General features: G+C 29.9%; 1 protein-coding gene and 2 long non-coding RNA genes across 8 annotated transcripts in view; 2 read left to right on the top strand and 1 right to left on the bottom strand.

Annotated features, from left to right (window-relative positions):
• Positions 1-540, top strand: part of LOC142331452 (uncharacterized) — a 27446-nt gene extending 26906 nt beyond the window's left edge. For both annotated transcript variants that reach the window (XR_012757997.1, XR_012757998.1), the window contains exon 3: positions 1-540. This exon is cut by the window's left edge and continues 116 nt beyond it. This is a non-coding gene — a long non-coding RNA (uncharacterized LOC142331452).
• Positions 541-41687: 41147 nt separating this feature from the next.
• Positions 41688-104031, bottom strand: LOC142331807 (jmjC domain-containing histone demethylation protein 1-like). Of its 5 annotated transcripts, XM_075377935.1 has the most exons (5): positions 92166-92334; positions 79447-79611; positions 57744-58035; positions 51527-51793; positions 41688-43321 (listed from the first exon to the last, which is right to left on the bottom strand). In XM_075377935.1, the coding sequence occupies exons 4-5, from the start codon at positions 51776-51778 to the stop codon at positions 43109-43111; spliced, it is 465 nt and encodes a 154-aa protein (XP_075234050.1). In that variant the 5' UTR covers positions 51779-51793; positions 57744-58035; positions 79447-79611; positions 92166-92334; the 3' UTR covers positions 41688-43108. The 5 variants fall into 5 exon arrangements, with proteins under 5 accessions (XP_075234050.1, XP_075234048.1, XP_075234046.1 ...); XM_075377933.1 differs by lacking the exons at positions 57744-58035; positions 92166-92334 and adding an exon at positions 103914-104031; XM_075377931.1 differs by lacking the exons at positions 57744-58035; positions 92166-92334 and adding an exon at positions 100939-101221.
• Positions 95152-130820, top strand: LOC142331809 (uncharacterized). The gene is made up of 4 exons (XR_012758096.1): positions 95152-95293; positions 119703-119901; positions 126662-126757; positions 130296-130820. It is a non-coding gene; the product is annotated as an uncharacterized LOC142331809 (long non-coding RNA).
• Positions 130821-138877: the final 8057 nt, after the last annotated feature.

Below are 138877 nucleotides of genomic sequence, written 5' to 3'. Positions count from 1 at the left end.
TCGTTTGTCGGAACCCAACCTGTGAAGAATTTTGTGCGTTATAATAGGAAAACTAAGTCCCATAAATAGGTACCTTGTCCATACGTGAACGTGACATAAATACGTGGGTGGAATGGACTTAATGAATAGTTCAAATGGGCGAGGATGAATTGTGATGAGAACAAAAAAATGATACTATAGTTTGTTTTATCATACAATCGATATAAATGTTGTAAATATCTTGTTATACAGTAGAGTTTCAGAAGATCAAGGTACCAGTAGTAAAGAAAAAACCCTGTTATCATTTGCTTTCAGACTGGAGATAGCTTAATTATTACGTAAAATCGGTATAAATAAAAAATCGACTAAAGGTCATACTAGTTCCAGCAAAGAAAAGATTAAAATCTTCAACTGATACTCCAACTGATGATCGTTTGGATAAATATGAACACTGGCCTGCACATATCAAAAAATAAAAATGTAAAATTCCAAATTGTAAAGGATTTACAAGAGTGAAGTACACAGTGTTTACTTTATTTGTGTTTCAATAACAATAATAATTGTTTTATGAAATGTTGTACTGATGAACATAATAAGACTGTTTATTTGTGTAGATAATGTACAAGTGATTAGAGAATAATAATTGTGTTTGCTAAAGGATAGTTATAATGTTAAATAATTTCAGTATAAATCATTTTAAAACATTAGCTTGTGGCTTATCAAAAATAGAGTATTAATTTTTTAAAAAGTGTTTTTACTTAAAGTCTTTGATTATAGGCATCGAACATCTGTTAAAAACTAAAAAATAATTAAAAATAAAAATAATTTGAGATTCATCTTTTGAAAATATTAACATTTTTATTTGTATATTTATATTTCGTTTTTTATTTTTTCAAATTTATTAAAATTGCATATTTTTAATTACATTGCTGAAAATGAACAGTATAAACAACATATAAATAATTTAGAACTTAATAGATGGTTCAAAATGCATAAAATAGCCGTTTGTCAGCCATATAAAAAAAATTTCTAAATAATTTAAAAACCCAATTTTTTATTTTTTATTTATTTTTCCGACAAATTACACATTTTTTTTTAAATTTGAAAATTCATGCATTGTAGGGTTAATAAACAATCTAAATCAGTTATTAGCTGTAATATCAATTTTCATCATTTTTGCTGGAGAAGTTGTTTTTATTTAGAAGTTGTGATCAAAATAAATAAGTGGGTTGTTAAAAAAATTATTTTCTAGCTATTTAAGTATTAATGTTGTGAATATTTTAAAACATAATTTATACAGCATGCTTCAAGTGACTTGCATTAAATTTACCTTTGTAATATTTTCATTTTAATCAAAATAGCTTACAAAATGAAGATATTTCTTTCATTTGGGTTTGGTTTAAATGCATTTATTAACCACAATCAATTTTTTAATATTATGGAATAAAACACATTAGGGCCTGTAAAGGTTGAACTATAGGAATAGTATATGAACCTGGTTTACTTACTATAAACAGTAATTATTGATAAAAGATTAGAAAATTGATAATTATCGGTAACATTTTAAGTAAACAACACAGTCATTAACGTTTCATGTGGTGCTACTGTACTATACATGCAATGGCAACGTCAAACAAAGTTGTTTGGTGTTCTCACAACAGTGTTGAAATGATGAAAGTTCTGCCCCTCATTTACTTTTAGATGTAATAGTCGATGGAGATAAGTATAATTATTTGCGCTATATTATATTTTGAGTACCTACTCAAATAGAAAAACTGTAAATAAATAAAGGTATACAAGGTGAAGTTGAATAAATAGACTTAAATAATTACCTGTATGGTTTTATAACATGTTCATTATTATTATTAAATATTTTTGAACAAATTTGTGTTATAACAAAACAAATATTGTTTTATTATTCTGATTAAATTATAATATGCACTCAAAAAAATTTAAGCACAAACCATGGAAGCAAAATGAAGTGTTCTGGCATTTGCCTTACAACCAAGGGAAACCATGGTAAAACCTTGGTCAGAACATCAAAAATATTTTAAAACATTCATTGTACAAAAAAAAATAAACGCTACAATCAGGAATAATTTAAGTTCTTCCAATTATATTATGTTCTGAAATAAAATCAATTGAGAAAGAAAAATCTCATATTTTCTGAACTTATTCTTCTCAGGAAGGAGCCCTACATTAGTGACCATCAAACATTTACAATTGTCTTTACACATTTATGATTATAAATACAAATAAGAACAAACCCTTGTTTTGATAAACAAGAAATTAAGTTTTAGTATCTTAAAATATATTTGTTGGGCAAAGTGAAAGTTTTTCTTCAAAATATTTGTAATTAACACTTTAAATATTTTTAGTTTTTGTTTTGTAGAAGAAATAACAATTAACATAAATAAAGAGTATAAAAATTAATAAATGTTTTTCACTAATAAAATATTTCTTAATATAAATTTAACATACAACAAAATCCGAAAGAAATTAATCAAATAAATGTAAAAAAATATTGTACTTGCAATAATAATTAACAATATTACTTTCAATGGTGAAAGAAAAATTAATTTTACATAATATAAAACTAAGTATTACAATACAGTACGTTTAATAATGAAACAAAACATGATTCAAAATCATATACTATTATGTTTTTCATTTTACTTCAAACATTGATTTTCTGTATTCAATTTATAATTATTTACCAATAATTTTATATTTAAATAATTTCCTAATGATTTTCCATATGATTATATTAGGTCATCAGGAATGAAGCTGAATAAAAATTCAAGCAGATACAAGTGTTAAAAAAACAGAAATACAGATGATAAGAATTATATATTAATTAGGTATTTACAATATCTAATCGCTAAAACCGTTATACATCTTGATGCTCCTGGTTTCTTGTACAAAGAACAAGAAACCAGGAGTTTCTTTACTTTTATATAGAAAAAAAACACTTTATTGAAATTCTTGATGGTACTTCACCAGATTCATTTTACACAGCCAACACAGGTCTCATGTCTTTTGCGTACACAACATAGTTACTGTGATTGTACATTTCAGTTCTTGATACCATTCACTACATCCTTTATCTTCCACGTTCCTTCTAATATATCGACTCTATTGACTTTATTATTTCTATCTTTTAAATTTATTCGTTTGGCTTTCTATAGCCTTCTACTTTTGTAATAACTTGTAAACTTGTTCCTACTTAATTTTGCTTTAACTTCACATCATTCTCTTTTAGTTTGACTGTACTTCATTTATTTTTATTGTTTTATGGTACTTGACACTTTTAATTTTTAAAGTTTGTTAGTTGACTTCACAGTAATATCGATCAATATAATGGCACAGCCATCATAAAATTTAGTTATGAAGTTTATGACTGCCATATGTAATAACTAAATGGATGTTATTGGATGATTTGGCTCCTTAATTCTTGAACACGATGATCAGATCTTTTATAAGTCTTGTACTCCCTCTGTCTTGCATTAAAAAAAAAAGATAAAATAAAAAAACCTAATGGATAATGTATCAATCATTTCACTGAGAAATGGATCAGTTGTAGAGGTCCACATTTCTGGGCACCAAGAACATTTGTTGTAACACCTTTAGATTTTTGCATCTAGGGATAGAGGAGAAATATCATATATAAAACAAACATACATACTCGTGAGGAATTAATTGTTTGCATTATGGATGCTGCTGAGAAACTTAAGGATAGCCCTGAAGTACTATAAAGAGCTACAAAAGCAGTACAGAAGGGAGGTTTTAAAACTGGTGGGCTTGGTTTTGAATATTTGTTATAAACTGGTAGGTACGATTTATTGTATAAATTGAGTTGTAATTTTTCTAAACTTTCTTTATTTCATTCGACTTATCTTGCACCATTATGTTCAGAATTACATTCTCTACAAGTTATATTTAAAGGTTTTACATGTTTATTACCCACTTAACAGTTATTGTAGATCAAACATAATAACGGGTTCTTTACTCTAAATTATTGATTTTCATCGCAGATTTCTTAAAACCTATTGCAGATACTGTTTTGGTAGCTATTCAATTTTTAAGGTAAAAAACCCAGAGAAATCACTAATTATACCCCTTCATTATTGTCCTATAAATTTTCAGTACGACCTCTTTCACCGGGATTGCCGAAACCCGAGCGAAATCTTTCATTAACCGTTACTTACAAACGAAGCATTTTAGCCTTGTTTAATCAAATATTTTATTTTTTTTAATTTCACAAGCAGAATAGGTTATGAAAATCACGGAAAAAACTTTGATATACACAATCTATATAATGTGATCTCAATTTTTAATTTTTTTTCTGTAGTCTCCATGAATCACGGAGGGTATTACTTCCAAAATAATGAGTAATACAAATCACACTAAAACAAAGTGAAAGTTGTAACTCGCAACTACGAAATCAGCTGATATGCAAAGACACGTACACCACTACCAACCCGGTTGGTATAATCTCAATTTAAAGAAAAAAATATATAACAAAAATAGATGTATTTAAAGTTCTATTACTTTTTAAGTTAACTTTTTAAACATAAATTTTATACGCAATAACGATTCTACTAAAATAATGAAATAAATATCTTAGATAGACAAGATTGGTATAGTTTAAAACGTGAAAACTACCGTCAACAATATATTGTTATGATCAACCTTTTTTTCTATTAGAGCTAAACAACATATTAATAGTATACAGTAAGGCTGTTAAACACAGTTTTAAAAATAAACATAATTACATCCCGGATAATTCTATTTATATATTAGATTTTCCAACGATTTTAATAAAACCAGCAATCTCAAAAATAATTATATATATTTTTACAACAATAAATTAATAAAGGGACATATAAAATTTGAAGATGATCTATTTAAATTAATAATTATCAAGTTGCCTATCTTGACTGCAAAGACGCCTTGTGTTGTTAATAATATTTTGTTATTTTTTGTTTACGTTTTTAATTTCAAAAAATCTATCTCCTGATGATTGTGAAATGACCCAAAACGCTAGGGATATAATATAAACTGTTGGTAAGGTTAATTTTTATAACAAATTATTGAATCTAACTTGCTACTTTATAAATAAATGTTTTTTCTGATCAAATAAAATTTGATAAACGAAATAGATGTGTTTAAAGTTCATATTAATTATTTAATCAAACACCTGAAATGACGTTAAGGTAAATAAATTAATAATGAAATAATAATACAAAATAGTAACAGTAATGAAATCGCTTCTGAAAATCATTTTGAGCATATACTAATATCTGTACATGTTGAAGTGGACGCAGATAAATCATATAATTGTATTTTTTTAAATTCATCAACAGAACAATATTGTTTCTGTAAAACTAAATCTTTTAATTGTAAAATAAGCTGAGGGGTAACTGATTATACAGTTTCTTTTTTCATAAAGTATGCCTCAATAATGATGTGAAAGCACTTTTTTTTTATCCTAAAAGGTTATGTTTTTAAAAAGCCCACAAATTGGACTTTACACATTATACGAGAAAATATTTAGGCATAAAAGTAATTAATAATGATTACAAGCTTAGTGTTTTATAAACATTCCTCAGAGAAAAACTGTTCACTCCATTTTGGTAAACAAAATCAGTTTTATCATCCCACAAGAATTTATCAAATAAAAAACCAGAAGGTTTTGCTTTGTGAACAAAATTACTATCAATATAATGGGAATTCAGGCCACACAATCTGCAATGTTATGTTTAACCAAGAAGAACAATGTGATGACAGTTTTATCCATATTTTAAATTACATTGTTACAATCCATCCAGTGAAATTTTTTTAAAGCTGCAATTGTGAAAGTTTCAATCCATTTTTATTAATTATCTTTAGAAATAGATACAGTTGTGTCATCTGTGAAAAGAGTTGTAATGAATGGCTCAAGATTTTGCGGCAGATCATTAATTAACGATAAAGAAAGCAAAAAAGTTTCCCTGAGGTGCTCCACACTCTACATCTTCAAGCGAGGACCTAAATTTACATTGGCAAATGATAAAATTTCTACTACTTGTATACAATTTGTGAGGTACAACTTGAAAAGCAAGTTTCTTTTCAGATACTGCTACCACAGCTACTATGTTGTTTTATCGGTATAAATAAATGTTTTCCAATATTTCAGAAAACTGAAAATGAAATTATTTTATCTTAAAGAATTTAAAATATTTTCCAAAAACTGGGAAATGGCTATGTCTTGTAAGATATGTTTGCTAATGGAAATATAAAATTTAAATTACCTTATAAATATAATGGTGCACTTGCTGTTATGCTGTCCTTGTCAGTACACTGCACAATAATATTTATCAAGAATAAACATAGCAATATAAGTATACACTTTCTTTTAGTTATCACGCATTTGAGTATGATATTTTAAGTACGTAATAATACATATCTTACTCTGATCAAGTAGCATTTGGATAGGTAATGCAGAACATACTTAAAGAACTGATTCAGTGTATGAAAAACAGAATAAAAGTTCATTTATTACCATCAAAAGTTCTATGTATCTATCTATATTATCTGTCCCATTTTTGTTTTTGTTTTTTTATTATTTCTCAGTATGTTTTGAGGTGTCTTGATAATATTTGATATAATTACATTTTCTGATAAACTAGTAATTGTGTGACAAATAAAGCTTCATTTTGTAATAAATTTAACAATAAATTAAGCTCTAAAAAGAGAGAATAACTACAGTGAAGATTAAATTAAATTGTAAAATGGAATTATTGTTTGCAATAGTATTGTAATTTACATATAAAGTTATGGTAACAATATTTTAAAAGTTACAACCACCACATCACCATTTTTTTTTGTGTTTTTGTTTTCTTTTTATTCACAAAAGTTATTTGAAGGTAAAATGAAAAATAATATATTTGTAAACTTAAGAATTTAATACACTAAGAACAAAGTAATGTAACATAATAACAGAATGATCTCTAGAGAAAAATGTTAGATTTGAAGGTGTAATAAATCATGAAAGTGTATTTTATATTTATATTTTCCCTTTAAAATTAAGCAGATCGTTTCTCTCTTTGATAGATACATTGAAACCCACCAGGATATGCCATTTCTCTTGGATATCTGAATCTAAAAGACTTGAAGTTAACTTGGAACTTTAGATGTTATCCAAATTAATCGCTTCATTACTAATATTGTATTGATCTTAAAGACAACTAATTTTTGATATAATGTAATTTAATTACATTTATAAACTATGATATAGCTGCTGGACACTTAATTGTGCATTGATGTTACCATTTTTCTACATTAATTTTTTAATGGTTTTTACTTATTGTGTTGCACATTTTATATATTATAATAATTAAATTAAAAACTCATTGATTTACCGTTTCCTCTCCAATCCAATTTAATGAAAATGAAGATTTTATTTCTGATTAAATTGTGGGATAAAACTCCGCCATATCAGTACTCCTTCTGAGATTGCTGAAAAAGAAAATTTACCATAAAATTAAATATTATTAAATTATTAAATTAATGCAAATAAATAACAAACAAATCTACAAGTAGTATTAGTATAATTATTTGTTTAATGATATACAGTTCACACAATTCAATCCACAAATAAATTATAAAATTATCTTTATGCTTTATGTTATGAAGAAATTCGGTGAATTAAATTATAACAAATGTAAATTAATTCATCAAGATATTCAAGTCTAGTATGTTGTACTTTTTAATATAATAATTTGCCTGGGAAATTGGGAAATAAGTTTCATAAGAAAACAAATATCACTCTGTTAAGGGGACATTAAGAAAGTAGCTATTGCCTCAGTCTAAGAGATAAATCCAGAATTTTATCAAAGACAAAGCTCAAAGATGTAATTGATAATCATGGAATCTATTTGAGTAAAAGGGATTCCAATCGACTTAAGAAGTCTAATTCACAATAATAATAATAATAATTAATATTTATTATTTATATGTCTCTGAAGGTGTCACAACTCAACAGATAACCTGACATGACACATATCTCAAAGAAACGCTGATCCAGTCTTAATAAAAACTCAACATCATGAGTTAGGCTTGCTGAGGAAAATGGATATTTTAATTGTTTTTCTGATGCCTTTGCCTCAAAATTATTGCATACCAGCACGAAGCTAACTAAACTATGGCTGATATTCAGCCCTGAAATTGGTCCTTTTACTCTATTCACATTGAATGGTTATATCGTTTCATAATAAATGTAAAGAAATCAACTTCATATGGTATCACTTGTATCTTGCATGATTTGTATAACACAGAAATCACAGATCAGGAATTTATTATGTAATCACTTGTTCAACCACTTCTTCATTCAGTTTAGTGCTGGTAAAGGAGCAATTGATGAAAGACATGATGATGTCGCTGTTTCAAACTTGTATTTCTGTGTTTTGTAATTCATTTTTTATGAGCAAGCATACGGTGAAACTAAAATCTGTAGAGATGATAATCTCATGTTTATACTAATATTATGGGCGACATAATCATGATATCAGAGAGAAGTGAGCCATACAGATGATATTATTGAATTGAAAAATGATTGTCACAACATTTTGGGAACAAAAGAATCTACTAGCAGAATTGATGGAGCTTGGGATTGCAGCCATATCAGAGCCTCATTATGAATTGAAGGCTGTTATTTTTCTGAATGAAAATGCATAACCTTATGCTATAAGCCACTCAAAGGCTTTAGTTGTCTGTTCAAGTTGGAGATTTTTATTGTTACTCCTATTGTTTGGATACTGTTTGAATACCTTCTCTTTATTAAGATAATGATTTGTCTGTTAATCAGTATAATGAAACTAACTGTTAATCGGTATAACGAACTCAGAAATGGATGGGTGGTGGATTTTTAAAATCATTTCTACAAAAGTTGGTGTTGTGGTGCAACAAGTGCCCGAGAGTGGAAGTCGAGTAGAAGAAACTCTATTGCATATATATTTATAAGATATAGCGATCCAAATAACAAAATATTTAGACACTGTTTTTTTTTTCTTATCAGAATTCATATACTTGCCATATTTGTCTATACACTGTGACGAATGGACGTTTCACAGTAGCTTTAGATTTTTACTAAAGTAAAACTTACCAGTTTTTATCCATTTGTCCTAAAATTGCATAAGAAGATATGAACAATTTTTTGTAATTAAGAATTACATTAAACCTGATTGAAGTTTAAATATTTAATGTAAAACATGCACACAGTTGTTACGGTATTTTTTTTATTTCTACTTACTTAGGAAGAACTTGCAGTTTGAAAAAAGTCAATAAAATAATTATAGACATTTATATATGTCATTTGCCATAAACAAAGTATTGAATGTGACAAGATATGAGATAAAAGTCCCACAAAACGACATTTTAATTGTCAAGAAAAAAGCATTTCACGCCGGGCTTAATAAGCAAAGCAAGGGCTGAAACCTATTGTCTTCTACCCAGAGTAGGCCAAGCCCAACCAAATCACAGGAAATCTTTCACCTGTACAAGCGACACCTTCACTCTGCAACACTGGGACTGGTCGCGTGTGTAAATCAATATTCTTAATGAAAGTGAAAGCAATTCTCTCTTGCGTCTGTTGTGCTTTATATCCATCACCGCATTGTGATTATGATAGATTATGTAACAATTATTTAACAATAAGTTTTCCTAAACTGAGTGATGGTAAGTTCAAGGAGAGTATATTTATCGGTCCACAAATCAAAACAATGCTTAAGGATATAACATTTGAGGATAAACTTAGCGAATGTGAATTAGCTGCATGGAAGTAATTGAAAGATGTTGTTGGTGATTTGTTAGGCAACAGAAAATATGAAAACTATGTTTTTTGTTAACAAGCTGTTAAAAAACTACAAACATTTAGCATGTAGGATGTCATTAAAAATTCATTTCCTACACTCCCACTTAAGACTTTATCCTGAAAACTTGGGCTCTGTCACTGATGAGCAGGGAGAGCATTTCTGTCAGGATATTCTGACATGAAGCATCAGTACCAAGGAAGATGGGATGCTAGAATGATTGACGACTATTGTTGGTTTTTATTTAGAGAAACTGATCAAACATCGCACGAGTGAAAAAATTTGTCAACATATTTTAAAAATTCAATTCCAATGATTTAAATGTTTAAAAACTGTATTGAATATATTTCAATTCATTTGTATTTGAATAAACAAATATTTAGGCGATTTAAATAAATTATAAATGAATACACATAAAATAACTTTTTTGGAATATTGTTATCCTACTGATTATGCATTTATTGATAAATAAAACGTATGTATCTAAAAATGCAATGTATTACACAAAATTTTATAAGTTTTGAATTCAGCACCCAAAATTTGTTAAAATCACCATGTACAATTCTAGATATACATATTTTTTTCATGTTTTACTGAGTTTTAAAAATTCTATTAGACATTTACGGTACTTACTTTTTATTCAATCCAGATTTGAAACTACGGTTGATAGTCACTTTAACTAAAATTTTCTTTTATCTTCCATAACCATTTTCCGCTTTCAATATTATATTTGAGAATCAGTAACCATTTTTTTTGTCACAGCTTCCATGAATTTAAAAGTACTCCCAGTACAGCACCTACAACTCAAAATCACTTGGCAAAAAGATTAGTAATGCACTTAATATGAACTGTTAATTTTTTTTTTTTTTTTTTTTTGTTTTGCGTAGGAGGAGGAAAAGCTCTACCAGCCACCGTCTGCGCCCGCAACAGACGGTAGTGTCGGGCTCTCACCGACTAAAAACCTCCCCCTTAGGGAGGAGGACCCTATTAGGGATTGGGATCGTGGACGCGACTTAACTAACTAATAATAAAATAATATCTACGTTGTACCTGAAAAAAAATACACAGCATATACAAAATTTAAATCTATTTTCATAAAACTTAATTTACACTGCTTATCTAAATAATTTTAATGTAAAATTTACGTTGAACCTGAAACAGAAACATACACAAAAATAGACATAAAAATTTCCTACAGGAAAGTTCCTATCAGGGGACCCTACTGGGACTAGGCATTGGGATCGCGGACGCGACTTAACTAATAATAAAATAATATCTACATTGTACCTGAAAAAACCTACACAGCATATACAAAATTTATATCTATTTTCATAAAACTTAATTTACACTGCTTATCTAAGTAATTTTAATGTAAAATTTATGTTGAACCTGAAATAGAAACATGCACAAAAATAGACATAAAAAATTCCCTAAAGGAAAGTTCCTATCAGGGGACCCTACTGGGACTAGGCACCTACCGCGATTTTATAAGAATATTATACTATCAACTTAAAAACTACACAACTTATTTTTAACATGAAAATTTATAATATTAAACAATAATAACAAAAGTAAGTACCTTTAGTAGAAAATTATCCTACAATAAAAGGGAGTACCACAATGTAAGGAGGGCCACTTACATGGCAGCTCTCCCTTAGAATATTAAATGAACCGTTGAGTTACCTGAAACAAAAGAAAATAAGACAAATTCAGTTAGCGGTTGTGAAATTAAATAGTTTTGTTTTAGTTATTTAATTCATTTCATGTATGATAGCACTTAACGTTTTCTAACAAAAATATTTATTAGGAATGATTAGGTGGTCCATTTTTACTTCTTAAATATTTAACCTGAGGTACAAGTATTTATATAGACATTTTTTACAGAAATAGAATCACTAGCTAGGTAGGTACACAAGAAAAGCTATACCTTCTTCCAGACTAGATAGATACAAAGAACACTGAATTTTTTACGGACCCCGCATCGGGTATATATCCATTGAGAAATCATTGAAAAACACCCTTTTAATAGATCAAGGTAGAAGAAAATAAAGGAAAAAAGTTGAAGTTAGAAGGTGAGAAAGGAAGATTGCTAAACAAGACAACTCGCTCAAAAAAATTCTAAGCCCCTTTTAAGGCAGCAAGGATTCCTCTCGTACAAGATCAGAGCGCTTTACCAAGAATAAATGCAAAAACATTATTCTGAATTAAGGTTCACTGATGTAGATGGTAACAAATCTATATCGCATCCAGGAATGTATGTTATATGAACCTACTTGGCCGAGCTAAAATTTTCAGCTAAGATTAATGTTGAATGGTAACAAAAATCGATACAGGATATCGGTATACCACCTGATCCTTTTACTAATTTTTATATTATTTTTTTAAAAATCATAGTTAATATTTTTATAGAATGAAATGCATCATTTATTTTCTTATTATTTTTTACAATTTTATATAGGTTTTCACTTGCTTTGATTGCTTTGGTATTTAAAATTCATGAAATATTTATGTACCATCTACTTTGTAAGTATATTCTACAACATGTTTTGACAAAGAGGTGCGAGCATGGTTTCATTCAATTTTCAAACCACTGTCAGGCAAGAGATTCATCGCCAAAGCAAGCAAAACAATAAAGGACTAAACAGAATTTCCATGTCAAAAAAAAAACTTGTGAAATTATTAATAAATTTTCACACAGTATATCTTCTATTAAAATAATATGTTAAATGAAGATATTGCTTTGTTTCATCAATCAAAACTCGCTCTCTATCTGTAAACGTAGATAAAATTCATTTTTATTGTAATTAAATGTTTGGGGGTATGTAAGTGAAAGTTGACTGACGACAATAATTTGATTCTTATTTCATTTATTTTACACAATGAAATGTCTCAAAATCGATTGCTTTTCATGACTATTCTTTACATTATAAACAAATAATTGTTGTCTACAAAAAGAATAATTTAGTTAAATTATATACTGCATTTCAATTTTATTAACAATGATGAAAAAATCAAGTGATGTACTGTTAACTGACAAATACTTAAAATATTATTAGAAAGGCTTAAAATATGAATAACAGTTTTCTTGAAATATAAGCCAACAAATGTACAAGATAATCTTATGAAGTTTCATTGCAGTAACTAACAAAATTTGAATATAAATATATATATATATATATATATATATATATATATATATATATATATATATATAAATTTAACATTATATGAAATATAAACCACCTAAACACAGTAATTAGATTAGTTATACTTACCATTTATTTCCAATAACCGGTTTGTGCAGTATCTTGCACCTTCAGTTTGTATTAAATTATAACTTGTACTTTTTAATTGATTTGTATTTTTTTTTTTTGTTTATAAATATTTTCACAACTACATTTATGTTCACAATATCATTTAAAACTTCACAACAGATAACATTATAATTTATGTTAAAAAAGAGAAATCATTTAAAAGAATAAGTTTTAATGTAATAAAAATAAAATTTAATGCAGATTGAAGATGCAGGGTACTGCGAAAAACAGTCAATGGAAATTAATATGGCAAGTTTAACTTATCTAATTAGTGTGTTTTTTTAATTTATATTTCAAATAAAATATATTTAACAAACAAATTAGGCATTGACCAGAAACTGACATATCTTGATATGTTACGCTACTAAATTTCTTTTCTTTATTATGCTTATGTTTCCTTTATTGCATTTATATTGTAATTTGCCACACAAAATTTCTGTGTTTCGCATGAATTTAATGCCAGATCTACATAAAATTATTAAAAAAGTTAGAAATAAAAGTAACTGTAGTATCAAAAGAGGAAGTTACCTATCGATGATATAAACTGGGGTCTAAAACAGTGCCCTGACCCTCTCTTTTTCTGTTTAGCCTGTAGAACCACCATAAGATATTACTTCAGAGGATGATGATATGTATGAATGCAATTTAAGTGTAGTTTTTTTAGTCTCAGGTCGACCATTCCTGAAATGTGTGGTTAATTGAAACCCTACCTTGAAAGAACACCGATACCTACAATCTAGTATTCAAATCCATTTAAAAGTCTTTACCAGGATTTGAACCTTAGAACTCTCGACTTTGAAGTCATTTGACTTGCAATGATTAGTTAACCACTAGAATAGACCGGGTGAGGTAAAGCCCTGACTCTGGCCCCTGGTATAAGGTAAGTGATAGTGGCTGGTTGAAGCCACATAGTGAGAGCTCCATTACTTGGTCGCTCTAGCTGAAGCTAAACATTACATAAATGGATGGAGTCTTTTAATAAATACTAGAATTATTGTGAAATATATATGATGTAGTAAAGAAGTAGTAGTACCTTAATATTTTACCATTTGGCTACACAGCTTTCATCACCACGGCTAATCCAAGGATCAAATCCATCGAGCAGCTGAAAGAATCGATAGATCTGGTATTCTTAAGATATAGGACGCAGGATGAAGTGAAAAGTTGATGAGATGTTGAATATAACCTGGTAATCTGTATTATTTCAAGTCTCATTTTTATTTATAGTTTGTAAATTTTTGTAGTGAGGAAGATAAAGTTAATTTCACACTTTGATCTTGATCGCACTTCAATTTCACACTTTATTTACACCAATCACTTATTTCCCCCACAATTTCAAAATATGTAAAAAATAAAATAATTAACACTAAAAACCAAGGTCAGTTCATGCCTTTTTAATATGCAAGGCAAATATATTACATATATAAATGATTAAATTTTGAAGAAATTTGGATTACTGTTATGCTAGATGAATTTTTCAAATAATCATTCTACTTAGGATTTTACCACAAAAAAATTGTCAATTTTGCAAGTGAGTAAATTTTTTTAATAAAAAAACTAATGAATAAAATGAAATAATTTATTATGGCACCTCTTAGTACAGCTGACCCTGGTTTGAAAAAATTAAACTAACATGCAAGCATGCATCTTCTTTGAAGCAGGTGGCTGAATGCTGATTGGGGAAAGCAAAGGGGTATTCAAAATTTAAAATATTTCAAATAAAAGAAAAAATAAAATTTTTAAAACTGTAATTAGATATAAATATGCTCTAACCTTCAATATGATTAACACCTACCAAAAAAATTAAGAAAAAGCTTATGTAATATAATATATATAAAAAAAAAAATATATATATATATATATATAAATAAATATATTTTATATCCTACGTAAACCAGATTTAAAAGCTACCGTTAATTAAGAAATTGCCTCTATATCTTTACTTATTTTTTTAATTTCTTGAACTTATTTAAATGATTAATTTTGTCAATGAAATGAATAAAATTAAAATAATTTATAAAAATGGTAATTTTAAAAACCTACTCATTAATATTTCAAATAGAGTTTTATTAAGCAATTTAAACTACAAAAGTAATTTTTACGTTATGTAAATTGATTTATAAGGTGGACTTCAGCCATGGGTAGTGAAGTGATGAGCTGAAAAGACAAAGAAACATAACAAACATACAATAACTATAAATATTGTGACTAAACTATTTCTAACATTAACATATTTATATATCACCCCACAATATATAGCACTCCCGCCAACCGAAACCCGATGAACGATATCGGGAGGATGAAATACGGTCGCGACGCGGTTTACGCGATACGAATGTTTTATGTAACCGGCAATCGCGAGAACTATTCATTGCATACAACATAGATATTTACAATGTCACTATGTATTCAAGAACTATAATTAATAATAACTGTGCATCATATATGGTACCTGCTAAGCTAAGATGTGAATAATACACCCTGAACTGTGCAAGAGCACATCGAATCTCCTACCCGTTACGGAAAAATATGAAATATTATACACCCTACACTACTTCAGAGCTAATCAGATTTGCTATGTGTTGTTCAAAAATTAAAAAGGTTACACACCTCAACTGTGTTAGAGCATATCAGATTTGCTAGCTGTTGAGTAACAATCTAAAATAATACACCCTGATTTGTCAGAGCATATCAGATTTGCTAGCTGTTGAGTAACAATCTAAAATAATACACCCTGATTTGTCAGAGCATATCAGACTTGCTAGCCGTTGAATAACAATCTAAAATAATACACCCTGATTTGTCAGAGCATATCAAATTTGCTAGCTGTTGAGTAACAATCTAAAATAATACACCCTGATTTGTCAGAGCATATCAGATTTGCTAGCTGTTGAGTAAAAATCTAAAATAATACACCCTGATTTGTCAGAGCATATCAAATTTGCTAGCTGTTGAGTAACAATCTAAAATAATACACCCTGATTTGCCAGAGCATATCAGATTTGCTAGCCGTTGAGTAACAATCTAAAATAATACACCCTGATTTGCCAGAACATATCAGATTTGCTAGCTGTTGAGTAACAATCTAAAATAATACACCCTGATTTGTCAGAGCATATAAGATTTGCTAGCTGTTGAGTAACAATCTAAAATAATACACCCTGATTTGTCAGAGCATATCAAATTTGCTAGCTGTTGAATAACAATCTAAAATAATACACCCTGATTTGTCAGAGCATATAAGATTTGCTAGCTGTTGAGTAACAATCTAAAATAATACACCCTGATTTGTCAGAGCATATCAGATTTGCTAGCTGTTGAGTAACAATCTAAAATAATACACCCTGATTTGTCAGAGCATATCAGATTTGCTAGCTGTTGAGTAACAATCTAAAATAATACACCCTGATTTGTCAGAGCATATCAGACTTGCTAGCCGTTGAATAACAATCTAAAATAATACACCCTGATTTGTCAGAGCATATCAAATTTGCTAGCTGTTGAGTAACAATCTAAAATAATACACCCTGATTTGTCAGAGCATATCAGATTTGCTAGCTGTTGAGTAAAAATCTAAAATAATACACCCTGATTTGTCAGAGCATATCAAATTTGCTAGCTGTTGAGTAACAATCTAAAATAATACACCCTGATTTGCCAGAGCATATCAGATTTGCTAGCCGTTGAGTAACAATCTAAAATAATACACCCTGATTTGCCAGAACATATCAGATTTGCTAGCTGTTGAGTAACAATCTAAAATAATACACCCTGATTTGTCAGAGCATATAAGATTTGCTAGCTGTTGAGTAACAATCTAAAATAATACACCCTGATTTGTCAGAGCATATCAAATTTGCTAGCTGTTGAATAACAATCTAAAATAATACACCCTGATTTGTCAGAGCATATAAGATTTGCTAGCTGTTGAGTAACAATCTAAAATAATACACCCTGATTTGTCAGAGCATATCAGACTTGCTAGCCGTTGAATAACAATCTAAAATAATACACCCTGATTTGTCAGAGCATATCAAATTTGCTAGCTGTTGAGTAACAATCTAAAATAATACACCCTGATTTGTCAGAGCATATCAGATTTGCTAGCTGTTGAGTAAAAATCTAAAATAATACACCCTGATTTGTCAGAGCATATCAAATTTGCTAGCTGTTGAGTAACAATCTAAAATAATACACCCTGATTTGCCAGAGCATATCAGATTTGCTAGCCGTTGAGTAACAATCTAAAATAATACACCCTGATTTGCCAGAGCATATCAAATTTGCTAGCTGTTGAGTAACAATCTAAAATAATACACCCTGATTTGCCAGAGCATATCAGATTTGCTAGCTGTTGAGTAACAATCTAAAATAATACACCCTGATTTGTCAGAGCATATAAGATTTGCTAGCTGTTGAGTAACAATCTAAAATAATACACCCTGATTTGTCAGAGCATATCAGATTTGCTAGCTGTTGAGTAACAATCTAAAATAATACACCCTGATTTGTCAGAGCATATAAGATTTGCTAGCTGTTGAGTAACAATCTAAAATAATACACCCTGATTTGTCAGAGCATATCAAATTTGCTAGCTGTTGAATAACAATCTAAAATAATACACCCTGATTTGTCAGAGCATATCAAATTTGCTAGCTGTTGAATAACAATCTAAAATAATACACCCTGATTTGTCAGAGCATATCAGATTTGCTAGCTGTTGATTAACAATCTAAAATAATACTCTGATTTGTCAGAGCATATCAGATTTGCTAGCTGTTGAGTAACAATCTAAAATAATACACCCTGATTTGTCAGAGCTTATCAGATTTGCTAGCTGTTGAGTAACAATCTAAAATAATTCACCCTGATTTGTCAGAGCATATCAGATTTGCTAGTTGTTGAGTAACAATCTAAAATAATACACCCGAACTGTGCCAAAGTATATCTGCAATTTTGCTATTTGTTATATGTGTACCTCTAATATGTGTATTTTTACAATTGCATAATTTGAAACTGTATTTCTAAAAATGAACCTGAATTAGAAGATTGAACTAGGGAAATATATGAATTAACCAGAAGATTTTTGTTTTATAATTTCAACAGAAAAATGTTATTGATTAGATGAAATATAACTTACGGGATTTTTCTATTATTTTCAATATTAAAAATAGAAGATTTTTCAAAAAAATCAGTTACTCAGAGAGTTTTTAATCATAATGAATTTACTTTTATTTTCCATACTTTTTTTTTCCCTTTTGCACTTGTGCAGATGTATGCATTACCATCCAGACCTCTTAATTACCCCCTTTAAGATTCTCTTAAGAATGCATTTTCACAGCATAATATGGCCAATCCCAATTGGAATTAAAAAAACTAACACCTATAATCTATATTATTGAAAAAAAGGTAAAGTTACTAATGAATAGCAAATGGAAAAAAGTTGTGATTGATGACAATCCAAGTGAAAAAGGGGGGTATTTATTAATGCAAATACTAAATGTAATATTGAAGTTACCTTTATCTGTAGGATTATAGAAAAAAAAAAATCTTATTATTCAGTAATCCATAAGGAGGTCTTTTTTCATCAACAATATGAAATATAATTACAATTTAATTCTATATGTGAACAGTGGGAGGTGCAAAATGATTAATAGCAGGTGACAGGTACCGATTAAATCGCAAATTCTAATCTCGTATAAAAAAAGAGAATGTGCTCGATTTCAGTTTTACATGGTTTTGGAAAATGGTTTATAAAAAACATACATTTACAGAAAAATAAACTAATAATTTCAGTGGATAACCACCAGGTAAGATATGGCGGCATATACTCTAGAAGACTAAAACCAGGCCTTTGTTTTATGTATATAGTTTGCTAATATGAAAGGTTTAATGTAGTGTATTTTTAGGTTTAACATTCCTGTAAAAATTATCAATGGTAATAGTGATGGGCCTTTTAAATAGAACTAAAATGATTCCTGATGGATATACTGTAATAGTTCCTTGATGGTTCTCTGCAGAAGACCAGTATACTTTCAAATACTGTTTGATGGTGTCAAAAATAGATTTATGTAACATTAGATGGTTAGGGTGAGATAGATATTTTTAAATGAAAACTAAACAATCTGATGATGTGTTATATTCATAAATTTATTTATATGTAGATAATCAAAGGGACATTTTAGAATTATTTTTGTTGTTAAATATGGTTATTTATTTAAGAAATTACTTAGTGTAATTATAAAATAAAAGCAAATCCACAAAGAAAGTAAGATGCGAGGCTGTTTTACATAAACAGATCAAATACTATTGAAAAAAGCCAATACTATGAATTAGCAAATCACAAAATTCTGCTTATTTTTTAAAAAAATTATAGTAAAAATAATAAATTTACAGAAAACTGCAGTAATTGTATAAACAGCCTGTTAAGTGGCTTATATACCCTCTTCCTTAAAATAAATTATATTATAATTTAACCTCTTTGAAGACACAGTTCTAATTTAATACTTGAAAATCGATTTATATTACATTTAAATTTAGATATTCAACTCATATACAGCAGAATGAATGATATACATAAAATACCCATCAACTGAACTTAAATTAGTATAATTAATGCTAGTAAGTTAATGTTAGTAAAACAACTTTTTATGATAAAACAGTTATATTTCTAAGCTACATAAAAAGAACATGCAATTACAAGCTACATAAAAATTCATGAAATTACTAGCTACATAACAAGTACATGCAATTACAAGCTACCTAATTATTTTATGTATATTATTAAAATTACTGTATATAAGCCAACAAAACCATATAAACATAATTGTATATGAAATATACATAGTAAAAACATTTATCTCTCTCCAAAGGGGTTAAAGTTAAATATTTAATTAGAAGGTAGAAGGTTAGGAAAATAATGCTTATTAATATTTTTGAAAAAATGTATTATTTACATTACATTAAAAAACCGAGAATTCACATAAAGAACAAAATTACAGTGTACTACTTGTTATTATGAAAATAAATGGAACCTTTACAGTATATGGTCATTTGACTACTTGCTTAAAAGCATGAATATAAACTGGGATTGTATTTTTCTTCCTGTATGAAGTTTTACTAACGGCTATACATAATTAAATAAATTCGGTAAAATAATTGTAACTGAAAAGAAAAAACAGAGTAAAAAATTGTAAATGATTTCAATGAAGATATTATTTGAAATAATTGCCCAACTTCCTGATATAAATGTAGTGACAAGAGAGATATAGGACATCAGTACCTTACCTAACAAAGTTAAGAATTACATAAAAAATATATTAAAGCGTAGACTAAAATTCATTTAGAAGAAAAATGAGTAATTAAAAAAAGTTATGCCCTTATTTTTCTTTCTACCTAGTCGCCTGTATAATCAGAAAAATAAAAAATTTGCACCTGCTTGAAAATAATTAAAAAATATTATTAAACTTTTTTGATTGTATTACAGTATTCAGAAATTTGTGTGCCGGTTGGCAATTCACTAAACATGGTAATGGATCAAATGAAAATATTAAAAATGGATTAGAACAAGTTTTATTTGGATTAGAATATTCTGTTTGTATTTATTAGTAAACTAAAAAAATAAAAATAAATTTATGCAAAAATAATATAAAAAAAGGATCGGTCGATTACACAATAAAAACAGCTTTACAAAAGATTTCTTTATCGGGTTACAATTGAGAGACCCAGAAATGAATGCAGTTAACTACAACTGACGTCCAGGAAAAATTTAGAAACATAAGAAACAAAAGTAAATCTTAAATTAACTTTAATAAATAAAAGATAATTTCTTATTATTATAAACTCTTGAGAAATAAATGAACAATATATTTTCAATAATGGAAAATATTTGTAGAAGTAATAATTGGCTTTTATTTCTAGAACTTTCTAGAGAATTACAGAAAAAAGAAATTAAACAACATAGATGTGAAAATGTGTGGATGTCCAATAAGATTTGGTTCAATGATTTTGTATGAAAGAAGATTCTGATTGTTCCAGTGGGGAGATAACACAATTATTATGATCTGAAAAAACTAAACAGGAATAAGTATATTTTAAATATGATATAAAACTGCACATTGTGTTTTTCCCTAATTCAAAATACAAACTATTCTCTTAATACAGTTTCTAAAAAATATTTCCTGTTTCAGCAATAATAATTAAAGTGTTTAATACATCAAATTAGATAGTTCCTGGGATATATTAATTGTACTAAGGTATTTGTACTTATTTAAAGTAGACAAAGGTAGTGAAGCGCATGGTAAAACATGTCTATTCAGTACAGATAAATTACATTTTCTATTTATACAAATAATGTATTCAGATGTAATATAAAAATTAGGCAATTCCTATAAAATTATTGAAAATATTAATACATTTTATAGCATTTTGTTGAATAAAATTCATTTTAATTCCTACATAGAATTCATCAGTAATTAATATAAAAATGTTGCCAGTTGATGTATCCATTTCAAAAAAAGATTACATCACCCCTTTTTTTTTGTATAAAACAAATTTTGTAAAATGTAAGATTATTATTTATCTATAATAGATATTAAATTTAAAAAAATTATTAAAAACCAAAATTACAGTAAAAAAGTTCACCAAATAAATTGTAACAACGTGCTTTAGAAAACATCGTTAAATTTTTATTTTCATTAAACTGTAAATTAAGAAAGAAATGTTTAATTTAAAACCGATATATTAAAAAAAAATAAATCTATGTTGCATACAATAAAATAAATGTTCCTCACTTAAAATAATGTCCTAAATTGTGTGGTTTAATGTTCTAGAAGATTGTTCAAAGTTCCACACTAATAACATACATGTACACAGTTGAACGAATACGACACTACTGAAGGGATACGACGGTCTTTTACTGCGTATGACGTACAAGATTGAAAAACAACTACAGTTCTGCGTTTCTGATTGGTCAATCATATCTGAGTTGTGTAGTCGCTAGAGACTCAAGCGCTCCCTCATGACGTATCTAAATCCGTACACAGTTAAAACAATAGACAAACAACTAACTATACAGAATAGAGAAAAGCATTGAAAAACAAGTTAATTACTTTTCTGTGTTTCTGATTGATCAACGGTATTACAGTTGTTTATTCGTTCTAATGAATCCCTCCTGACATAACTTCTTAGTAGTTTTCAATTAATAATCGCTTTAAAATATAAATCCAAATTTAAAATAAAAAGAAGGAACTAATTTCAAAACAATTTTTTTTTTGCCTTTACCTGTTTTAAAATATTATTTTATAAAAACAAATTACGTCATCAGAATTGCCGATGTAGTCCAAAATTAACAGAAGTATTTTTTTAATAGTAATTTACAGAACTAACTTTTGTTTTTTCACCGATATTTATTTTTTTTCAGTTAACAAAAAATATTTGGTAATATTATGTTCTCTAAGACAGAATAAGGTATTAATTTGTTAATATCAGTGAAAATTGCTAAATATAAAATGAATTTTGTTGTAAATTAATTTCCAGACATAATATTTTTTATTAAACGGGATATATTAGGTCCGGTTTTTGCTAACACCGAAGGTTTCACACAAAAATTCTCCCAATATCTAACTTCAATTAGACCATGCACTCAAATCATTTTTGATTGTCTTTAAACGCCGAAAATACTATCCTCGTGCTAACAAAACAATTGTTGACTGCAACAACGACAGTTTTGTCGTACAGTTCAATTTAATTAAAGTCATCTTGATTTACTTAAAAATCAAGAAACACATTTACAAAGTTAGTAAGCCTCTAATAAAAACATACGCCATTTCTCTGCTCTGATCCGCATTCGGCAGTGAGGTCACTGCCTATCATAGACAATAACTCGAGGCCTTTTACATTTCTGATGCACTTTGACCTCCAGCCTTTTACTTACAACAGATTCTAAATTAACTAACTGTCATTTCTGACTGAAAGCTCGTTTCGCCTGTGCTATTTGGTATTTTATATCGCTTCTGCTTCGTCCATCTTTAGTAATTCTACTTCCCAAATAACAGAATTCTTCTACCTCCATAATCTTTTATCTTCCTAATTTTATATTCAGTTGTCCATCTTCATTATTTCTAATCCGACGTCAGATTCACCATCTGTTGTCGAATTACATTCGCGAATGGTGAGGAGAGTGTTTAACACCTAAATGCATTTATTTGGGTGTGGTAGTTTTTGGGCGTAAAATGTAACGGTTTTTTTTTACAAAATGGATGGTGTCCGCGCAACGCACCCGCAGTCATCGCGCACTCTGATTGGTTGACAGAATGGTGGGAATCTTAAAAAAAATTTCGCAATCGTCGCCTCCCGATGCAAACGCCACGACGACCAGGGTCATCCTCGAGGTACGTCTGTGACGGTCGGTCGATTCTTCAGTCGAACGCTAAACATCTCCGTGCCACTCCGTCAACGCACGCACGCGAACACATGCGCATACGCCGCTTCCTGGTGCACGAGCCCCAGGAAGCCATCGGGGTCCTGGAGTGGCGGGTGGCGCCTCCCGTTGCGGGAGGTCATTACGACCAGAAACATCCTCGAGGTACGTCTAAGAAAAATCCCGATTCGTTAGTACATGTGTCTTGGTGGTGAGGTGTATACTTCTTATACTATTATATACATCCAAGTTTTGGAAAAATTTAGTTCTTTTTAACGGGATCCGAATTTTTGGAAGAAAATCTCAAATATCTCGAAAACGGTCGATCCTAGCGCTCTGAAAATATTTCTCAAAACCCCCCTCGATGCAACCCCATCCGTTCCATGTGGTTACCATCAGATGATAATATTTTCAAGCGCCCCCGGGGCGCCGTTTGGAAATTGGTGAGGGGGTGCGATGGGGTGCCACCGTAATATCTCGGCAACCGCTCGTCCGATTTTTACGATTCAAACAGCGTAAGTATCGGTAGGTCGAGCGCTAACTGTTTAACGAATCTGGTACACACTTGATCGACCGGATCTTTGTTATCCGGAAATTAATTCGTTTAGCCCTATGTTTTGATTGCGCTCACCCGACGTAAAACGTACCGATACGATCTTTCGCTAAATACGCTCAAACCTGTGCGCTAGCGAAGCTGTAAACTATAAACGAGACTGAAAAGTGGAAAATAAAAAATATTTTAAAACACCACTGATAAATTAAACGCACTAAAATATAAAAAAATAATTTTGGGACGGTATCTCAGAATGGATTTGACAAGCTTTGACGGTAATATGTAACATTATGTGAAAGTAATAGTCAAATTCAAAATTTGATGTTTTTGCCAACTTTTTCTTATGCGTGATGAATCGCCTAAGACTGGAGTTCAAACCCGCATAAGAAAAAATCGGCAAAAACATCAAATATTTAATTTGAAGCTATGACTTTCACTCAATGTTAAATATCACCATCAAAGCTTGTCAAATCCATTCTGAGATACCGTCCTAAAATTATTTTTTATATTTTAGTGCGTTTAATTTAAGAGTGGGGTTTAAACATTTTTTTTACATATTTTTTTATTTACATATATTTATAATACGAAAGGTAAAGTCGATAGATGGGTGGAATATATTGAAGAGTTATACGGAGGAAATGAATTAGAAAATGGTGATATAGAGGAAGAAGAGGAAGTTGAGGAGGATGAAATGGGAGAAACAATACTGAGATCTGAATTTAAGAGAGCATTAAAAGATTTAAATGGCAGAAAGGCTCCTGGAATAGACGGAATACCTGTAGAATTACTGCGCAGTGCAGGTGAGGAAGCGATTGATAGATTATACAAACTGGTGTGTAATGTTTATGAAAAAGGGGAATTTCCGTCAGACTTCAAAAAAGGTTTTATAGTCCTGATACCAAAGAAAGCAGGGGCAGATAAATGTGAAGAATACAGAACAATTAGTTTAACTAGTCATGGATCAAAAATCTTAACTAGAATTCTATACAGAAGAATTGAGAGGAGAGTGGAGGAAGTGTTAGGAGAAGACCAATTTGGTTTCAGGAAAAGTATAGGGACAAGAGACAAGGGAAGCAATTTTAGCCCTCAGATAGAAGTAAGATTAAAGAAAAACAAACCAACATACTTGGCGTTTATAGACCTGGAAAAGGCATTCGATAACATAGACTGGAATAAAATGTTCAGCATTTTAAAAAAGTTAGGGTTCAAATACAGAGATAGAAGAACAATTGCTAACATGTACAGGAACCAAACAGCAACAGTAATAATTGAAGTACATAAGAAATAAGCCGTAATAAGAAAGGGAGACCGACAAGGATGTTCCCTATCTCCGTTACTTTTTAATCTTTACATGGATCTAGCAGTTAATGATGTTAAAGAACAATTTAGATTCAGAGTAACAGTACAAGGTGAAAAGATAAAGATGCTACGATTTGCTGATGATATAGTAATTCTAGCTGAGAATAAAATGGATTTAGAAGAAACAATGAACGGCATAGATGAAGTCCTACGCAAGAACTATGCATGAAAATAAACAAGAAGAAAACAAAAGTAATGAAATGTAGTAGAAATAACAAAGATGGACCTCTGAATGTGAAAATAGGAGGAGAAAAGATTATGGAGGTAGAAGAATTTTGTTATTTGGGAAGTAGAATTACTAAAGATGGACGAAGCAGGAGCGATATAAAATGCCAAATAGCATAAGCGAAACAAGCCTTCAGTCTGAAATATAATTTGTTTACATCAAAAATTAATTTAAATGTCAGAAAAAAATTTTTGAAAGTATATGTTTGGAGTGTCGCTTTATATGGAAGTGAAGCTTGGACAATCGGAGTATCTGAGAAGAAAAGATTAGAAGCTTTTGAAATGTGGTGCTATAGGAGAATGTTAAAAATCAGATGGGTGGGTAAAATTACAAATGAAGAGGTATTGTGGCACAAATAGATGAAGAAAGTAGCATTTGGAAAAATATAGTTAAAAGAAGAGACAGACTTATAGGCCACATACTAAGGCATCCTGGAATAGTCGCTTTAATATTGGAAGGACAGGTAGAAGGAAAAAATTGTGTAGGCAGGCCACGTTTGGAATATGTAAAACAAATTGTTAGGGATGTAGGATGTAGAGGGTATACTGAAATGAAACGACTAGGACTAGATAGGGAATCTTGGAGAGCTGCATCAAACAGTCAAATGACTGAAGACAAAAAAAAAATTTTTTTTTATTTGTGCGATTGTTTTTGTTCATAAAGTAATGAACTATAACCAAAAAGTAGGCGCTTAAATGTACCGATCACTGGCGGAAAATCCCGATTCGTTAGTATCAAGTTCTAGAATTAAATTTCTTATTTATAAATATTTATCATTCAAAAAAAATATTTTTACACAAGAGGTAATCAATTTTGGACACCTAATAATCCAATTTCGAGACGCCACCCGCCAGGGCAACCCGTTTGCAAGGTCTAGATGCGGAGGGCGTGCCATAGGCATGCGTCTGCAGCTAGTATATTCGCTAAATTGGGGCGAAGGAAGCGAAAAAGAAATATAATCACCGAATCCTTCTTTTAAAAAAATGTGTAAATTTATTATACTTCGAAAAAAAGCGATTTTATCATTTTCAGATCAATATTACAGTTCCTGTATAAGATTGAAAAAGGATTTACGCAGTTATAAGTGTTATATACAGAGTGATATTTAAGTACGGAAACAGTTTTATACTGCATACCTGAGAGGTCTTTGGAGGAAGAAAGAAATGGGGTTCACCCCGGTTAAAAAAATCTGCTTTATGATGGGTTTTTAATTTTTTCCGCCGTATTGAATCAAATTTAACTTTTTAAATAGGAAGGTTGACGTATGACATGATTTCGGTTTAAAATTTTACAAGAAAAACAGCGGTGAACGCCGTTTTTCTGTTAACGCCTTCGTTATCGAGTTTTAAGCATTCAAATTTGGAACGATGGAAAGGAAAATCGTGTTAATAAAACGCGATGCATGATCAATTTTATTGCATTTTCCATTCACAATGCAGACAATAGCAAAGTTGTAATATCGGTAATAATAAACAATAACTAATAATTAACAATGAAACTACAAATTATATCAACTGATATTATTTTCAAAATAAAAATTAATTTCCTCTGCTAATATCAGCTGATATTTTTAAAATGAAACAAATCAGCTGGAAATACTTAATTAAAAAATTTGATGTGGACACTACATGACTTCCTTATACGCCTATTAAATTACATATACACATTTTTTTTGAATGAAAAGTACATCAAATTTCATTTTATTAATAATTTTTTATTTTATTGTTTTTATTGAATTATTATTTGTTGAATAAATTATTAATAAATTAATATATTTAAATTGAAAAAAAAAATTGAAAATGAAGTTTGATTCGAACCTAGGTGCCTTCCCCTTGTAAGATCCAAATATTTCATTAATTAAAATTTTATTTGGATACAACTCTGGAGCCAATAAAAATAAGTATTTTTGACTTTTTCTTAATTGCAGTAAGTCCTCATTGAGAGCATTTCAACGACAAATCATAAGTGGTGCTTATTTTCATCGGTTCCAGAGTTACAGCTGAATAAAATTTTAATTAATGAAATATCTGGATCTTACAAGGGGAAGGCACGTCGGTCAGAATCAGATTTCATCTCCTTTTTTTTAATTTAAATATATTGATTTATTAATAAAAAAAATTACAGTAAATAATAATTCAATAATAACAATAAAAAAAAACTACAAAAAAAAAGTTATATACTTAAAGAAAAAAAAGTAGCCGCTAGGACTCGAACCGTGCCATAACATGACGCGCCTGACACATCTTAGACCCATCGTCTACAGGAACTCAGTAGTCAATAGGTAAAGAATGTTATATATAAGTTACGCCATCGAAAAATGAAATATATATTAATATATTTCGACCATCTTGTGACGTTTTACAAATATATGTATGTGATTGAGTGTGTGTGTGTGTGAATTAAATTTTTTTATTGGGCGCCCTGAGAAGCTGTTGCTTGCCAGCGGGTGACTAACGAAAGATAGAAAGCCGCAATTCAGGTAAGATTATTCTTCGACTGGTGATAAACCAGTCCAGCGCCGAGCCACGGCTTTTTATCTTTCGCCGGCTACCCAGTGGCAACCAACAGCTTGTCAGTAACTGGTAACATGCTTCTTGTCAATGGGTGAAAAGCCTACGATAAAAATAACGGTTGGCTGAACCACGGCTCAGCCAAAGATTGGCGACGTATATTTTATTAAGTAAGATAATATGTTTAAAATGATTGGCGAAAAAATATGAAACCCTTGTCAGGGATTAAAACTAACACCGGATGACGTAGAAGCCACTACCCTAATTTTGTATGAACATTTTTCCTTATTTCAAGCTGTAGAATCAATTCCCAAATTATTTTTCCTTCTTCCTGAATCACTTTGTATGTATATATATATATATATATATATACACACGAATTATTTTACTTTTTTTACGCGAAAAATATTCACTGAATAATTTCATTACGGTTTGGCGTAAATGCATTTACGCATGAATCAAAACTTTTGATAAGGAATCACTTTTTATTTTATAATTTCGTTATAAAATAATAGTCCTCCAACTTTTTTGGAGGACTCGAGTGATACAGAATGTATTTTTAGTCTATTACAAAATAAAGAAATAATTCTATCAATTAATGGAAAGGACAAATGTAATTTCAGTGAAAACGAGCTGCTTATTAAAACAGTTACCTCGTTCTATAAAATAACGAAATTATAAAATAAAAAGACTAATTACGTATTTATTTCTGTGTGCATAGAAATTTAAATTAAGCACCACTGGAATATAGTGTTTTTAAGCGGACATATTATTAAGTTATTATCTAATAATACTAAAAAATATTATCTGCACTGACATTTTATTATTTATTCGGTTAAACGGAATACGTTTTTAAGCACAATGTTCTTAAAAAAACCGATAAACTGTAGAATTAGATTATTATCCTGCTTCCAGTTATTCTATTTCATTCATTTTTTCGGTTCTTTTATTTTACAAGAAAACTTTAACCTTGGCTTTCAAAAAGCCCAGAAAAAAATTTTCTGGAATGGAACCCCCACTAATTTTAGTTACGAGCCCCCACTGGAACTAAAAATTGAGTAAACCCTATTTAATCTATACATAAACTGAGCCTCAAACACCATCCGGTTTAAAGAAATAGAAACGGTTCTAAAAATATTAAACTTTTCTAAGGATTTATGTAAAGGCAGATAAATCTCGAAAACTGATTTGAAAATCTAAGTTTCCGGTGAAAAAGAAAAAGAATGTTATAAACCTGAATAGATGGACCAAAGAAATGTGATATTTAGAAAAGAGAAAGAAATCAAAACTTTGCAAATGTGATCCTTAGTGAACAGAAGGAAAAGAAAAAAAACCGTATTATTTACGTCGACCCCCCAATTTAGAGATTTAATTAAATATTTTTTTAACTTTAAAGAGTTTTCTTGTATTCCTCTAAGTTACGATACTCTTATCGATTAAAAACTTTTTAATTTTCATTTCCCTTCATGAAACCTTCTTGATGTACTTGTCTCATACTGATGTGGAATATCTGATGTGGACACCACATGACTTCCTTGTACGCCTATTAAATTACATATACACATTTGTTTATAATCAGAGGTTGATAATTATAAATCAATACATTTAAATTAAAAAAAAGGTTAAAGAAAGGAGATGAATTCGGATTCGAACCGATGCGACTTCCCCTTGTAAGATCCAAATATTTCATTACTTTAAATTCTATTTGGCTATAACTCTGGATCCGATGAAAATAATTCCCACTTATGATATATCGTTGAAAAGCTCTAAATAAGGGCTTATTACTGCAATTAAGAGAACTCCAAAATTAAAAAAAAAGTTTAATTTTGAGCATTTTTGGTTAGTCAATTGCAATCAAAAGGGAAGATGTACAATTAGATGTTACAACAGTCCAAACTTTGAACATCCTACTCTAATCATTTTTAAGTTATGCAAGATACATGCGTGCATACGTCACGCCGAAACTACTAAAAATTGATTCTAGGATGTTGAAAGTGGATATTTCCGTTGAAATATGAAAATCGAAATTTTACGCGATCACAATACTTCCTTTTCTTTGTACAAGGAAGTAAAAAGTAAACCGTTTTATAGTAGGTGCATTTCGACATTCTTAGTTCTGTATGCCTAATAATTTAAAAAATCTTACGTGAGGAATTTTTATAACTTTTACATACTATCGATATATAAATACAACTTTCTATTAGATTATATTGTATAAATATTTATTTCAGGTGTATCTAAAACGATTTTATTACCTTGGATAAATAATTTTATATTATAATGTAATGGAAAGAAACTAAACTGTTAATCCTTATGTTCCTAATAAGTGTTAATGGTAAATTCGGTATTTTATTCATCCTTTATTTAGAGTAAAAATAATTAATAAATAAATAAAATACAGACACAAACATAACCAAAATTACAGTTTATTTTTCAAAATTTATATATTTTTAATACATTTAAAAGATACCGCCAATAAAATAAAAAATCCCTTTCGGCATGCCGGAAGACGGATGCAGATTTCACCGGTGCTAAATAGGGGATAAAAAAGATTTCCACCTTAAAGTTAAGCTATATATACTTTTGTAAATTAATTTTATACTATATAACTTTCAAAATCTAGAGATGACAAAAACCTGTTGGATAAATAATTTTATATTATAATGTAATGGAAAGAAACTAAACTGTTAATCCTTATGTTCCTAATAAGTGTTAATGGTAAATTCGGTATTTTATTCATCCTTTATTTAGAGTAAAAATAATTAATAAATAAATAAAATACAGACACAAACATAACCAAAATTACAGTTTATTTTTCAAAATTTATATATTTTTAATACATTTAAAAGATACCGCCAATAAAATAAAAAATCCCTTTCGGCATGCCGGAAGACAGATGCAGATTTCACCGGTGCTAAATAGGGGATAAAAAAGATTTCCACCTTAAAGTTAAGCTATATATACTTTTGTAAATTAATTTTATACTATATAACTTTCAAAATCTAGAGATGACAAAAACCTGTTGTATTATATGTATAAAATGAACAGTTTATATTCAATGATCTGATTCCCAAAGACAAAGGTAAGGAGTAGTGAAAATTTGTGGAATATCTAATTATATATAATTAAGATCCTACTGTTACGTATGCTATAGTAATACTATCAGCAAATTTAACGCTAGCTATTAATGATTGATTGTTATACAATTATATAATACAGAAAAATATATTTCTTGATATTATTTTTTGACTTGAGTAAATCTTGTTTACGTAATTCTGCTTGTGTACCGGCATTAATTTTCCTTTATAACTCAGGTTCCTGACATAATTAGTAGTAATTTTATATGCAGTTTCATAGTTTATCAAGGTTGTAGTGATACACACATAATGGCCCTCCCCTCATCAATATTATAAGATTATTTCACGTAACTAAATGATTACATTTAATGAAGATTATTTTGAAATTTCAGTAGAAAAACTTTACAATAATATTGTTCTTATAGGCAAGTGCAACTCTTATGCACCATATTAAATTAACCCAGCTACCATCATTCAGAAAATTAATAACTTCCCAAAAAATAACTTCCTACCCTTAAAGTGCCGATATCTTCATCCTCACTAGTACAACACAAAGTATTATTTAATTCATGGAACAACCTTCTGTTAAGAGGTAACGAAGATACTCTTTCCAGAAAATTAGACTTATAAATCCCCTTTTATTCTTATCAATTATATACTAATCATTACCTAAGTTTGTATTCAATTTGTGATGAAACTGAACTATAGTAGCTCTACCCATCCACGATAATTTTAATTTTTCCATCAAGTTTTGATATAAAATGTCATTAAAATACTCAGAAGTTTTATCGTCAGGATTGAAAATAATTTCTAACTCTACTTTTCCATCTTGTCTTACCATGCCTTAAACCTGCCTCTTCTTTCAGTCGATGGCATTCTCTTTTTTTAATTTTCAGATAATCAATATAGGTCTTTCTATCAATGGATTAAAATGGATCTCTTAATACTTGAAATTACTCCAGATGCTATTAATTGTTGGTATCTTATGGGTTGTCTGCTCATGGACAGTAAACTAGTAAAACCTTTTCACAGTGACAAGTTTTCTGGTGATTATTTTTTAGAGTTTTCTTACTCTTATAACTGCTTTATTACGTTTTGCTAAACAATATTTTGACTCTCCTCATTGGCCAGAGTTCCTAACTTTTTACCCATTTGATCTAATTTGGTTAATATACATGCTAATGAATCTATACGATTCGGTGACAACTTGCAATACAATGCAGCTCCATATGAAATATTTCATGGTTTTCTCGATTTTATTAATTTTCTTACCTGGCTGTTGGCTTTACTGGAGCGAATTTATTTCTCTGCTTTTTTTCCAAGGGCTCATTAAATCCTGACAGGGAATCTTACTCTTTAAGACTTTGGTGGTTGGTGTCCTACTGCTCCTAGCCTTGCAGCTTTTCTTCCCGCAACCCTGAGCTGCTGAACCTTTTACATCATGTACTTACACCACACCATGAACATTACAGAAATTACAACATATCCCTTACACAGACGCAGAACATCTTATACTCACAGTCGGTGGTGTTGCGACACCTTACAAAACTTAACCGAAACGCAAGGTGAAAACTATCACAATGATGGGTCGATGCTTGAACGTATTAGAGCAAGGGGTACCAGGGTGAACCCAGTTGTATGTAACCGTAGTTCCAGTACATGCGTCCTCTGCAGGAGTGGACCGGTATTTTGCCAGTACTCCTGGGAACCGTATGTCAGTCCCAATTAATAATTCTTCGGCGGATGTTGGTCCACTTGAAAAAAAAAAGAAGATTTCGACCGACGTTGTCAGTCGAAAATGGATCGAGCAATAAGAAAACCGAGAGATGTAACAGAGAGTGCCAAGTTAACTAGTATCTAATATATATAAATACTTACAAGTATAAAAAATACTGAACAAGTAAAAAGGACACTAAATACTGAAACTGCAAAAACATTTTCTGATAATGAAATTCTCAATTCAGTTTTTTATTAATTTAGAATATGTGAAGTAATTTTTTAATTGTACTTGTTGCAGTTCATAATGCCATAGAGGTTGAAAATTTTATTGCTCAGACAAATTATTATAGGATAAAAATACATTTTTAGTATATTATCTATTAATTAATATCTGATTTTACCTCTTAAAAATTAGTTTTTTTAAATAGAACCAGTTTCCAACTGGCTACTTTGTGAATACAGCTGTTATAACCTCACGTGTAGTTAAGAAAGGTTATGTTAGATTGATATTTTTTTCACCTAGATTGGTGTTTGACCTGGAAATATCATGTGAAGGAAAAAAGAAAACAACTCAACAAGAAATTATTGTACATCATTATATGTCAGAATAAAATGGGATTAATTGTCAGAGAAGGACACAATAAAGTGAAATTTTCCATAAAATGCTGGTGCGCCATTATCAATAATCAAATTTTGGCCTTGGTTTTCTACCACCTATTAATTGACAATTAATAGGTGGTTCTACTGCCACCTATTAATGGCTTGTCTTTAGATTGTTGAATGCAAATGTATTTCCAACAAGACGGAGCTCCAGCACACAACTATGGTGAGGTTAAAGAGGTTTATTTCCAAAATAATTGCTTGGCCAGTGAGAAGTCCAGACCTTTTTTCATTAGATTACATTCTCTGAGGATATGTGAAAGACCAATTGTACACATCTCTGTATACTTCAGTGGAAGAAATAACAGCTAAGGTGGTCAAAATTTTATACTATATTTATTACAACACATTTTCTAAAGCTGATAATGATGTTTTCAGGAGGGCAACTGCCTGCATTTTTATTAATGGTGGCAATTTTGGAAATTTGTTATAACTGACACTGCAATTCTGTTGTAATTCTTCCTTCATAATAGATAAAACTAAAACGACACTGGTTTAAGGTAAAATTCTTTTAATCTTACTTTACTTTATTTTCAACTTTACTTAATTTATGAACTTTGAGAATAATGTTTAACAACCAGGTACCAATGCATTAGATTTTCAATTAAAATAATATAGATAGACGGCCACCATATTTAATTTTACAATTGTCAGCCCATTGCTCCATAACAGCTGTGTTCAGAGAAAATATTGAAGAATTAAAATGTCTTAAAGTAATATTTTCTAGGCAGACAGAATAAAAATATGGGGTAAAATTGATAAAATGAGATTGGCAGCCATATTGGAAATTAATTTAAAAAAATAATAATACTGTATTTTTAATTTAAGGAAAAATCTAGGGTAGATTCCCCTTTTAAAGTTTCTCATAAAAAATTTATACTTACTGAAACCCCAATGGTGGCCGTGTTGAGTTGATCGTTCTGTATATGATAGAAAGCATATGTACCTTTTTATAAAAATATAAGTATAAAAATAAATTTGAGCTAATTAAAAAGCAATGAGAATTTCAGAATTATATATTTAAACTGATGATACTGCTATAGTATATAATAATAATAATAATGATGAATAATAATAATAATGAATGTTGCTAGTTTTCACATCAGAAGCCAGCATTCCTCTTATTATTATTATTTAAATTATTTGAATTCTCTCTATTTTGATTCCCATTACAGCTAGTATATGTTATATTATGAATTTATTTATTGAATGCATATTGGATCAATAAACAAGATCAAGAGAAGAGAGGGTACTTAAAACATTGGTTTGAAATGAATTTTCTTTTGTTTGCTGTTAAAATTTATCAGATTTAGTAATTTAAATTATTTCATCCGAATTCGTTTAATGTATTTACTATTCTTTGGATAAGTGCCTAAAACTTATCCAAAGTAAACATTTTGATATCACCAACCATTGGTCCAGGGGGGTGTAAAAAATGGGGTTTCTAAAACAAAACAAAAAAAAAATTTTAATAAAATAATATTATACTGTACATTTATGTAAAAGTATAATGTATAGAACTATTACTTTAAATTTTCAAGAGCGTTTTTATATTTTCACAATATACTAATGAAGCAACAGTTATTCATTAGTTTTATTTTTAGTTTGCAAACCTTATTGTAATAATTCAATACAAAGTTAAATTTTTTGTTTATAAAAGTCTGATTAGTTATAATATAAGTCAGTAGGATAAGAAACTAATTAAATATCTCTTGTAATGTTACTATATATTTTTTTTTCTTTAATTTTTAAGAATGTTTTTATATTTTCAGTGTAGTTTATTTTTAGTTTGTAAACCTAATAGTAATTAACCAATTAAATATCTCTTATAATGCATTTTTGTACTGTTATCTAAAAAAAATGAAAGTGTTTTGTTGTGAGTAACGTTTTTACATTCTATCTCTACAATTATTTTGTTTCCTAGTAATTTCAATAATTAAGAAAACCATTTTATAATATAAACCTAATAATATCATGAACACTTGTACTAGGTTTCAGTTCAAGAAAAGAGCAGGCAAAATTAAGTTTCTAGGCAGACAGATGTTTTTCAAAGCATATTTTTCAACTATAACTAAAACATCCAAGTTCAAAAGGCCTATGTAGCCGATCACCATTGTTTGAAATAACCTACATGTTTTTTGAATTGTAAGAAATCTTCTAAGCAAGTAATAGATGAAAAAAAGAATTTATCTTAAATACAGGTAATTAGAAATCTTAGATTAAATTTATGATATAACTGTTATATTACATTCTGCTAATTCAATTTCAAAGGTTTTTCTGCTCTCCTGAAAAATTTAGAATGAATGATGATATAATATATATATATATATATATATATACATATATATAGTTATATAACTATACAATTAAATATGCATTTAATTGCTCTCATTTAAAGTGTAACATTCAACTCAGAAATAGGATATGCCACGTTTAAAAACAATTGCAGTTACTATTTTTAAGAGAACTGCAATTATTATTTTTAACAGATGGTAAGTTTTAGGCTAGAAACGTTTTGATTCTCAATGTGGGTGGTAGGTGAAAAAGTTTAACAATCAATTGTTTAAAAGAACATTACATAAAAAAAAAAAACATGTTGAATATTTGCACTGTACAACTATGCTGGCCAGGAGTTTGACTGTGTGGTTTGTCAAGCTCTTCATCATTTGGCCATTAACATTGTACTTTACTTTATAATCTTCAATTTCCAGGATGTTATTCTGCACATTGTTGTGGAATAATCATACTGTAAGGAGTTGTGGTTGGATATTATCTAACCCAAGCCTCCCTCCCACTGCTGAGTTAGTTATAATTTAATAATGGAAAGAATGATCTACCATAATTATAAGATATAATGTTAAGAATTAATTAACATATAGTATTTATTAAATACATCGAGATCAAATGGTAAGTAGAATTTTGGACAAGTGTTCAAATGACATAACCTGAGCCTATAATCACAAATAAAAATAAATTTTGCATTGTTTTATAAAAGGGAAAAGTTAAAATTTGTTTTAAAACAATTAACACAAAATTACTTCCCTTGGAGAAAAACTGATTCATTAACCTCTTCATTTTTTCTTCCTATAAAAATCTGAATTCTAGTTTTTATTCTCTAAATAGGATTTTTTTACATTTAATTTTAATTAATGATTCTATATTAGGGTTAAAGTTTGACTATCAGTTTCAGATTAATACCTTAATAATACTCAAAATACTTATTAACATGCAAATTAGAACTAACAAGCATGAGTAATAAAACGTAGCTTCGTTCACGAGCATAAAAAATCTAAAAAACTCTCTCCAAAACTAATGGCCTACAAGAAAACAGTCACTGTTATCTCTTAAATGTAGGCTCAAACGACAGAATATCTCTCAAAGATTTGTTCAGTATACTCTCAGAGTCAATAGAATATACATGTCCAGACAAACCGAATTGAAGACAATTGTAGTCCATCAAGATGCAGACCCCCCACAAAAAATGTTCAGTTTATGCTTTGCTTTCAATCAGTTATGTATGTTCAACGGCTTGTATGAACTGAACTGAATGTCAATTCTCCTACATCCAAATCTATTGCATTCCAAGGATACAAATTGGAGACTAGAAGATGGGTTTCACAAACTGGAAATCATCAGAAGGTTTCAGTTAGTTAAGAGACTATGCATAAAGTAAGCGATACATTCACTGGCAGATAAGTCTATTACGCGATCTAGTTATGGACTGAAGATTCCTCCTTTTACAACCGTTCACGACATCGATCATAAGCGCTCCAATTGTAATACATTACAGCTGCTTCTTCACATTAAACCAAATGATTGCCGCCAATTATATCAGTTTGCTGCAGAGATAATATTTAGTGATGATAATATTTATTTAGTGATGAGGATACTTTTCATACATTTGGGATAATTAAAGACAATGTCAAATTTCTTGTACCGAAAACTCCATACAGTAATCAAGAATGAAAGGAACATACTGAAAGTAAGTGTCTGCTATGATGGGAAAAAATGATGTTATAGAACTGTGACAGGGCACACATATGTCAACATGTTTCAAAATTTGCTGTTCCTCACATTCCTGGAGGATACAGTTTTCAACAAAATGGTGCTCCATTACACTTTTATGAAGACGTTAGCATGTTCCTGGAAAACACTTCTCCAGATATTCGATCAGACGAGGAAGTCCAACTAAATGGCCACCTTTCTTTCTTTTTCCTGTTTAGCCTCCAGTAACTACCGTTTAGATAATATTTTAGAGGATGAATGAGGATGATATGTATGAGTGTAAATGAAATGTAGTACTGTACATTCTCAGTTCGACCGTTCCTGAGATGTGTGGTTAATTGAAACCCAACCACCAAAGAACACCGGTATCCATGATCTAGTATTCAAATCCGTGTAAAAATAGCTGGCTTTACTAGGACTTGAACGCTGGAACTCTCGACTTCCAAATCAGCCGATTTGGGAAGACGCGTTCACCATTAGACCAACCCGGTGGGTAACTGCATGGCCACCTACATCTCTCAGATATCACTCTCTGGATGTTTTTGCTTGGGGTTTTATTAAAAATTATACCAAAGAAAATATTTAGATTTGAATGACTTAACACAAAAAATTTTAAAGGTGTTTGGTCTAATAATGCTGCAGATGCTCCCAAACACCTAGCAAGAGTTAGATTATTGTCTAGGCATCTGACCAGCTAAAAAAAAGTGCATACACTGAAGTTGACTAACCTACATTAGAACATGACGAGTTGCTAAGTAAAAAAAAAAAGAAGACAGTTATTAAGATGTACTTTTGTATACTTTTAGTCTGGACATCCTATAGATTATAAAGTGTGTATTTATATATATAATAAAACAAAGAAAATATTATTTATAATATATAATTATATATTAAAATTAATATAATATATAATTAATATAATATCTTATAAGATATAAATAATACAATGATAATAAATTTATAACTAAAATAAAAACACCTCATACTGCATGATATGTTTTTTAATTCTTAAAAATTAGCACTTCTGTGGTACACACCTTTTCATCAATGTATTTAATGTGTTTTAATATGTCTGATGAAGTGCATACTGCAAAAGCGCTAATATGTATATTTACACATATAGGGTGAGAAACATAAAACTGAACTAAGATAGCAAGCTCTATCAGTTCAGTTTACATAACTGCAGTTATTTGAACGTTACCTTTAACACTTCTATTAACATCATTATTGGTTGTGAATGTTACTACTCTAATCTACTGCTGTCAGTTGTAAACTATTCATGGTTCACTGCAATAAGTTTCGTTCCTTCAGTTGTGCTTTTCTGATGACTTAATAGCTCAAGGAATGGGTTACTATTTTGGAAGCTAATCACTGTTCTTAAATCCTTTCCAGGAACACATTAAATATTCGCTAAAACATTTCTGACTAATAGAATCCCAGCTAAGAGCAGCATACACAATTCAGTTAGAAAAAGGCATAACACAAGGTTGAATGAATAATCCAAGAATTAAAAGAAAAAATAGGCCAAAAAAGAAAAAAATTTTCAATTGTTAAATTGATTTCCAATGACTTAACTATTAAATCAGCTTGGTGGGTGAAAAAAAATATATACACACACACACACACACAAACAAGTTGAGATACTGTATGTATCCAAAATTTACATAATGAAAAGTTAACACGTGGAACACCAATTTTCCAGAAGTCCAACTAACACACTGCTTAAATTCAGACTATGTAATTTAAAAAAATTAATACATAATTTGAAAAATGTAAAGACTATTCGAATACATATTTTCTTCAAAAAGACTTTTTTTATCAATCTTTATTTTACTGGATTTTTTAACTGAATCTTTGTAATTCGTTTAGCAAAAATAATACGTATAAAACTAACAATAACAAACATAACATCTTAAGTACAATTTAGAGAACTTTCAGACCCATTCATGATTTAATTATATTATTATGTTAATTATATTTCAATATATAATTAACTTTTATCGTCAGAAGATTAGTGTAAATAAGTGTTGATGTTCAGTTACGTTTTGGGAGACATTTACTTATAAAAACTTTAAATTCAACATTATTTTAAAATATAATAATTTTAACGTTAGAAAACAATGCTTATGGTTTTTTACACGTAAATTATTATTTATTTATTTAATTATATTTTTAACCCAAACTTCCAGATGAAAAGATATTACTTATTGATTTGTAATTACGATTTTGGAATCATTTACAAAAAAAAAATCTTTACTATTACATAATATGTAATCATAAAAATTTTAAAAAAGTTTTATACGTTGTTACACGTAAAGTATTTTTTTTTTTTTAGATATATTTTAACCTGTAATTTCGTAAAAAAAAAATGAATAGTTTTTTTATGGAGTAACGATTTTGAGATCATTTAAAAACAAATATGTTAATATCGAAATTATTTAAAAATATATAATTTAAAAATAAAAAATAAATCGTTTACGTTTTTATGTTAAATATTATATTTATAAAAATTTTATTTAAAATTTGTAAAGTCACAAATTAAGGCATGGTATTTTTTTATGTTCATATACGATTTTGAATCATTTTCAATTGAAAACGATAAATCAACATAATGTAAAAATATAAAAATGTAAGACTTAGCAAAAAATTTCTTTAACGTAATGACACTTTAAAAATTATATTTTTTTAATTATGTTAAATTTAGTCAATTGTTGCCATGTGAAACACAAACAAACGTTTCATGAAATGAGTTTTTTGCTGTGCATTATGAAAATGAGTTATACTAATTATGAGCAACGTTGTGCAATCAAGTTTTATGTTGAAACATAAAACATTCTCACAAACTCTGTGAGAATGCTACTGAAACTTTTTTCAAAATTGAAAAGGGCATATGGAGATAATGCTATGTCATGAGTCAAGGTTTTTAGGAAGTTTAAAGCATTTTCAGATGGCCGGGAATCAATTGTAGTCCACGCACTGTTAATGTCAAACAGTGACGACAATGTTCAGTGAATCAGAGACTTGATACAGTAAGAACAGTGATTAACTGTCAGAATGATCGCAGAACAATTGAATTTAAACCACACCACAGTCCATCAAATTTTGACAAACAAATTGGATATGAAAAAAATTTGTGCAAAATTGGTACCAAAAAACTTCACTATTGAACAGAAAAACAACAGGTGGAAGTGTGCTGCGATCTTCTAGGATGAATTGCAACTGATCCTGATTTTCTAAAAAACATTACTGGTGATGAATCTCAGATATTTGAGTACGACCCAGAAACAAAATGCCAGAGCAAGGGGTGTCACACTTTAAACTCACCCCATCCCTAAAAAGCAAAAATGAGGAAATTAAAAACCAAAACCATGCCAATTTTGTTTCTTTGATAGTAATGGCATTGTCCATAAGTAGCTTTTGCCACAGGACAGAATGTAAATCAATATGTTTACCGAATAATTTTTGAAAGACTGCAAGACTGAAAAGAGTTGCTCACATGAGACCAGCCATCAAGACAACCGGACGCTGCATCATGACAATGCACCTTGTCACACTGCACTCTCAATTAATGAGCTTTTGGTTCCTGTAGTTCTTCAACTACCTTATTCACCTAAATTGAGTCCATGCGACTTTTTCCTCTTCCTGACTTTACAAAAACACCTAAAAAGACACCATTTTGGAACAGTAGAAAACATAAAAAAATATATAACCGACCATCAGAAACCGGATATTCCGGTTTCTGAGTTCCAACACTCCTACGAAAAGTGGGAAAATACTTTGAAGCATTGCGTGGCTTCCCAAGGGAACTATTTCAAAGGTGATAGAATTCATGTATAATTGGATTGTAAAGAAAGTTTTTCTGAATCAGTCTCATTACTTTATTTACAGAACTCGCATAATAAATCAGGTCGCTACATAAGACAGTAAACTGCATCACCATATAACTTAATGATTCTCAAACTCAGAACATCTCAAGAATAACTTCATGAAAACAGAAATGAATTGAATACCATATTTATATGACCCTCTTACACTTCATTTATTTACAAAAATAAGAGTAAAATAACTAGACTTGAGTAAAGAGAATTAATTCTAAAATAAGACAAAATCTACACATAAGATTACTAATATAGAGACTTAAAATAATTAAATTTAATAATAGACTAAAATTATTCAACGTATACTCCAGCCTTAAAAGTCGATTAAAATTAAAATTTATTAAAAAAAATTAAGTAAATACCTAACATATGAATGTGAAAAATTAAAAATCAATACTGAACATAATAATCTTAAAGGGTTTAATTGAAAAATATTTAAATACATGTAAAATCAGTATTCACAAAATTCTAGTTTAATAATAATTAGAACAATAAAAGTTCTGTTATTGAGTATATACCTAGAGGAAGATTAGAACACCATGTACTGTTCTTCAATAAATAAATTATTATTTTTATGTACTGTAAAATTCATAAATAATATTCAAGGGACTGTGTTTCCCAAAGATTTGCAACATTGCACGTAAGATGAATGCATAGTTTGTCCTTTTAAGCGTAGTTTGAGACCAGCAAACATTTTATCACAGCCTCCTGTAAGGATATTTTGTTGGAAAAGTATTACCATCATTTTTAATTGTTCTATTGGTCTAATAAATCTAATCATTTATTTTTTATCTTTTTTTCATTGAGCACATTATGATATTCATCTGATGTTTCAAAATTTAAAGCAAATGAATCACCATGTATATACAATCTAATTATGGAACATCTTATCCCACTTTCCACAAAAAACAAACATTATAGTATTGACAAGCACCTTTGTATTCTTATAATGATCCATCTATTTGTTCATAAGTGTGGAGACAAGAAAATATAGCAAATCACTACAATCCAGCTGCTGAAAATAGTTTCTTTGATTTTCCAGTTAATAAAAGTTTAAGAATCAATGATTAATAGAGTATTCCAGCTGATAAGATGCTGGACATTGTAACAGTAAAAGCTCTGCCTTAAAAATTAGTAAATAATCTAAAATGTTATCAACACAGTATAAGTGTTGCTGTAAAATGAAATTGTTTAACTTTAAATAAACTGGTTAAAAAATCTTAAAGATGGTTAGGTAATTTATTCAAAATAACAGAAGCGTATTAAAGTCATTAACAGCCTAAAATGATTTTAATTCTTTTTTAAGTTTTGTAGATTCTTTTGTAGTTTTGTAGAAAAATTATACTCTATAATATTTTTTTTTATAAATTAAGATTTTTTTTTAATTACTTAATTTAACTAATCATGTTTACAGTAGCATAATAATTAGACAATAATTCAATAATTAAAAATATAATAACATAGAAGTAAATATTAATCCAAGTAATTAAATAAAAATTCAGTTTTCTAGACAATATAGACACTCAATATTAACAAAAGATACAGAATTTTTACATATTATAACTCTTGCCATAATCCAACAACCCACTTTATAAAATTAATAATAACCTGTTTACGTAGACAATCTGGATGTATTATTTCATAGCACACACTACATTCCATAAGAGAGCTGGGTACATCTTTGTTGTTCTTCTGAATCGGGATAATAAGGGCTTGTCCCCAGCCATCAAGACCACACACTGCACAAGCAGCAGTAACTGGCAACATAGGCTGCAATGATAAAGCTTAATGTTTAGACAAAAAAAAAAGGGCAGGTAACAAAACACATTTACGTCTACCTCATACAAAAGTAATAACCTCTATTTTACTATCTAAATATTATTTTTTAATGTATCTTAATATACCAAAAGACATAAAATAAGTAACTCTAAACATCATTTATTGAATAATGAATAGCACCACAATGAATCAGAGCTATTTATGCTGAATGAAAACAATGCAGAAATAACAATAATTTTAGTCACATGTATTTAAATTTGTTTAATTCTAATAAGTTTGTTCAAAATGTATTAAATTTACATAAATTTTCTTGAGAAACAGCTGGGAATCAAAATGTATGACTTACATTAGTGTTATAAATAACCTTACTGTTCACACAAATTTTATTCTACCCTTGTTAAGACCGTCACTGCCTTGTAGATTTTGTGTACAATTGTACAAATACTTTTAATGAGTTACCATTTTTTATATGATGAAAGAACATGTTGAATGATGCTATTACTCAAATTTTGGTCAAAGCTGAAAGATACCCAAGCTTAAACAAAATATAACGTACATAAGTACTCTGTGATACTACTGGTATTGCATAAACGGTCAAACTTTATAAGAAAACAATCTACAGTATATTCTGGCACGGTAACAGAAACAAAAATGTTTGTTACAAATTTTTTTAACTAGTATATATATACAAATATTTCTGATAATAATAGAAAATAAAGAATGCTGAAAATTTTTTTCCAGCTATGAGAGTTATACAATATATAACTCATATAATTCATCAATATAAACTAGTAAGAAGTAGTTTTGACTACTCTATACTTCATTAAATATCAGACTCATAAATTAACCAGAATTATATAATATAATTTAGTGAAAAAAGTTATTTATCTTTACTTAAACTGCAATAAAGTTTTATAAAATAATTTCTGTTTTATTCCAGCTTGGACTGTTTGTTGAAGATTTCAAAATAGATATAGGGGTGATTTAAATAAAAAAAAATAAATTACTGGATATTACAAGGTAAAAAAAAGCCCAGAAGAATATATGAAACTGATTGTACAAAGCACACTAAAAAAATTAAATAACGATGTCAAATGAAGAATGAAATGACTAAAGGAGAAGATTAGTAAGTGTAACAAAAAAAATTTAGATTAGTATTATAGAAAAGAAAGGAAAAGAGTCAAGCCGGTGAGAAAGTCTACAATCAAAATAATAAAAAGAACATTAAAGCTTAGAAAAAAAAGTGGAGGAGGTAAAAAAAAAATAGAGGAAGAAATATAACCGGTTAAAAAAAAGAATGTAAGAAAATATAAATGAAAATAAAGAATAAGTCTTGGAGACCTTGACAAAAAGATATTAATGTTAACACTAGCTAAAAGATTTTTAAGAATTAAAAAAGACTGAGGAATACACAAACGTAATGAATCCTAAGTACTAAAAAACAGCCAAGGGCAAACATAAATTAAATCCACTACAGAAAAAGTATTTTACAACCTACTTAACTTATGCAGGAGAAGGATTGAAGGAAACTCTGAACTGTACAAGTTACACAAGAAAAGATAGAATGATGTAGAAAGAGCAACAAAAAGTATGGAAAGAAGAAAATCAACATATCTGAGAAGAGTTATTAACAAAAATTATTCCAATTTTAGGTCTCTCTGTAATAAAATGGCTATTATAAATACTTACTTTGACAAGGAACAATTTAAGAAAGAGGAATTAGAGATAATGTGCCAATATATAAAAATGCTGATACAAAATTATAGAACTACAATAGCAATGAGACAAAAGGCATAAGTATTTGAAAAAATACCATTGACCTTTTTAAGCAGCTTCTCCTAATAATATGTGCCTACTGACTCGAATCATATTTGCAGCGATCGCAAGTCAATGCATTTTATAATTTATTTGTTATCCTGTATTAACATTTTTCACATTTTGCTATAATATAAATGAACAATCTTTCTGGTCATGCAATTATGTAAAAGCATGTTTTTGTTTTTTTTTTGAGAAGATAGCTGGTATAGAATTCACTTCTCTTTTTTATTCAGAAATGCTGCACAGATTTTTCTTATATTATTTATATAAGTTACAAATGAATGTACCGTACTTATCAACCTTCAATAGACCTATTTTTAGAACTGTTATATTGAATAAACCTTTTGGTATAGAAAGATTGTTTTTCAGTTATAAAATTTATCTTATACCCGTACTTAAATAAACAAAAAGTAATTGAACTGTTACATTTAACAATAACTGTTGTAATTCTATAACATAAATATTATTAAATCACTGACTTGAATAAAAATCTTATTTCACTTCAAGACAGACTACATACATGGTTGTTCAACTTTGTGCTTTGCAAAAACAAAATGAAATGCCAACAAAATGTATCATAAAAAAAAACCATATACCTAATTTCTTTCTGTTTACCTACACAGCCAAAAACTTTTAACAAACAATATACTGAAGAAATTTTTTGAATAGATAAAACTTGTTGATTTTTTAAAATAAAATAATCGCCTTACTTTTAATTTATTTTTCTAAAAGAAAAGAAAAGAAATGATTATGGTTTTGGTTAAAACTACTTTTAACAAACCTGGGAAATCAGTTATCTGATTAAGATCAAACTGATATGAATAAGAACTACAGATATTTTTTGTTTATCAACAGAACAAAAAAAAGAAAATTTTTGAATTAAAGTTCCTATATGTGAAGAGAAAAAACTCAACAGAGGAGAATAAACTGAAGAAAGAAGAAGTAAACAATCGGTCCAAAATAATGAACTTCTGGAAGAAAAAGAAACAAACTACATGAAATGATATTTGTGTGGTCCTTGAAGGCCTATCTGTGGAGAAAACAAAACAAAACAAAAAAGGGAGAAATTATTGAAACAATTGTGAAAAGACAGAAATTTTTGATTTATCAATAAATTTTCAAAATATTAAATTAAAAACTTTGCAACTACAGTGTCGAATTAAAAATAATAGGCAGGGTCTTTTTCTGCTATCATGATCTTAAAAATGAACACAGACACCCAGCCGCATACTGCTGACCAAATAATACGACTTATTAAATTTTTTAGATTCAAAGTTTTTGACCATCCTCCCTGTACCTTGGGCATGGGTCTTAGAAATTTTCACCTTTTTCATGAAACTGAAAGACTCATTAAGCGGAGCTGCGATTCACAAGTGATAAAGAGCTGATAGTAATTGCATTTCTGAACGGAGCGGCACCAAATAAATATAATGAAGGAATATAAAAAACTTTTTACGTATTATAAATGGCAAAATTTTCAGGGTGATATGTAGAAAGATGGCCTGTGGTAAACAAAATTAAAATTAAAAAAATTTAGTCATTTTCATCGGCTAATTTTTTGTTATAAAATTGGTACTTACTTACTGTATGATTTTCTAAATATAACAGTTTTTAAAAAATTTAACATTCATTATTATTTGGTAAAAACCCTATTTTTCTGTTAAATTTTGATCATATAAATACACTTTTGGACTTAGTAAAATAGGAGAATAGTATGGATGTGTCTGCTGTATCCTTCTTTTTTTCTTTTTCCTGTTTAGCCTCCGGTAACTACCGTTTAGATAATACTTCAGAGGATGAATGAGGATGATATGTATGAGTGTGAATGAAGTGTACATTCTCAGTTCGACCATTTCTGAGATGTGTGGTTAATTGAAAACCCAACCACCAAAGAACACCGGTATCCACGATCTAGTAATCAAGTCCGTGTAAAAATAGATGGCTTTACTAGGACTTGAACGCTGGAACTCTCGACTTCCAAATCAGCTGATTTGGGAAGATGCGTTCACCACTAGACCAACCCGGTGGGTCTGCTGTATCCTTCTGAATCTACGAAGCTTTACGGCAGAAAGCATTACTTGAGTAGTAAATATTTTTTATGAAATGTTTAAATTTTTTGTAGCGAACTGGTTTTCTTGGAAATTGTTATTATTTTTTTTATTCCAGGAACTGATACAAAAATTAATTAAAAACTATAATAAAACTGTTAAAAAGGAAAAGATTACGTAAGATAAGAACGGTAATAATTATTAACACCAAACTTTGTTTGCTACGTAAAATTTAATCTAATATTTGCATAATATTATCTGTTGATAAGAATAAAGTTAAATTATTTGGATTTTGTTAACGATAATAAAAGGAATAAGAATTATTAACTTATCTAGTAATATTTCTGTAAATAAACAAAATTACAATTTTAAAATGATAAATACAAGTAAGTGCAAATAATACTATATAGATATTTTACTACATACTATATGTATTATAAACAGATAATACATACAAATTAAAAATAACTACGGGCACTGAATTTCAAGTAAAGGAACAATTTTTAGAAGATATTCTAGAGGATTTTAAATGAGAAATAAAAACAAGACGATAAAGGCAAAATATTAAAAGAATTAAACACTGAAAAACAGCTGGAGGAGCATCAGACAATAAACAACAGATTCGAGCAGCAAAATAGTTTAGTCACACGATATCTCTGAGCATTCTTCTGGAAGTAACAAACTTGTTGATTTGTGAACAGATATTCTAAATATTTCAAAAGATCATCTGGGATCACATTAAAAAAACTTAATATAAATTTAGCTGTTAGAATAGGTTTTTTTTTTGTCTTCAGTCATTTGACTGGTTTGATGCAGCTCTCCAAGATTCCCTATCTAGTGCTAGTCGTTTTATTTCAGTATACCCCCTACATCCTACATCCCTAACAATTTGTTTTACATATTCCAAACGTGGCCTGCCTACACAATTTTTCCCTTCTACCTGCCCTTCCAATATTAAAGCGACTATTCCAGGATGCCTTAGTATGTGGCCTATAAGTCTGTCTCTTCTTTTAACTATATTTTTGCAAATGCTTCTTTCTTCATCTATTTGCCGATATACCTCTTCATTTGTCACTTTATCCACCCATCTGATTTTTAACATTCTCCTATAGCACCGCATTTCAAAAGCTTCTAATCTTTTCTTCTCAGATATACTCCGATTGTCCAAGTTTCACTTCCATATAACGCGACACTCCAAACATATACTTTCAAAAATCTTTTCCTGACATTTAAATTAATTTTTGATGTAAACAAATTATATTTCTTACTGAAGGCTCGTTTAGCTTGTGCTATTCGGCATTTTATATCGCTCCTGCTTCGTCCATCTTTAGTAATTCTACTTCCCAAATAACAAAATTCTTCTACCTCCATAATCTTTTCTCCTTCTATTTTCACATTCAGCGGTCCATCTTTGTTATTTCTACTCATTTCATTACTTTTGTTTTGCTCTTGTTTATTTTCATGCGATAGTTCTTGCGTAGGACTTCATCTTTGCCGTTCATTGTTTCTTCTAAATCCTTTTTACTCTCGGCTAGAATTACTATATCATCAGCAAATCGTAGCATCTTTATCTTTTCACCTTGTACTGTTACTCCGAATCTAAATTGTTCTTTAACATCATTAACCGCTAGTTCCATGTAAATATTAAAAAGTAATGGAGATAGGGAACATCCTTGTCGGACTCCCTTTCTTATTACGGCTTCTTTCTTATGTTCTTCAATTGTTACTGTTGCTGTTTGGTTCCTGTACATGATAGCAATTGTTCTTTTATCTCTGTATTTGAACCCTAATTTTTTTAAAATGCTTAACATTTTATTCCAGTCTACGTTATCGAATGCCTTTTCTAGGTCTATAAACGCCAAGTATGTCGGTTTGTTTTGCTTTAATCTTCCTTCTACTATTAATCTGAGGCCTAAAATTGCTTCCCTTCTCCCTATACTTTTCCTGAGACCAAATTGGTCTTCTCCTAACACTTCCTCCACTCTCCTCTCAATTCTTCTGTATAGAATTCTAGTTAAGATTTTTGATGCGTGACTAGTTTACGTGTACTATACGTAATATTATGTACTATATAGTACATAACTAATTGTTCTGTATTCTTCACATTTATCTGCCCCTGCTTTCTTTGATATCATTACTATAACACTTTTTTTGAAGTCTGACGGAAATTCCCCTTTTTCATAAATATTACACACCAGTTTGTATAATCTATCAATCGCTTCCTCACCTGCACTGCGCAGTAATTCTACAGGTATTCCGTCTATTCCAGGAGCCTTTCTGCCATTTAAATCTTTTAATGCTGTCTTAAATTCAGATCTCAGTATTGTTTCTCCCATTTCATCCTCCTCAACTTCATCTTCTTCTTCTATAACACCATTTTCTAATTCATTTCCTCCGTATAACTCTTCAATATATTCCACCCATCTATCGACTTTACCTTTCGTATTATATATTGATGTACCATCTTTGTTTAACACATTATTAGATTTTAATTTATATACCCCAAAATTTTCCTTAACTTTCCTGTATGCTCCGTCTATTTTACCAATGTTCATTTCTCTTTCCACTTCTGAACAGCTTTCTTTAATCCACTCTTCTTTTGCCAGTTTGCACTTCCTGTTTGTAGCATTTCTTAATTGCCGATAGTTCCTTTTACTTTCTTTATCACTAGCATTCGTATATTTTCTATGTTCATCCATCAGCTGCAATATATCGTCTGAAACCCAAGGTTTTCTACCACTTCTCTTTATTCCGCCTAAGTTTGCTTCTGCTGATTTAAGAATTTCCTTTTTAACATTCTCCCATTCTTCTTCTACATTTTCTACCTTATCTTTTTTACTCAGACCTCTTGCGATGTCCTCCTCAAAAATCTTCTGTACCTCCTCTTCATCAAGCTTCTCTAAATTCCACCGATTCATCTGATACCTTTTCTTCAGGTTTTTAAACCCCACATCTACATTTCATTATCACCAAATTATGGTCGCTATCAATGTCTGCTCCAGGGTAAGTTTTACAGTCAACGAGTTGATTTCTAAAGCTTTGCTTAACCATGATATAATCTATCTGATACCTTCCAGTATCGCCTGGCTTTTTCCAAGTGTATATTCTTCTATTATGATTTTTAAATTGGGTGTTGGCTATTACTAAATTATACTTCGTGCAAAACTCTATAAGTCGGTCCCCTCTTTCATTCCTTTTGCCCAGCCCGTATTCACCCACTATATTTCCTTCATTGCCTTTTCCAATGCTTGCATTCCAATCTCCTTCTATTATTAAATTTTCACCTCCTTTTACGTGTTTAATTGCTTCATCAATCTCTTCGTATACACATTCTACCTCATCGTCATCATGGGCGCTTGTAGGCATATAGACGTTAACAATCGTTGTCGGTTTAGGTTTTGATTTTATCCTTATTACAATGATTCTATCGCTAAGCGATAGAATCGATAGAATAGGTAAAATACAAAAATCTGGCAGCCCTAGACCAAGTTTATTTTTCGCTCATATCTGGGTATCTACAGAAAATAACAATGAAACAATCACAACTAAAGGAAACAGATATTTACATTAATAAATATCATAGTATAGCAGACAGGGAAATTAATGCGCACACAAAGAATATTGTTAAATACCTCAGTGGTCAAAGTAAAAGAATTAGGATTATTTGTGATATGATTGTTAATGGTGAGAAATTTTCTGTAGGAAAGCCCCCAAAAAAAAATTGCCACTGTATGTTTAGAAGATACAAGGAGGGTCATTAAACATAAGGCTTTCAATGCAACAATAAACGTACTCTTATTTTAATCAGAGTTGAACAAAAAAAATAAAATTTCAGAATTCATCACGATAATCCATGTTTTATTATTGCACATTCACACTGTCAATAAAGACAAATGATTAATGAGATAAATATAGATTTTTAATTTAGGATCTGTAAATATATATTAAGTAGAATCTGAACCTTCAAAAAAAAGAAATAAACTCACATAAAAGAGATTGTATTTTATGAAAGCCTCATTATCTCAACCCCTCGATGAAAAATTTAAAAACATTTTTTTTATTGCTTTCTCATTCGGGTCAAGGACATGTAGGTATGATCTCAATTTTGAATTAAGATTATGCCTAATCTCAGAATCAGGAAGTTCTCTTTTTAATAGAGATGGAGGTCAGAATAACTGCAAATTTTTAATATTTATTTACAGGAGTTTTAAGAACTAAAAACACATCTTAAATTTAAAAAATACATTAAAGAATACACTGATGAAAAATTAGGTATCACTTGGATGATACAAAATCTTGGATGATTATAACATACTATACGCTGTCTCACCTGTAGGCGCTGCCGCATAATGCTAGTCTGTTTAGCTCTACCGGGTCCACCAAACTTGACCATATCTTGACAGAACGCACATTCACCACAGTCTTTTTGCTGGCACGCTTCACATTTCTTACACCTTGTTCTGCTTCTATGTGGCCCTGCACCTTTTTTATTACCACTTCCCCCGCCACCATTAAAATGTTTACTTTTATTTTCACCGCTTCCAACCCACCCTTGATTACCATAATTCTTCATCAACGACATTCTATGTTCCACATCCTACATAATGAAATTAAATGAATCATAAGAAAAATATTGATAATTTTTAAAATTATTATTAATAAAACAAAATAATTATTGAATTTTTTATTTCTGAACATCAAGTAACCGAGTAAGGAATAAGGGATTTTATTGCAGCGACTTGACAGTTTTTTCTAAATCAAGTTATATGTGTCCCAAGAAGTGTTGACCGACTGATTCAGGACATCAAAAAACAAAAAGGTTCATGCGAAAAAATACTCTACCTTGCTTCGTCAGCCTCTGTTCACGATTTTGTGTTCTTTTAACAAAAATCTATATCTTAAGAACAGTTTGAAATATTAAATGAAATTTGAAGTGCACGTATTCAACATCTACAAATAAATAAGTTTGAAAATTTTAACTCTGAAAATTCCATGGTGTCCAAGAAAATCTTTCAATCATTAATACCTTAATAAATATTAGTTTTATTGAATTATATTTTAGTAGATAAAATATTAAGTATTTAACTGTGAATAAAAGACAGAATTTGTTTAAATTGATTGATAACTGGTTGAGCTGTGGCTGAAATTACTTAAGTGGATCGTAAAATTATGCAGTCTGAATATCTTTTGCTAGTTCTATTATTATTAATAATAGAATAGCTAGTTCTATTATTATTAATAATAGAAATTAACATTTACTATTTTTAATTCAATTAAAAAAAAAGTGGAAACGGTGCACAAAATTGGCACACTACAAATTTCATTAAAATACCTCTCAATTTATTCTTAAGATGTAAATTTTTACTAAAAAAAACCAAAAAAACACCAAAATGGCAGACAAGGAAAATGGAGAAAGATAAAGCATCTTTCCATATGAACTTGATTATTTTGATGTCCTGAATCAGTCTCTTATGTTTGGCCAACACCTCTTGGGACATTCTGTATTTTTGATAAATTAAAAGCAGAACTAAAAGTAAAAATAATAATTTATAAAATAAAAAAAACATGTAGAGAAGAAATGCGTAAAATACAACTAAATTAATTCTAATTTATTCCCCACCGTATGAAATTTGTATGCTACTTATATTCCGATTACACAAGAAATACAGACATTATAACAATTTTATGATTTTACTGCTACCATTTTAATTATATAATTCATAATTAACTTAATAATTTGCAGCACTTTACTTATATTGATAAAAAAAAATAAAATAGGTTATTCTCACTGTTATAAAAGGATAACCTGACAATTCAAAAATTTTACAGTTATACATAGTATAAAATTATACTTATTTACACCCAAAATGATATAATAACAAATTTTTTAACCAGAACCTCTTACTAACATGTTTTACAGTGTTATAATGGATGTCCTGTAGTTAAAAGTTTAATAATCACATAAATAATATTAATTAAAACTGATTAAATAAAGCATCAATTTAAGTACATGTAAGAGGTAGTACTGCAATTATTATGTAGTCATAAACAAGCCTAGTACTCATTTGTCCATACTCTGTAATGTAAACAAGTTAAAAATATGGTAAAATGCTATATGATGTGCTATATGGCCTTATAATATCATTAAACTATACAGTAATATTCTAAGAAGCTGAAGGTACTACACCACAAAAGTCAATCAAAAAACTAGTTGTTTGGTAAATTTGATTACACGACTCTGATCGCAATATTACTATATTTCTCATGACATTCAGTTTCTGAATAACATTTAGAGAAGAAAAAATTACGCATTATTTAATTTTAGAAAAATAGTACACTAATATAAATTTATTTACTATATTTTAGAATCTTTATCAGTTTCATTTTAAAATTGTTCTATTGCAAATAAAAGCACTATTACTATTATGTAACAACAGCAAGTAAAAATTTTATAAACTATCATCTAACCTAAATAAAGAATTAAAATGTTGGAATAACAACCTGGAAATTAAAGAGTGTGCTGTAAAGTAAATGATAACTGCCAAAACCAGATTTAATGAATCAGCTTCTACAGGTCACTGAAGTTAAAGGGTATCGGGTGTAGTTTCAAGCATTTAAATTATATATACTCCATTGCAGTTTCACTTTAAAAAAAGCAATCTCATGCTTGATCATAGATAAAATAGTAAACGCCATCCCTTATAACCTGACAGTTTTCCAACATTTAGACATAGTAAGGAATAACATCTGCAAAATTGAACGGTGTCAAGTATCACTGACCCAAACCACATTTTATGAACCAGCTCTCAAAGATCACCAAAGTTAACCGATACCAAGTGCAGTTTCTTGGAAAACAGTTAATGACAAATGATCAGAACAGTCAATGACTCTTAAAATTAATAGAGGAATAAAAAAAAAAACATTTTTCTACTTGGTAGTCCTCCTCTATGAATCATGAGACCTTGCCGTTGGTGAGGGGGCTTGAGTGCTCAGGGATACAGAGTAGCTGGACCGAAGGTGCAACCATATCGGAGAGGTATCTGTTGAGAGCCAGACTAAGGAATGATTCCTGAAAGAGGGCAGCAGCTCTTTCAGTAGTTGTTAGGGGCGTGAGTCAGGACGACTTAAACGGCCGTATCAACAACACTCAGTCCTCTGAGTACTGCGCAGCTGAAAGCAATGGAAAACTACAGCTGTTTTTTTTTTTCCAAGAAAATGTGGCTCTGCATTTTCAAAAGCAATAATGGAGGCGCCTTCCTTGGTAAAATATTCCGGAGGTAAAATAGTCCCCCGTTCGGATCTCCGGGTGGGGACTACTAAGGAAGGGGTCACCAGAAAAGTAAAAAATAACATTCTACGAGTCGGAGCGTGGAATGTTAGAAGCTTAAAAAAGGTGGGTAGGCTAGAGAATTTAAAAAGGGAAATGGATAGGGTAAACGTGGATATAGTAGGAATTAGTGAGGTTCGGTGGGAAGAGGAAGGCGACTTTTGGTCGGGTGACTTTAGAGTAATTAACTCAGCGTCAAATAATGGGCAGGCAGGAGTAGGTTTCGTGATGAACAAGAAAATAGGGAGGAGAGTGGAGTATTTCAACACGCATAGCGATAGAGTCATTGTAATAAGGATAAATTCAAAACCTAAACCGACAACGATTGTTAACGTCTATATGCCTACAAGCGCCCATGATGATGATGAGGTAGAATGTGTATACGAAGAGATTGATGAAGCAATTAAACACGTAAAAGGAGATGAAAATTTAATAATAGTTGGAGATTGGAATGCAAGCATTGGAAAAGGCAAGGAAGGAAATATAGTGGGTGAATACGGGCTGGGCAAAAGGAATGAAAGAGGGGACCGACTTATAGAGTTTTGCACGAAGTATAATTTAGTAATTGCCAACACCCAATTTAAAAATCATAATAGAAGAATATACACTTGGAAAAAGCCAGGCGATACTGCAAGGTATCAGATAGATTATATCATGGTTAAGCAAAGATTTAGAAATCAACTCGTGGACTGCAAAACTTACCCTGGAGCAGACATTGATAGCGACCATAATTTGGTGATAATGAAATGTAGATTGGGGTTTAAAAACCTGAAGAAAAGGTGTCAGATGAATCGGTGGAATTTAGAGAAGCTTGAGGAAGAGGAGGTAAAGAAGATTTTTGAGGAGGACATTGCTAGAGGTCTGAGTAAAAAAGATAAGGTAGAAAATGTAGAAGAAGAATGGGAGAATGTTAAAAAGGAAATTCTTAAATCAGCAGAAGCGAACTTAGGCGGAATAAAGAGAACTGGTACAAAACCTTGGGTTTCAGACGATATATTGCAGCTGATGGATGAACGTAGAAAATATAAGAATGCTAGTGATGAAGAAAGTAAAAGGAACTATCGGCAATTAAGAAATGCTATAAACAGGAAGTGCAAACTGGTGAAAGAAGAGTGGATTAAAGAAAAGTGTTCAGAAGTGGAAAGAGAAATGAACATTGGTAAAATAGACGGAGCATACAGGAAAGTTAAGGAAAATTTTGGGGTACATAAATTAAAATCTAATAATGTGTTAAACAAAGATGGTACACCTATATATAATACGAAAGGTAAAGTCGATAGATGGGTGGAATATATTGAAGAGTTATACGGAGGAAATGAATTAGAAAATGGTTTTGTAGAGGAAGAAGAGGAAGTTGAGGAGGATGAAATGGGAGAAACAATACTGAGATCTGAATTTAAGAGAGCATTAAAAGATTTAAATGGCAGAAAGGCTCCTGGAATAGACGGAATACCTGTAGAATTACTGCGCAGTGCAGGGGAGGAGGCGATTGATAGATTATACAAACTGGTGTGTAATATTTATGAAAAAGGGGAATTTCCGTCAAACTTCAAAAAAAGTGTTATAGTAATGATACCAAAGAAATCAGGGGCAGATAAATGTGAAGAATACAGAACAATTAGTTTAACTAGTCATGCATCAAAAATCTTAACTAGAATTCTATACAGAAGAATTGAGAGGAGAGTGGAGGAAGTGTTAGGTGAAGACCAATTTGGTTTCAGGAAAAGTATAGGGACAAGGGAAGCAATTTTAGGCCTCAGATTAATAGTAGAAGGAAGATTAAAGAAAAACAAACCAACATACTTGGCGTTTATAGACCTAGAAAAGGCATTCGATAACGTAGACTGGAATAAAATGTTCAGCATTTTAAAAAAATTAGGGTTCAAATACAGAGATAGAAGAACAATTGCTAACATGTACAGGAACCAAACAGCAACAGTAGCAATTGAAGAACATAAGAAAGAAGCCATAATAAGAAAGGGAGTCCGACAAGGATGTTCTCTATCTCCGTTACTTTTTAATCTTTACATGGAACTAGCAGTTAATGATGTTAAAGAACAATTTAGATTCGGAGTAACAGTACAAGGTGAAAAGATAAAGATGCTATGATTTGCTGATGATATAGTAATTCTAGCCGAGAATAAAAAGGATTTAGAAGAAACAATGAACGGCATAGATGAAGTCCTACGCAAGAACTATCGCATGAAAATAAACAAGAACAAAACAAATGTAATGAAATGTAGTAGAAATAACAAAGATGGACCACTGAATGTGAAAATAGGAGGAGAAAAGATTATGGAGGTAGAAGAATTTTGTTATTTGGGAAGTAGAATTACTAAAGATGGACGAAGCAGGAGCGATATAAAATGCCGAATAGCACAAGCTAAACGAGCCTTCAGTAAGAAATATAAGTTGTTTACATCAAAAATTAATTTAAATGTCAGGAAAAGATTTTTGAAAGCGTATGTTTGGAGTGTCGCTTTATATGGAAGTGAAACTTGGACAATCGGAGTATCTGAGAAGAAAAGGTTAGAAGCTTTTGAAATGTGGTGCTATAGGAGAATGTTAAAAATCAGATGGGTGGATAAAGTGACAAATGAGGAGGTATTGCGGCAAATAGATGAAGAAAGAAGCATTTGGAAAAATATAGTTAAAAGAAGAGACAGACTTATAGGCCACATACTAAGGCATCCTGGAATAGTCGCTTTAATTTTGGAAGGACAGGTAGAAGGGAAAAATTGTGTAGGCCGGCCACGTTTGGAATATGTAAAACAAATTGTTAGGGATGTAGGATGTAGAGGGTATACTGAAATGAAACGACTAGCACTAGATAGGGAATCTTGGAGAGCTGCATCAAACCAGTCAAATGACTGAAGACAAAAAAAAAAAAAAAAACTTGATAGTAACATATGCATTATTTGGGAAAACATATTGAAATCTACAGCACATATATTATTGTTTAAAGAATTAGCTTCAATTAATTTTAACAAACTGTGACTATATATAAAATAGCAAAATATTAGTTCATAAAATTTACACAAATTAGTGGCTGAACGATTAAATCACTGCAGGATAACTTACTTACCCGCTGTTACTACGTATTAATTACATAATATCATATTAACTCCTAAAATGTTTCTTTTTATATTTAGGTTTGATTCTAGCAACTAATAATTTTAACAATTGAATACATATAAGTAAACAAATTTATAAAATTTACCTTTGTTCTTAATACAGGTCGGCCAGTTACAGCTAACTCAGGGCTATCATATCTATGTTGCTCGACCAGTGTTCTGACATCCTTTAACAGTGCTACTGGATCTCTAATTAGTTCAGGAACATCTTTTTATTTGTCGGTAAAGCATGCAGATACGTAACAATAGCTTTCAAACCATGCAATTCCCAAGGTGTTAAATGTACATGCTCTTCAAGAGTTTCCACATTATTGGATACTTTATAAAGATGAGATGTCCCAAGGTAACGATTAACATATCTATTAATTTCTGCAGTACCTGTTAGTAAAGACATACTTTTATAAAAATAAAGAAAACAAAAAAATAAACTTAACAAAAAGTTTAAGGCATCAGAAAAAGAGCACAAAACAGTACAGCCTATTATTATACTCTTCTGAAATAAAAAAAAATTTTCCAACAGATGCAGGTAAAGGTTTTGTTTAAATTGGGTGACTTGACTTCGTTACCAACACAGAAGGAAAAAGAAACTGAAAATTATTTCAGAGGCGACGAAACTAAGATCAAAATTTGATAAAGATTTAAAAAAAGAAGAATAAAACTAACGGAATATTAAGACCATTAAAATATTATTTGCTACTTGAATTTTTTATAAGATATGTAAAGAAAAACAGCTTCCTCGGAGAAGATTTGTGCCACTGAACATCTGCGAAAGAGAATAATCACAGTTGTACCAAACATTGCAACTGATATGTGCTGTGAGAATCCGGGAAGAAATGAATATTAATTGTACATCTGCATAGCAGTAAATAGCCAAATATCAAAATAAGCTTCCAAGGGATACCTTTCATTTCATGATATCCATTAAAATTATATTTTTCATTTGTTATTTGAAAAACTACATTAAAACATGGAAGTTTTTTAATAACCTATGTAAATAAAATAAAACTGGCACTATTTCAAATTTATTTAGCATACAAATTTATCCGTTAACCGGTCACACTCTTTTTATAACATTACTAGTCGTGTCAGGTCACTATGACCTGAACATTTGTAAATTAAATTAAAAAGAAATGAAGACTTATATTCGAAAAATAAACTATGTTTTATTCAGATAAAAATAAATATGTTCTCGTTTAAAACAAAATAATCAAAGAAAAACAGAAATTACAAAACCTTTGAAAAAAATAAAGATCTTCATTTTAAATGAACTTTGCTGGTGTAAAAAGATAATTATTCCTGATTGATTATTGAAGACACATTTACAACACATCTGTAAATATCTTTTCAAATAAAAAATTTTTGAACTGAGCCAAACATCTACAAGTAAACAATGCACAATTTGCCTGGGTGTCAAATTGATGTCCTGAAAAGTACATTTGTATATATTTTTTCTTAAATTTATTATTTCAGAGTAAGAAATTCTTTATTTCCAACACTAATATTAATCACAAACTTTACAAATAAAATAAGAGTGATTTTTAAAAATAGAGTGCCCACATTTCACACAAACAATGTTATATTTACTGTCCTTGGTGGACAGTGTTTATGTTTCGTTCTAACTTCCACATCTCAGTCCTCTGATTGTTGAACATAAACTACAGTAATGTCATGATCTACAAAATATAATTTTATTTTGTTCAAGTATTTTTGGGTTTTCCGGAGTGAGATACCTTTTAACAAGTAAATTTTGTACTAAAATGTGGCCAAAATTTTTAAGAAAATCTCTTGCAACAGTGTAACACAACTGGTCGTGTTGGATCAAATAGCTTATTTTTGTTACTCATATTACACAAACTAAGGGAAGCTGGATACTGACTGATAGAACGGATTACGATAGATTAGCAGGCTTGCCAACCTAATACCATTGAGGCAAATATTAAACTTTAAATATAAAAAAGTGTCTCGGGTCATACAGACCTGACACGACCAGTTAAGGGTTAAAATGCATCAGAACAATATTTTTAAAAAAGAAATCAATAAAAAGAACAGCAATAGAGATTTCAGATAAAATTGTTACTATAATACGTAATATATATATTATTTTTGTCTTCAGTCATTTGACTGGTTTGATGCAGCTCTCCAAGATTTTTTATCTAATGCTAATCGTTTCATTTCAGTATAACCCCTACATCCTAAATCCCTAACAATTTGTTTTACATATTCCAAACGTGGCCTGCCTGCACAATTTTTTCCTTCTGCCTGTCCCTCCAATATTAAAGCGACTATTCCAGGATGCCTTAATATATGGTCTATAAGTCTGTCTCTTCTTTTAGCTATATCTTTTCAAACGCTTCTTTCTTCATCTATTTGCCGCAACACCTCTTCATTTGTCACTTTATCCACCCATCTGATTTTTAACATTCTCCTGTAGCACCGCATTTCAAAAGCTTCTAATCTTTTCTTCTCAGATACTCCGATCGTCCAAGTTTCACTTCCATATAAAGCGACACTCCAAAAGTATAGTTTAGAAAATCTTTCCTGATGTTTAAATTAATTTTTGATGTAAACAAATTATATTTCTGACTGAAGGCTCGTTTCGCCTGTGCAAATCGGCATTTTAAATCGCTCCTGCTTCGTCCATCTTTAGTAATTCTACTTCCAAAATAAAAAAATTCTTCTACCTCCATAATCTTTTCTCCTCCTATTTTCACATTAAGTGGTCCATCTACGTTATTTCTACTACATTTCATTACCTTCGTTTTGTTCTAGTTTATTTTCATGCGGTAGTTCTTGCACAGGACTTCATCCATGCCATTCATTGTTTGTTCTAAATCCTTTTTCCTCTCGGCTAGAATTACAATATCACCAGCAAATCGTACCAGCTTTATCTTTCACCTTGTAATGTTACTCCGATTCTAAATTGTTCTTTAACATCATGAACTGCTAGTTCCATGTAAAGATTAAAAAGTAACGGGGATAGGGAACATCCTTGTCGGACTCCCTTTCTTATTACGGCTTCTTTCTTATGTTCTTCAATTATTACTGTTGCTGTCTGGTTCCTGTAAATGTTAGCAATCGTTCTTCTATCTCTGTATTTGAACCTTAATTTTTTTTAAATGCTGAACATTTTATTCCAGTCTACGTTATCGAATGCCTTTTATAGGTCTATAAACGCCAAGTATGTCGGTTTGTTTTTCTTTAATCTTCCTTCTACTATTAATCTGAGGCCTAAAATTGCTTCCATTGTCCCAATACTTTTTCTGAAACCTAATCGGTCTTCTCCTAACACTTCTTCCACTCTACACTCAATTCTTCTGTGTAGAATTCTAGTTAAGATTTTTTATCCACGACTAGTTAAACTAATTGTTCTGTATTCTTCACATTTATCTGTTCCTGCTTTCTTTGGTATCATGACTATAACACTTTTTTTGAAGTCTGATGGAAATTCCCCTTTTTTATAAGTATTACACACCAGTTTGTATAATCTATCAATATTGAAGTTATCTGTTTAAATTTATAACTGAAATATATCTCAATAGTAAGTAAATAAAGTAATAATAAATTATCATGAAACACATTATGATATATCTTATATATAAAGATGTTTTTACAAGCAAAATTTCTGATGAAAAATAATACAACATAAAGCTACCTTTTTATGTGTTTTCTTTTTAATTAAAAAAATCATTATGATTAAAACAAATTTAAAAAATGCCCATTTCATTTTTTGAATCGATCGATATAAAATAATAAGTAAAGGTAATAATAACATTAATTTTGTTATTATTTTTCTTGATGTCCAGTTTGTCTGAAATCAGCATTTTCCAAACATTAATAATATAAGAGGATCTACGTATTTTTAAAACAAAGCTTTATTTATTTATGTATTTCTCTTGTGTTTTTTGGAAGTTCAACAATTGTAACAATACTATTTCTTAAATTAGCTCTTTAATGGCCAGATCTATTACAAGAATGGGAAAAATATCTAATTAGTAGTTACGGATCACTTTACTATTTACCCAAGAAAATAAAATTGACTACTGTTATAATGTCGCTAGCTTTAAGTAAGTTTATATAATGTTGATATTTTGTGTAGTATTATTGTTTTAAATATATATATTATAATTAAATATAATTTTTTTTTGTTCCATAACCAATGAGGCAAAAGTCATTTGTCTGTTTCATTCACTCATACTTATGCATCTTTCTGAAAATATTGCATCGTCATATATCTGAACGTTATAAAAAATTCAATATTATTTTGGTTTATTATGCATAACTTATAAGTAGTTGCATGTTTAGTTTATGAAAATAATCATAGCTTATTCAACAACGTGTTGAATTACATTCTACATCATTTCATCCAAAAATAAAGTTTTGACATCCAGATCTCAGATTTTGATGAAACTTTGTATATTTAATTATTGTTTAGATTTTTAATTATCAGAAAGGAATTTTTTCTCTTAAACTCTTTATGATTTTCATTTTACAGCTGTTTTTTCCAACATAAAAGATTTATTTTATCAAGGAGATATTTTTTAATATGTCAATAAAATTTGTGTCTTCTGATTGGAGGAATTCCTTTGTTATGTCTCTTTAAAAACAATATTTTTATTTTTGTTCCAACACTTAAGCGCTGTATTAGTAGCAATGATATCATCTATAATTGGCAAGTTTCTTTTAGTGTCATACAGAATCTGTTTAAAAATCACAAAAAATCATTTTTACTACATTCTACATTTTAGATCATCAAATTAAAGATAAAATTCTAAATTTTAATATTACATGTATTTAATATTAGTGTGACTAAATTATTTGGGTGGCATTAGGCTAAATTTTTGGTTATCATTAACAATAATCTTTTACTCACTTTCACATAAAATATGATCAGAAATCAGTTGAAAATATTAAATTGTACAATAATTATTCAAAATTATTACTCAAACATGCTAAAATGAACTTGCTTGACGTAATTTTTTTTTTATTATTTTTCGAAGTCACGAAAGAATCTATCTTTTTTAACCAAATTATCATATTACATGAAAGGTATTTTTTTTTATAAAATTATCATGCGAGTACTCAAGAGAAACTAAAACATACAATACGCCACAAAAATAAGCACTGATGGGAAATGTAGTCAGATTAGAACAAAAGAACTGATACAATGAAGCCTTGCAACTGAGGCTGCAAATGCGATGTGCAACTATGATCATAATTGTGAAGTTACTCATTATTAGGATTAAACGATATCAATATATCAGTAATTGAATAAATAATGCTGCAAAAGAAATTTAAATTTAAAGATTTTTCTGTAAATGATTATGTAATATTATGGAAACTGATTCAATACACTGAATATTTAATATTCACAGTAAATTGCAAGCACAGAAGTTCCCATCAGACTGGTATACAGACCAGATTTATTAAACGTGTATCTACTTTAGCTGTTAAGAAATTTCATTTAAAACTATTTTCACCAGTTATTTTTGTACGATTGACTTATTTTTTAGTCGAACATACATCTGCAACAATAAAAAACATTGCAAATGCATTGTCTTGTGTCGATTACCGATACAATGAAAATTTAGTGGAAACATACAATCAATCAAGTTTTAAACAGGTATTCTCAGTGACTAATTTTGCATTCTGGAAATCTATACCGGTATCATTTATCAATTTCAATGCTACATGTGGCTGGAATTTTATAGATTTATTTATTATGATAATGTCTGTAGGTATATCATCATGATTTAATCAGATAAATAATCGTTTGGAAGCTGTTAAAGGAAAGGTAAATAACTTTTGTCTGGGGGGTAAGCACTTACACACACATTCGATCTCCACAAGCAAACATCATCCACACACACACTGCTGATCACCACAAATACCTAAAGAGAAAAACATTCAGAAAAATAAAACATTCAGTAAAAGCGTACCGCAATCAAGAAGACATGATATGATGGCCACAAGACATAACTTATCCACCAAAGTACACTCAAAAATTTATACTGCACTTAAACATAAATATTTTAAAAGAGCAGAATGAATGATATACATAAAATGCCCATCAATTTGATGAATGAACGAACTATTATAGGTTAACTAATTTAATATTAGTAAAACAATTTTTTTATGATAAAGCAGTCAATATATTTCTAAGCTACATAAAAAGTATATGCAATTGTATGTATACAAAATTATTGTATGTATAATATTAAAATGACTACATATGAGCAAACAAAAGCACGTAAATATAATATGTATATGAAATATCAAGTAAAAACATTTATGTCTTTCCAAAGAGGTTAGAGTTAAATATTTAATTAAAAGATTAGGAAAATAGTACTTATTAATATTTTTTTAAAATCCTATTATCTACAATGCATTAAAAAAACTGAGAATTCATATAAAGAACAAAATTTAAGTGTTTCCCAAGTGTAGTATTCATAATACTACACTTGTAGTATTATGAAACATCCTTTGAATGAAAACGTTTCAATATTTTCAAAGCCAGTTTTTTAATTCTGAATAATTTTGAAGAATTTTCATATTTTATCACACTATTTTATAATGTCATTAGAAACAGAACTTACTTTAAAGTATGTAGAATGTATTCATGTTGTTGACAATAAAAAATTTAATGATATGAAAATAAATGGAACTCTTACAATACATGTTCATTTTGACTACTTGCTTAAAGCAATGAGTATAAACTGGAGTTGTATGTCTCTTCCTCTATGAAATTTAAAGAGATTTTCACAATTGGCTACATAATGAAATAAATTCAATAAAACAATGGAAAAGAAAGGTAGAGTGAAAAATTATAAATGATTTCAATGACAATTTTATTTAAAATAATTAGCTAGCTATATGATATGCATCTAATGACAAGGGAGGTATATAACATCAGTACTTTAACCACTAAAAACCTTATCTATCAAAGTTAATAATTACCTAAAAAATATATTATAACGTAAAGTAAAATTCATTTAGGGGAAAAAACACTAGAAAAATGAAAAATTAGTAATTAAAAAAAATATGTGCTTATCTCTTCTTTCAACCTAGTCAGTCACCCATAAAATCACAAATAAATATAAAATGTGCACTTGCTTGAAAATAATTAAAAAATATAATTAAACTTTTTTGATACAGTATTCCAAAATTTGTGTGCAGGTGGATAATTCACTAAAGATGGTAATGGATCAAACCAAAATATTGAAAATGCATCAGAACAAGTTTGATTTAGATTTGAATATATTTGTGTATTATATTCTGGTGATATTTATTAGTGAACTGAAAAAAAATAAAATAAATTTAGACAAAATATTTAACACAGGATCAGTTAATTATGCAATAAAACACCTTTACAAAAGATTTTGTATCGGATTACAATTGAGAGACCCAGAAATGAATACGGTTAACTAAAACTGACATACAGGAAAAACTAGTAACATAAGGAACAAAAATAAATTTGAAATTATCTTTAATTAAAATTAATTAATAAATTTATTAAAATTAATTAAAATAAAAGATAATAGGTCTCCTGGGTTAAGTAGAAATATAATCTAACCTAACTTAACCTACACTCGCTTCACTTGCTAGTCAAGGTTAGCGAGCAAAACAAGTGTAGGCTAAGTTTGGTGGATCTTATAATAAATATATATGTATATTTATTTGGTTATTTCATAACCGAACATGGACATATATTTATAGCAGTAGTCATATAACCCATGCATGACAACCAAGATAATTTCTTAGAGTTATAAAATCTTGGGAAATAAATGAATATATCTACAATAATGAAAAATATTAGTACAAGTGATAATCGGCTTTTATTTCTAGAATTTTCTAGAGAATCACAGGAGAAAGAAATTGAATGATGTAGATCTGACAATGTGTGGTTCATCAGTAAGATTTGGTTTAACAATTTTGTTTAAAAAAAGATTCTGATTTTTCTAGCGAGGAAACACAATTATTATAATCTGAAAAGAAAGATAAAATAACAAATTATGTGATATTAAAACTTCAACTGTGATTAATTTTACGTAGCAATAATTCCAAATAATTCATTAACCAAATGAATCAAGACACCCACGTTCTCAAGGGCTACATTAGGCAACATTCCACTGGATCTGATGTTCATGATCAGTTACTAGCATTTCTAAACTTATTTACCTTTTTTTACTGTGTAAAATAAAATGTAAATAAAGTATACTAACTAAAAAAGAATGAGTGTACTTTAAATACGATATAGAACTGCACATTACTGTTGTTTTCCTAATTCAAAACGAATTAAAATACATTTTTCTCTTTTAATACAGTTTTTAAAAAAATATTTCCTATTTCAGGAATAATAAAAGTATTCAATCCATAAAACAGTAAAATTATGATAGTTCCTGTAAGATATTCATTATATAAAAATATTTGTACTTATTTTCAGTAGGCCATTAATGGTAGCCAAAAGAAAAAACAGATCTGTTCAATATACATAAATTATATTTACTATTTATACAACTAATGTATCTTAGATGTAATATAAAAATTAGGCAATTCCTATAAAATTATAGAAAACACGAAAGACATTTTATATTCCTTTCCTTTATAAAATTCATTTTAGTTCATACATAAAATTGATCAATTATTTTTATACAAAAATTTCTCCATATTGATGTATCACGTCAAAAAAAAAATCAAATCACCCTTTTTTTTTTGAATAGAACAAATTTTGTAAATTGGAAGTTTATTATTTAAATAGAATAGATTTTAAATTTAAAAACGAGATTTCATTTAAAAAAGTGGATCGTATAAATTCTAGCAATGAGCTATTAAAAACCATGTTGAAATTTTAATTTAGTTTTCATCAAGCAATAAATGAAAAAATAAATATTTAACTTTAAACCGATATATTAAAAAAAAAACTATGTTGTATACAATAAAACAAATCAAATGTTCCTCACTTTAAAATAATGTCCTAGACTGTGTGGTTTTTCCTTTCTAGAAAATTCTTCAGTTACACAAACGACACGCATAAAGGTAAGCGATTTGACGAAACTTTGAGATGTCTCTTAATCGGCACGACGTTATAAGATTTACAAACAACGTTCTTACTTTTCTGTGTTTCTGATCGGTCGGTGATATTAGAGGAGTTTATTCGCTCAGACTCGAGCGACTCGTTTGAGGGATTTGGTAGGAGTTTAAAAGAATTAAAAAAGAACTTAATTACTTTTCGGTGTTTCTGAGTGAGTGTTACAATTGTTTACTCGCACTAACAACCCCCTCGTGACTAAACCCCCTGTTTAAAATATAAATCTGAATTTTAAATATATACTTTAAAATAAAAATTAGAATCTAATTTCAATATGATTTTATTTACTTTTTTACCTGCATTAAAATATTATTTAATAAAAACATTCGTTATCAGAATTGCTAATCTAGTTGAAAATTAACAAATTTGTTTTTTGAATAGTAATTTACAGAACTGAACTTTCGTTTTATACACCGATAATTATATTTTCAATTAGGAAAAGTAAGAAAGAAAATTTAATAAAGAGAATATTTTATGTTCTCTAAGACTGAAAACTGTATTATTTGATCAATTAAAATTGGTAAATATAAAATGTATTTGGTTATAAATTATTTTCTAGACATATATTTTTTTTTTTTTTTATTTTAATTGAATACCTTAGAATATATTATTCATAAAATACATTTTATTAAAACATTTGTGTTGAAGAAATTCGAAAAATTCAAATTCGCTTAGTATGGTTTTAGCAGTCGGCTGTTGAAAGATAAGTTAAATCCGTGCGTAAATATTTATTTGATTTACTGATAACCTTTTTTTTATTGTAATGGTACAGTTTTTAATTTATTTAATAATGCATGTACTCGTGTACGCTAACTTTTAAAATAATATAAAACGAGATTGATTTATTTCTTCCTTACAAAGCTGAACATTTGCTACTGTAAAACAAGTTAAAAAGATAAAACGCGTGTCTGTCTATTGAGTCACGTCTGTCTGTCTATCTCCCACTTATTCGTTTCTCATTTTACCCTCTCCACTCTTTCTATATGTTTTTTATTGTAAGCTATAGTGGTATGTATTTTATTTGTTATAGCACGTACTCATTTTTGTCCTTGAACATTAACTAAACGGCATTTTTTGTTTTAAATATTACCATCAAAACAACACAGATTTTATTCTATACTCTTGACCATAGGGGAGATAAGACATGTTTTTTTCTGTACTTATAAAAGTAAAATTAACAACTATACTGCAGCTGCCTTTCTTTTTTTGTTTTTATCCCTCTCAGATACAAACACATACACACACACACACACACACACACACAGAGAGAGAGCAACAGATCAAAAGACTTTGCTTTGAAGGAAACAGCAGCAGCGACTAATGGTTGTAAAAATTGATTTTTATAAAAATGCTACCGTATTTTTATAAAAAAAACTGTTCTCCTGGAAACAAATTGTAGCGTGTATACGTATACTTGAATATATTGTTAATTTAATACGTGCATTAATCTGCACATATCAAAAAAGTATCTTGGAATTAATTTTTTTTTTTTTTAATTACAATTTAATTTTTTCGGTTATGTGTTTTTATACTAATTAGTACATTTATTAATTTTTGCTTTACCACTAACGATTGTATAATAATGGAAAAACGCATCCCGCATCTACTATTACAAACCCTAATATGGAGAACTTGAAAGTAGCGGATTTACAAAGAATTTATAGAAATCGCTATTGCTACTGGTCAGATTTTCTAAGAGCATGTCGCTGGGAGAAGGAGGGAAACAAACTTTTCTGTACGATTTGGAGTCTCCTGAAAACGATTCTGCAACGTTTATATACATATATATACATTTAAAAGATTTTTTCACCCGCTCTACCGGACGCAAATTTTAACCGATTTTGAAGAAAATTGATGGGGGAGATGTAAACCTGTTGAAAATACATCCCTAATGAATTTCAAATGAATCGGTTATCAGAAACCGGAGTTAGAGGAAACAAAATTGGTTTTTGGATACGTTTTCAAAGATTTTCAAGGTTTTCACGTAGTAATTTGAAAGGTAACTTGTTATATAGAAAGCCAGAATTAGATTTCTGTGAGCAATACGTAGCGCGAAATAATTTTGTACGATTCATATTTAAAATATATATTTGAACCAAAAACTGTTTGTTTAAAGGAAAACAAACCAACATACTTGGCATTTATAAACCTAGGAAAGGCTTTCGATAACGTAGACTGGAATAAAATGTTCATCATTTTAAAAAAAATTAGGGTTCAAATACAGAGATAGAAGAACGATTGCTAACATTTACAGGAACCAAACAGCAACAGTAATAATTGAAGAACATAAGAAAGAAGCCGTAATAAAAAAGGGAGTCCGACAATCCTTGTCGGACTCCCTTTTGTACTAGGATAGGTAACATCCTGTTACCTATCCTAGTTACTTTTTAATCTTTACATGGAACTAGCTGTTAATGAAAGGGCAATTTAGATTTGGAGTAACAGTACAAGGTGAAAAGATAAAGATGGTACGATTTGCTGATGATATAGTAATTCTAGCCGAGAGTAAAAAGGATTTAGAAGAAACAATGAACGGCATGGATGAAGTCCTACGCAAGAACTACCGCATGAAAATAAACAAGAACAAAACGAAAGTAACAAAATGTAACGAAGATGAAAAAATAACGAAGAAATACGAAGAAAAAAAAATGTAACGAAGATAGACCACTGTATGTGAAAATAGGAACAGAAAAGATTATGGAGGTAGAAGAATTTTGTTATTTGGGAAGTAGAATTACTAAAAACGGACGAAGAAGGAGTGATATAAAATGCAGTACATCACAGGCGAAACGAGCCTTCAGTCCGAAATATAATACGTTTACATCAAAAATTAATTTAAACATCAGGAAAAGATTTTTGAAAGTGTATGTTTGGAGTGTCGCTTTATATGGAAGTGAAACTTGGACGATCGGAGTATCTGAGAAGAAAAGATTAGAAGCTTTTGAAATGCGGTGCTACAGGAGAATGTTAAAAATCAGATGGGTGGATAAAGTGACAAATGAAGAGGTATTGCGGCAAATTGATGAAGAAAGAAGCATTTGGAAAAATATAGCTAAAAGAAGAGACTGAATATAGGCCATATATTAAGGCATCCTGGAATAGTCGCTTTAATATTGGAGGGACAGATAGAAGGAAAAAATTGTCTAGGCAGGCCACATTTGGAATATATAAAACAAATTGTTCGGAATGTAGGATGTAGAGGGTATAACGAAATGAAACGACTAACACTAGATAGGGAATCTTGGAGAGCTACATCAAACCAGTAAAATGACTGAAGACAAAAAAAAATGTTTGAAGCCAAAATAAAATTTTTCCAAGCACTGTCGCTATAATATTTTAATTTCGCAATAATCCAAAATTTGATTCCCTTTTTTATTAGGATAGGTAACATCCTGTTACCTATCCTAGTTACTTTTTAATCTTTAATGTTTGTAATAAATGAAGTTTTTAATAAATGAATGTTTGTCTGTCTGTATGTCTCTTAAGCCTTTCTAAACCGTTCATCCGATAGCATGAAACTTTAGGGAACGGTTGGACGCATGCCAGGGAAGGTTTCTTAATTAGTTTGGACCCGCTAGGTAGCGGGTCCAGACTGTGTTCGAGATATTTAGAAAAATTATATTTATGGACCAATTTGGTTCGTATTCAGAATATGAATATTAGTTACGTGAAAAGAAATATTTTTTAAAAACTGTACCCTCTAGGTGGGGCCGGTGTCGACATATTTACAGAACAAACAAACAAATATACAAATAAACTTTTTTATTCTATATATATATATAAAAGGCTTGTTCGTATGTGTGTCCGCTAAAAACCAAAAAAATAATGGACCGACCGCGGGAAAAAGGGGAAAATGGAAAACGGGGAAAAGGTGGAAAGAGAAAAGGGGAAAACGGGAAAGGCTAAAAAGGAAACTGGGTGAGCGATGAGGGAGAAGAGCGAAAGGGAGAAGTTGGAAAGGGAAAAGGGGAAGGAGAATAAGTGAAAGGTAAAATTTGTGAAGTTCAGATTTTTAATTTTTTTATCAAATTTTCAATTGTGTATCAAATTCTCTCTCTCTCTCTCTCTCTCTCTCTCTCTCTCTCTCTCTCTATATATATATATATATATATATATATATATATATATATATATATATATATATATATATAGCAAAGCATTACCGGGTCTACTGGTATTTTAATAAAAATTAAAAAGCAAAATTTGTAATTATGGAGTAACCGATTTCATTTGCGCGGTGGTGGTGTGTGTGTGCGTGCGAAATCTTGCATTACTGATAAAGACATTACACACGATTGAACATTAGATTTGATTAAATAATAGAAAGCTTCATCAACTCTGTATCACCGGTATATTAGATCATTCTAGTTTTGAAGGTATTTTTATTTATTGTAATACTTCATTTGTGCTAGATTTTTTAAAAAAATCAGTTGATTAAAGCGAAATTATTAATGATAAATAAATTTAATAAAACAAATTTCTTATAGTACAAATGCTTTAATAAAATAAATAAAAAAATATATATAAATAGTTCAAGAGTTAATGATAAAATAATACAATAACATAATTTATAAAATTGTATAGTTTATACAGTGACAGAGGACTTTAGCTAAGAGGAATTTTAGAGGTAAATCTTTTTTTATTTAATTTTTTTCGGATGAGGCATAAGTAAAAACTTCTGTCAGTCTAACTAATGCGCTGAGGGTGTGAGGGAGGGAGTGACGGGGGTTTCCTTCGCTCTGATTGGCTACCGTCAGACAGTACTGAACAAGCGTTGTACAATTCAAATACAACCGTAAACATGTATACATGTGTGTGTGCGTACGTATGAGTATTGCTGGGCGAGTAACACGTTAATATAGACGTTTTCTTATAAAGACATTTCTTATATAGACGTTCGAAATAATTAAATCAAGATTTGTCGATTCTTTTATATTTATTACATTTTATTTAAAATAATAATTAATCACCTTAAATTTTAATAAATTAAATAAAAATATTACGATAAAGTTTATCCGGTTTGTAAAGTATTTTACAAAAAAAAAAAAAGATTCTAATTTTACATAATAAGATAACATTTTCCAGTTTTATTTACAATTTGACCTCGTAATACCTTACACGTGTATTTTAACGAGCGAAGAATATGGTCAATGAGTTATTAAAAAAAGTGAAAACCACATGACGTAACAAAATAAAGATATTATTAACTTATAGTCATAATACCATCAATAGATTATTTATACTCGAGACACATTATTCTTCAATTCTGATATCCATCAAACATAGACGTCAATTTGTAGAAATAAGCTTAATAATTATCTTGAATTACTGTTATTAATTATCATTAGTTATAAGCACGAGGATTATTTAATTTCAACCGTTATTAACAATAATTCGAACAACCGACATTTTTACCGATAATTACATACGCTAGTTATCAGGTAAAGCGGTATGTTCGTAACAATGCTAAATGAATATCGTTGACTTAACATTTTTTCATTATTTAATTAGGTATTTTAACTTCAAAATCTTAATACGATAGTACTATTGCGTTAGCACATCAAACACACCTACACCATTAATAGAAATTCCCTCTAAAAACAATGTACCCTTTATACATCAGATATTGTACAAGAAAGTCTAGTTCCAGATTCATTTTCAGCAGATTCACTGTAGAACTCGGCACATAATTTCCAATATTTCTTTTGGTTCTCTCTTCTCAAGGGTTGTCATTTATTTTTAGAATACGGAAAGTAGCAACTCAGAGTGTCCTAGCCGGTTGTAGTTTCCTTTTAAATTTTGTTAGATATTATTACAACATACCGTACTACAGTATACGCAACACAAAAATATAATAGCAAACAACATTAAACTTTCATTTTTCTTTATATTTCTACTTATTATAATATCTTCCTACGTATTCTCTTAGACTACACAGCCTACTTCTATTAGGAAAGTTATTAATTCCGTAACTAATTGTCTGTATAGTATGTATACTAATAATTTTTAAAATCGTTTAAATTAATTATTTTTAAAATTAAAGATTTTGCTAACAAATGTGATTTTGGCATTTCTACTGAACTGTGAGATGGACCAAACTCGAAAAAACAAATTTTTTGGTTATTTTTACGTACTTCATAATTCAGTTTTGAGTTTTGTTAAGGAATTAAAATAATAAGGAAGTTAGGTGAACTAAGAAAAGTCCTTTAGGCTGAGGTGCTTAGGGCTAAACTCAAGGCCGCTCGCTCATCTTAAATCGCACTGTAATTTCCTCACTCGTCCCAGGCTACCGTACTTTGATCGTTCTTACGATTTACTCTTTCCATCATTAGATCAAAACATTATTAAAATATTTCAAGGATCGGGTACCGGTTTTTATTTTTATTGAAATTAATGTATATCGGTTACATAGTGTAATCGCAGCGTTCATCACTTTTCTTTTCTTTTTTACTTGATAATACCGGCAATAAGTTTAAAGCTTGTGCGTGGGATATAGAAATGGAATTTTGTAGCGTATGAAAAACGCCATACCTTACTGGGATTCAAATCTGGAACCTCCGTATTAAAGGCCAAGCGCTACCGCTCGCCCCACGGAAGCCGGCAATTTCATTTTAGGTTGTTAAATAATGTGCGCCATTAAAAACAAAATAATGTAAAGAAATAGAAAAATAGAAATTAACGAAATCGTGCGGCTATTAAAATATTATATCTTTTTTCATTAAAATGTTTACAAGTTAATTTGAAAGTTTACTGAATAATTACTATTGCGCAGTTTATGTCGCTACTTTAATGTTACTGTACACGTAGTTTTGCTAAATTTCTTCATACTGAACAGGTACATTTTAAAAGCTCGGTTAGAAGATAGCGACGTAACTTTTAAAAAAGTATATCTTTTTCTTCATAAAAACGTATTTAATAATTAATTAAAAAATTACGTAAACGTAATTTTATCCGTCGGTAAGTATAATGTCATTTCAGAAATATCAACAGGTCGCACTATCTTTTGTCGGAATAGTGATGAAACTGCTCGAGAGGTTGTTATTTCTTGGAAAGAGCTTCGGTAGTACAAGAAAAAATATGTATCTTGATTTATTCAACAGATTGCTGCTCGATCTTTATAGTCTAAGCGATATATTTTTTTTACGATTTTCATTTCTACTAAGGTTATCGTGCTTTTAATTTTTGTTATTTTAATTAAAGACATATTTTAAAATGTATCTGGTTTTTTAGATATTGCGGATATTTTCATTAACGCTTTAAAAACTATCGAATAAATTGATAATTTTTTAAAATATAAATACAAATTTTCTGTATAGTTTAAAAATCACTTAACAGTAAAATCATTAAAAAACCGTTTAAACATCGGTTGAAAATTAGCAAATAAAAAATTAGAAATATCAAATTTCTCTCCTGTAAAATCGCTAGTTTCTTGATATTTTGTCTTCTATGTAAATAAAATAATATGCGCATAAAACATCCGGTTTATTTAAAGCAAATTTTATTAAAATATTTTATCGATTAAAATATTTAATTAATCAGAAAATTGTTTGTTTAAAGAGTTAAAACTTTTTAAACAAATAACTCACGTTAATTTTGCCTTTTTTTTATTGTTCTATCTATTTTGTTTCGAAGCCTATTATTAGAAATATTAACATAATATAAACCAAAATGTTACACATCACAACACTTTTATCATCCCTTCCGTTCATATAATAAATTTTATACCGCATTGCTAGGCTATCTACTTTCTTCAATTACGGTATACATACCGCAATTACAAATAATTTAAAAAATATACAAAAAAACTAAATGCAGTTTTCATTATTACTATTATTTTTTATAATTATTATTACTATAGTGAAATAAATTTTCCTTCGTTTTTATTCACCGTAAATTATCTGCAGAGTTTAATTTTAAATCTAACAGACTGATAATAGAAATGTAAATAAGAAACCAGGTATACGAGTAAAATTAATTTCACACAATTCCAAGAATTTAGAGCCATAATTATAAACTAGGAACGAAAAAATAATAATAATAAAAACGACACGGTACGGTAAGGTCTCTGAAGTACACAGATCGGACGGTGCGATGTAAGGACACAGACAGACATCAAGGTCGGATGGACAGTCTTTTTAGGTCATTTCCTCTGTAACAAACAACACGTTCGCGCCCGCTTTCATTTAGTAAGATTTACCAGCCTTCTTGTCAGTTTGACTCTTTATTGATACGCTGTTGTAAATTGTTAACTTTCTTTCAATATCGTGTACGCACAGTTTATATAGTCGATCCGGTACAATAATACAACATACACCGATCTATCGATCACAACGTATTTACTACACCGTAAAGACCTTACTTCGATCCTCGGAGACCTTTCTATTCAAAAATTATTTAATTGCTTTTTTGCCGGTATTATATTCTTAGAATTCGATACGATGTCCTTGAATGAAATACCTACATTTTACAAAAAATAGTTTTAATATTCGACTATTTGATTTTGATCGATCGATTTTATAATAAGAAGCTTCGATATTCTGACCGTAAAATTTTAAAATCTCAACTAACGCATTATTTTAATATTTACGTCGATTATATTTAATATATATTTATATATATCTGAAATCGTACAATAAACCCGCTTAGTATCATATAAGTCATATTTGTTATTATTTATTTATACACCGACCGACTGCAGTAGCAGTAAAATAAATGTACCCGGTAATAGAAAAATGAGAACAAAAATGTTGAAGATATTAACATTTTTGCTGCTGTTTTTAGTTAAAGGAAAATATACATAAGGTGTCGTCCAAAAGGCAGTAACCCGGTTTTAAGTTGTTCTTACTCCTACCTCTCATCTATATAACAAGGTGTAACCGAGCGAATCACCCCTATTTCTGGTTATGTAATGCCTATTATTCTGCTTCTTTTTTAAAAAACAAAGAATTATAATTTTTTATATAAACGTACATATTTATATGATTATGTAGGAACTCTTTAAGTTAGATAATATGTGGATAAAGGTTAGTTTAATTTTCACATTTTATTTATTACAAAATTTTTTCAGCTTTTTTTTTTGTATGGAAGGATACAAAAAACTATCAAGGACTGTAACCCCTCCGAACTAAGGGTAAATAAGTACGCTACGCAAAATTATTACAAGTGTAGTAAGCTACCTAGTGTTTATTTTTTCTTCTAAATTAGAACGGTTTTTTTTAATATAAAAAAAAGATTTATGGAAAAAAATTATTTTTTAAAACAAAAGTAAATTCACTTACACTTAAAATATCATTCGCAGGTTCCTTTTGTACTAGTATTTATGTCATTGTTACACGCATTTTTTATGCTAATATAAACAATATTAATCGGCTGTTGTTTGGAAAACGGTAAATATTAATTTACTCATCTGCAACCTTCTAAATAACATATCGTAATCTTATATTATACCTCTACCCTGTTCTAAGACAAACTGAAGTCAGGGGGGACAAGAAAATTATCAGTAACCAAAAACTGAATTCTGTTGCCTAGAAAAATTCAATACCAAAAAATTATAAAACTAATTATTTTGCGTTACATATTTATATCGGTATATGTACAGTTCTGACCGGCAAGATAGCTCAGAAGGCAACCGGGTTCTTTATCCAAATAAATAAAGAGATTCTATCGGTTTAAATTTGTAAACTAATAAAAAATGAAGTTTATTTTATCAGCACCTCATCCCATCTAAGTTACTTTGATATGAACTTTAACTGCTAGTGTATTAAAAAAAAAATAAAAAATACTTTTTTAAGAGAATTTTGACATCGTATTAAAAAACGAATAATACAAATGGAAGAATAAATAAAATATCCGCTGGACAGTTTGATGCGATAGACGTAAGATCTAGAATTTGTACAAAAACAGTACTATTTTGTAGATTTGTTATTCGGTTTTTCCCAGGGTAACAGGTCGCAATCAAAGACTGTAATAAAATAGTAAAGCGTTGATGGTAAGGGTGACGATGATAATAGGTGTAGATGCAAATAAGTATCGGACAATAGTTTCACGTTAATCGCCCCCGTCTCGTAACGGAACAGTGCTGTTAGATGTTTGTATTTCTCCGGTTGTACTCCGATATTTGTTCCCACAGTCGCACCGCAATTCTACAACAAAAATTATTAATTAGCCCTCCTTCCCTTCTCTTCGTCTTTTCTTTCGGTCGTTCATTCGTTCTTTAATTTTCTTTCTCTAAACCGAATTCACTCGTACATCATTTTATTTCTATTCTTTCTTTTACACGAGATCTAATGTCGTAAGTAAAATGCGTCGTTTCTACACTGGCACGCGTGAATTCACAAAAAGGTAATGTTAACCTTCATAAATCAGATGAAACGATTTATTTTTTTACTGTCTATATCAACCGACTCCCTCCCGCTCGTAAAATTTATAACGTATCGGCTATAAATTACTTAACAGCTGGCAAAAAAGTTTTCGATATTTTCCTGGCATTAATTATTTTCATACGGTGGAAAAATAATGATACGTGAAAAAAGTTAACTAAAATTTATTTTTTCGGCTTGGATATTTATGATGGTTTACTGTAAAATTATCGTGTGTTTAAATAAATTTTTTAAATTCAAAAATCCCCTCCTCCAAAATTTCCCTCTAATCGTCTCCATAAAAATCATCTTCCAAGCAATTTTTTTGATTTTTCTAGTTTCTTTGTTAAATGAAAGAAACTAAAAAAATTACACTAAAAAATATACGGTCGATAAAATGTTACCTAAGTTTATTTTTTGGGTGTCAGATTGAATTGAAATAAAACTTTATTCTAATACTGTTATTAAAAGCTTATTACTTAAACTTTTAATAGCGTTAAAATTTTAAATAGACCAAATAAAGCTTTACAAAATTAAAAAAAATCGATATTTTTAAAATTTGATCGGGGGCCCACCACCCCCACATTGCCACCAAAGTATTTTTTGGGTGGTCACTTGTACTACTACTATGTCAAGGAAGATATAAAAATAATTTTATTTCTTCCTAAAAAAAAATGTTAAAAAATATACGATAAATAGAAAGATTTTTAGTTTTTTGGGGGGAAAGGAGGTGAATTTTGAGGCAAAAACTTTATTTAAAATTGTAAAATAAGCATGTACATATGTACCGAGTTCAATATGAAATAGGGGTAATGTTAGTAAAATTTTGAGAAAACCGATCTCAAAAAACTATTTACTCCCCTGGCGATATTGACCCCAATATGTGTTATATGTGTTATAGTCATGATACCAAAGAAAGCAGGGGCAGACAAATGTGAAGAATACAGAACAATTAGTATAATTACGCATCAAAAATCTTAACTAGAATTCTATACAGAAGAATTGAGAGGAGAGTGGAAGAAGTGTTAGAAGACCAATTTGGTTTCAGGAAAAGTATAGGGACAAGGGAAGCAATTTTAGGCCTCAGATTAATAGTAGAAGGAAGATTAAAGAAAAACAAACCAACATACTTGGCGTTTATAGACCTAGAAAAGGCATTTGATAACATAGACTGGAATAAAATGTTCAGCATTTTAAAAAAATTAGGGTTCAAATACAGGGATAGAAGAACAATTGCTAGCTTGTACAGGAACCAAACAGCAACAATAACAATTGAAGAACATAAGAAAGAAGCCCTAATAAGAAAGGGAGTCCGACAAGGATGTTCACTATCCCTGTTAGTTTTTAATCTTTACATGGAACTAGCAGTTCATGATGTTAAAGAACAATTTAGATTCAGAGTAACAGTACAAGGTGAAAAGATAAAGATGCTACGATTTGCTGATGATATAGTAATTCTAGCCGAGAGTAAAAAGGATTTAGAAGAAACAATGAACGGCATAGATGAAGTCCTACGCAAGAACTATCGCATGAAAAAAAACAAGAACAAAACAAAAGTAATGAAATGTAGTAGAAATAACACAGATGGACCCCTGAATGTGAAAATAGGAGGAGAAAAGATTATGGAGGTAGACGGATTTTGTTATTTGGGAAGTAGAATTACTAAAGATGGACGAAGCAGGAGCGATATAAAATGCCGAATAGCACAAGCAAAACGAGCCTTCAGTAAGAAATATAATTTGTTTACATCAAAAATTAATTTAAATGTCAGGAAAAGATTTTTGAAAGTATATGTTTGGAGTGTCACTTTATATGGAAGTGAAACTTGGACGATCGGAGTATCTGAGAAGAAAGGATTAGAAGCTTTTGAAATGCGGTGCTGTAGGAGAATGTTAAAAATCAGATGGGTGGATAAAGTGACAAATGAAGAAATATTGCGGCAAATAGATGAAGAAGAAGCATTTGGAAAAATATAGTTAAAAGAAGAGACAGACTTATAGGCCACATACTAAGGCATCCTGGAATAGTCGCTTTAATATTAGAAGGGCAGGTAGAAGGAAAAAATTGTGTAGGCAGGCCACGTTTGGAAAATGTAAAACAAATTTTTAGGGATGTAGGATGTAGAGGTTATACTGAAATGAAACGATTAGCACTAGATAGGGAATCTTGGAGAGCTGCATCAAACCAGTCAAATGACTGAAGACAAAAAAAAAATGAATTCAGTAGCACATGAAAGTGCTACATATGATTAGGAAGAAAAAACCAAGTATATTCTGGAAGAAAGGTAGAGTTGCTATCACTTCACCTCAAAGGTAAACATAATAATGATAATTATAATAACAATACCTGGTTGAAACAACTGTTGTAGAGTTGTATATATTTCATGGCAATCACGTTCTCTAGGAACAACAAATGTAATGGATAAAAATGTTTTACATCGTAACTGTAATGGCGATCCTGATGTAGTCAATGGCAACTTTTCTTTTCACTTGCGATATGCATATGTAAAACCTGAAAAATAAAAAAATGTATTACATAATTATAACAATACTAGTAAAATAAATTCCGGTATTTCCAATAAAGTCCGGTATAACAGACCTGAGTAAAGATTCCTGCCGATTAACAAGAAAGTAGTAGAAAATATAATGGAAGGAATCCAGAAGGGGACTAAAAGGGATCCTTTTTCTAAAGCTAACAGGTCCATTTACAACAAACAAACAACAAAGAACAATAGTTCTTTTTAATACCGCCCAACAACACACCTACCACAGATGTTGTTCCACGAGAAGAAATACCAGACCAGGGTGGGAATGTATGGGAAGATGTCTCTGAAAATCACTATCATGCTTCAACTTGGGTCTGGTTCTGTAAGTAAAGAGGATAAGTGTATAAATACTCCAGGGAAGGCAAGGTGAGTTCAGTTTTGAAAAAGGGAGGAGTTATTACACAAGTCAGTGAAGAAGTGAGATTGTGCATATTTGACCATGTGAAGTGACATCTCAAGCATTCCGTGAGGACAGTAGGAGGCCGCAGGAGGTTGTTCAGTGAGTGACTATAGAAAATTAGTGAAAGAGATAAAGTATTGAACTCATTTATAAATTATTAGGGTAATTTTATTTGTGAACAGGAAAGGTATTTGAATGAATGAACTTTGGGCTAATATTATCTTCATAGTAATACAAAACCAGTTGTTAGAGGTGTAAATATTAGTGGTCATGATGATAATGTCTTTTGTCAATGGGCTGAATTCTGGTTTTTAATATTTAACTACCTGCAAATAAATCCTGATCTTACTTTAAATTCTATTTTGTATGTAATCATTGTTTATTACAATTACTGACAGTTGTCATTATTTTTATTATTAATGTTTGTTATTGTTGATTGGTCTTATTTTATTTACGTTCTATACTGTTAAACTAATAAATTGTAATTATCAAATTGTTAATTTCTCAATATCCTGATCGAGCCATGAACATGCGACAGTATAATGTTAAAAGATCTGCTGTTTATAGCAATAGTAACTGAATGTAGATGGTGAAATACTAGTAACCAAGTTATGTTTACGAAACTAGTGTGTGTAGATAATCAAAGTTAAACACAATGCTAGGTGCAGTTCCACTGCACGTTGTTGGAATTAATTAGTCAGTGACTAATGACCTTATCAATCAATGCCAGTTAAATAAAGAGTAGTATTTTAAAAGGTAAAGCCTTAATAGCCAAACCTATGCTTAAGCTGGTTTTTATACATCACCACCAAGAACACTAGTTCGGTTTCATAAAACGTTGATATTTTTGAGTGACAATTAAAAATTGATCTAACTGATCTCTTAGCAATAGATCCAAATAAAATAAAATTAATATAATATGAACCTTAAGGAGCTCATCTAATTAACAGAGGTTTTGTTAATATCAAATGAAGTTCCATACAGTGTTCTGAAAAAATACCCTTCTCGGCATTTCATGAGGAGGTCCTGGATTTGAACCCCGGTCAGGAATAGGGTCTTTTCATACGCTACCGACTTTCCATCGGGCTAATGAACATAATTTTTGATTCCCACTCTTTCATAACAAAAAAATACATATAAATTGTCATTAGTTTTCTTGTTTTTAAAGTAATTACTTTATTTGAAATCACTAAAGCTTCTTTTCCATATTTAAATTAAGAGGGGCATCCTGAACTAGTACAGACCAACACCCTCCATGTGACAGTTACAGTCGCCACACCACCTCCTCCGTACCTAGCCCTTATGGGCTTTTACTGGGGGTCATTTTTAATACCTCGGTTATGACAGCTTCCAGTCTTAACCTAGGCCAGGATGCCACCAATATGAATGCCAACAGCAACATTCACATCGATGTACTACTAACTAAGAACTCTAATGAACAAAACACATCTCAAGTCTTAAACAAGACTTTTTTGTAACTGACCCCGCATAATCCGAGATGGCCGGTCACACATTCTTAAGACATGACGGATTAGAACCACCTTTGGTAGTATTCTTCAAAAATGAACTTTCCATTTTTATTGTTTCTTAACTGCACAGAAGTTTAGAACTCCTGAAAAAGGACGACAGTTAGAAGTTGTACAATTCTGGCATCAGCTATACAACCGGCACTACCAGTTACCGGAGGAATTCCATTTTAGTTCACTTCTTAGAAAACAGACAACTTAGATTATATGAGCGTATGGAAGGAATGAATGATACGAGTATGTCAAAATGAATACTGAAGAAGAGACTGGATGAATAGTGAACAAAGAGAGGCAAAGAATGGATTTAAAAAAAACCTGAATAGAATATGTGGAAAGAGAAGTAAAGAGATAAGAGAAGATAAGGAGATGCCAACGAAGAGGGGAGAGAATAAAATATTCTGCAACTCCAAGGAATGTAATGAGATATTATGACAAAAAAAGGTGAAGAAAAGAGACAAAAAGGTGGCATTAACAGAGGTTGAAAGTATATAAGAAAGATAAGAATAACTAACATAAAAGTTATAATATTGTAATAAAAAGGAATGATAAACAAGTTAACTTAAGACAGAAATCTAATTAACAGTTCAAAACAAAAGCTATAAAATGTAAACTTTTCCTGCATTTAAAAAGTTTTAAATTACAAGTACATTAAAAAAAGAAGGATTTGTTGCTAATAAAGCTAAACTTTTTAGAAACTTTGTTTAGAAATAGCAAAAACTATCTATTTATTAATTAACAAATTTAACACATTGTGACAAGACTGACATAAAGCTCACACAAGTGTTAGAATGGAAATAACTGTTTTCAGTTGTTAACATCAATTTGATTAATGACTATAATAATAAAATGAATTTCCTTTAAATCAGTCGCACTAATTTTCAATAGATTACTGCTGAAATATTAATTTACCTTAAACCAATAAAATAATTGATCGCTACTAAATAAAAACAATTCACTGGAAGGGGTTATTCACAAAATAATTTTTTTAACATAAAGGAGGTTTCCGATATGTAGTTAAAATTGATCACTGGGAGATGGGGCAGTATCAATTAACAGGATATCCTTTGTCTATTTTGGTTTAGGGTACAATGAAATTTTCTTGTTTTTTAACAAAAGCTTTTCTAGGGTTAGGTGAATGAGACTCAGTAAAATTCCCGAGATGCTCTACATAAAGTAGAGCATCTCATAGATAACAAATAACAAATAAGAAATAATAAAAATAACAATAGATAATAATAATAATAATAAATAAATAACAATAAAAAATAATAATAAATAACAATAGATAACACAAATAACAGATATAAATGGATAAAAAAAATAGAAAATTAAATTTCATCTATGACTGTTATTCAACAGTCTATTAACTTCAACAATAGCATAGTAGTTCGTATAACAATACTGTTGTCATGTCATGTCAGGTCTGCAAACTGGTAATTTGTAATGTTTTTTTTTAAGATTTTAATTTACATTTTCAGTGACAAAGAGCAATGACCCCTAGATCAAAGATTGTAATTGATGATTATTCTATTGAGTAAGTCAAGTGTTTTAACTTTCTTGGATGTAACAAATCTTATCACGGTAAGGTTAAAATAAACAGTAAGACCGAACGAGTCAACAGAATGAGTAGCGCAGTGAAACATGCTTAAAAATAAAATAAGATGAGAAATCCTACTGAAATTTATCAGGTAATGTCAGTTCCAGGTTGTTTATTGTCCAAGACATGGACAATAAGATCGGCTCACAGGCAAACACTGTAAAACAGAGAGATGAGGTTCTTGAAAGCGGTTGTAGAATACCCAAAGTTGAACAGAAGGTGTAATGAGTATACAAGCAAGTACTGAACATTTTTAATTTAAATGCTAAAATTAATGATTATAAATAACAACAGCTCTATACATAAGAAGAATGGATGCAGACTGAATTCTAAAAATTATTAAGGAATATGAACCAAGAGGGAAGATAGGTTTCGGGTGATTGAAGAAGAGACGAAGGAATTGGTTTTAGATGAGAGATCAATGGATGACATAAATATCCAACAAGGCATATACTTAAATAAAAGAAGTATAATTTAAAATTATTTACTCTGATGAACCTTTTTCCAAAAAAACTTCAGTTTATTTTAAAATATCACACATAAGTACCAGCAATAAAAGGCCAGTTGCTATTATAACTTTTAGTAAACTTTGTAGAAAGTCGAGTAGCGTAGAAATTCTTCCCGTGCACGTTTTGGAACTAAACTGTACTACTTGAAGAATTTTTTTCTTTTCATCGGCTTGTAACGGTCGGGGTTCAGATGAAACACGAGTGCTGCAAAGTGTACTACTCTCACGAAGATTATTAAATTCTACAAATCAATTTGTTGTTTGCGATCTAAATTTATCACACTAAAAATTTGTTCTTAATTTTCATAAATTCATTCGTTTTCTGTTAAAATTTGTTCCGTTTTGTTTTTAATAATAAAAGTTGATATTTTTTTTTTGTTTTTCGTAGACTTCATTTCATCTATTTTCTCAAAATTAAGTTCTCTACACGTTTTCTTAAAATTTACGCATTTTTCAGTCGTTTAACAAAATTAATGTACTTCAAACCTAAAAAAACGTGTTTTTCGTCACTGAATTTTTCTGTTTTACGGTGGTTATCGTAAAATCTATGGGAGATACAATATTGGGACCTGCTTTATTCCAGTTTTCAGGTGAAAATCATAAGAACCCGTCAAGTTTACTCCTTTTATGACCCCCTTAAAAATTAAGACGTTTCGGTTAGTCTGTTTTGCTTAGTTTTTACACGATAAGGTTTCGATTTAAGTCGTGAAGAATCTTACGACAAGATGTGTATTTTACACAATCTTTACACAATAATTTACCCTATAGATTTTTTTCGGACCGGCAGATATTCTTTTTTGAATACGGGCTGTGGCCTACGGAGTCCTGACGAAAGGTCGCCTATTTGGTTTTGAGTTTGAAACGGACTCCGTTGTGCGCCGTTTTTTAACCGAATCGTGCACTACTCTTTATCGAGGGATACTGACGTTCGAAAACTTAGCGAAAATATTTTACGTTTCTCTTGAAAGGATCCAACGCTTCCTCGATAGCAGCCCTTTCCTCGATGGAATACTGTATTTTAGGATAAACATGATCGTAAAGAACGAAACTATATCGCACTGTAGCAGGAACAGTTTACAACCGACAAAAATAGACTATTAGTAATAGCAGTGTTAAACGCGACGCTAAAATAACTGCATTTCGAGCTGATTAGATTTGATTTTAAGTCGCTCGCCCGGTATTACAATATTGAAAAAGCTGCTTCAGAAGACCTTGTATTTTTCTCAAAAGTCTGTATAAGTGTATATTTATTTATACATATATTCAAATATTAATCCTTTAGGCCTTTTTTTGAAAAAACGTGCTTAAATCAAAATATGAATTTATATAGCAATATGTGAATTTTTGTTTTGTACCGGTAAATGATTCGTGTGATTTAGTAAATTAAAAATTCTGATGTTTACATTTACGAACGGTAACATTTGTTAAGAAGTAAACGTATGTAATATTTTAATAAAAATTAAAAATTGTAATTATGTAGTAACGGATTCCTTCATTTGCGCGCGCGGGTGTGCGTGCGTGCGAACTCTTGCATTACTGATAAAGACATATACACATATAGTTTTATCCAGCTGTAACATTAGATTTTATTAAATAATAGAAAGCTTCATCAACAACCTCTTGTAAATAAATTTGTACCTTCAAAACTAGATTGTATGTTAGTTAAATCTAGTTTTGAAGGTACAAATTTATTTACTGTAATACATAATTTGTGCTAGATTTTAAAAAATTCAGATTATAATAAAAGCGAAGTGTTTAATAAAAAAAATTAAATATAAATAAAATAAATGTAATAAGTAAATTCTTTAAAGTAATAAATGCTTTAATAGAAAAACAATAGTTCGATAGGCAATGATAAAATAAAACAATCATTTATAAAATTGTATGGTTCATACGCTGTCAGAGGTAATTATTTTTTTGTTTAATTTTATTGGGATGACATCAAGTAAAAACAACTTGTCAGTCTGACTACTGCAATGACGGTGCGGGGTGAGAGGGGGGATGAAACAAATGCAGCAGGTGGCTAACTTCACTCTGATTGGCTACCCACGTACAGTACTGGTCACGCGATGGTACAACAATTCAAATACAACCGTAAATGTGCGTACGTGTGTGTGTATTTCTGTCGAATAACAAAGTTAATATCCCTAATATATTTCTTATATAGACGTTCGATATAATTAAATTAAATCAAGATTTGTCGATCATTTTATTTAAAATAATAATTAATCTCCCTTAATTTTAATATTTTTTTTTTAAATATTACGATTAAATTTATCAGTTTTGTAAAGTAATTTACAAAAAAAAAAAGATTCTAATATTACATAATAACAGATAAAATTTTTCCAGTTTTATTTACAATTCGACCTCGTAATCTTTATTAATGCTATTCTTCCTAACACGTATTAATACCTAATACATTTTTCTATTTATTTATTTGTACGGGCAATAGACCCACATTCAGTTCGTCACTTACTTTTATTTCAAATTTTAATAAAGCGTATAAAAAAACCAATTCTGACCGAAATTTGAACATAGAACTTTCTGTCTACCTGTACTACCTGCAATTCTGGTGTCCGATAAATTTCAAGCATTTTAAAATACGAAATTTAATATTTCAGAAACGACTAAAAGTGAAATACAAAATACCGTAAGAATTTGGTACGAAATTATATACTTATTTAGAGAATACGATTATCAAAATAAGAGTCGCTCTTGGAAAGTAATAAAACATCACAATCACTATCATCACCCCGTCTCTTAATCCTCACTCTGTCCCAGACAGCGCGAAAATTCTCTAACACTCACACACACTCTCTCTCTCTCTCTCTCTCTGTGCGTGTGCGCGCGTAAATTTTGAGGGGTATAAAGATCATTTAATTTCTTACCGAAGATGCACTATAGTGGATAATAATTTCGTTATCGGATCTAACTTCTCAAGGGCGCTTTCAATTTCCAACCTCCACGATATTTATTTTATTTATCGTTATGTTAAATATTATAAGGAATAAATATAGTCAAATTAAATTTAATTCGAATCTCTGACATATTTTTTTATGTACGTGTATCGATTCTATGAAATTATTTCATAAGTACAAAAATTATACTTCTCACTGTAAAAGGAGAGTAATCCCGTCTAAATTTTTTAAACGTTCAAGTTGATCGTCGCATCGAATTTACAAACTTTAAATAGACTTTAAGTGAAGAAATTATTTTATCATAAATGATGTTTTTAAAAAAATAATTTTATAAAATGTAAACTATACACTTTATATTTTAATTTGTGTAATTAAATATATATGTATACACACATAAGATGATTTAGGAGGAAAGAGAAATAATTTGGGAACCGATTTTAGAGCTTGAAATTAAGAAGAAGGGTTCGTACAAACATACGTCCGAAAACAGTTTGTAATCGAGTTACGACTAGCAAATTCTTTAAGAAGAATTAGGAAGAAGCCGTTTCCCGTTAAATACTTTACTTAGCTAAGATATGTTGTCGCATAACAAGGTACTAACCTACTGAAACGGAAATGATGTTCAGTCGTACAAATGTACCGTACCGAGCATCATTACTATCAGAGAACGCAATTCTTATTAGTACCTCCTATACCAGAGACCGTTTATATTTATCACAATCACAAGAAAGAATGCGACAAATTAATGGATTCTTTTTTCAGGAAACTATATATTATACACAGACTCCAGTCCGTGTGGAATATAGTAATTAAGTCTATATCAGATAGTTTTCTACCGATATTATTTATTGTTTCTTAAAAGCACTTTTACAAAATTAATAACAAAAGTTATCGTAATCATTTTTTTTAATAAAATGATCAACAGTTTTGTAAAAAAAAATCGAACTAGCGAGTTACAAATTAAAACATTTTAAGTTTATTGCTTGAAAAATGGGTATTATTTTTACGAGTAAATCCAGTATAAACTTTTCTTTATACGTTTGTTAATGATTTTTTCTTTATAAATTAAAAAATTATAGTTTTTATGAATGAAAAAAAGTCAAGGAAAAGGGGAAAAAGAGGTGTGACACTGCAAAATAAATTATGAAGCGCGCCAACTAAAATGTATTGCCTACACTGTACTGTTTCTCCTCTCATAATAACAACCGACAGTATAACATTAATGTTTTACAGATTTGAAAACTTTTAATTTTACAAAATAATAATTGAAACCAAATTTTCGCTTAAACCTATGTATACAAAGTTAACAAAGGAACGTAACCAACGTTAAACTGTAATGTTAAGGTTTTCAGTTATTTCGTTTTACCTAATATTCAATTTACGGATATAATTTACACTCACGCATATTTTATTTTAATTTAAAAAAAAAACTAGAGAGCGCCCGTTCATCTTTTTTACTAAATATTGCTATTTTCTTTTAATATAAAAAAACGTAATAGCGTAAATAAAAATAAAAATGTTACGTCACCACTTTAGTGTCACATAAAGTAGCATGCTTGCCTGCTACACCAATGGTGTCGGGTTCGATTCCCTGTCAGGATCTGAACACAATTTTACAATAACTTAGACCATACGTATTTAGTAACTTATCACAGAGAAAAAAAACAGGATCATTAATTTTAATATAGATAAGAAATATTAATTAGTACATAAGGGGGTTATGATATAAAAGGATTATTTCTAAATTTATCTCAGCAAGCCGACTACCGTATTTCACAGTAGAGCCCAGCCCGTCTATAATACAAAAAAGCGCGCGAACACAAACGTGCAAGCACACATTTAGTATGGATTTATCTCAAAAATTATACTTAGATATTACAAAGTAACTTATAATTTTTCGCGTCTCACTGCATTTTTGTAATCGATTTGTCACCTCGGTAACGCAATAGTGAAACTGACTATACTGAAAGTCACAGGTAATTAATACTTCAGCACGTATCAACTAATCACCTCGCCAGTCGCCGAGGTGGAGTAGTAATGTCTTCCCTTTTTATCCGAAAGGTCCCGGGTTCATATCCCTGTCAGGCTTTAAATTTTAATTCGCTTTAGAATTGAAATACCGTACTTCTACACACAACCACCAACCTAATATTATGGTGAATATTTAATAACAATAAATTATTGAATTAAAATAGTATTATCGTTTTCGCGAGCAGAAAGAGTCAGGTTTTTGTACTTGTCGAGTTAAAGCCTCATATAATTTCCAGTTCGTTTCGTTATAATTTCTTAAACGTCCTTTATTCAAAAAAAATTTGGAATTTTTTTTAAAGAAGATTAAATTTTTGTATTAAATTTATATTTAATTTTTAGGGTTCGGTTACAGCTCGGGAATCATTCCATATATGTAATACTTGTAGGGAGTTTTATGCGTTAAAAAAAAAAATTAAATTGAAGATTCGATTATAGAGTTGTTATCAATTGCACGCATAATCGTTATAAAAAAAAATTTAAACTCAATTTGATTACCACAGAGTTCAATTTTTCTGATGTAAGTTTTTTTAAAAATAAGTTCGTAAAAAGATTAAAAACGAAAGAAAAAGAATTTAAATAATGAAAATCTGGAGGTTCGATTCTCAATTTAAAAAAAAAAAGACTGACAAATTGAAAGTCGCGATTTCGATTCTTCGTTTCCGCACAAAATCACATACTTAACGTTAAAATAAATATTACATAACGTTAAAGAATAGACTTGATCTTCCCCCAAAACAGAGTTTTACTTTATTTAACACAGTTTCATTCAAAAATACTGTTTATTAACGATAAAAAAACAATATTTAAAAAATCGAGAGATATGCTAAATGGTCTCGGGTTCAATTCCCGGTTTGGATAGTAAGTAGTTCAATTCGTAATGTATATCCGAGTATCAATATTAAAAAAAATCTAAGTTGAAGATCCTAGGTCGACTCTCACAACATAATCCTTTTCAAAACAAAATCGCATTTATAATATTTATAAAATATTTCGCCTAGAATCAATTTAGTCTCCATACAGTTAAATTTATTTATTTAGAGCTAATTAAAAAAAAAACGAAAAAGGATATTGAAGAACTAAGTTTCGATATTATTGACTTACATCCGTGCTGCTTATACGTGTATTTAAAATACAAAATAAATAAATAAAAATGCCGGGTGGTGTGAGAAAAAAAAATGAACCGAAAGACTCTATTTTAGTCAGTATTATAAATTCGTTAATTATTATACTGTTAAAATTGCTTTATGCAGTTTAACCTTCAACACAGCTGTTGTGAAGGGTGGGGGTACCACTCGTAGCAACGGGATTGTAGACAGCCGTCGCCGAGCAGTTCCGCAGATGATGCAGTATGATTTATATAAGTTATGTTACACTAAATAACCAGCTTTTTTTTATTAATTTATTTTACTCGTATTGACAACATACAAAGTATGTACAATTTTTTTCATTTCCACAGCGCCAACCGTTATGTATTGCATCACAGGATGAGATGAGATGGCAATTTTGTAGCGGAGGAAAATGCCATGCCTCATCGGAATTCGAACCCGGGACCTCCGGATAAAAGGCCCCGCAATTAGTCGAAAAATGTTTGAGATATGGAGGTTCGAATAATCGACGTTTTAATAAACATTAATCTCAGATTATATTTAATTTGAATCACAATTTTGTAACAAGAAAATCTCTCTGATAATTCGAGTACTTAAAACAAGCAATAATTTATGTAAATTTTACGGATAAATAAAATATGTAAGTTCGGTTAACTGAGGTCGGATGTATAAGATCAGTGATTATTTGACTAACTAAAATAATAATAATAATTTTACTAACAAAATTAAAATAAACAAAAAAGTTATCAAGTATGATTTTTAAGTTTTTAACACTAATACATAAACGATAAATATCAATATTGTCAAATAGAGAATTTAACACGATTTTAATTTTTTTTTTTGTAAATAATGGTAAAATAATAATGATTCGTTATTAAATTAAAAAAAAAAATTAATAATAAAAATTTTATTAAAAATAATTTTTTGTATTCATCTTGCTTACTAGTTTAGGTTGGAAGGTTTATTCTATGTAAATGTCAAATACGCAACGCTGTGATTTACCTATTGCCGAAACTTGACTGCCAAAGGGCCAGGGGGGAAGGAAAAGTCAGGTTAATTGGCAACACCTGTTGTAGTCACAATGTTAGAGCTGCGTTTATATATTCCACTCCGTATTAAGAATAATAGTATTAGAAAAGAAGAGAAGTAAGAGAGAGAGAGAGAGAGACCCTCTGTCTCGCTTCCTCTCCATCGATGATCTCCCTACCAACCCCTCTCTCAATTTCTCTCCATCCTCCTCGCTCTCTCACACTACCCGCTCTGTCTCTCACTCGACCCCTCTCTCTCCCAGTCACTCTCTCACTCTCCCCGCCGTCAATCTCTCTCGCTGTATGCGGTGGGCTACTTAAACATGTTTGTATTTTTTTCAATTTTCTCACTCAAAGTGCATTTGTACAAAAACTTTGTAATAAAAAAATTGACCGTTAAGGTTTTCGACGCTTTTTAAATTTATTAATGCCTTTCCGTTCGTGAAAAAGCTTTAAAAAATTTCTCGTCGGAATTATAACAAAAAAACGGTAACTGTAAATGAAAAATTTACGTAAAATTTAACCTCTGATCCAAAGATTTTTCCCGACGAGAAGAAAAGTTACAACGTCGTTTGTAGTAATAAAAAATTACGCGTATAGAATTTTATTTCGAAAATACGAGTACATCGTTAAATTATGTTACTTCATAAATTGTTAGCTTAAAAAATATAAAGTAAACACGGGAAATGTTAAATATAAAAATTTGTAATGACTGTTTGTTGTATATATGTCGTACACTTTTTACGAATAATTTCTGCTTTAAATACTATGTACGCATAATTATTAAGATATATGACAATTACTCGGTGTCGAACTCAGAACCTCACATAAATTATAAATATCGGTCGCCTTCTACAAACTCGCTACCGATGTTTTTTTTCTTTTCTTACGATTAATTATTGTTAAATATATATGTTAAATAAAAAATACGCCGATAGATTTCTAAAAATATTTTTACGAATTTATTAAAATGATTATTTGTAGCTTTCTTTCCTATCAAAAATTATTTTTTTCAAATTTTTGTGTTATTCCCGAGAATACATTCATTTATGAATATTTAACGACATTAACTGAGATCGGTAGAGAAACGGTAAGCTATTTTGGGTGTCGAACCCAGGAGCTATCTAATATATCACTCACGAAATACCCTTTGCTTATATCAGTTTAGTTAAATATATACACCGTTAATGGCCAAATAACCTAAAATACAACAATATAACTTGTTTCTCTTTATTTATTTATTATTATTAAATTTATTAATTTATTTTGTAAAAATCAATCGGCGTTAACTGGAATCTAACATTTTTAATCTAATAAATAATTTGAATAATACATACACAGAATAAAACAACTGCCAATTATTGTCTAAAAAATGTAATAATATTAACAAAATAAATAAAACTCACCTTAAATCAGTAATAAGGAATATCTCAATAAAAAGATGAAATTTGGATGACGTTACAACTTAGGTTAAGAAACAATGTTAACTGGAGGCAATTGCACTACGTATTCAGTCGCCTATCTACCGATAATTCCCGCCAATAACTAACTACAAGACAAAACATCTCGGTGAATTTCGTTAGTTTACACTCATGATGCGCTTCTCCATCATCCCCACCCGCCCAAGCCAACGGAATCAACCGTCATCGATAGACACATCGAAAGACACAACCACTTGTTTTAAACAACAACATTTATAATTAGATGAAATATTAAAGAGAATAAATTTTCACTTAAAAATTAAAAATGGACATATACAACACAGCCAACCGTACACAAAGGGGTTATAACGAGATTTTTACTTATTATTTAATTGCATGTAATAATCATTTTATATACGTAATCAAGTTCAATATATAATACAATACAATTTTGTTATTAAGTGTTATTATATTTTTTAAATATCAAATCAGGAATTAAAAAAAAAACAGTATTAATCTTTTTTAGATGTAACATGACTTCCGTGTGCTATTAGAGGTATATTAACTTTACCTGCTAGACTAAAAGTTCCAGATTCGATACCCGGTTACATCTAGAAAATAGGACCTCAGAAATGGTCGGCCTGAGACTGTACAAGACTACACTTCATTTACACTCGTACATATCATCCTCTGAAGTATTATCTAAACGGTAATTACCGGAGGCTAAACAGAAAAAAAAGAAAAAGGTTAACCCGATTAAAAAAAACTGTAGGTACTGGGTTCGGCTCTTTGAATTAACGTTTTTTTTTTGGTTTTTTTTTAATATTTCTTTCTTAATTTGCACATAAAAATAATTCTTAACCCGACAAGAAATTCAAAAACAAATAACTTTATTTCCTGCCACTGGGTAAAGGGATATATAAAAGCGATAAGACTCTGTTAACCTTGAACGTACGTGATTGGAGTGAGGAACGGTTACATAATTATGTACAGCAACAAAACGCTGGTAGGGCAGCAAGGAACTTTTATCTTCATCACGCACTATATAAACAAATATTCATAATCTATTTTATCTTAAATAATTTATTAATATCAATTGACAACATTAATATCCAGTTATTTTTTCTCTTTAATTATGAAATAAGGATGGCAGTTAACGGTTTGGAAAGAAACATAGTTATTATTACTTTTTTAACCTTCGGGATCACAGTTAGGTATTACTTTCAGAGGATAGGATGAATGATTTGTAGCGTGTGTGAAAATGCCATGCCTGACCGGGATTCGAACCCGGGATCTCCGGATGAAAGGCCGAGACGCTACCACTCGCGTCACGGAGGCCGGTTATAGTTAATATACTTGATTACTTTTTTTATAATCGTAATTTATTTTTCTCGGAAAACCACAAAAAAAATTCATTTATAATAATGTAATTCTAAAAGAAAATAAATGTTTAAAGCATCTTTTTTTTTTAATTATTGATTACAGTTAAAAAATACGTTTATAATAAATTATATTGAAAGTAGTTTAAAAGTGATATAATATAAAAAACCTTTCGGCACGCCGGAAGGCGAAGGTAGATTTCACCGGTGCTAAGTAGGGGATAAAAAAGATTTCCACCAGATTAAAGTTAAGAAAAACTTCATATTTACTCGAAACAAAAATAATTGCACGTGAAAAAAGTTTCACATGTTTAGCGTACGACAATTTTAGCCCATCTTACAATTCCGGCAATATTTTGGTCGTCCCTTGCCGTAAGGGTTGGTCATATCAAATATTGTTTCGAACAAAAGTTTTAGGTAATGTTTAGAGGATTAACGATCACTTGAAACCGATTCGATATTGTGCCTATTAAGAGAGGTATGATTTTTTTGTCTTCAAAACCCCATTTTTTCCAACCCCTGGGCCAGTAGTTGGTGATATCAAAAAACTTTACTTACATATATGTTAGGCCCTTATCCAAAGAATAGTAGGAACTTGAACAGAAGTTCAATATTTTACTTAATAAGAAAGTTATAGCGATGTTTTGTTTTCTAAAAAAAAGCCACCCCATTTCCACTCCCATAGTCCGATTTTTCCCATTAACGAACTCGATCGAGATTTTGGGTAGTTATATTTTATGTATCAATTTGAAAGTGATTGGCGCAAAATTACGGCAGTTATCGTGTCCATAATATAAAATAAGTGAAATATATATATACTTATGATATATCGTTGAAAAGCCCTCAGTGAGTGCTTATTACTCCAATTTTTTTGGATTTTGAGCACTTTTTGTTCAGTCGATTGCAATCAAAAGGGGAGGTGTACAACTAGATGTTACAACAGTCCTAAATCCAAAATTTCAACAATCTAAGGCTAGTCGTTTTTGAGTTATGCGAGATAAATACGTACAGACGTCACGCCAAAACTAGTAAAAATGGATTCAGGGATGGTCAAAACGGATATTTCCATTGAAATCTGAAAACCGAAATTTTTTGTGATCATAATCTACTTTCTTTACTTCGTACAAGGAATTAAAAACTATTAACTCGAAAATTAAAACTAATGAATGCAGTAATCTGTATTATTAATATAAGAAAGTAATAATAAATAAAAAAGTAACATTAGTAAAATAAAAAGATGGCTATGAACAAAATTTACTTCCTGTGATAACTTTGTACGTAGTGATGATTGTGTGAGGGAGTGTACACGTGAAAGCAATATTTCTGGAATGTTCCGACTCTCGTCCATCCATCCGATTCGCGCCATAATTTGTCAACAAAAAAGTACTGCATGTGTCAAAATGTGATACGTTGATGAGACATTATATTTGTTTATAATATTATTATTACGTGTTCCATTATATAAAGCAATGTAGATAGAATAAACCAAACTTATATATATATATATATATATATATATATATATATATATTATCTTATCTTTTCTTTCTGATAATTTGTTAAATTAATATTACTGTTATTAACGATTAAAGTTGTCAAATACACCAAATAATATTTCTTTACGCCATGTTTACTTATTCAGTATATTTAGGAATATTTTAAATGAATCTAAACGACCATTCAGAAAATAATTCAAAAACGACCATTCAGAAAATAATTCAACATGTAAACCGGGTAAGTTCTTTTAATAATAATATTTTATATTAAGAAAAGTAGTACGTAGTATTTATGTAATATTCAGTATTATATATATAATTACAACCGCGCACGTAAACATAAAAGCACATTCGCGTGCGCGCTTCTGTTAATTTTTTTTTTGTCAAAAATTACAATTTTTTATTTTAATTTAAAGCAGAAATTTAAAAAATCGAATAGTGAAATTAATAAGACATGTAATGTCACCCGTCCAAGTCACTGAAAGCGTGCTTGCTTGCTACATCTTACACCAAAAGGTCTTGTGTTTTTGTGTTCAGATTAGTATCTGAAATCTTTTCCACGACGAGACTATAACGTCTTCAATAACTATTCATCTTAAAAGAAAAATAACTGAACCATAAATTATTATAGATTATAAAAAATATTACCGGTGATATGTAACGGGGTAATGATATGATTACACAATTTCTAAATTTATCAACTTAGCTGATTATTACGTATACTATTACGTATATTGCAAATCTACAATACAAATGCGCGCGCACACCCCACACACCGAAAGAGAGAAAGATATCTATTTTTTATTAATACTAACATAAAGTAATGTGTGAACTTTAATCTGTGTTTGTTTAGACATTTATATACTTTGTTCTTATATATTTACTAGCTGCAGGGCTAAACGATTTAATTTCCGGATAAACAAGATCCGGTCGATCAACAGCGTATCCGATGCGTTAAACAGTTGGCGCTCGATTTGCTGATACATACGCCGTTTGAATCGTGAAAATCGGACGAGCGGTTGCCGAGATATTACGGTAGTAATATCTCGGCAAAATTAATATTAAATATGTAATTTAACATTACATATTATAATTACATTAATTAAAAATTTAACATACAATAAATGGAATACTCGAGCGAATACAAAGTTGTTAGTTACAGTGTTAGATAACTTATTTTTTAACCAACATAGAATGGAGGACCGAGTTCTATTAAAATGTACAAAAAAAAAAATTCGTGCAAAAATTGTTGCAAACTTCAGGCTTTATTTTTGTCTTAATGTATATAGTTTAAGCTTCAGAATTTTCTTTTTTTTTTATTAAACGACAAAACCTAATGAGAAAATAATAAAAAACATGAAATAATTGTTGACATTGATCTCAAATACACACGCATGCACACACACACACACACACACACACACACACACACACTCTCTCTCACACACACACACACACCATGGCGGGTAGTAGCGCCTTTCTCTGCAATCCCGAAAAGTTTTGAATTCAAATTAAAATATATATATGTGTGTGTGTGTGTGTGTGTGTGTGTGTGTGTGTGCGCGCGCAATCGTTTTGACTATTGTGGAAAACGAGCGTTCATTAGTACATGTTACCGGAAGAGTCGCTAAAACTTGTAAGAGAAAATTGATATTCGGCAAATATTATTTATTGCAACGATCAAATATTTAAATAATTTCTAGATCGTATTTTAAATTTAATAACTTCATCTCCTCGCATCAAATAAGATACTCCGCTTGGAGGAAAGATTCAGAACATTTATTATCATAATACATCGCTAAGATTTTTAGTTCATCCCCTTTTCCAGTACTAGCTGATTCTAGCAAAAGAACTTGAAAACTTTATGAAGATTCTTGGAATGCCCTTTAACTGTCTTTAACGCATGCGTTTGGATTGCGATAAGCAAGTGTTGCATTTCTGGCTTGCGGGAAATCCCCCAAGAAAGGGGTCAAACCATTTTTTTGTGGGGAGGGGGTCGGAGGGACCGCCTCCGACTAGGTTATATATTATATCAACCTAACCTTTTGTTCCTCCTCTATGAATCATGAGACCTTGCCGTTGGTGAGGGGGCTTGAGTGCTCAGGGATACAGAGTAGCTGGACCGAAGGTGCAACCATATCGGAGAGGTATCTGTTGAGAGCCAGACTAAGGAATGATTCCTGAAAGAGGGCAGCAGCTCTTTCAGTAGTTGTTAGGGGCGTGAGTCAGGACGACTTAAACGGCCGTATCAACATCACTCAGTCCTCTGAGTACTGCGCAGCTGAAAGCAATGGAAAACTACAGCTGCTTTTTTTCCAAGAAAATGTGGCTCTGCATTTTCACATAGCAATAATGGAGGCGCCTTCCTTGGTAAAATATTCCGGAGGTAAAATAGTCCCCCATTCGGATCTCCGGGTGGGGACTACTAAGGAAGGGGTCACCAGAAAATTAAAAAACAACATTCTACGAGTCGGGGCGTGGAATGTTAGAAGCTTAAAAAAGGTTGGTAGGCTAGAAAATTTAAAAAGGGAAATGGGTAGGACAAATGTGGATATAGTAGGAATTAGTGAGGTTCAGTGGGAAGAGGAAGGCGACTTTTGGTCAGGTGATTTTAGAGTAATTAACTCAGCGTCAAATAATGGACAGGTAGGAGTAGGTTTCGTGATGAACAAGAAGATAGGGAGGAGAGTGGAGTATTTCAAAACGCATAGCGATAGAATCATTGTAATAAGGATAAAATCAAAACCTAAACCGACAACGATTGTTAACGTCTATATGCCTACAAGCGCCCATGATGATGATGAGGTAGAGTGTGTATACGAAGAGATTGATGAAGCAATTAAGCACGTAAAAGGAGATGAAAATTTAATAATAGTTGGAGATTGGAATGCAAGCACTGGAGAAGGCAAGGAAGGAAATATAGTGGGTGAATACGGGCTGGGGAAAAGGAATGAAAGAGGGGACCGACTTATAGAGTTTTGCACGAAGTATAATTTAGTAATTGCCAACACCCAATTTAAAAATCATAATAGAAGAATATACACTTGGAAAAAGCCAGGCGATACTGCAAGGTATCAGATAGATTATATCATGGTTAAGCAAAGATTTAGAAATCAACTCGTTGACTGCAAAACTTACCCTGGAGCAGACATTGATAGCGACCATAATTTGGTGATAATGAAATGTAGATTGGGGTTTAAAAACCTGAAGAAAAGGTGTCAGGTGAATCGGTGGAATTTAGAGAAGCTTGAGGAAGAGGAGGTGGTAAAGGAGATTTTTGAGGAGGACATCGCAAGAGGTCTGAGTAAAAAAGATAAGGTAGAAAATGTAGAAGAAGAATGGGAGAGTGTTAAAAAGGAAATTCTTAAATCAGCAGAAGCAAACTTAGGCGGAATAAAGCGAACTGGTAGAAAACCTTGGGTTTCAGACGATATATTGCAGCTGATGGATGAACGTAGAAAATATAAGAATGCTAGTGATGAAGAAAGTAAAAGGAACTATCGGCAATTAAGAAATGCTATAAACAGGAAGTGCAAACTGGTGAAAGAAGAGTGGATTAAAGAAAAGTGTTCAGAAGTGGAAAGAGAAATGAACATTAGTAAAATAGACGGAGCATACAGGAAAGTTAAGGAAAATTTTGGGGTACATAAATTAAAATGTAATAATGTGTTAAACAAAGATGGTACACCAATATATAATACGAAAGGTAAAGTCGATAGATGGGTGGAATATATTGAAGAGTTATACGGAGGAAATGAATTAGAAAATGGTGTTATAGAGGAAGAAGAGGAAGTTGAGGAGGATGAAATGGGAGAAACAATACTGAGATCTGAATTTAAGAGAGCATTAAAAGATTTAAATGGCAGAGGCTCTTTTAAAGATTTTAATTTAAGGCTCCTGGAATAGACGGAATACCTGTAGAATTACTGCGCAGTGCAGGTGAGGAAGCGATTGATAGATTATACAAACTGGTGTGTAATATTTATGAAAATGGGGAATTTCCATCAGACTTCAAAAAAAGTGTTATAGTTATGATACCAAAGAAAGCAGGGGCAGATAAATGTGAAGAATACAGAACAATTACTTTAACTAGTCATGCATCAAAAATCTTAACTAGAATTTTATACAGAAGAATTGAGAGGAGAGTGGAAGAAGTGTTAGGAGAAGACCAATTTGGTTTCAGGAAAAGTATAGGGACAAGGGAAGCAATTTTAGGCCTCAGATTAATAGTAGAAGGAAGATTAAAGAAAAACAAACCAACATACTTGGCGTTTATAGACCTAGAAAAGGCTTTCGATAAGGTAGACTGGAATAAAATGTTCAGCATTTTAAAAAAATTAGGGTTCAAATACAGAGATAGAAGAACAATTGCTAACATGTACAGGAACCAAACAGCAACAATAACAATTGAAGAACACAAGAAAGAAGCCCTAATAAGAAAGGGAGTCCGACAAGGATGTTCCCTATCGCCGTTACTTTTTAATCTTTACATGGAACTAGCAGTTAATGATGTTAAAGAACAATTTAGATTCGGAGTAACAGTACAAGGTGAAAAGATAAAGATGCTACGATTTGCTGATGATATAGTAATTCTAGCCGAGAGTAAAAAGGATTTAGAAGAAACAATGAACGGCATAGATGAAGTCCTACGTAAAAACTATCACATGAAAATAAACAAGAACAAAACAAAGGTAATGAAATGTAGTAGAAATAATAAAGATGGACCACTGAATGTGAAAATAGGAGGAGAAAAGATTATGGAGGTAGAAGAATTTTGTTATTTGGGAAGTAAAATTACTAAAGATGGACGAAGCAGGAGCGATATAAAATGCCGAATAGCACAAGCTAAACGAGCCTTCAGTAAGAAATATAATTTGTTTACATCAAAAATGAATTTAAATGTCAGGAAAAGATTTTTGAAAGTGTATGTTTGGAGTGTTGCTTTATATGGAAGTGAAACTTGGACAATCGGAGTATCTGAGAAGAATAGATTAGAAGCTTTTGAAATGTGGTGCTATAGGAGAATGTTAAAAATCAGATGGGTGGATAAAGTGACAAATGAAGAGGTATTGCGGCAAATAGATGAAGAAACTAGCATTTGGAAAAATATAGTTAAAAGAAGAAACAGACTTATAGGCCACATACTAAGGCATCCTGGAATAGTCGCTTTAATATTGGAAGGACAGGTAGAAGGGAAAAATTGTGTAGGCAGGCCACGTTTGGAGTATGTAAAACAAATTTTTGGGGATGTAGGATGTAGAGGGTATACTGAAATGAAACGACTAGCACTAGATAGGGAATCTTGGAGAGCTGCATCAAACCAGTCAAATGACTGTGTGTGTGAAAATGCCATGCCTTTCTTTTTCCTGTTTAGCCTCCGGTAATTACCGTCCAGATAATACTTCAAAGGATGATATGTATAAGTGCAAATGAAGTGTAGTCTTGTACAGTCTCAGTTCGACCATTCCTGAGATGTGTGGTTAATTGAAACCCAGCCACCAAAGAACACCGGTATCCACGATCTAGTATTCTAATCTGACTTTACTTGGATTTGAACGCTGGAACTCTCGACTTCCAAATCAGTTGATATGGGAAGACGCGTTCACCACAAGATGGGGTGCAAATGCCACACCTTGTATCAACATAACCTAACTGAACATAACTAAGGTAAGCTACCCCTCTTATAACTAATGTTAAATACATATTTTATGAATACCCTCTTATAACTAATGTTAAATACATATTTTATGAATACCCTCTTATAACTAATGTTAAATACATATTTTATGAATGTTATATGAAGAATATGTAAAATGATCGGTATAGTTAATAGATCGCTATATATGTGTTAAATTCTTCAACAATGGAGGAGATTATACGTACGTGTAGGTGATTATACATACAAATATGTGTAATAGTTTGAAAATGCTTTAAACCACTTAAAAACTTGAGCTTGAGACAGAGCATCATTTCCATACGCCCGTTTTAATTTTGAAAAAGTTTCAGCCGCAGTCTCACCGAGTTTAAAACAAAACGTAATTGCACAACGTTGCTCATAATTATAGTATCACTCATTTTTGTAACGCACAAAAACTCATTTCACGAAAAGTTTGTTTACGTCTCATGTGAGAACAATAGTCAAAAATATTAATACCTAATATAAATCAGCTGTTCATGTAACTTTGCAGTGTTGTCACTTTGGCTGCCAAAAAAAACTAGTGTCTACTTTATTTAGAGACCGGTAAATAAAATAATTTGATAAAAACTAAAGCTTATTCATTATTTCTTTTGAATTAAGCCCATTTTTATTATCAATTCTAGTTTTATTCATGTTTGCGACTACAATCTTTCTAGATTTAGAATTTGAAATCTAAACTATGAAAACTGAATTATCTCTTTATTATATAAATATTTCATTTAAAATATAGCCTTGTATTGATTTATTAATAATTAATTATTAATCTCCACAAAAATGTTTGAATTAAAACCGGAAAGTATACAAAATTTTATTCCACTAATAACTTCTGATTTTTTCATATTATTGTTTTTTATTGTTATTATTCAACTGTTATTTTTTGTAAATCTTCTACAATCTGAGGTTAATAATTATTAATAAATCAATATATTTAAATTAGGAAAAAATAGATATATGAACATGAAGTCGGATTCGAACCGATGTGCCTTTCGCTTGTAAGTTCCAAATATTTTATTAATTAAAACTTTATTTGGCTATAACTCTGGAACCGATGAAAACAAGTACCATTATGTATCGTTGAAAAGCTCTCAATGAGGGTTTTTTTTTAGAAAACGGTCAAAATCCAAATGTTTAGGATTTTGGCCTTTTTTTTGACACGTTTGATTTAGTTGTTTGCAATCAAAAGTTGAGGTGAACAACTAGATGTTACAACAGTTGTAAATCAAAAATTTCAACATTCTACCGCTAATTGTTTTCTAGTTTCCAAGCAAATGGTTGGGCAGATTTTAATTTCCTTTTCACCAAAGTTCATTATTTTTTTGGGGTTATCAATTAATGCAATTAAATGTAACTATTGCCATTTAAGATTTTTATGTTGAGGTAGGTGTAGCGAAAAGGATGGATTCCACCTGTTTGAAAATAATTTTAAACTCTCCCCTTAACTTCATTACAACTCGCACAAACCTTTCATTATTCTGACAATTCTAAACAATTATCTTTGAAATCTATTTTCAAGTTTCTGTATATTTTCTGAATTTTAGTATCTGAATTATAATTGTTAGTTATGTAAAACAATGTGTATTAGTTAAGATTTTTTGCAAGTAACCACCACACAGCATTTCCAAGATTCCATTTTGTCAGTTAACATTCATTCTCCTGTAGTTCTCAAAACACAGACGTTATTGCTGTTAAAAACAATTATTCCATGCGAGTCTTGGGCCCTCTAAATAGATGATTTATTTCACTTTGTAGCAGTATGTGCAATCTTTGTAGGAATTAAAGTGAGTTTGTTTAGAAAATCAATATTTATTAATAAATTATGTGATTGGGTAGAACTGGGATATGTTAAATTGCCTGTATTATATACAGATATATATTATAACATAATAATACTTAATTGTGTTTTGAAAAATAATGATTATTTATTGTTAATAACATGTAGGATTAAATGGTTTTATTTTTTACTTTATAAAGCTATTTGACCCATCCAATGAACATATATTCATATGAACATTCAATGAACATATATATATGGTCATAATTGTATATTTTATTTTTATTTTATAAGAACTGTATTGATTTTATAATTAGTTTAACATTAATAAACTCATTACTATTAAAATGGTGTATTTAAAAATAATAAAGCTGCACATTACTGATGAATAATTCTTCCACCAAAATTGATTTTTCTCCAGAAATTAAGAGAAAAACATTTGGAATAGAACAAGAGTTCTATAGAAACAACCTTGCTTATCCCCAGAATTATGTGGTATGATTTAGTATCCATATTCAACTGAACTATAAGGTGTTTAACAGACTCCTGTTTAAAAGATAAAATTTGGTGTTTCTTTAGAAAACTAGTCAGTCTACAACAAATTTTGTTAAATAAAAATATTTAACCAAAATAACTAACAAGTTTTACATTACCTGAAATGACATTAGCTTTATAAAATATAGGTTACTCCATACCACATCTCAGAATCATGCGTTTAGTACTTAAACAGAAAGCAGAGTAGGGTCATAAATTATAAAAATATACATATATTAATTTATCTTTCAGTTTAATCAGTCATTGTATTTATATTATCTAAATCATCTCATTGCATTTACCTTGATATTATGTATGGATGTGAAATGTATAATCAGTGGTATCTATTGTGCACTGATTTTTTTTTTCTAAAAGCCTTTTAAATGTTATTTGGAATGAAATAATTTGTTTATTGGCCAGCTTGTTTTAATATACATTGATATTTTTTAATGTAAATCTGTTTTTACTACATACTGTTTTATTATGTATGTTATTTATGTACATACCTGCTTCAATAAATCAGTTGGTAAAGTAACTTGACTTTAGTAAATAAATGTAAGCAAGCTTATTTTAGAGATCATATTCAACAATAAAGGTACAGTAAAACCTCCCTAAAATAGAATCTTGACAGTACAGAGTAAGAAAGTTTCATTAAAACTCAAGCTAATTTATACTAAGGATTTGTGGAATAAATTATACCAATATAAAATGAAGTTAGATAATAATATATGTTTGGAATATTCCAAAAACTTATTAACTGTGTATAGATTACATTATTTGTTAGTTTTTAAAAACTGAAACAGGTTATTTTTAAGAATACGTATTAAATTGTTTACTGTATAAATTTTGACGTACCAAAGTGATAGTGAGAACTGTTTCAATACACAGATATTTCACAAATGTAAAACACTTATTTCTATCTTCAAGTATATTATATTTTCCTTGAAAGTTACACTAAAAAAATAAGAAATACACCATCCTAAAACATAACATGAACTAACACCGATTCTAAAATAAAATAATTTTATAAATTTTTTTAAAATATAAAGTACTGTATTTAAACTAAATACAAACAACTAAAAAGAAAAACCAGAACAATGATAAATGTTCACAACAAAATAGAAACTATTACTGCTTCCATTTACAGTGTTCATGGCACTGAATAAAATTATTTTCAATTAAGTAGAAATTCTAAGAAATAATTGGTTATCATTATCAAGAATTTTTTTATAAATGTCATAATAGTTTCAGTCACAAGAGCATAGTAAAAAAAAAAATTGATTGTTTACATAAGCTGTCGCTTGCTACCGTACTTTATTGGCCAGAAGTTGGATCCATAAATATATCAGCGTATCTTGTACTAAACAACAATTAGTCATCTATTACATTTATTATGGTTTGTGTACAATCTATTTTTTAATCACTTTATTTTGTTACGGACTATTCCATTCTTTTATTTTCTTTCCTCTTTATAGAATAAACTTAATATGTGAAATTAAAAGTAAATTCCATGTTTCTTAATTTTTGTATTAACAGAGTTTTCTGCCTTTAAGAGATTAATTTCTATTAAAATAAATTGGAACTTGGGAAACCGTATGTTTTAAGGAGATTCCATTTTGTGGAGATTTTGCTGTACTTGACAGATCTCATGTTTTATAAAAACAGATTTTTTTGACACTTGAATATTTCATTGCACATGTATTAAAATGCCATATTCTTTTGCAATTATGTATTTATATAATGATAATGTAATTTTTATTTTGCAGTCATTGGCTACTAATTTGGAAAAAAATTTTATTGGAAGTTGTTATAACTATTTCCAGTTTAAGAATTTCAATAAAAAAATAATATTTCATACCTCCTCATGTCACATTAAAAAATACTGTTTCAACAAATGTGTTTGTGTAATCTACTAAGATTTAGTGCAGTATGGGATTTTTCCATAATTAGGTTTTTGTTAATTTTTAATAATAATCTTTCTTATTTTACTATTTGTAGTAGATTATTCTGTATTTGAATACAATCATTTATTATCTATAATGAGAAACTTATTATTTCTAATTAAAAAAGGTATAGAATTACAAAAAAAAAATCCTAACTATATTTATATAAAAGTAGTTTGTTAATTTTAATCAAATTCCAAAATTTTTTTTTACTTTTAATTATGTAATGTAGTTTTAAGATTGTTTTTAGTATTGTATACATTTTAAAGTTTTGTTGTTTTTTTTTTAGCATTAATATTCATTTTACTTCCAAAATATGTTACTTCAAGGATGCTGTAATGTAATAATTCTAGGTTACTAATTTTTGTTTGTTACATAGAAGAAAAATTAATATTTTATTTTACTGTTATATTTAAAAAAAGTTTGCTTTCCACCTTGTAGTTCTTTTCGTAATATATGGTAGATATTTGAGTATAGTTGCTGTTAAAGGAGATCTTTTTTTGATGTTCTTTTACAATTAAATAGTAATTTTAAATAAAAATACAGATAACTTAATTTTAATAATTTATTAGTGTTTGAGGACAGTATTAATCATCTATAATGCTTTATAAGAGGGGTCCAAAAAAATGTACTCGCTATTTGCTAGTCCATATCTTGTGACAAATTTGACTTGATGTGAAAAAAAAGATTTTTGGCACTTAGTGAAGGTTATGGTATGTGTTCGAAATGGCCCTTCTAAACAATGCCCATGGTGCCAAAGTGCACACTGAACTACGGCTTTTAGTGTATCTAGGGGTTACGGCAGCACATGACTATAATTTTTTCACGTAGCTCATTGATTGTTGCTGGTTTTTCTCGATACACATCATTCTTGATTCCCCTAGAGGTAGAAGTCCAAAGAAGTCAAATCAGGAGACCAAAGTGGTTACTCAACAGCACCTCTTCGACCCACCCACCGTCCGGGTAGAGTTTTATCAAGGTACAACCTGACATCTCAATGGTAGTAAGGCGGGACTCCGTCTTTGTTGCATATAAAAAGGTTCATCACCATACAGGTTTTGGATGGCAGGCAAAATCCTTGTCTGAAGTATATCAAGATACTATCACCAGTTATGGTACCCTCGAAGAAGAAGGGAACAGTCAAACCACGCGCTGATAGACCACACCACACTAGAGCCTACTAGACACTATTGTGGCAATTCACAGTACCGTTAAGTTTGAATTTCACCTTGTCAGTCCACACAAACTTCCCTACAAATTTCTCATCCTCAACAACAGTGTGCTGAAACCATTCACAGTATTCGGTCCTTTGATCTGGTTCATCCTTATTCATCGCATGTAGCAGTCTTGGAATGTTTCCTTTTGCACTCTTCAGAATGCATCTGACACTTGACCGGCTCACCTCACCCTGGTTCACTGATTTTTGCAGTGATCTTTCCTTGTGCACATCTTTAACAGTTCCGTTGGCTTTGAATTTATCATGAATGCAGGCAATTGTTCGATGGGTTGGTGGCGGTGTTCCAAACTCCCATGCCACTGCTGTTGTACCTCATGAATGTTCTTGTACTTCACGTACCACTTCAGTACAGCCTTGCATTCAACAAATGATAAATGAACCTCAGCGATTACTGCTACTTGACTGTCTTCTGCTGCACTGGCTAATATGACTGGCTCATTCCATGACCAACCACCTGTGCATGCACAGCATAAGTTGCCAGCTCCGCCTACCATGATAAATTTAATGCCTTACACTACACACATTAGAGAGTTTAAGTCTTTTTGTTTAGATATTATTTAATTACAAATAATGAGTACTTTTTTTTACCCCTCTGTATTTACTTGCTTCTTTTAGAAAATAATTTGAAAAGATTACATTGGGCTTCAATTAGTTTTCATTCACTTGAAATATAATTACTATTTACTAAGTAGACTGTTTAATTTTATATAAATCATTAATTAGCAAACTAATACTGTTAAAAACATTTTCGTATCAAAACAATGTATCTTATAGTCTACAGTAAAGTATGCTGCCATCATTGATGCATTTATTTTAATAATTAGCTTCAGTGCTCTTTTCATTCTCATTCCCACCATTCAATTCAACCACTCTTTCATTACATCAATCATTAGTAATTTGTCTCCCAAAAATGTCAATGATTTGAAAAAACAGGAGTTGCTCAGAGGTTCATCCAGAATACAATAATTGACTGATTTGATTTTGGATAGCACAGTGCAACTTCTGAACTGTTTCACAATAGGCTTGTAATTGTTGTTCCTTATAATAAAAGTTAATCGACTGAAGATTGCAAATTCTTTCTTTTTTTTAAATGAGGGTGATAACCCTCCACAGCATTTTGTTTATAGAGTACTATACAAACAGCTTGTTTCATCTCTGATAACTACCCAATACAGAAATTCATTACTTTCTGCATAGCAAATGAGGACTTCAGATAACGTAACAGTATATAATCCATAGAATTTTTGTTGAATAATTTTATCAAGAATTACTCTTTGGAAACGTATAGTAAAATCAATTTTCCATTCTGCAAAATGGTGACTGAGACAAATTTATTATCTACGTTCATTTTCAAGCTACAATTACAATCAAGGTTTCTTGAAAATCATTTCCATTCACTCTACTGCCCCAGAATATTTTAAAACCTTTTTTACATATTTCTTTTGATAATTAGGTTAAAATCATACACAATAACCAATTGCACTTGAATTTTAGCCAGTCCAAAACAATTGCTACTTAGATTTCACAATCAGCAGAAATGTCAACTTTCTTATTAATTTTAAGACTCATATATAAACAGCTATACAATGGCATAGCAAAAAAATCAACAAACCAGTGAACCTGTTCCACAGGTTTGCTTACCTCTATCAGCAAAAATGCTGAATGGTTTTCTTTTAAGATTGCCCTCACAGTTGATAGATATATTGAAGCGATTAATTTATTATGTGTAAATTGTGTTAAATATCACTTACTTCTTGCCAGAATGAGTAGGTATAAAGATGGAGTTACATTTCAAATAAATTAATTTTGTTTACACATCTGTTTTAAAACCCTTGATATTCTTTTTTGTTATCTTTTTTTTTATTATAAACAATTTTAGTATTTTCTATATATGTTGTACACTGAAGAAAAATCTAAAAACATCATTTTAAGTTAAAAGGTGTGCGATTGTAGATTTGCTGGCCAAGACAGAATAATGTTTATGAAATCAATATTCTTCTAACAAGAATAAGATTTTTTGTTAAAAAATATTTTTCAGTTTTAAAAGAAATTTAAATTCCAAGGTCATTAAATGACTTTTAATGCAAGATATAACAATCTCCCCCCCCCACCAACCAAAAAAGCAAGATATAACGACCCCAAATGATGATTAAAATAATTATAAATATTAGTCAAAGCCTTGAAAGTTCTGGATAGGTGTATTGGGGGTGAAAGAATACATGCTCAGACAGACCTTTTTTCTTCTGAAGATTTCATGTTGATTTATTAAACAGTTAAGTAAATAAGGTTAGCATTACTCAGTTCATACCTTATTTATGTATTATATAGATAATCTCAGATATGGTAGATCTGCTACTTTATGGATGACAAAAAGGAACTGCTTCAACATTTGACTTCAAAGATCAAGAATTTGTAAAACCTTGGATCAGAGCAGGATTACTAAAGAAAAAAAAATTGTTATCGTTTATATTAACATAAGAATATTAATTAAATTAATGAGTAATGATGCTGATAAAAATATAATACAATAAAAAATAACTTTTAAAACATTAATTTAAGTTCACATTAAAAGTAGATGCAGAAAATTCAGGTTTATCTAATTAGTAACTATTATTTTTTAATAGCTCATTTTATGAATAGTTTTTTTTTTAAGTAAAATCATAAGTTAATATAAATTCTTAGATAATTTAAAAAAATATAGATTGAAGAATTGTAAGATCCTTATTCGTATGCCATATTATTTTTTTTGTAGTTGTTTAAATATTCGTAGAAATTAATGACTTAATTAATGGAATTGTATTATTAAAAGAAAAAAAAATGTATTTTATTAATTTTTTGTTAATATAATTATATGTATTTTTTGTTACTAGAATTGTTTTCTATCCTTCTTTCTGTTTATCCAGTTCTATGAATGAATCATTTTTATTACAATTATTAATTAAATGTTATTTATTTTTATATTCATTAAGACAGGCAGTTAACGTGTAATTTCCATGTTATATTATTAAGAAAATAATATAAATAATTTCTTAAATATTAATCAGTGACTTTTTGTACGGCTTCAGAAAACTTATATTCTAATAAATTATATTATTATGGATTATTATTTAAAACATATGTATTACAAAACTTAATTCAATAAACAGGCCTAATTTATTTATACCAACTATTGCTGATTTTGACTTCTCTGATAATAATAATTAGTAATAATAATTATAAATTAAATAATATTGTACTTTATATTATCTTTGAGATAGTATTATTTTAATTACTGAGCATGAATAATTTTATTTTGATTTTGATGATATTAACATAGATAAAATAAGTTTGTCAGTATAACTTTTATTGCTTTATAATACTTTCAGTAATTTTAGATATGAGGGCAAGAATAATATTTTTTAAAAAACCAAAGTATTTTAATAATTATATGTATACATATATATATGTATCCTAAAATTTATGTAATATATGTTAGTTGAATTACTTTTTTTTTAATTTATAAATTAATAATATTGTGCATTGCATGGTATATTTTAACGTGTACATAAAATTAATTGTATAATGTATTATTATGATAGTGTAGGTAATTTATCATTACTACTATTATTAGGTAATTAGGATAATAAAATATAATTTTTATAGTTTAATAAGTATAATTTAATTGTAAAGTAACCTTTGTTAAATTTAAAGTGCCTTTATCATTTTATTTTATATTATTTGTTAAAGTTATAAAAAAAAAAGTATTATAATAACAGGGAATTGTTTTTTATTTAATTTTTTAGAAGCATCATTAGCAGAATCATTTCTCTTTAAAATTACAAGATTTTCTCTCTTTTTTAAATATAAATAAAAAACACTACTTATACTAACACTTATGACATTTGTAATTTAAATATTTTACACTTGCATATACTTAAATGTTTTTTATTATTTTAAAAATAATTCATGCAGGCTATCTATTTATAATTACATAAGTATAACATTATGGTTTTAGACTCCCTACAACCAAGAGAGGTTTACAGCAAATTCTTTACCAATTTTTTTTTTTTTTTATAAACCATTTAATTTTTTAAAGATGTTCAGTTATTTATTTATTTTATTTTATTTTTTTATTATAAACCATTAAATTGTTGAATCATATCAGAGATATTTTGGGAATAAAAATATATCTTTTATTCATTTTTTAATGATTGAAATATTTTCAGTTGCTCTTACAATCATCTCTTTACAATATATATATATATATATATATATATATATATATATATATATATATATATATATATATATATATATATATATGTTAGTATTAAATGAACAGTTAAGAATGAAATCCAAAATTTATTCATTTACACCTTAAATTTGTTTGCTACTTAAAAAAAATTAATTAAATTTAAAAAAAAACTGCAATAACATCAGATGAAACCAAGGATGGTCTCAAGGGAACTGAAAATATTTTGAAGTTATTAAGAACATGTTTATAATATTTGGTTTGGTTTTTAATATCAGAAGTTTACAGTTTCAAAACAATTTTCATCATTAAGATTGACAAAAAAGTTTAACAAAACTTAAATGTAGTAATTTTTTCAATTGTTCATAAGGTTAACAAAAGAAAAAAATTTAAAAATGAATTTACATCTAATTTGATGTAAATACACGCATGAACTTGCAAGATTATTTGTTTATAAATGTTACACACATATACACAATTTTATTATATTTTTACCTACTAAAAGTTGGATATTTATAGATTTCTTCCAGCAATTTTACTTAAGAGTATTATTCATTCCCAATGTAAGATTTGGTTAAGCCTGTTTACATAATTAATGGACAGCTCTATACATATTCTATAAATCATCCTAATAAAAATACTAGAATTCTAATATTCTGAATTAATTGAAACAGTGATAATTGATTCAATAATATAGACTGTAGAATATGTTCTGTTATTGATGCGATCTTAATCAAGTTGATAAAGCACATGATAACAAATAAAATAAACCTTTTTAATTTAAAACTAATATATGTGATAAACAAAATTACAGTAGGCTTCCATTTAACTGACCAATAATGACCAAGCCACATTAATTTATTGTAAAAGTCTATAATGAGCAAATTGTATTTTTAATTAATATTACGAAATTAAACAAAAACACATTAAAACCAAACTAAATTTTAATATTGTAAATGTAAGTATTTCAAAATTTGGTATAATGAAATTCTATCCTAGAAAATAATTATTGTAAATGATAAAACATCAACTGATCACTTAAAATAGTTAAAGAAATAATAAAACTGCTATTATTAACAGTGCATAAATATTATAAATGTGCTGAGTTTGCTTTTATAAATAAAATTTTACATCGGTCCAACTTTTGAAAATAAAATATTGAACTCATTTTTAAATTTCTGTTTAAGTTTTGTTGATTTTTCCCGTGAAATCTACTTTACTTTGTAATTACCAATAAATCTTTTTTTACTGAAATTATAGAATTTTTAGCTTATTTTGTTTATGATATTCTCTTTTACGTAACTGAAAGGTAAATCACATTAGTGAAGTTGATTCATTCCTTAACTGTTCATTCCTGAGATGTTGTCCATCATTAATTGAACTTTAATAACCAAAGCCCATCATGACCATTTGAAAGAACTATTTATCAATGTAATGACGCCACTAATTAAATCCTTTTTGATTTATAATTTTATTTATTTTTGCTGGGACGAAGCTCTGGAAAGTTCTGTTATAAATGTTCAACAAATATAAATGAATGAATGAAATTTAAATGCATGTATGCATTTAAAATTTTGAAGACGTTTTGCGAAGGATTGATAAGGTGCCATGTTTACAAAGCTTATTAAAGAAACGGCAAGAGACGTGAATAGGATATATATTCTATGGCATAAAAATTTGTTGATAAACCAATCCTAGGACTGGTTTGTATCTTTCTAACTGGGATATATCTTTCTAGCAATTTTTCTTTCTAACTTGTCCAATCTTTCAGCTAACCCTGTTAGTTTATAGTTAAGTGTTAATGGTCCATATAAGGCTTCTGGAAGGATCACAGTTTGGTAATGTCTTTTTCTAACAATCCAAGATAATGATTTCTTATCAATAGTAGGTTTCCTAAGTTAGATGGAAGATTAAATTCATGTTTTTAATTCTTGTGTTAATTGCTTGTTCTTCATTTAGATTATCAGAGATCCATTCCCCTAGTTATTTAAAGTATTGGACTTTTGAAATTTTGTGAGAAATTTAGTATTCACATAAGATATTTGTAATCCAGTTTTTTGAGCTTGTAGTTCTAATTTTGTTAACTGTTCTTATGCTTCCTCTATTGATTCTGTAAGGAGAGCAATATCATCAACAAATGTTAAGTAGTCTATTATGATTTTATATTTGGGATCCAATCTTATCCCTTTAGCTTTTACTTCATTTCACCATTCTCTAATTACTTTTTCCAATGCACAGTTAAATAGTAATGGTGAAAGTCCGTCTCCTTGTCTTACTCCTTATTCTATTTCAACGGCTTCTGAGATCTCCCATGAATTTAGTTCTTGATTTTGTATTAGGGTGTCTTTGATAATATTTCTAATTTTGTTATAGTAATTTTCTTCTATATATGTAATACATTTTTTTTTGCTGTAACTTCAAAACTTTAGGTTGTATGTATTTATATCCATTCATGTCTTTATGTATGTTACTCCATATGATTCTGAAAAAAGGTAGATTTATTTGCTAGATTGTACAATCATCTTATATAAAATGATGTGCAGTTATTTAATTGATAGATTTATGATGAACAGGAGGCTTATCTGTACCCAACAGGTACTTCCACTACTAATTCGGTTTTTTTTTTCAACCCTTGGGTTGGAAACAGTTCTTGGAGAGCCACTAATACTATTGTGCTAATATGATAACATCCTACTGAGGTAATTAACTCCCCAATGGCACTTGCTGAAAGAAGGAAAGAAATATAAAGGATGGTGAAAATCAATCCATTGAAGGACTGCCTTTGATATGGATTAGTGAGAAGTTATTTTCATGAGGGTCTAAGGAAAACTGTTTAAAAAAATGTTCACATTATATATATGTTATGTAAATTTTATTATGCATAATTACTGGTGAATTTGATTAATCGCCTCCAATGTTACATTAATATACATATGATTTGTCACACACAGAATCACAAAATTAACCAAATATAACTTACACTCGCCAATTCAACAGTAATGTTTTGATTATTTAAAAAATAAATTCAGTAATTACTGCTTGTTGTTGTTATTTTAATATGGGGAATATTTAAAACAACCTGTATATTTATTTAATTGCTATATATTGATTAGCATTAATATAATGCTACTAAACTGCTTGTTAATTCAAAGATACTCGCTGCAAACTGGTTGATTGATTTTTTCTTGCTGGACTGCATTATAGTATTGACTTCTTTACATGTTTCTTAGACATTCAAATTTTATTCAAAAAATATAAAAAGACAATATAGTTTATTAAAAACAATTTGATAATATTACGTAAACACTGTTGAGATGACTTTATGTTTTTGAAAAAAAAAATTATATCAAACTTATTAGTTATTTCCAGTAGATAACAATTTTTGTGATATTCTGATTCATTATTTTTAAATTCTATTATTAATGTTTTAAAATAAGATTATTTTACAGAAGAATTTGATGTAACTTTTTTAAACGTATTATGAATTTTTTTGTTAAAAAAACTAAATAACTAAAAAAACCAGTGTCTGAACAAAAAAATTCTGTTGCATTAGTGTATTTAGTTTTTATTTATGATTAATATAACATTTTAAAAAACCTTTTTAAACATGTAAAAGGCTTTGAAAAATTTTATTAAATGTGTTTAACAGTGAAAATGCCGATTTAGATATTGTAATAAAATATAATTGTTTAAAAAAATTACAAGCTATATACATAGTAACATACATTGCGTTAACTGTCCTAATTAAGAAATTTTTTTGAGGACTTTTATATCATATATACTGTGACATTACATACACATAGAAAAAAATTGTTATTTTTTAAATAGAATAAATACATAATCAGGAGTGCCATGTTGGCTATTCAAAAGTCATGGGGTTGTACATAAATAAAAAAGAGACATTAAAGAAGGTTGCTGTGAAGTAAAATTGTTTTGAACTTTTTTATAAGTCATGTAGTAGATGGATATAATTATTAGCCACTAACTAATAAATGCCAGTAGCACACAGAAACCACATTCAGTGTTGAGTAACTATGGTTGTCTGCAGAAACCACTGGTTTCAACTGTTGTTATACTTCCCGAGTTATTGCAAACTACTAGTATATAAATAAATATAATTTAGAATGTTATTCAGGATCCAAAAAAATATTTTTCCTTTTGTAAGGCATGCTGATTTTCAGAAAAGTTAAAAAAACAAACTTCAAAGTATATATGAAGATTATAGATCATAATATGGTATTAATACTAGTGAGGATAAAAATTCTTTTGACTGTTATAATAAATTTGATATACTGATGTAATATTGCAGGTCTTTATATATGTCTTACGCAGCTTTCTTGATTGCAGCTTATTCCATCCACAAATTACCAAGCCAAGAGTATTGTTAATTAAAATCCAACAACAGAATTGTAACTAGGGACAGTATCAAGGTTCTATAATCACATAATGCCTAAAAATGAAGATTCAGTACACTGATTTTCTATTTGCATATGTACAATGTTATCAGTGTTACTTTTTTGTTATTTTATATTTCTTAAAAATATATCACCTAAAATTATTTTATACTTTCCAGTAAATTAAAATCCTGTTTATTTCTGGCTGTGGTCATTGTTGATTAATGAGAGGATAGTGAGCTGTATTGTGTGTTATGGGTTTTATGTGCCTCGAAGAGAATAAGAAATTTATCAAAACATTTTTTCTCTTGTATATTTCTCTCATGTTACTTAGACATAGTGTATCAGAAATTTGTAACATAAAAATTAATCAGGACTTTAGGCAAGACAGTAGAGTATGTATTCCAAGTGATTACCAAAATTATTTAGCCTCATTAGGTAATGTTTGGTAATTCAGATATTTTATTCAGTTATAAGAAAATTAATTTTAATTTTTTTTAAAAATGAGTAAGAAACCAGTGAAATTATCAAAAAAAAAGTTAAATTAAGTAAAAGCATAAATCATTGTACTTTTATCTATCATTCCAATAAATATAGGTTTGTGTCTTCTTATATCTAAAGTAGACTAAACAGGAAAAAGAAAGAAAATAAGTCTTCCCTTGATAAAAAATTGTAATCAAATTTGGAAAGATGATTATAACTGATTTGGTTGTCAATTCTATTTGTAGAATAAACTAAAGATGACCTTGTTAGTCTTGAATCTGGACATTAGTTCTTAAAATTGAATGATAGGATTACATTATTTTCTTTCTAATGTTCTTAAAAGTCTCTAGGATTCCCTATAAAAGAAAAAAAGATTAATAATATTATTTTTAAACAGCTTTTAAGTATTTAATGACTAGCTGGCTCCAAACTACCTCGATCATGATCGTCACTCACTGATATACGGCCTTTTTTAAAACGTTTGCATCACTCAAATGTTTTACTGCAACTGTCTCATGTCTGCAAATGTCTCATCGCAACTAAGAAGTTGCGAATAAATTTCACCAGGTTTTATGCCTTCATTCAAAAGAAATTTCATTGCAACACTCTGTTCCAAATAACCATTCACTACATTGGAACACCATGTTCTTTACGACTGACTGTTATTGTTTAATGTTGCTTCAGTCCAGTGCACCGTGCAGTTATAGCTGGCACATGTACTTTATGTGTACAAACAGCAGAATGTGCAGCAATCTCCATTTACATTCTAGTCTAGCATATAACCGTCTGACATAAACGTCCCTTGTATAAGTAGCAGAAATGTTAAAAAGAAAATGCTAAACATAAATCTTCAAACATCAATGAAATTAGTACATAGAGAAATATTGTTTATTTAAATGTTGGTCATTGTTTAAATGTAAAGATATAAAGGTATATAAGGATAAAATTTGAATGAAAGATTCAGAATATAGAAATATTAGTGTGTATTTAAATAAAATTTGAAAGTGGAATTGGGAACTGAAGATTTAGAATGTTGAGCAAAAATGTTTGAATAAAATATATAGAATGAATTCCACCCTCACTTCTTCTCTGCATTATAACTGGGGAAAAGAAGTCACTTTGTACATTGATTGTTGCTATTGAAATACAGTGATGTGGGTAGACACTAACAATCTTTAATCTTATTACATACGTATATGTCATTCTGTCCAATGCTGGCAAAGCAAGAGTCTATGAAATTGCTTCTACACACTGTGAATTGTATATTATTATTATTTAGCATTGTCTTTTTTTTGCAACTGTAAGAGCACACTGCCAAAAACATTTACCAACAATTTTATAGAGTTTATGATAATATTGTGAATGGTATAGCATTGTTAGAGAAAGATCGTTAGAGATGCATCTTTGTGCATCTCATACAAGGAGAAAAAAAAAGTCAGTCATAATTTAACTCATTAAAAATACTGATAAAAGAATTAGTTGTTGTCTAATAATTTCTGAACTTCAAAAAAATTTTGAAAAGAACTGTCAGATCATGACAGACAAGTTGGGTTTCTGTAGGTCTGTGCAAGGTGGATGTCAAAACAATTGAGTAAGTTCATAAAACTCAAAGCATAGTCGGTATTTTCACATTCCCTAACTACTAACAGGGTGATGAACATCTCAAGAAACTTGTGACTGAGGATTGGAGATGGCTCAAATTCATTTAATACATTGACAAAGGAAAAATACAAAAAGTGAATGCATATTTCATCTATCTCGCAATCAAAACAAAGAACCTCAAGGAGGCACTATCGAACCAATTAGTGTAGTGACTGCAATTTTGCTGTCAATACATGGAACCTGTAATTACACAACATAAGAAGGTTATTGTGAAATATTGAAGGAGCTTTGGAGATCATTCCAAAACTAACAGCATAATGAAAGATGTTATTCTGCATGAAATTTGCAGTTCTGTGCTGCATGTAACTCGGACTTTATTCAGCGGTTCACGAAGGAGATAGGAGGAAACGTATATTTGGCACCTAGTGACACCATTTGACCATTTAAAACTTGTTACGACCTCATGATTGAGGTTTGACAGATATAACAGATCTCAAATGTCAAGGTAGCCTGAGAGTAGAGATCTTCAACAAGGGTTTGTAAAAGCTGGTGCTACGGTACATTAAGTTTTAATTCGAGTAATAACCACATGGAAAAGTATTGTAGGTTATCTATGTGTATAGTAAAATGTTTTTCTTTTTTTAAGTACTGAAACATTATCCCATCATACCTTAGATACACTGAATCTGTCTCTGATCACTTAGGTTGCTCCCTACTTATAGCTAACAGTTATACTAATAGTCTTTCTCCTTCTGGGGATGTACCATATTGTATAAATCTACAGGGAAGGGAATTTCAAATTGTGGTTTTAAAATTTATAAAAGCATTCCAACAGTGCAGGTAAATATATCAAACAAAACACTCTTTATAACCAGCCTTGTTCTTGAAGTTTATAGTGTTTGAAAGGTAGGTAAATTTTTTGTTGAGTAGTAATGTAGGTAGTTTTATAAATGTTCTTGATTAAATACTTAACTGGTGTAAAAGTTTCTCCTTTCAGGAGTTAAGTCATTAACTTTTTCAAGTGAATTTTGTCTCACTTTGATGTCATGTAATATAAACTACTGAATTGTGAAACTTTTGAAAATTGGTCGTTTTAAAGAATGTCCTTTGGAAATTTATAAAATAAATCTTTTTTATGCTAGTAATTTGTTGATTTTAAATCATAGTATTGTTAGTTTATTAAATAGATTGATAACAAATATTATTGCGGAAAATTTGTTGTTCTTCATTTTCATGATTCAGAACAAACACTGTTTATGATAACTGTAGGTATGACAATAAATTTGAAATTCATGAGATGGGATATTTCCTATAGCGTTATATCATTGTTTAGTAGTAAACCATTTTTTTCTGATTCTTGAGTCTTAATATTAATGACCATTAGGTTGCTAGTCGGTAACTAAAAACCAATATGTTTCAAATTATCCTAATAAACACATTTTGTTATTTTTATTACATAATTAGGAAAATCCATATTTAAATAAAAAGAAACCAAGTTAAATTTTAAGTGCAAAAAGATGGGTTGGATACTAGGAATTCAGAAATTTTATTAAATAATAATAATGTAAATAGAATAATTTTAAAACTCTTTTGGATTAAAGGATTTAGATACAGTTGTGAGAACTGCCAGCAACATTAATCTTGACAATAAACATTGTTTTAAAACAAAGTTGAGAGATACATTGCTGATTCAAATAACAAAGAGGTTTGCTACATTATTGTTTTGCAACAAGCACTGATATTCATCAAAATTTTCTTGTTCACCTATTGTACTAGATAAGACAGGTTAACACAGTTTAGATTGACAAACCATTTGGCCCTAAATCTGTTACATAATAATAAACAAAAAGACTGAAGTATAATCATGTTTGTCAGAAACATGATGCTTGTATTTTTTTAACTTATATTTAATTATCTTTTTTATGTTGAATGAAGTTATAGTTTTTTTGATTTAGGTTTGTAGCGGCGGGGGCTGCCTCATTCATGTTATTTTATTTTATTCCACTTTACTGAAAACTTGTCTTTACTGGTTGTAAAATATGCTTTAAAAAAATTAAATAGGAGAGTACTGGGGTTAGCATCCATTTGCAGACTGCAGGTGAAGAACTTTTAATGTGCTGGTGAGAGTTGGTAGGCAGTTAGGATGGTGCATCATCATGACAGTAGACAGATAATTTATAGCATTAAAAAGATCTTGACATTGGTAGTCTGATTCATGAGACTAATTTAGATATGAATATAAATAAATTATAGAGAATATTTCAGTCCTTTCATTGTACTTTTGTAAGCCAGTACTTGAAAGTTTCCCTTGGCTAATTCCTACATCACTTTTGGCCAACCTATTGAATCTTTTTGTGTATATATATATATATAATTGATTTCTTGAGACTTTGGTTGCACACAGTTCAAGTTACAGGTTCATATTGCAATTGTAAGCAAGCAAGTTCATATGGTCATGCTTGGTGATTCAGAAATTTCCAAAAAGTTTACATAAACAAGCCTAGCTTTGTTCATTTATAGCCAATACAATGTCAGAATCCTAAAATTGCACCTGGTACTCTTTTTATCATAACTAGTAGTCACGATTTTAAAGTATTTTTGATCATAATTATTTGTAGTATTTTGCATTTTTTTTGTAACATATTCAATATTCATTTTCTATAACTATACATTTGCATAAATTTACTTGAATTATATGACATTTTTTAGCAGGGTATGTAAAATAATTTTTTTTTTTTTTCCATGCTAATGTAGGAGAAACATCAGCATGGTCATCACAGCAATGTCTTTTCCCAGAGAAATTGTATCCAAAAGTCACAAGAGATCTTAATACTCCAGTTGCTTTAGAAATATTGATGACTACTTGCTGAAAATGTCATAACTGTTCTTCAGCTTTATACAATGAAGAAATTATGGCTGGCTAGGTCCCAGAGAATTCAAATTTAAATACAAAGTTAGTTTTTTAATGAATTTGTTTTTTATATTTTTATTTTTAGTTGTAATTGTAGTATTTATATTATTTGAATTTTACTACAGTCATGTTAATTTTTTTATACAATTATATATGCTACCTTTCCTGCAGAACTGTTTAACTTTTAAAGTCCATAAATGGAGAAAACTAGTTGACTTCCATTTTGATATTAATGGTAAAAATTCAAGCGTCAAATGTACATTTGATGGTTGGATTTTTTATAACCTAACCACTGAGGAATTCTAACATTGCATAACTTCAGTTACTGAATATGCAAACATATTCATTTTAATGTTTATAATTTTCCTGGTACTTGTCAGTTACCTCGAAGTCACGCTGTTTCTTGTTATATATTGTGGTTTTATCTGCATTATTATTTATTATTATTGATAATATAATCTTGGAAAATTAATATTACATTAGAAATAATTGTTTTCCATTTCATTGCAATAACGTGATTTTGAATTGTTACCTGAAAACTTGTATTTTCTTGCTTTTGGTGTTATTTGGTTTTGCTATATGTTGTCAGTAAGACGTGAAAGTTTGGGATTTACCAGCCACTGAGGAAGATACTATTCATTTTTGTATAATGCTAGTAGTATATCATAATGGACATCAAGTGGTGTTGTACAAGAGTTGCATTAAGATGTGGGAATTGGTTTGAAAATTGTACTTTGCTCTTTCTGACTGTTACATATATTTTATTTATTTATGGGTATAACAGTCATTTTCGGTTAAGTGGTATGAGCAGGAGTTGGATATATCTCGTGAAACTGTTGTAGAGTGAAATAAATCTACAGGAGATTTGTGTAGAATAGTGCAGAGTAAGATGAATTAGAAGGTAGCTGGTCCTGATAAAATATTTAAGGTCAATTAGAGTATGTTTTTGCAGCGAAAAAATAATGCCAGTTGAGTAAAATTGTATAATGCCAGTTGATTTAAATTTGTACTTGGCGAAGTTTATGTAGCGGCAGCTTAATAAAGGTTATGATGTGTTGACAGCTATAAAGATTACTGACCTCCTGAAATTAATATGTTACTAAGGTAAATGAAAATAAGGTTTAGTGTTTTTAGGTTTTACATGTGTTTTAACAATAGTTTTTGACAAAAAATGGTGAAAAATAGGTGACGTCCAGATAACCGACCAGTACATTTGCCTTAATTATCAGTTTTTTGAACCATCTGCTCTTTACCAAATAATAATGTTATAAATAAAATGTTATTCATATTTGTACATAATATATCACATAGCTTACATCAAAATCTATCCTACTTTAGGCATTAAAAAGGAACTGTCCAGTATTTGCTTAGAAGGATAATGGAAAACTGTAGTCCTTCATCTATTGTCACAAAATACATAATTATATAAAAGAAGAAGTTGTTAAAGTTCATATTAATAGTTTTGATTTATAAATATATGAAACAAAAGTAAAACCAATGTCATGTGACAAATAAATACCATAAATAAAAAAATAATGTGGAAAGCAGTAATGGAAATTATTTAAGCATCTTAGATGAAGATGAAAATTTTTTTACTAGAATTATTTTATTCATTGAAGATAATCATATTGGTTCATGTTCAATGGTTTTTTATATATTTTATTGAAGCAATATTATATCATCTACTACTACATCATCAATACCATCATCACTATAATCTAAACCATCAACAATATAGATATGTATTTTTTTAAAAATTAACAGCTTTTAACAAAATAAATATTAAGTGTCAGCGTCTAAAATATTTCACTGAAATCTTTTTTTAGGAATTGACATTATTGTCATCACTGAAACAAGTAAGATACTCATAAAAACAGCTGAAATATTTAGTGATTTATAACTGTGTGTGTAGAAATAAGTAGACGGCTGTATAGGTTTCTGTTTTAATTTCAGAAATTTAAATGCATATTATCAAGAGATTTCATAATATACCTTTCAAACTTTCTAAGGGTAGTCTCATACTGACAGCATTATATGCTCTCGACAAAGGTTGATATCTGGATACACTGAATTTTTTTGATGAAGTTGATGATTATGTAAACAACAAAATACTTTAGACAAGCAGCAATTACAGTATTGTGGCAGGTTCTTATTACTCAATATCTAGAATGACAGGAATCAACACAAAAACATTGTTAAACCAGAATGAAACCCCTTCGCTCTTTGGGTTTGAGGTTTTTAATGGATTTCAAGTAACTGACACTTTCTTCATTTGTAAAGATGACATAACTGTATTTGGGGCACAAGGAAGTGCAGATTTATAATTCCTTATGCACTAAGTAACAAAAAACCATTATTATTACTTAATAATGCCAAAATTAGGAAAGTTATGGCTTGCCTTCAAGTCATTTTTTTTAGTTTCCAAAACAAGGAATACAAGAAGAATGAATACAGCGGTAAAAAAAGATACTGTAGAACCAGAGAGAGTGTTTAAGGTTAATATAAAACAATTTCAGTAAAAAAAGCCTGATCCAAAGTTGGACTGATTTTGTTGTGCAAAACTGCCTTGTGATAATAATATAAATAGTGATTTTTGTAATATGACACAAATCCTAAGTAACGCTACTTGTAGTCTCAGACATGAGGAAGAAATGAAAAGCAGGAAAACACTCTTCTCTGAAACAAAGATCTTCAAAATTTAACTTCATACAAAAAAATCAGGTTTTTAGGATCACAAGCAGAAGATAATTATATATGATACAAATGGCAGGCAGTGTTAGTAAGAAAAGTTAAAACAGTATGGTTGGGGAAAAATAATTCACGATTTCAAAGCCAGTGTTCACGGCTTGCAATTTAAGATTTATAAAATTCTTAAGATTCTCAGAATAGAAGCGAAGTATATTATGAATCTTAATCTTATATCTAAATAAGATTGATTGGATTATTTTCAAAGCTTGTGGACTGAGACCAAACAAGAAGAATATGTTGTATTCGTGTTCAACAGCCAATATGGAGGTTTCCTGGGATTCATCCAGGAAGGTCTTTTTTGAATATGCCTGCACAATCCAGCCAACAGCAAATATTTAAACACGGTTTAAAGATATTAAGGAATGATTTAAATAGAACGGTTTGGGATTAATTTAAAGAAAACAAGTTTAACAGATTTTGACTTAAACCATAATGAAGGTATGCATTTTTTTGGATTGCCAATAGATCTGGATTTGGTACAAGAGATTTCCCTCCTTGGTATTGTAGATGAAGGATGGAAGAGACATATAATAGCCTAACTTATAAGGCTTAAAGATGAGTAAGGCCTATTTTGTAATTAAAGAATTACCTTATTATTAATGTGTATTATGGTTATTTTTATATTCATTGTTAACTTGTGGAGAAATTTTTTGGGATCATCAATGAATATAAAAAAGTATTCAGAATCCAAAAAAGATTGTTTTGCCATCATGTAAGCCCCACTTTAGACATATAAACATTCTATTATTTCCTGTTATTTTTTTATGTAATTATATTCTATAAATCCAATACATTTAAATTTATATATTTTTTGGAAACTCACAATTATAATATCCACTAAGAGTTGAATTTTCATTTCCACTGCAAAAAATTGCCTTTTTAAAAAAAAATACTCGCTTGTTATATACGTTCAAAATATGGTAAATTTTCACTAGTCTTTCATCAAGAAAGACTAAAAATATGGAATTTCACTGGGTATTCACCCTGTTAGAGCCAAAGATTTCGTAAATTGCAGCATCATAGAACAGATCGAGGGCTTTAACTTCCTTTGATGCAAGTAGTCTTATTTTAACTCTAAGAATTTGGTTTCAAAGCTGCACAAGTATTAAATTTTATCAGAAGTTTTGAAGAAAACACTATTGGGAAGAAAGATACAATAAAGAAATTCTGGAAAATAATAGTCATTCCAGTCTTGACATATGGGTCGGGGCTATCGGTGAGGGAGATGTCTGCTCATCAACACTGAGATCTTATTCCATTTCTAATTCCTTGCATCTTTTTCTGACAAACTCAAAAATTGGCCTTACTTTAAAAAATTTTTCATCTGAGTCTTTCATTTCTAAATTGTTAACGATGTGTAGGTTTGATCTCAGTTGATAAAAGCGATTATGAGTCATTGTTTCAGAAAATATCATGACTTTTAGAGATTTTCTCCAGTATATCTCTATTCTGGGAAATTTTAAACCTGACATATAAATGTGTAACCCAATCAGTGCACGAATTTCTTGAGCATTTGTGGGCTGAAATGTTATACCTTTCTAGAGGGCATACATGTTAGTTTTTTCAACCGTGAATGAAATACATTCCTCAGTTATATATTTGTAAAAATAATCTATAGGAGAATCCAAATCAAAATAATTCTGTGTTTACAGAAAAATCACCAGTTGTAGGTGGATTGGAAGGCCTTCTTCTCCATCGGATATCTTTTTTATCTATGGCAGAATTAATAAAAGCGGTGGATCTGACCCAGCTGATATTGATGGCCTATCATGTAATTTTGATTTACTTGTTCCCCTGCTTGATTTTTTCATTTAAAATAGGTGCTGATTGTACTGGAGCTACTTGTAATGGTGGGAGTTCAGGCAGCACAGGTGCTGTTTGCAACAACAGCTCTTTATTTCTGCATCATCTTGAATAGCTAATTCCTCATTTCGTAGGACAACATCAGCACCTGCAGCATAAAAAAATGTAGCTTTAGCAGGTATTCACTGAATCCATCCGTTTTAATACTGGTAGGATATTTGTTTCATGAGCCAAAACTAGGCTCAATATAATTAAAAATGAAACTTACCAATTCTTGTAGGTCCCTTTGATGGTGCTTCATCTTCTCTCGCATCACCGCTCTCCAAACCTTCCAAATCTGAACAATTTCCATCTAATAGATTCAGAACAGATCCAACATCGTCTTTGTCATATAAATCATAAAATCCATTGTCTGAAAAATAAAATACAGTGTAGTCTGATTCATACACCTAACTAAAATGTAAAATAAGAAAAGAAAATAGTCTAAAGAAAAAGAAAGTAGCCTGCTGGTTACTGTATGATACTAGAAATTTATTTTTAGCTCATTATAATAAGAAGAAAATAGACCTAATACTTATTTTAGAAATTCAGCAATTCATATCTTGCTTTTACAGCCTTATAATAAAATTTCTACATATAGCACAAATTTCAGGGTTATTGTAATTTTTCAATTTATGAAAATGCTAAAAACAACTAAACTGAAGCATAAACTATCTTATGCTCAGATAAAATAACTTAATGAAAAGATGTTTACAGATTATATTATGTGAGGTTAGGAATATTTTTCCTACTATGTAGGGCTACTTGGTTATTTTATCAATGTATAAATTACCTTACATAACTTATAATAAATAATATAAATTAGAAATATTACTCACCTCTAATTAAGTAAATTTCCAAGTAAAATATGAGATATCAGCAGTTATGGTCACTGCACAAATAAGCAAAAGAACTGTAATAATAATATTAATAATAACCATAGCCTCAAAATTACATTGCAGTAGCATAATATTAATAATAACCATAACCTCAAAATTACATTGCAGTAGCAATACCCTTTGACTACACTTGGGCATTTGAATGTACACCGAGTTTTTGTGTAATTTATAAATTTCAGCATGCACCCCTTCAAAATGTAATCCATTTATAAATTAGAAAATATCATTTTAAAACTAAAAAAATTTATATTATGTTGTGAATGTGTCGGAAAATTAGAAAATATTACGTACCTCTCAATACGTTCAGAAGAAGAAATGCACTACTTGGATTAAAAGTATAAAAAAGCCATCGTTACATAAAAATCAATGGTAAAATATTTGGGCACCGAAATGGACAAGAGGAGTGAAAGGGTTAAGTTACTGATCATCTTTAACCACCAAAAATAATAAAATAACCTGTAATACCAACCTCTTTTATATATAGACTATGTATTAAATAAAACTTTATACGATAAATATTATATTTTGGCATATTCATCACAAAGTTATATAAATAAAATATGAATTCTGCTTCATAATTTACAATGAAGTGAAATTCAGAATAATAACTGTGAATTAATTAAAACTGTATAATGCCAGATTACTGTAAAATGATATCGACAGTTTGTCACATTTATGTGGTTAATTTACTATAAAATAACATTTAAAACAAACCCACAAGAGACTATGCCAGTACAATGTAAATGTTTCATCAAAAAATTATTTTGATAAGATTACTATGTTTGGAGATTTTTTAATATTCTTATCTCTTAGAAAAAAATTTGCTTATAATCCCCAGAATTGAAAAAAATTTGTATGAATTATGTTTTACACAATTTTTGTAAAAATTATAGGGCTTTGAAACTGCAAGTCCAAAGAAAGGGAGAAGTAACTCATTTTCTGGTGGCTTCCTGTAATTTACTCAATAATGCATTACTCAAATGTAGTAAAATAATATATTCATAATAAACTAATGTAAACAAAACCTTTGCATACATTATATTATATTTATTACATTATATTTTTTCTAATTGATGATGATTAAAAGTTACAACTCAAACTTAAGTTCAGTTATTTGTTAGCCAGACTTAACATTTTATTTTGAAGTTGTGAATTTAACTAAATTCATTAAAGATCAAACCGGATAAAATTTGGAAAAAATTGTTATCCACAAAAGTATAGTTATTTCAGATATTTAAACATATACAGTGGCAAATAACCTGTTTGAGATGTTTTTTATTCTTTGAAATGAGTGAATAATTTTTTTTCTCCAGAGGAAATGATCTTGGCACTTACCCATATGAAACACGTTCAAGTGATGAACCTGTTTGCCAAGGCCAGTTGGTAGAGTGAAATTAAGGGTCTCTGTGGTAAGTAAAAATATTGTTTATGAAATACAATTGCAAAAAAAATTATTTTTCTTTTTTTTCTTTATTTTTATAAGAAAAAAATTGATTCCAATTCGCATTTTTCAGAAAAACCTGTAAGAAAACTAGTTTTCCTAAACTACAAAAAATTCTTTTTTAATATTTATCTGATTATAGAATAGTGATTTTAACCTTTACAACAGATTGTCTCCAATCAGATTTTCAAGGGCATTATGTTATCTATTAAAAAAAATGTGATAGTAATAGTTTTTGTAATTACACCAGAGTTTGCCTATTTATTAACATTATTACATATATATCAACTGATTCATACAAACAAGGCCACTTTAACAAAAAGCCAGTTTGTCAGTTGGGTTTGTCACTTGTAAGTAAAATGTTATTAAACGTGTTAATTGGTTAATTTAATCTATTAATTGATTTTATTATATTTTTTTACAAAACCAAACTTACCAATCTTTTAAATAATATAAGGTTTGTTTGATTTGATAAGCATTCAAAGTTTAGTTGGACAACTAACTTAGTAAAGTGTCAACAAATAAGGTCCAAACAAGTAGATTACTAATTCTTTCTTTTGATTTTTTTATATGGTATCTTTACTGTGTTCATTATTAGCCCAGCCAATGTAATGTAATGAATACCATTATTGTTAGAGAAAGCATCTATTCCTTTGATGATTTATGTATGTATCACAAGAAGAATTGTAATGTAAAACAAATTTATATATTTTTTTTTACTGATGTATTTTCACAAAAACTAGTAATTTACAGTTTAACAATAGATTTAAATATTACTAAGAAATTAATTTCCAATCACAATATCATTAATAATAAAGGCAAACAAATTTCAAACCTTATTATTCAATAAAACCTTTCTTTAAATAATGTTTTCAAACACTATCCAAGAACTTCCCTCTTTGTTATAAGCCCGTATTATTTGAAACCAAATATTAACACAAAGCAGTTAACAAGCCCTAACTTTGTTTTAAAATCTTTGCTGCCGAAAGTAATCATTCAAGAGTAACTGCCAAACTCTTACAGAATGCATTTCGAGCATTAAATGGGGATTGCTTTGCACAGAATAACTCTGGAAAATATGGAAAAATTTAGAGAGCTAGGTTGGAGACTTTCCTCCGACTAAGTCTGAGAATTTTTTATTTGTGTAGACATGCAATACAATGCTGATTTGTATCTCTAGAGAAAGGCTTGATACCTGAGGTCAACCTTCAATCTCTTTGAAAGTAGACTGAAGTGAAAGTTGAAAAAGAAGTGGTTAGTCAACCTTTCAACACAATTTCCTCCAGCAACAAATACAGTATATTCAAGTATTGATAATCAATCGCTTACAGCTTAATAGCCTTACCAAGATGTTTATGTCAGTTCTTCCACTGACAGTTCTTTCTTACAACGTCTTTCTTGACTTAGTGGAGTTAAAAGTTCATTAACTCCTTCAAAAATTTGGAATTATTCAAAATATGTGAGAATGTTGATATTTCTTCTCAAGAACTAAGAGAAAACTCACTATCTTCATTTCTTTTTTTTAACACGCTGCTGTTGTGGTATCCTGGTGTATCAAATTATCAGGTACTACACAGTCAGTACACCTACTTACTGCACTTAAGATTATTGTAGGACATCCTGGCACACAGGTTCCAAGAATGACAAAGCTTGTCCAATACAGTTTCCTTCTGCTGTAATCAGTTTAAAACGATATGTGCTGAGTATATTCAGCTAATTGAGATATCTGTACATCTGTAAGCCATAACGGCGTTTGTTTGGACTTTTCATTCAGAAGGCACTTTCTTATTACAAAATACAATAATAACAAGACAAATAGCTCAAACTACCTCTATTTACTTCTAATCTATTATAATTAATTTTCTTCTTTAACTTCTATATATTATAATAAATAAATACACTTAGTGTGTTTAGATAGCGGAAAAAAATTGTAATATTTTTATTAAAATAATACAACAATGAAAATTTGGAAGCAAAACTAGTAAATATTAAAGAAGTTGTAAACGCATAAAAATTGTAAAATTATAACATATCATAACTTTTATTTGTCCCTTTTATTACATTCATTCCATATTTGCAGACACCGTTAACTCCTCCTTTTTTCTGCATTTTTTAATAAAATCTACAAGTAGGCCTTTTGTGTTTGCCAGAAGAGTTCCATAATAAAATGCTTTTTTTCCAATAATTCTTTAAGAATTGGTAAATTATTATAGAAATTCTCTCCATTCAGCAATCTTCCTTTGTCCATTAAATTAATTATGATTTTGTATACATCTTTGCTTGAATATGCAAATTTATCATAACAAATAAGAAATACTGTGTATAACCTGATGTTAAACATAATTTATAGCATTTTAACCCGTATTTATGCAACCTGAGAGGAATATATTGAGAGAAAATAGGCCACCCCTCCAAGAGATCTTTTATCAACCTCTAGCTTCATACCAGGTTTTATTGCCTTTCCTGTCAACCAGTGCAGACCACTGATGAAACGCAGTACTAAGAGAACTATCATGGAGTGATACACTGGTGAGCTGATGATAATATCAAATGGTATGCTGCTACCTAGCAGCGGTACACACAGCAGCATTGGTAATATTGATCAGAGCAGTACAATCATGTCCTGAAAACTACCAGCCACTTTTTTTTTTGTTTTTAAAATTATATTCCATAAAATAATGTCAATATGGTTATTTAAATTGTACTTGAATGTCATTTATAAAAAAAGCAAACCATCCGATGGAAGAATTTTCAAAGGGATAGATGGTTTTATAATCATTAGGCGATATATTTGCACACCAGCATACCGAATGGCAACAACATGTCAACCTTGGTTTGGTTTACAGAAAGAAACAAATGAAATTTATTATCATTAATAGATGAAATTAAAACAATATATATAATATCATTCAATAATTAAAGAGAGAAATAATTGCAGAAAAATTATCATTTATTCAAAGAGAATGAAGCTTATGCTACTTTGCAACATAATCTCCCAGCTACATTTCAGTACTTGTTCTTTCTTTCAGTGAGCTTTCTTATTCCAGTAGTACAGAATTGTTCATCTCTGTGTCTGAGCCATTCTTGTACTTCTCTTTTGACTTGCTCATTTTTGCCAAACTTTGTGCCCTGTAAAAACTCTTAAACAAAAATAGGACTAAACAAAAATAGCTGATGGTGCGAGATCAGGACTGAAAGTTAGGTGTAACAACAATAAATCTTTTACTGAGATAAAAGAGTTGTTTGTTTGCCTGATTTAAATTGCTCAATTCAGGTATTTCATAGCTTCAATGATAGGTAAGAAAAATTGAAATTAAAACTTCAATTTTGCTAATAATAGAAAATCCTATATAGAATTGAACTAAAGAACTTAAAACACTGAATTCCCTGCTAGATATCTGTGGACATTATGCAAGTATTCTACATACATACTTGCAGTGATATACAATATTTTGAATGTATTGTAAACACATGCCTAATATATGTTTATCTGGTTTTACTTTCAGATGTTGAAGTCTATAATCTTTTATTGTTAGATATTTATCCTGCATGAATACATCTGCAATACGCAAATCCGTCCATAGAAAAATTAGCTCCAAGTTTTGAAAAAAGCCCTGAAGATGTTAACCGCTGGGCATACCAAGCACTTGAGATGTATAATAAAATTGAACCTCATCCAGTCAATCCAGGTACCACTAGATCATACTACTCGGCATACTAAAAAGTGTATACAATCCAGTGACCAACTCCTGGAGGTTCACACCATAGCTGTAATGAAATTTATGTGAAATAACCCTAAAAAAAAATATAATACATACACCTTTTATGAACAGAGTACAATAAAGAATAGTTTTCATGTTATTATCAGTTTCAGAATTAAATAAAATTCTTTATTGTTAGTAAAAAAAACAACTTTGTTAATGATTTGAAACAAATTATGAATAAATTTTAAATGAGATTTTGCCAGATAATCTAATACATACCTCCTCACCAAAAACTTTTATTATAAGTACAATACACAATAGTAATATTCTCTATCTTAAATATGAATCATATGGATATTACAAATAAGGTGTTAGAGTAAATATTCTATGACGCTCTACACCCTGGTGAAATATATGTTACTTTTGATGTGTACAATTAATTGCTGTGTCTCTCACAGTATTTGGCTTGCCACTGGAATAAAACAAATAAGGTTTATTTGTTCTTTTATTCAGTTGTAAACCAGGTTAACAACCATAAGCCAACTTAACTTTCTAAAATATGGTAGCGTTGGCGTCACACAAACTTAAACTCAAGCAGTGCACTACTCAATTCTATTACGTTGTTTGGCCGACTTCCACGTACTTTCTATCGTTTGAGTGTGCGTTCCTGTTTGCGGGTCAACAAGAATTTTCGAGAGATTGACCGTTTGGTGTTTATAATTACACCGTAGGTTTTAAATGCCGTGCTACGCAACCCTAGTCTACATTATTTACCGAATATAATTCGTTTTGAGAGGCAGTGAGTTTCTGCACTTCTGTCTTGCACAGCAACCAGAAAAAACATTCTTTGGTTTGACGTCAGAAACTCCTGAAACCTCACTGCTGAGGTAGGACTCGGCCGACATTATGTTTCTGACGTGAGAGAAAGCTCTCATTTCAACAGTTAAGCCGGCCTTCCCCTCCCTAAGGGATTTTTTTTATAATATTGTACCTCACGTATACAGTTGCACCAATCAATTTTTGTGTTACGGTTAATCTCCAGATCTTTCTGTCAAAATTCACGGTCGTTAGCCTCTTTGCTCAGCAATAAACGAAAAACAAAATTTTTCATAACGGTAATCTGGACATAGCAAGGAACATTTCCTAATGTAACTATTAGCATTCCGTACAACCTATCAGCTCCAAAGAAGACGCGCATCCAAAATTACTTTGTGACCGTATTGAATTATGCGTGGATTTTGTACAATACTATGCTCCTGTAAGAACACAACAGCATTGTTTTCATTTGCAACTCTTTTCACAAAACGAATAAGATTCGTGGTGACTGAATGGAAATAAACAAGCGATTGACAATACGTATTTATAAAATTGTTAATTGCATGTTAGATGCGATTCAAAGATGCGGCATCTTATAATACTGTGTTTTATAATTTTTTTAAATACCGAAATGAAAACATTAATTAAAATAATGAATATTTAAAAGAAAAAGGAAAACAAGACATACAAATATAAGAAAAATAAATAATTTTCGACACTTCTTAGAAGATTCCAAAATTCACTGATAAAATTTCTCAGCTTTGAGGTGCCACCAACCTGATAAAATCAAATATTTTTCCTTATGTTTTCCTTTGTTACTGATATCCAAACTCCCAAAACAATAAAACTGTTAAGGTTTTGGCGAGAGCTTGGCGTCAACTGAAAACATCGAAAATCAAAATTCAACAATTTGACAATTTTTATGATAAAAAATTTGTCAAATTTTCTAAAATATGTTGATTGAAAATGTAAATACTATGGCCGTCCTGATTTCATACTTTAAAAAACTTCATAAATCATAACAATTCATGATTCATAAGCGAATGTTCTATTTTTTTACTTGCTTTTGAAAGACGATAATACCCAATGCAAATCATATGAGTAGTCATTCTCTAGTTCTTAGTTCTAAATCCTAATTAGTCATTTATAAGAACTTCTATGGTATAAAATAATTTTATGCAATTCGGGAGTATCATGCAAAATAATGTGCATCTTAATTTATATAATTATTTTCAAATTTTTCTTGAAAATATACTTAAGTTTTTATCTTTGAATTTTTGACAATGTTTAAAGTTATGTTATTTTTAATTGTTGACAGTATCAAATGATTCAATGATTGAAAATATGCTTATGAGATCATGTCCAAATTTTTGTAAGATATACTTAACAGTGATACCAAAAAATGATAACAATCAAAGAGAATGACTTATGGGCAATTTGATCATTTTGTAAGTAATTTTTTAAAATGTGTTTTAGTTATATAATTGACCTGAAAATTTACTAACTTATTTATTGCTAATTAAGTTCTGTGAAGTGAATTTGAGTATATATGAATTATTATGTACAGGAATAATAATTTTGTGTGAAGATATGCTAATTGTTTACATGAAAAATAATAGTACATATTTACAATTAAGAATTATTAGATATGATAAAGAACTATTTTCAAATTGAGTGGAAGTTGTTATTCCATAGGACTCTGTAATATAGAACTTGATTCCAATACTGTAATATTTTATTCGTAATGTACAAGAGCTGGATCAAAAAATAAGTTATACTCTTGCCATGTTGTTCGACTGAAAGGGATATATTAATATCTTGTGGTGGAGCACTGGTTGTGTTGTTGTCTTCATGGTCCCCCAGCAGCAATTCTGTACAAAACTCAGTATGTGGGTAGTGTCGTTGTCAATATGGCATGTCCTCTAAAGGTTTCATCCAGCATAGAAGTGCGTTCATTAGTTTGATTTTTGCGGGCAAAAAATTACATCTGTTGTGAAATTCATCACTAAACTGTTGAGATTAACGGTGAGAATGCAATGTCATGTCCCATGGTCACAAAATGTTGCCAAAGTTCAGAAACGGAAAAACAAATGCGAGTGACGAACTGCATGCTGGGTGTCCTTCAACTACAAACACGTCAGGAAACATGGAATGTGTGAATTAAATGATCTTGAGTAACCGGAACATTAAAATTAAAGAGATTGTAAGTGAACTTAACATCAGTTATGATAGTGTGTTTGTGATTATTCACAATCAGCTAGGTTACCATAAGATGTGTGCACGATGGTGCCGCATCTGTTGACCGGTAACCACAAATATCAATGTTTTGAATCTGCTCTTTCTCTTCTTCTACATTATTCCAGGATTGGTACACAATTTTTGAAACAAATCATCACAGGTGATGAGAGCTGGTTGCTTCATTACACTCCTGAGCATCACATGAATGGAGACACAAAAATTCACCCCAGCCAAAAAAAGTGAACACAGTCCCACGTGTTCGAAAGTTTATGCTGATAGTCTTTTTCGATTTTGAAGGAGTTATTTAAAGTAAATTTATGCCCCAAGGAACAACAATCAATGCCGAATCTTACTGTGAGTCTTTAAAAAGATTGCGTAAAGTTATTAAAGACACGGAAAATTGAGTGATGGAGTCGGTTTTCCTCACGACAACGCTACTCCTCATTCAGCACATGTGACACAAGACTTACTGCAAAAATTCAAGTGGGAAGTGCGGCCTCATCTGCCTTACAGCCCTGACCTAGTAACCTGCAACTACCACCTGTTTGGTTCTCTCTAGTGAGATTGGGGAGGGAAGCAATTCCCTAATGATAATGAACTGAAAGAAGAAGTCCTTAAACGGTTGAAGGAAATTGGATGAAATTTTTATGAGAGTAGAATTGAAAAACTTGTCACAAAGTATGAAATGTGTTTAGAAAAAGCTTGGTGATTATATCGAAAAATATAGAAATATGTAGGTTTTTTATTCAATAAAAAAAAAAATTGTCTAATAAATATGTGTTTGTTTTATAGAGGGGTGTAACTTACTTCCTTATCATCCCTTGTCATTTTTTTTTATCTTCAGTCATTTGACTGGTTTGATGCAGCTCTCCAAGGTTCCCTATCTAGTGCTAGTCGTTTCATTTCAGTATACCCCCTACATCCTACATCCCTAAAAATTTGTTTTACATATTCCAAACGTGGCCTGCCTACACAATTTTTTCCTTCTACCTGTCCTTCCAATATTAAAGCGACTATTCCAGGATGCCTTAGTATGTGGCCTATAAGTCTGTCTCTTCTTTTAACTATATTTTTCCAAACGCTTCTATCTTCATCTATTTGCCGCAATACCTCTTCATTTGTCACTTTATCCACCCATCTGATTTTTAAAATTCTCCTAAAGCACCGCATTTCAAAGCTTGTAATCTTTTCTTCTCAGATACTCCGATCGTCCAAGTTTCACTTCCATATAAAGCGACACTCCAAACGTATAGTTTAAAAATTTTTTCCTGACATTTAAATTAATTTTTGATGTTAGCAAATTATATTTCTTACTGAAGGCTCGTTTCGCTTGTGCTATTCGGCATTTTATATCGCTCCTGCTTCGTCCATCTTTAGTAATTCTACTTCCCAAATAACAAAATTCTTCTACCACCATAATCTTTTCTCCTCCTATTTTCACATTCAGCGGTCCATCTTTGTTATTTCTACTACATTTAATTACTTTTGTTTTGTTCTTGTTTATTTTCACGCGATAGTTCTTGCGTATGACTTCATCTACGCCGTTCATTGTTTCTTCTAAATCCTTTTTACTCTCGGCTAGAATTACTATATCATCAGCAAATCGTAGCATCTTTATCTTTTCACCTTGTACTGTTACTCCGAATCTAATCCCTTGTAATACCAGAACAATTTCCAGGCTCTTTACAGGGAAAAAGGCTTGAAAAATACAGTTTTAATTCATTTCAACCCAGTAATGGTGTGTTTGTAGTAGTCTTACAGAATCCGATTCCATAGCTTGATCTGTGATGGATTGTTTTCTTACAATCAGTTTAATTTTTTTATCCATATAGTTTTAATCATTTTAACAATATTTGGTGAGATACCAAATAAGGTGCAACTCTCCTGCTATTACTTTATTATTAAAAACATATCTTAAATAATTAAAATATAGACAGTTATGTTCATCCTCTCAGTACCTTATATAAATGAGTTCATACTGCTGCTATTATAATCTGACACAGAGAATGGAACTGTTGTTATTGGTATTTAAATTTGAATAAATTTTTAAATTTGAATTTGAAAAGTTTTCATTATATGTACTATTTCAATAATAAAATCGTTGTGAATTCAAACTTTATTCATCGATTGTATTTTTTACTGTATTACCGTATTTTCTTTAGAGTAAGAGATTTAAATCTATCATTACTTACTTTTGTGTTATTTATATTTGAAATTATGTGCTTATTACTTCTAATATGATCAGCATGAGTGATTATATTAGATGCTTTTAAATATTTGTGAAACCTTTTTAACATCTTTTAGAAATTTTTTATGTTTTTTTACAACTTTACTCTCCACATTCTATTTTATTAATCCCTATTTTTTTTAAATATTATAATTAGGTTATTTAAATCGGGTTATATATAAATAATATAATTGCTAAACAGAACACACAAACCTCTGGAATATAAACTGAACTTCTTTAACCACATAATGTCCTATGTCTGTAAAAAGAATGCAGTTTCAAACATACAATGAACACTAGAAAGCTCTCCAGAGGAACACTTGCCAATCTATCATACATACAAATCACAAATCCATGTACATAGAAATAACCTTAATCATGCACACAAAACAAATGAATATCAAAGCAACTATAGATTAATAGTAACAAAATAATAATTCTGGGTTTAATGGGATTAATAGTAACAAAATAATATTTAAATCTGGTTATATATAAATAATATAATTGCCAAACAGAACACACAAACCTCTGGAATATAAACTGAACTTCTTTAACCACATAATGTCCTATGTCTCTAAAAAGAATGCAGTTTCAAACATACAATGAACACTGGAAAGCTCTCCAGAGGAACACTTGCCAATCTATCATACATACAAATCACAAATCCATGTACATAGAGATAACCTTAATCATGCACACAAAACAAATGAATATCAAAGCAACTATAGATTAATAGTAACAAAATAATAATTCTGATGACCTCTACACCTCCCCTTTTAGCCATCCACATTCTTTTGCTAAAGATTAAATTCTTGGAAGCTGGACTGTCCTAAGCGGGAGAACATGCAACAGAAGAATTTAAAACTTAAAATGTTGCACAAAGAAAAATAATAACATTATTAATAAAAATAACTATAACAAATCTTAATATACAAAATCTAAAAATACTTTTAACAATTATAAGAAAATATTTTTAAGTAGCTGGAACGTAACCAAAAAAAAAATGTGATCGTGCAAACAATTTTCACGGTCCAAATCACTGTCTGAGAAGTTGACAAAATAACACACCCAAATTTTAGAAATGTTTACACATCAACAATAATAAAAAACGAAAACAAACAGAGTTTAAGGTAAACTGAAATAAAAATTTAATGACAAAATTATACAATTTATACTAGAGTATAAACTATGGAAAAAGTAATCGACAAAATACATAGAGCGATTTCAAATTCTATAGCCAAAAATAAGAAAAAGGTTCATATAAATGTAGTTCAGAAAACGGATCGTTTGTGATTTTCGGCTCGTGAAACATTTGCCTTGCTTTCTGTTCCCATTTTGAAATTAAACCGTTCTAAAATTCTCGGGTAAGAATCGTAGAGTAAATTAGGTCCTTCCATACAGTTTTTGATCTAAGAAACTGAATAAAACTAATCCCAGCTCTCTATATCAAGTAGATTTTAAGAAAAAACTGAGTAAAACACGAAAAAGTTTTGTCGGAAAATACACTTTTTTTATGTTTTAAATAAGATAACTTTAATTTACTAATCAAGCAAAAATTTATAGGTAGAGATTAATAATTTTTGTAACTTTGTAGAAAATTTAATTCTTGGAACATGATGTAAGTAATGTCTTTTAAAATTAAATACAGATTTTAGAATTTTAACTTTAATTGGAAACAAAATACAAACTGGTGCCGGTTGTGGTTTTAACACATGAAAATTTTAAAACGATTTGGAAACGGATTTACACCGTCTTTAGAACTAGCGATGTGGCATCCACGGTCGAAGTGATTGCAGGTGTAACGGGTGTTCCTGTGTCCACATGTAGCTAAAATGTCCATGTAAGTCGATGCATTGGGAGCCCTGAAAACTTCGGTGTGTAGGGGCCTGGAGTCAGTGCAGAGATTGCGTATCCGCTCTTTACTGCTCTCTCCCGGTTCCACCGGAGTACCGACCGGGTCTCCAGGGCTGGTAGCCCAGCAGTGGTGGGTATACCCCGGCAGCTAGCTTACTACAGAAGTGATCAAATTTTCTTGCAAATTGAGCAACAACCAAATATGCCTTGACTCAGCCGTGTCGCCTGATGCGAAACGGAGAAAGTCATGTGAGGTAGGAAAAATACGGTTAGGTGAAGAAAACTGTTTTCTGGAACGATTTACCTAAACCAAAGTATGTGGAAATCACGAGAGGAGATGGTAATTTTTCGAGGTTAAGTACTTTCCTTATCGCTCGAAGAAAAGTGATTGCTTCGAAGCTCCCAAGCCTTGTACATCTGAGATGGTCTCATCAACCCTTTGTGAGTGTACCCATCAGGCCTTCATGCCGCTTTGTGGGCGAACAACAAGTCTGAGGAGGTCTCATCAAAACTACAGAGATCACCTAAAACCACACAGGGAGGCCTGTGTCCCCCAAATTGAGACCGGTGGCTGGTGCAACTCCTGTTGTTGGGATCCCCTAGGTTACCGCCTCTCCATCTCGTTTAGTGTATTCAATTCAGGCGGCATGTGCCGGTCTACTGTGAAGGTATTCCAGAAAGGGGCACCCGCCAGTGGTACCATTGGTGGACCCCTGAAATTCTAGTAGTTCTTAGTCCTCTAATTAATAGGTTGCTCTTCGCCGAGCACTGTGCAGCATGTTGGAACATGGAAACTTGGTATTGTTGTTCAAAGGTGGTGACAAAGATCCTACTGTTAGTTCTTCTTACTGTCCACTAACGCTGTTGCCTGCAATTGACAAGGTTTTTTATAAGTGCTTTAATTGCACCAAAATACTCTTTTAAATCTTATATGATCTTCACGGAAAGATCATTTTCCGGTGCAGATTACAACTGAAGCTACAAGAAAATCGTATCCCATCTCCAAAAGATGGCTGTTTGGTAAGGCAGATTGGATGAGCTTAACGACTAATGCGATTCTCCGTGAAACAACTGGAGTTAATGAAACTGATGTTAATGCTATAATTGACTCGGCATCAAGATATATTCCTAGAACATCCAGGAAACTCAAGAAGTGATCCTTTCCGAGGTGAAATGATGAAACAAGTGAAGCTGTAAAAAAAAAAGAAAAAGGCAAACAACGCTTAGAAACATCCAACACTAGAAAATC

The sequence above is a fragment of the Lycorma delicatula genome, chromosome 10 (genome assembly GCF_047948215.1).
Source record: "Lycorma delicatula isolate Av1 chromosome 10, ASM4794821v1, whole genome shotgun sequence".
Taxonomy (NCBI): Eukaryota; Metazoa; Arthropoda; class Insecta; order Hemiptera; family Fulgoridae; genus Lycorma; species Lycorma delicatula.
Note: the sequence above shows the minus strand (reverse complement) of the source record. Positions and strands in the feature narration are given on the sequence as shown.

Excerpts from the sequence above, each read along its gene's own strand:
- LOC142331807 (XM_075377933.1), bottom strand. The coding sequence starts at position 79,485 with ATGAAATATATACAACTCTACAACAGTTGTTTCAACCAG. Across the intron at positions 51,794-79,446 it reads ACAACAGTTGTTTCAACCAG|GATGTGGAACATAGAATGTC; the intron begins GTATTGTTATTA and ends TTCATTATGTAG. Across the intron at positions 43,322-51,526 it reads TTATGCGGCAGCGCCTACAG|CCTATGTTGCCAGTTACTGC; the intron begins GTGAGACAGCGT and ends TTATCATTGCAG.